Below are 144,179 nucleotides of genomic sequence, written 5' to 3' on the forward strand. Positions count from 1 at the left end.
CGTTAAAGTATAAAAATTAAATATATGGAACGTTTCTAATGGTTATGCGTATTCCGTTGTTTCCAAGTCAACGGGCCCTTAAAATTCAATATTAGACTATTCAGATATTTGATTTTGCTGACCCCGTAGTCGCTGGCATAAGGGACAGGATCCGCGTACGAAGTCGCGGGCAGAAGCTAGTATGTAGTATGTATGTAGTTGGGAAAAGGCTCGGGAGATGATGAGAGAAATAAAACCAGGCTTCAAAATACCATATAAGTAGCAGAATACCTACTTAGTATTTCTACAATAAATAAACCAGAACATTCTTGGCATTTTTGCAGACACCTAATAATTGTACCATGATGCTTATTTGCTGAATGTCAATGTAGGCAGAGGAAATGTCAAACGCATCATTTGGCGGGAACATGACCATTGCGTTCGTGTCTATGGTACGTATGTATACCTACTTGTATATTCTACGTTTAGCAAGACCTATTTGCGTGCAGGTTAATCTTTAAAACAAAGTGCTGAGCCGATTAAATTATGGTTTCTTTTCTCACTGCTTGAACGCATTCTAATGTAGATTTATTTAAGTGCAGCATTAATGTATACTTTTTAGCTGCAGTTTTTGTCTATCGGTCGTCATTTTATTTATCTTTTCATAGCAAATTAGCAAAAAAGATAAGAGTACTCTTTAATCTGAGCAAAACTTAGTTTAAAGTCTGAGCATGCTCATTTCCTACGGTCTTCTATCATTGGTCTTGTGGTCATCAGGTGCAACTATTTCGCACGGGGTCTCGGATTCAATTCTCGAGTCAGGTCGAAATTGCTTGGTGAATTCGATAAACAGGTAAAAAAAGTAAAAGAGACACTTTTCTATTTTATAAAATATATTTTTATTACGCTAGAGTAACAATTTTATTATAACGCCTATATTTACCTACTTATCTAAAAACAAATACATATTCACTTCCTAACTTTCCTATTGACCTTCCCATAGATTTCGGGGAAGGCCTCCTTGCAATACGGTAGGCTGTCCCTCACTTTGTCATAGAGAGTGTGGTCGAACATGGCGCGGAACTCCTCGCGGGTGGTGAATGTGTCAGCGTAGAGCATTTGGAAGCCGTCGTGTTGGGAAACGAAGGCTTCTATGCTGCGGGTTGACCGCACCTTGAACAAAATTACATATATGTTTACCATCATCTACCCAGCCTTTTTATGTTTATAGTTTAGTTATTACGAAAAAAAATCCTCCAGTTTGCTGCAGTGTTTCTATTGCCCCTGACTTCTAGAGTCCTCTCGCAACGTTTATTTTTCCTTTGTAGCACGGGAACAGGTTCTTACAGGTTCGCCGCCGCCGCCATCAAGGTTACCTTATCGCACCACGCGAAACAAGTTGCCAGCTCGCTTTGCGCATGACGGCTCCGTGTAGCATCTGCCTATCTCTCTCTCATTTATGTATAACGTATCTTGTCGCACTCTTCTACGCCCGCATCAAGGCCGGCGGCCGCTCGGTCTGCGCCACCGCCGCCGCCGGGCCGCGAGCGCAAGTTTAGTCGAGTAACCGAGAGAGTCACGAACGGTACAGACGCTAGTCTGTTGTTTTTAACCGACTTCCCAAAAAGGAGGAGGTTATCAATTCGGCCGGTATGTTTTTTTTTTTTTTTTTCTATGTATGTACATCGATTACTCCGAGGTTTATGGACCGATTTACGTGATTCTTTTTTTGTTCGACTCGGAATAGCTGCCAGTTGGTCCCATAGTCATCAGGTCAGGATCTGATGATGGAAACCCTGAGAAATCGAGGGCAACCTTCGAAAGTTGTAGGCATACATAGGGTAAAAACTTGATACTCAGGTGTACGCCTAAAAGCACTATTCAACAGTGAAGATTTGGAGCTGATCTGATGATGGAAACCAGAGAGGGTCGAGGGAACTCGACAACTGAATATGTAAACTACCTCGTGTTTGGGCTTAAATTATTTGTATTGACAAGACCTTTGCAACAGTGAAGGTTTGAAGCTGACCTGATGATGGAGACCAGAGAAAGTCGAGGGAACTCGACAACTGAATATGTAAAATACCTCGTATTTGGACTTATATTCTTTGTATTGATGAGAACTTCCCACTTGTATGGATAGTGACAACTATACGTATCACTGAAAAGCTTTAAATAAAAAACTTTTTTACAAAAAAATTAAACCGACTTCCCAAAACACTAAAAAGCAAAAAAAAAAACTATTTTTAGGTGCATCGGCATAGAAGTCGGTGGCAAAATTAACTTAGTAACATCCATTAGACACCGAATTCTAGGCCGATGCACCTAAAAATAGTTTTTTTTTTTGCTTTTTAGTGTTTTTTCCGTTTAATTTTGTATTTTGTCCATCCATATTTCTTTTGTTATAAAGTAACACCTAAATTGGTCACAGTTTTGTCATTTAGTGCTTTAAAACGAAAATACAGTGTTAACTATATTTACAATCAACAATTAGTTTTATTTATCACGCTAAAAGTGGCTGCCCAACGTGGGGCCGAACGTAATTAGGTACTTAGGATTTGTGTTGGACCTAGATGAACCTAGAAGTGAAGTGTACCGTTGTAGGTATTAGGCTTTATTTCGCGAGAGTGCGTGCCGAATTCTCACTCTAGTGTTTTGTATTACCTAGGATACCTAACGCCTAAGACTGTTGCTGTTCGTAAGACTTTATTTAGTATTAGTGCTGAGTTTAGGTCTTGTAAACTGTGTAAATACATTTGTGTGGACCTAATAAGTGTTTTTAAATTCTTATAACTTTTTAACGTTAGTTCATTGTTGACTGTAAGTTATTGTAAATATAGTTTAGGACATTAAAGACATTGTTTTGTGTATAGACTATTGACTGTGTTTCGTATTATAACTGTAACCCGTGTTTTGTGACATTTGCGTGACTCTTATTGACGAGTGAGCATATCGGTAGTTCGGTTGGTGTCTTGTGTGGTAGCCGCTTTGTTCAACCCGTGTTGGTTGTGCTGTACCACATCGACGGAGCCCGCGGTTGGGTTGCTGTCGAGATACCGACGCTGGAGCGCTGCGGCTGCGCTGCATTGTGACTGCGCGCACCTTAGACCTCGCGCTGCCACCGCTGCCGTAAAGGGAAGTAAACCTTTTATTTGTGCCTTTTATTACCGTCGGACTCAGGACTATTTAGTGTTGTAATTGTGTTTGGACATTATTTTTATTATTGTGGACTTATAGTTTTTTGTCACAATAATTACTTTTATGGACACGTTGTAGTAGTGCGTTTTTTTAAAGACTTTTGATTATTATGTTTTATTGACTTTTGAACATTATTTATTCATTGTGTGTACTATTGTCGGACCGTGATAGTGCTTTTTAGACTATATTATATCGTGTTGCGTCATAATGGTACTAACAAGATCTCGCGCAAATAGTCCCGGCCAGCGTTCTGACCCGGCGCCTGCTGGCGCTGACGCTGCTCAGAGTGGCCATGTGACGCCACCTGCGACTCAACAGCCTGTGTCACCCTCGGTGCATGAGGCACCCACACAGCTGTTCTCGCCATCGTCTACTTCTACAATCACCATGACGGACTTTCATCTACAACAGTTAATAGCTGCGCTGCGTGTACCGACCCCGCCCTCTGCTGCAAACGCTACGGGAGTTCACAACAGTAATGCTAACTTCGCAAAATGTACTTCTCGTTTCGACGGAGCTCAGAACTCCGACGTTGTTGCGTTCATTGACGCAATTGAAATCTATAAAGAATGTGTCTCCATCGAGGACAGTATTGCGTTGCGTGGCCTTCCCATGCTACTCACCGGGTTGGCTGGCACATGGTGGCAGGGCGTCAAGCATTCTGTCGCGACCTGGACAGAAGCAGTTAATATCTTACGTCAGACATTTGGTCCCCGTCTTCCGCCTCATAGAATTTATAGAGAATTGTTCCGAGTGGAACAAATGAGTGAGAAGACAGACGTATTCGTCTGCAAAGCAAGAGCCCTGATAGCTCAGCTGCCAGCTAATACGCTTCCAGAGAACCCTGTCCAATTGGACATGGTCTATGGCCTACTGCATCGGCGAATAAGAGAGAAGGTCTCCAGGCAATCTTTCTCCTCTTTTTCGGAATTACTAGAAAAAGCGCGCGCAGTAGAGGATCTCCTAGAGGAGGGCCATAAGACCACCACTCAAGGGCGACCCTTGGTAATACCCGCTCCAACTGCACCCAAGTCAGTTGAGACTGCTCGCTCACCTCCGATGTCGTCTTCAACACCTACAAGTTCGAGTTCCTCAGACAACACAACTACGAAGCATAGACCTCGTTGTGGGTACTGTAAAAAGTTTGGCCACGACAAAGAGTCGTGTAAGAAAATTCAGATGAAGAACTCAACCCCACCAGGGCCTAGAGTAGAGACTGGACCTAAGCAGGCAGCGCCTGTTGTATGTTTTGGCTGTGGGGCTCCAGGCGTCATCAGGTCGAATTGTGGGACCTGCAAGAGAGGAGAGGATTCGTCGACGACAACACCGTTCCAGTCGATTGCTGCGATGGGCACGGCGCCGATAGATGCGCGTGCGCGGCCCGTTGTTGCAGTGAACATTTGTGGAAGTAGTGGTCGTGTATTAGTCGATACTGGTGCAAAACTGTCAATAGCCAGTGAAAGCTTAACAAACGTTTTGTCTGAAAATAATGTTAAGTTAGTTAAGGCCTTCTTAGAAATTAAGTTAGCGGACGGCTCTGTTTCTGCGAGACACGTAGACACAGTTTCTGTAGACGTAGAGCTGCAAGGAGTCGTCATTCGTACACTTTTCGTAGTCTTACCTGGTGCCACTCATTCTCTTCTTGGGATGAATTTTATTAGAGATGCTGGCATGGTGCTGGATTTTAACCGTAATAGGTTTTCCATAGATGCAATTAATCGTAATAAGTACTTCCCGCTTGACTTTGAGAATGAGATTTCGCCTATAACGTGTTCCTCGGTATCCCTCCGTGAGAATGAGGGCAGTATGTTGTCTCCGCAAGAAAGAGAAGACCTTACGTCGCTGCTGAGAGTGAACACAGATATCTTCGCACCAGGGGGAGCACCGACAGCAATGGCATTACACCATATCGACACGGGGGACAGTGCGCCAATAGCAGTCCCTCCATACAGGCTCAACCCACAGAAAAAGGAAATTGTTCGTACAGAGCTTGATAAAATGCTAGAAGAAGAAATAATTGAAGAGGCAGAATCCGAGTGGGCTTCGCCGGTCGTGTTGGTTCCAAAGAAAAATGGAGAAACACGCTTCTGCGTAGACTATCGTCGCTTGAACGCAGTGACTCGGACTGATAAATATCCTCTGCCTGCAATCGACGATATCTTGTCGTCAACTAAAGCTAACTGCGTGATGTCCACGATTGATTTAAAAGCAGGATACTGGCAAGTCGAAGTAGCTCCAGAAGATCGCCACAAGACCGCTTTTACGACGCCATTCGGAATGTTCCAATTCCGCCGAATGCCTTTTGGGCTCAAAAATTCTCCGGCGACATTCCAGCGCCTAATGGACCGCTTTAGGTCAGGGCTTAATGACGTATGCGTAGTGGCGTATCTCGATGACTTGTTGGTGGTGTCTGATAACATTGATTCCCATCTGCAAGATCTGCAAAAAGTTTTCGACAGACTACGCATTTTCGGACTTAGGGCTAATCGTGAAAAATGCGTTTTTGCCAGGGATCAAGTCAGCTACTTAGGACACATCATTTCTGGAAGGGGTATTCAGGCGGATCCTGAGAAAGTTCGAGCAGTCTTAGACATGGCGGAGCCTACGAATCTCAAACAGATGAGAACGTTTTTACAAACGTGCTCCTGGTTCAGGAAGTTTATACCCAACTTCTCAAATATTGCTCGACCCCTGACGGAACTTACAAAGAAGAATGCAAGCTGGATCTGGTGTGAAGCTCAGATTCAAGCATTCAAGACTTTGAAGGAAAAGCTTACATCTGCACCCATACTTCGTCAGCCTGATTTCGAAGCTGCGTTTATAATACGCACGGATGCAAGTGCCTATGCTTTAGGTGCCGTCTTACTTCAGGGAAAAGATGCAAGTGATGAGAGACCGATAGAATACGCTAGTAGATTGCTGTCCCCAGCTGAGCGCAACTACACAACCACAGAACGCGAGGCTCTCGCGGTGGTGTGGGCCCTGGATAAATTTAGGCCATATGTAGAGGGGGCAGAAGTAAGAATTTGCACGGATCATCAACCCTTGAGGTGGCTGATGTCACTTAAGACCCCTAGCGGTCGTCTAGCCAGGTGGGCAATGAAAATCCAGCAATATAATTTGAACCTGGAATATACTCCGGGGAAGAGCAATGTCGTTGCCGACTCGTTGAGTCGTCCCGTTTTGTCTGGGCCTGAAATAGAAGAGACTTACGATTGTTGCCCTATTTCAGTAGACTTACCACATCGTACTCCTGAAGTACTCCGTGAGGCTCAGTTGGAAGATCCGGAGGTAATGAAAATTATAAAGGACTTCGAGAACGAAGATGACTTCACACGCTGGACAGACCGGGGATATTATATGGCGCAAGGGGTGCTTTTCCGTGTAGACCCTGATGGTGATTCAGAAGAGCCACAATTAGTGGTTCCGCGGACTCTTAGAGAGGAGCTGATGAAAGAGCTTCACGAGGCCGCTACTGCTGGACACCTAGGTGTCGAACGAACCCTTAAGAAACTTAAAGAAAGGTATTCCTTTCCTCAGATGCGTCGTTATGTTACGCAATATTTGAAATCGTGCGATCTATGTCAAGCTTTTAAGCCGACTAACGTTAAGCCAGCTGGTTTATTACAAACACCAGTTATGCACCAGAGGTTTGAGGTCCTCGCCATGGACTTGTTTGGCCCACTTCCGGAAGGAAACCAAGGCGAGAAGTGGATCTTCCTCGTCGAAGATGTCGCCACCAGGTGGGTGGAAATATTTGCCCTCGACGAAGCCACCTCTGAGAAATGTGCTAAAGTCCTGATAGAAGAAGTTTTCTTGCGTTATGGCATACCACGGCGGATTATTAGCGATAATGGCACTCAATTTGTTTCTTCCGTCATGCAGAAAGCCATGTTGGCATTGGGGGTTAAGCAAAACCTAACACCTGTTTATCATCCACAAGCAAACCCTGCTGAGCGGAAGAATCGCGATATGAAGACCATGCTGGCCATCTTGGTAAATACTGACCATCAGGACTGGCCTAAAACTTTACCTGCGGTACGATTTGCCTTAAATACAGCTCACAATCAAGGGACTGAGCATACCGCAGCCTATTTAATGTTTGCTCGAGAACTCCGTTCTCCTATTGATGTTGCTAACGACATACGCGCAATAGTAGAAGCGGAAAACTATGTTCCGCAAATCACTCCCTACTTGAAGAATTTTGCTGAAACTCTGCAAGAGGTTCGTTGGAGACACGAGCATCAACAGGACCTCAGAAAAGAAGTCGCTGATCGTAGTAGGAGGGAGGGACCTCATTTTAAGGAAGGTGACATGGTACTAGTCACACACCATTCCCAAAGTCAAGCGGCAAAGGGGATCACTAAGAAATTTGCCCCACGCCGAATAGGTCCTTTTAAAATAAACAAAATAGTTTCGCCTACCACTTATGAGATAGTAGACATTCAGGGCCGAGTTAAAGGAAGGTACCATGCCAGCCTATTGACTCCATACGTAGGGGAGTCCGAATTGGTCGTCTCCAAGGCAAGGGGTAGGCCTAAGTCACAACCGGGTCGGTCTAGTGACTTAGAGGGGGAGGATGTAGCACGGGAACAGGTTCTTACAGGTTCGCCGCCGCCGCCATCAAGGTTACCTTATCGCACCACGCGAAACAAGTTGCCAGCTCGCTTTGCGCATGACGGCTCCGTGTAGCATCTGCCTATCTCTCTCTCATTTATGTATAACGTATCTTGTCGCACTCTTCTACGCCCGCATCAAGGCCGGCGGCCGCTCGGTCTGCGCCACCGCCGCCGCCGGGCCGCGAGCGCAAGTTTAGTCGAGTAACCGAGAGAGTCACGAACGGTACAGACGCTAGTCTGTTGTTTTTCCGTTTAATTTTGTATTTTGTCCATCCATATTTCTTTTGTTATAAAGTAACACCTAAATTGGTCACAGTTTTGTCATTTAGTGCTTTAAAACGAAAATACAGTGTTAACTATATTTACAATCAACAATTAGTTTTATTTATCACGCCAAACCTTTCATTATTTTTTGAAGTCATTTTAGCGTCTGGGTCTTAAAAGATTTTTGATCACAAATTCTTAAAAATGGAAGCGTCCGTGAATCCGTTCCTATATTGTGCTTAGCCAGGTCGGTATTGCCCATTCCATTTTTTTTTAAGTTTCTATGGTGACTTACTACACAACAAATTGAAAATAATGACTCCTCTTAGACTAAGTTAAACTAAACTTTATTTCAAGGCACTTACAGTTTCATATCCCTTAGCTTTAGGTACTCCATACACTCCGATGTCTACAAACATCTGTGAATCTGCTTTCGTCTTGATCTTCAGCTGTCCCGGGTCGTTGAACACTTTGAAAGGACACAGCCAGATTGGGTACACCTGATCAAGAAAAGAAATTATGTTAATTAGTGTGTAGGTATTTGTTCTACTTTCACCCACACCAATAAAGATTATGAAAAATATTTTGTTTTAACAAAGATTTGTTAAAAAAGTTTGCTGCAGTAATGATGACTACGTATATTACATAGATTCAATTTATAAATCTTATCATTTAATCTGCAGGTTTACTTCAAAGCAAGCTCTAGCTCTTTAATCTTTTCTCAGATCCTCCTGACCGCCTGTATTGTAAATAATTATAATTTGAATTGCTAATCTGAGGCCGTGTTTTCAGACGTTCAAATCGAATCAATTTTATTTGTTAACATAGGTAGGTACAGGTAAAGGTCTTATTTTTAAACGCCATGTTATGCCTGGAGGCGTTCATATACAAATATCATTCGGTACATAAAGTGAACGCATTTTCAAAAATATTTTGTTTATACTATAGGGATGGTTTCCCTGTTCAATAAATACGCCGATCAGACTTACCTCAATCTCCTTATGGAAGACATCGATGGCTTTCTCCAGGTGTTCGACAGGAACTAACATGTCTTGAATTACATGGGCCTTGTCATACAGCTTGGTGACGGCTTCGGGCTGCGTCAGCTTCAGCAGCGATACTTCAGGAGGCATCAGCCAGCCCAGCAAGTAGCGGAATATCCAGTGGTTGCCGAAGGGGATTATGTCCTGAAAAGGGGGAACTTTTATAGTTATTTTTATTTTGTATCTAGAGGATTTGGAAGATTTTTTGGTATAGTTGGCGCCAAACTTAAGGGTTGGCTGCTTCGCTACACGGAAACTATTTTTAGGGATCTGAGTAGCGAATCAGGGAAGGCGCAAAGGGTTTTCCCCACATACCCATAACTTTAGCGAGAACCAGACCAGGAACTGTTTTCAAGTCCCTTAAAATTGACGAGTTATAAATAGAACACGGGGAGAAATGTGGCCAACAGGCTAAATAAAACCGTCCGCTAATGCCAAAGAGTACAAAGAGACCATGAGAGCTATTATTTAGCTTAATTTAAATTATAACTGCAATAAACGAACTAACCTGCAATTCCCAGAAGAAGCTCCTAGTGTGTCTATGGTAGTAGTCCCGGAGTGGTATGTAGTCTACAGCTGTTTTGTTGTTCGTGAGGTAACGTTCCACTTGCTTGAAGAACCACTCCGCGTACCAGTTGCCGATGGGGTTATACTGTAATATACAAAAATGCAGCTGAATATGAGTGTTCTTGGAGCGACTACACATTTAACCTCAATAATCGGGAGCATGACACTCTTTGGTAAGAATCTAGCTGGTAGACTTCTGGCTTCTGACTACCTACAATATAAAGACTGTTAAAAAAAACACAAAAGGCAAACAGTTGGAAGACGCGGACGCCGTACAGACATCAAGTCTAAATTCGCTCATCCACCTTTAAAGTAAAGAAATTTATCAATGGTCACATTTTTCTTCTCCAGCAATAAGGTCTTCTGATTAATACACGTTGAACTTATCATCTTAATATACAATTTTCTGTAAATAATCTGTGATATTTCGTCACTATACAATAACGATATTTAACAGGATGAAAATACCTTTCCATCATCTCCAATCTCATCAACCATGTCTCCCGTCATGAGGACTCCTGACTCCTTGGTGTACAGCAGGGCTTCTATGAACTGATGCGGCTTGGCTTTCACAGACTCCTCGATGAAGTGGTGTGATAGCTCCGAGAGTTTGTTGTATGGACGATATTCGAGACGGATGTATCTGGTGGGAGAGAATGGATTTATTGTATATTATATGTGAAGGATGGGCGTTTTGGGGGCTGTCTTATGTAATTTTTTTTTCTGACGTTCGAAAAGTGCTGTTTTGCAGCCAAGTTTGAATAAATGAGTTTTGATTTTGATTTTGATTGAAGAAATATGTAATAATCTCAGGGACACTGGTCGGATTTGAAAAAATATTTTAGTGTTAGATAGCGTTATTATATTGATGAAGGCTACACAGGCTACTTTTATGCGGCATCGCAAAGTAGTTCCCGCGGGACGTGGGTGAAATCGATGGCGAAAGATATTTTTTTTAAACTTTATGTATAATGCTTTTGGGGAAAAACAAATGAACTGGTTTAATTTTGATTTTGCAAAGATACATAAATGACGGACGAAGATAAAATAGATTCCATCCAGATATACATCACAAAGTTGACTCGGAAATTAAGTAAAAATTACATAAGAAATTGAATTACTTTTTAGCCGGAACAATTTTGATGGTAGCTGAAGTCAGGAAACCAAGCGTGCCATACGACCACGGCACTGCGTAGAATAGGTCAGGGTTCTCATCCTGCAAATCATAATTTATAAACAATTAAAACCAATTGAATACTCGGAGTATACATGTAGTAAGGTGGTTTCAATTTTAACAAACTGGCTCATGATATTATCGTATCTAATAAAGTTGTTTTTGAACTAGTTGTAGTCCAAGAGAGGGTCTTCCACTAATTTAGATGGTTTTACTTGACAGGACACTACAGCAATTTTTTAGGGTTCCGTAGCCAAAATGGCAAAAACGGAACCCTTATAGTTTCGTCATGTCCGTCTGTCCGTCTGTCCGTCTGTCACAGCCGATTTACTCGGAAACTATAAGTACTACAGTGATGAAATTTGATGGGAATATGTGTTGTATGAACCGCTACAAAAATATGACACTAAATAGTAAAAAAAAGAATTGGGGGTCCCCCCCATACATGTAACTGAGGGATGAAATTTTTTTTTTCGATGTACATACCCGTGTGGGGTATCAATGGAAAGGTCTTTTAAAATGATATAAAGTTTTCTAAAAAACATTTTTCTTAAAGTGAACGGTTTTTGAGATATCAGCTCTCAAAGTCGTAAAAAGTATGTCCCCCCCCCCTCTATTTTTATAACTACGGGGTATAAAATTCTAAAAAAAATAGAGGTGATGCATGCTAATTAACTCTTTCAACGATTTTTGGTTTGATCAAAGTATCTCTTATAGTTTTTGAGATAGGTTGATTTAACTGTAATTTACGGAACCCTTCGTGCACGAGTCCGACTCGCACTTGGCCGGTTTTTTTATAGATATATCCGAGTATAAAGGAGGTTTCGCTCACCTAGGAGAACCTTTCTTTGCTGCTCGTAGGTAATGGCAGGTAAACAAAAACGGGAAATTATAAGTGTAGCCACAAAATTATTTATTGGACACATGATTAAACTTCTAATTTTATAGTTATAAAATTAGAAAATTAGTTTATTAGAGGTCATTTGTTGACATAGCCTCTAATAAACTAATTCGTCTTTTTTACAACGCCAACTAATAGAGGGCTTCAATAAAAGATCATCAATTATTGTAACTTGTCCTTCTTATTTATACATTATTATCTAATTTACTAACTCGGCCTCATTTTTCCAAAAACGAGATCAACGTTTTCTTGGCTCGTTTTTTTTTTTGATGGTGGAATTTAATTTGGATTCATTTTATTTAGCATATTGCCATTTATAACCTTCAATTAAAAAACATTGTATTAAAAATTGAAGTTAGTGACGAAAACGAATCGCAGCAAAACCGACTCCACGTAGTCTTGTCTGCCCTACCCCTAGAGTGCAATTCAAAACCGCGTAGGCGCGGAGGGGGAGGCGGGCGCCTGCGAGCTGAGGCGCAGGTAGTTTTAACGCTCGCCGACGCGGCTGAGGCTGGCCGGCGCGGCGGAGCCGGCCAGAAAGCCGAAGCTGCGGCGGTGAGCGTGAAAACCATCTGCGACGATAAGCTCGCATGGGACCGCCGGAGCCGTGACAGAAGCCATGCTTGCTGCATGTTGCATGCTTACTTCCATGCTGGGTCAATTAATATGGGATGTGTTATATTTTAAACAAAAAACTCAGTACGAGTTAAAAACTTAGAAGCTAAATAAATATTTTTATGATGTCACTTAATAGTATTTAAGAAGTTTACTGTTAGAATGCATGCTACAAATTTAGATGCAAAAAAATAACCATCATGCTGAGTCGTAGAGTGGAAGATAACTCGTGGCTAAGATAGTATTATTTAGATGCTCGACGCTTTATTAATTATGGCTGACTTAGTAATTTAGAAGGCAACATACATTTTTGGGGGCGAATAATGATATTAAAAAGAAGCCTGTTTAAATAGCACCCAACAAAAACTAGCTCGCACATACTACTTCGAAATTTCAAGAATAGTTTTAAGACAAATGGTCGTACCTTGCTTTATTTTCTTAATCTTTCACAATCAGGCAACACTGTCCCATAAATATATACCTCAAAAACATATAAATATAGGTACCTGTAGTATGTAATACAAAACTTGTATGTAAATAAAACCTACATCTATCTATCTAAAGCTTTAGAGTCCCAGCTTCTTACCTTACTACACGTGACCACAGATCCATCAGCGAGCACCAACTCATACTTAGTACAGAAGTGCTGGAACAGCCCGTAGATGTGGGAAGAAGACTCGACTCCTGTCCCCATCACCAGGCCGCCTACTGTCAGCTGGTCTAGCTCTGGCACCACGGCTAGAGCTAAGCCGAGAGGTTCTAGCGTTCGGGACAGTTGGCCCATTGTGACGAGGGGCTCGCATCGGACTGTCTGAAAAGAGAGGATTTTTGCTTATATAATAAAAGATATATGTTTTGCAGGATAAAAAGCTGATTTTCTTAAGTAATCGACTGAAGAAGCTGTCTGAGATATTAAGTAACCGAGAGATAATAATCGCATACTATAAAAAAATCATCCTACGCCATGATGATTTAGAAGATATCTACTCCTAATACAGGCAAAAAACACCAATTATTTAGTGTCTCACTAAATAAATGTTTTTATTCTACATTCACGCAAACAATTTGAATCGACGCCTTTGAATTTTTATTGCTTTCCTAACTGTAAACTTTGAACCATTTCGAATTTCAGATTTTAGAATATTTTATCTAGAGAAGAGGTAGGTTTTAATGCAAAGTTGGTTACACATAGCTGCGATACCCGGTCAAATAACCTGGACATTTTTCGAGGTATTTTTTATCCCACCCAAAACAAAAATGTGAAAGACTGCCAAGTTCGATAATATGGGAATGCTTCGCCTATAAAAGAAGTGAGATCTGAATAAGTACCAAGTTCCAAACACATACCTCAGTTAAAAATAGTTACTTTTTAATGATGTTACTTGGCAAGTTTTCACATAGGTACCTTGTTATAAACCTACTAAACGCAATGAAACAAGTATTTAATTTTCTATTAAAACTTGCCAAGTAACATCATTAAAAAGTAACTATTTTTAACTGAGGTATGTGTTTGGAACTTGGTACTTATTCAGATCTCACTTCTTTTATAGGCGAAGCATTCCCATATTATCGAACTTGGCAGTCTTTCACATTTTTGTTTTGGGTGGGATTTCATTTATTTTTGTAAGGTTGTTTATTTTATTTTTTTCTTTTGATTAAGTTAGTTAGTTAAGGAAATGTCTCATTTATACTATCTTTCAGATTTTTGAATATGCACTATGCTTCTTACAAAGAAATGAACTAGATTTACTAACTGACTGACATGACATGTTATCATATACATATTATGTTCGTGGATCAAAGTTACACATTCATTATTTTGAAACCGACTCACACTTGGCCATTTTCAGATTTTTCCCTTTACCTTGACATAAAGACCTACCTCCATGCCAAATTTCAAGTCAATACAACCATTGGAAGTGGTCTAGGTTTTTGATGAGTGAGTCAGTCAGTCAGTGAGTGTATAGTAAAAATAGCGATCTTCTGACGTCAATATCTCTAGACCTACAATAGGTATATTAACGAAATTTTGTATTTTAGATAAGTGAGGGGGTCTCAACAGATACTAGAAATTTGATATGCGTAAATAAAATAGATTTTGAGTTATAGGGGGGTCGAATTTGGCCCGAAATGGTTCGTGTAATATAACCCACGGCCGGTGTGTCGCTTTTTTTTGCTCGAACTTGGCGGACACACTGCCGTGTGTCTAGATTAAAATGCTGTATTTCTGTATTTTTTTATGAAAACTTTTTTTTACGAACACGCTTATCTAAGGAAAAACTAGCCCGATTTTGAAAATTTCTTTTAGACTTAGAAACTCCGAGGAAGTCGAAGGATTGTACGAAGATAGTAGGAGAGAGTACATACCATATTCTTAGTATCAACTTCGAGCACATCGACGAGGTTGACCTTAATATTCGTGAAGGTTTTCTTGTACATGCCCTGACGGAAGGACATGGCCTGCCACGCCGGTCGGGCCGTGCACAGCTGTGTGCTACGGTCTCCTGACAGCCAGGCTTTTACCTGGAACCATCAATTGATTGATAATGAAGAGATAGATTCGAAGCAAAGTTTTCAAGAATATCCTGGACATGACTAGCTAACTAAACATGATTACCTACATACAGTATGTAGGTAATCATGTTTAGTCTAGGTATCATGGAGTATGTAACATACTCCATGATACCTAGACTCAAAGATGTATATTGCCGACAATGATCCTTAGCAATGTTGGAAAAAAATGAAAATATACCTTACTAATGCTTTCTTTGATGAGATATAACTCCGTCTATAGATTATCGTTTTAATTTGTCATTGCTGGGTGTAGTTACCGCGATTAGTCGCTTCAATGTGACTTTGTTTTATTGTCTTACTTTGCTGTGTTACTTTGTTGTGACTTTGTTATATTATCTTAATACAATTAGATACGTAGCTACCTTCTTTCTTTCTCGTATAGGTACGTAAGGCTGTGAACGCAATAACGGTTACCTAGAAGTGAATGTGTAGGTATGGAAATACAATCCAGTTTGGTTTGAACACAGCCTAAGTGTCGAATTCTTTTTTTCGCAATATTTTTAATTACACAATAAAACTCTAAACTCACCTGTCTCTGCACATCCTTAACTTTCCTGTCATGGAACTTAGGCGCGCTGTTCAGCTTGAACACCACATAGTTCCTGAAGGTGGACCAGACCTTCCAGATCATGGAGATGGGCAGTAACGCCACCAGCACCACGATCCAGCGGTGTTCCACCAGGATGTACTCCGCTAACGTCTCCGTTTGAACCGTCGTCATTGTTATACCTGAAGAATTATTTTTTTCTAAGCATAAAAAAGGGGGAAAGTAAAGACCCCTGTGGGGATAAGCTTTCTCTTAAGGATAAATAGTTTAAAAGTAAAGCGTTGAACGGATTAAATTCCTTTTATATTTTTTTGCCTTTTCTAACATTTGTCTGTACTGGGACCTACGAATGCATACCTACGATGGAACCTACACTCTGACAAATAATTTTATTTTGTGAATAGCAGTTCGGATGGTCCGATTTATTTTCGGGAAAAAGGGCTCAGTCATTGTAGATACGTTACTTACTACAATGTTGCTATCTAAGGACACAATTTGGAATGACATCAATGACCTGATAACTTGTAAATTAGACGTTTTCGATTAAAATTCCGATAACATTCCTATCAATGTTGCAGGTGTTTGTTATATTATCAAATTAGGAATTACGGATTAGTATTTAATTACGTAGGCTACATCTTACGGATGCATGACCAAATTTTTTTCAATTAACAAAATGCCAAAAATAAATTAAAGCTTGTTTAAAAATCTAATCTGATATAGGTAGGTAGCTAATAGGTTTTGTTACTTAATTGATTTTGGAAACACTTTAATTCATGGTTGAAAAATTCCATCGCTAACGACTGGGAGCGTATCCAAAAGGCTAACCTCTACAAGAGCATTACCTCCTTGGATCGCCATGCTCTGATACTCTGTCCGAGGTAATAGCCAGCCTCTTGGATACGCTCCCAGTTGACAACGATGGGGTTGAACTTATTGATGCTTTTTAGTTTAAGTTTTATTTGTTATTATTTTTACTAGAGCAGATTTTTTATATATTTTACTATAAATATCTTTTAACGTTAACATAAAATGTAGGATTAGAAATCTTTCTGTTAAGTTTCACGGGTAATTTCGATGTATAAAAATTTATTATATGAAGGTATATTGTAAGGTTACGTAGCTTTTTTTTTCCGACGTCAAAAATCATCAAATGATCCCTCCCGCTGTGGGTTAGCAGCGATGAGGGAGTGTCCTGTCCGTCGTGTTCCCTCATAGGCCTTTTATGTACCAGGGCCGCGGTATCTCTTTCGAACAACCCGCAGCCCCGGCAGGCCTTAGCCCTGCTGGGCCCCGCTGGGGTTGCGGAACTCATCGACTCATCACCCGAACTCACCGCCCACAGACCCACGCCTACGGTGGCCGGAAGTCATCTCGCGACACCCGGCGCCCATGGTGTCTACCTGGTCCAGAGCGGCGGCCGGGATGAGAGGTGCGAACTCTCTGGCGTTCCGCCTCCTCCTTCTCGAGCATGACCGCTTCGCAGAAGGAGGTGACGGCATCCCATTCCCTCTCGCCCCGGACCATGGCCTGAACCAGGGCCGGACGCGAGAGGTCGCCGCCGCCCAAAGCCTCGACGAGGACCCGGCGGTGCCCTTCCCACGCAGGGCACTCCTGGACTGTGTGGTCCACCGTGTCCTCGGGGCTGTCCGCACAGGGGCGACACCCGGGCGCCTCCTCACGACCGATTCGATGCAGGTACCTCCCGAAACAACCGTGTCCGGTGAGGACCTGCATCATGCGTTACGTGAGGGCGCCGTGACTCCTCCCGAGCCACTCCTCAAAGAGGGGACTTACCGCCACTATGGTGGCGTGCCCTAAGGTTACGTAGCTTAGAAAAAAATTAACTATCTCCTACTCATTAACTATTAAGTATCTACCATTAATGAATGAATTAAAATGACAGCTCCCAGAAATGAAAGGATCGTATATTCTTTAGGCCCTAATTTAACTCTGTGAGTACCTCTGTCCCAGCCCAGAGTCCAGTCGACAAGGACTACTCTACTTCAAAAATTATTTTTATTTATATTTTGTGGCCTACTTATTGGCCCCAGAAGCCCATGCAGTGCCCAGTACCCACCCAGTACCCAGGTGGGCTTTTTTCAGGGATCAAAGAAGGTCCCAAAATTCGTATCATATTGCTTAGTGTAAGTAAGTAATAGGTATTTGCGTCTGATTGAGAAATTGAATGTAAACAATGAAAGAAAGATAAGCTGTCTTCTCATTGTTTATGCATGCCAGACGACGTCGCTATAGAATAATAGCCTCGTATATCCAGAAATCCAAACTTGGAAATAAAAGGTTAGCATTTTTATACCTTTTTTGCAAAAAAGAAGTTATGAGTTATTAATTCTACAGTGACGATAAAACGAGTTTTTACACACAAAGTAGCAGTAGATTTAAAAATGTTATTTAATAAGGCGCACGTTCATAGACAATGTGTTGTGTTGTGTATCATCAGTTTTCTTATAAAATAACTTAATTTACTTTGAATTTTCGAAGAAAACAGTTGTTTTTAGACTCCAGTTTTATTTATACTTTTGTAATACTGCATGTGATAGTACGCGAAAAGTTAACAATTCATCATCCTCCAAGCCTTTTCCCAATCATGTTGGGGTCGGCTTCCAGTCTAACCGGATTCAGCTGAGTACCAGTGCTTTACAAGAAGCGACTGCCCATCTGACCTCCTCAACCCAGTTACCCGGGCAACCCGATACCCCTTGGTTAGACTGGTGTCAGACTTACTGGCTTCTGACTACCCGTAACGACTGCCAAGGATGTTTAATGACAGCCGGGACCTACAGTTTAACGTGCCATCCGAAACACAATCAATGGTGTCTAAGATATACTTAGAAAGTACATACAAACTTAGAAAAGTTGCATTGGTACTTGCCTGACCTGGGATCGAACCCGCGCCCTCATACTTGAGAGGTTGGTCTTTTACCCACTAGGCCACCACGACTTTTTTAACAATTGAAAAGTTAACAATTGAAACCCAATTAAGTTCATTAAGAGGAATGGCGAGGTTGAGTTAAATAAACGCAGCAAACAATAGACTATTGAGACACATAATTAAATTCCTTTTTTTGTTCTCCTCGAAAGATAAATAAACAACATAAATATACCGGTATATTAGTAGGCTACTTGCCCATTAGTAAACACACCAACATCTTATTTAATCAATATTTTTGTACAAACCTGAGAGGCATTACCTCTTTTCCCTAACACTGATTTATAAAACTCTCGGAGCTAAGAAAATAATAAAGTAAATTAGCCTTTTTGTTATATAAAAATAGCTTTTCCCACACACCTTAAGTTAATTATTTTTTAAATATCACAGCGCGGAGTCCGCATCACCTGAGAACCGGCGGCAAACTGAATTTCAAGGGCAAAAATATTACATTGGGCCGTCGAACCAGCTACGACAGAGCAAAAATAAACCTTATGCCCTTGAAACAGAATCTACATTCATTTAAATTGAAAATAACACATGTTTTTTTGATTATTGTTCAGAGTATATATTTGATTTAGGTAGCTAAATCAAATGTTATCAAGTCAAAGATTGTTGTTATCTGCGTTTAGGTAATCCGGAATGCGTAAAGGTTTTAATTGTTGCTAAGCCTCTTAATAGTAAATTATAATAACTCATTAGCAATCCAATAACGCCATTGTTTTTTACGCAATGACGATGACAAATAGTGCAAATGTGCAGGAAGCGACTGCAGTGCACGGAGTACCAGTTTCGATTCACGGCTCGGGCCTAAACCCCTTTGTATGTTTGATTTCTATTATAATATTTTCCTAGTGTTTTACCACATCTATGTATCAAAAATATAACTATATATTTTTTTAAATCTTATTTTTCGATTCTATTTAGTTAAAAGAGACTTAATTTTTTAACGAATTTAGTTTTTGGTAATTCCTATACTTCTATAGGTATAGGAATTTTTATAGGTATTTTTATCTCTATAATCTTATAGGTATATATACCTATAGAGGTATAGGACTGGAAATGATAATAAAAAAAAATAAGAGACTGCATGGCTCTCTATAATCTATATGACATTCTTTAGTACTCTCTCTGGCAAAGACATAAGACAACTCAGGCGAGATAATAATCTTATCCCAAATCTCAATCCTGTTATTTCATAATAATCTAAGATACCATTATTTTTTCAAGTATCATGACAGATAAGCATTTTCTAGAAATAAAACACATTAGATATTGGCAGTAAATTTTAATATCACAAAAATTCTTATAAATATAGCATATTATAACTTGGTTTACTTAGGTACAATATCACTCTTTTAACCGTAACCAACAGAAAAAAATACAATGTTGATTATGAAATACCTATCATACAGGAAAAAAACAATTCACCATGTTTGTTTTTAAATTGATCACAATTTACTTTTGGTAGATCCTTCATGTTTGACGGCTATCACAGTATCTTTCTTGACCACTGGTACTCTAGGAACGGAAATGATAAGCAAGCCATCAGCTGTCAACCTAGACTGAACTCCCTCAATACGACACCCCTCAGGCACTTGGAACCTCCTCATGAACTGCCGAGCGATATAACCATAATTATCTTGCTTTTCCTCATGCTTGCCCTCAACGACTACGAACCCGTCAGCTGTTTTCACCGATATTTCCTCGGGGGCATAGTCCTTCACCTGTATTACTAATTCGTACTTATCATCCTCCTTTTTGACGACGTTCTCTTGCTTCCAAGGGAAGCCGCCCAACCAATCGATTGAGCGGAGCAGTGTATCGTCCCCAAACATGGGAGGTGTTTGTATCGTCGGCAATTGAAGCATTACGACTGTTTATTCTAGAAATGTCATCAATTAACTCTACGTTCACTACGCAGTTGCCACTACGGGTAACGCGCGCGTTGACCCACTTTCCGTGTGTAACTAAACCTGTTTTGTTAGTTAGTTCGTCAAAGTTAAGTATAGATGGCGCTATTTTGCTTATCTTTAAATTAGTTTTCTGTGGTCAGAATTAAGTTGCGTGGCGGCAAAAGTTCAAGTCTTCATTTCGTAAACTTACTTTTTAGACATATTGTTTGTACTACCTATCATTACATTATTTAAAGTAAACTAAGCTAACGTAAGTCTAATAGGTACTAACAATATTTTGTGTTTAATTTTAATAGTAAACATCTTAACATGTGTAGGCACAGATAAATAATTTGACAACTTTTTAATCATGACATAGCCAAGGTCGACCTAAGATTTGATAAAATTCTAGTCTGTATTTCGATATATTTCTAACACTATAACCTTGTTTGTGACGATAGGTAAGCAACCTATACTGAAGCAACATATGCGTTTTTCTGATCTTTTTCAGGATGACATTAATTTTGGTCAAAAGATACAAAGATCGATGTTAGATCATATCAACATCGGACTTTCATACTGATTTGAGTTAATATTTATCATTTTATTGCCGAATTGTGTGATTTATAATTTGGTAGGTATAAGATTTGTAAATTATTATAAAACGTATAATAACCGCAATCTAATAATTATTGCATATTTTGTTATTAACATTACTTGTTCATTTCGATGTATGAAAATAATGTTCACAAGTAAACGTACCTTTGTTAACTGCGATTTTCAGCTTATTGCAAGGCTATTTTGTCTTTTACAAACTTATAATTAGTTATATAAACTTAAATGTATTTCTATCTACAATTTTAATATAGTAACAATGATGTTTAGCTATGTTAAGTTTCAATAAATTGTGTAAAGTCATATCTATCAGTAATGCAAACATTTTCAGCAGTATATAAACACAGCATCTACTGTTAAAGAATAAGATAACTACACAAGTAGTTCCTTGAACTTTTTTTATTAAATGTCACAGCTGATAACCAGATAACTACCTATTTATTATGGCAAGCGTATTTTCATTTCAGATACTATCAAAATGTCATCAAATAAAGTAGCTATAGTTACGGGATCCAATAAAGGTCTCGGATTCTCAATCGTAAAACAACTTTGTGAAAACTATAAAGGAAAAGTTTATTTAACATCGCGGGACGAAAATAGGGGAAAAAAGGCGTGTGAAGACATAAGAAAATTACTTTTGAATCCCATTTCATTAAGTTTTCATCAACTAGACGTTACAGATAAAGAAAGTGTGAAAATTTTTGTGACAAATATCCGTGATAATAATGAAGAAGTCGAAATACTGGTAAACAACGCTGGCATTCTATTTTTAAAAGACGCGCCAGAATCTAACATCGTTCAAGCGGAACAAACTGTAGCCGTAAACTTCACCGCATTGGTAGATTTCACTGAGGAAATTCTACCATTTATGAAAAGTGGCGGGAAAATTGTGAACATCACGAGTTCTTCCGCGCATCTGTCGAGAATACCTTCTGAAGAGTTGAGAAAGAGATTTCTTTCGGAAACTTTGACATTAGAAGAGTTAAGGAATTTAGCTAACAGTTATGTTCAGGATGTGAAGGAAGGTCGGGATATTAGTAACGGATGGGGGGAATCACCATACGTTGTGTCGAAAGCTGCAGTCAATGCCTACACGTTTTTATTACATCATCGATTACAGAAGAAAGGTACCTAATTTTCGGTTCTTTATATGATACTATTGTTAAGATTAACTGCTATTTTACTTACAGCGTGTACACATATATGAACATTGTAGTATATTTTTACAATTCTGTCTAGCTTTCACACATCGAAACTGTTTGTTGCTATTTATCACAGTTTGGAACCTAATTTTAAAACTGTTTTTTCTTGGGAACTTGTCTGGGTGAAACAGATTTCTTTTTACCTGTTCCAGCCCTCAGCCCACTTTTTTAGTATTAAAACCTACTCAATTCTTTTGTTTCAGGAATAACAGTTAACTGTGTTCACCCTGGGTACGTAATATCAGACATGACTCGGGGCGCCGGGACGATTTCACCGGACGATGCAGCGGCCTTGCCGGTCAAACTAGCCCTGAATCCCTGGGGCGCAGGCCTATACGTGTGGCATAATGGTAACGAAGTGCCCTGGGACGGGCCAGACCCTAGAGTTTATATTGATGGGAGAAAAGCATAGAACACTTACCAAAGAAAATCAGGTCAGATAGAACTATTCGTTATACAATAAAACTTAGCAGTAATTAAATATTGTATGTAGGCTGAATTTTAATTGTTCTACATCCATAAATATACCTGCTGATATCTACTAACATGTTGAACATAATTTCTGGTGTTTTGTATTGTGTAAATGAAAAGGTATGTCATTAAAAGAGTGAATGTATAATTTGTTGCTTTAATTTTAATGATCTTTCTCATGGTTAATGGCTCAATAAGGTACAAATGGAACAGCGATTTATTGGCATCTCATTTTAATATAGAAAATATAATCTGTCATAACAGGGATATGATTCTAGTAAATATATAATATATAACGAATATACATATATTACGCTCAGCGAAACGCAGTAAAGAACGAAAAAGAATTCACTCTAAGAAATATGATAAATCATGACCGGGGAGCGAGCCGAGACCGAACGAAAATAAATAAATCAAACTTTTTTAAATAAAACAAATAGGTTAATTTATTTTACAAATTCCTTTGTTATCATATTTCTCTCGTTAAAATATGCTCTTTCTTAATACAAAGATTTTTCGATCACATCACCAACGGAAAGAAACAATAATATTACTGAATAGAAAATATAATATCCGCCGTGGGGAGGGGTGGAATTGCACGTGGTCTACTTGGCGTCGATGCACTCGGCGGGGTGCTGCGGCGGCTTGGCGGGCGCGAAGCCGGGCGGCAGCGGGATGCCGGCCAGCCCCACGCCCCAGCCCAGCTTCTGCCCCCAGCCCAGCCCCGCGGCCTGCAGCTTCACGCCGTTGGGCTGCACGGACAGCTGGTTGAACCGCGCGAACAGCTCCTGCTGCTGCTGGCTCAGCTGGCCGCCGCTCGAGTTCGCGCTGCCCACGTTCTTGCCGAAGTTCACCGACGTCGACATTATCGCGGGGTCCATCTGAGTCCAGTCTGAGAACATGGTGCTATTTGAGTTATAACCTGAAAAGGAATTCACATTGCGACGTAAGGACAACTGTTTCTTTTGAGGAATAACAGAAATGTCCTGATCTACTTTCGAGTAAGTCTTCGAGCCTTGAAGCTCGGTCAGTATATTGTAGAGTGAACCCTTTTTTATGGCGCATAAATATCACATACATAACAGCTGATAGAAACAGTTGAGAAAACAAGTGATGCTTTTCCAAACATTTGTTATCAGAGAAAATAAGGTCATCAGGGAATGCTAAAATTCTCAACATTAATTCTAAAGTATATAAAATAGTAATAAAAGTCAATTACTTTGGTGGTGTGTCTGTTGTGGGCGAGGCTGTGGTAGACCGAACGCGGTCATATGACTGAACCCGGGCGGTGCGAGGCGGGAACGGCGGACACGGTCTATATTGTCACTGGAATTTAGAAACACAGAAATTTTAATAAAAGGGCAAAATTTTTGAAGGGGAATGTTACCTTAGTAAAATTTTGAATGGTGGTGAATTCGTTTATTTTCCAAATTGGAGCGCATTTCTCCTGTTTTGCAATTATCATAATAATTTTGCACATACTGCACGGCCGATGTTTCGAGCAGTAAACGTACAGCATATAACATGAATACATAATCTGTCTATCAGTTTATAGTCTTTGCGTTGGAAGAGTGGCAAACAGACATCTATTACTATTTCTGCTAGAAAAGGCTTACCCGCTAGAAACTGTGTTTTGCATCATTTCTGTCTCCATGAGTTCTGCAAACGCCTTCTGTGTTTCCTTGAAGGGGTCGAAATCTAGGTCGTCGTCACCATCGCCGGCGGCACGGCCGCCATTGTTTTCGTTACCGCGTATATTGTTCATTCTGAAACAGTAAAGTCATAGTTATAAATTGAACATCCTTGCCAGTCGTTACGGATAGTCAGAAGCCAGTAAGTCTGACACCAATCTAACCAAGGGGTATTAGATTGCCCGGGTAACTGGGTTGAGGGGTCAGATAGGGTAGTCGCTCCTTGTAAAGCACTACATCGGGTTAGACTGGAAGCCGACCCCAACATAGTTCTGAAAAAGGCTTGGAGGATGGACGTTTGCATGTCGTTTGCATGTCTTGTAGAAATCGACACAATATTCGTTGTGTCATGCGATTGTTTATGGTTAATTTGAAAAGATATTTGAAGGCCTTTCAATGATAAATCAGTTGGTCTTATAAGTCTTCCAGGGGTACTTCCTAAATGAGGATCACGGTCAACCCTCCTTGAGTTGACTGCAGGTAGCAGCCGCATCTGCTGAGCCTGGTGGGAGTGGTACCTCTGCTTGTGCTCCATCTCCAGGCGCTCGGCGCTGAGCATGTTGTGCGGGTAGCGAGCATGCTCCACGTAGCGCCGCTCGTCCGGCCGAGCCAGCCCCAGCCGCATCTGCTGAGCCTTGTGGAAGTCCGTGAAGAACTTGTCCATGTTCTCTGCCAGGTACCGAACTTCGTTCTGTTGATGATACACAAGTATATTAGGAAACTGACCTTGTACATTATCATCTGCTGCAGATACCTATTCTATGTATAAAATCAACATGTCAAATCAATCACAATGACCATGTCTGTGCAGTACCACATCACACTTCAATATTTTGTTGAGGGTGTCTTAAAATTTTCAACATGAGCAAATAGGTCAAAATATACTTTAATTGTTCTTTGAAAAGCAAATTAGTTAAAGCAAAGATACTCACTGCCGACTGTGGTGCATCGAATCCATTGACAAGGCCAGTCTGTTGCATTTGTTGCTGGTTCTGTTGCAGTAACTGTTGATTGTGCATCATGAAGCCGCCGCCCATTGTGTTGCCGACCATAGAGTTGCCAACCATAGAACTGCCGCCCATTGAGTTGCCGACCATAGAGTTTCCAACCATTGAATTGCCCATTGTATTATTGACCATAGAGTTGTTGACCATGGAGTTGCTACCCATTGTATTGCCCATTGTGTTTGCCATAGAGTTGCCTCCCATTGTGTTTGCCATAGAGTTACCACCCATTGTGTTTGCCATAGAGTTGCCTCCCATTGTGTTTGCCATAGAGTTGCCTCCCATTGTGTTTGCCATAGAGTTGCCACCCATTGTGTTTGCCATAGAGTTGCCTCCCATTGTGTTCGCCATCGTATTGCCACCCATATTATTTGCCATCGAGTTGCCACCCATTGTATTTGCCATCGAGTTACCACCCATTGTGTTTGCCATCGAATTGCCGGCTAGTGAACTCGCAGACAGCGAGCTACCGCCCATGGAATTGTCTACGCGCATACCGAACGGTGGAAGCATATTGGGATTTTGATGAAAATTAGCACCTGCACAAAAATCCCAACTGTTAACCCTGCCAGTGATAAATTAATAACACATGTCATGTACAGCGCGTACCATACACTTAGAGAATGGACTGTACATTATCACTTTGGTTCTATTAAAAGAAAGTTGAAATCTCAGTGCACAGCTATCTCTGTTTGTAAGCTTTTAAAAAAAAATGGATTAAACTGGAACAAGCAACTTCTGGTCGCTGCATTTTTGTAAGCATGTCCATTCTCTAAGCATAGCACAAAAAACAAATTACCTAATAATTCACTAGCATTATCGAGTCCTATACTGTTGGACTGCATATAGTGCTTGGGGTCAAGCAGTCCGTGACGGAGGGGGTCTGACTGCCGCACGAGCATTTCGCTGTGTGACCTCTCGCGCAACAACAAACCACGATCACCTAAGAAGGCTGGTGGCCTCTCTAGCAGGAACCCTTCGTGTAGACGCGGAGCTAATAATGACTGCGACTCCAGAGCTTCCAGTAGACCATGTCTTTCCGTCTCCAACTCTTCAAGCTCCCCACATAAGAATGCGTCCCCGTCGAAATTCTGCGTCTGATTACTGAACGGTTTACTATCTAATTCGACTTCGTTACTATCATTATTAATACTATTGCTAGACTTCTGTTTGGATTTATCAGTTTTACTTTTCTTGCTAGTTTGTCCGTTTGTGCTAGTTTCCTTGGTTCTGTTCGTTTTGCTGTCTGTGTGTGTTTCTTTACTTTGTTTCGTTTGAGCCTGTTGCTGTATCTGTTGTGTGGGACTGGAAGATTCTGATGTGCCGTTTTCTTGTGACTTAACTGGAAACATAATTGGATAAAAGTTATATTCTATGTTAACAGTTTCTGCAAATATAGTGGTATATTATAGCCTTACCACAAGGCCTAGGTATCGTCCTTGTTGAAAAAGCTGATTTAGCTTTACAGTATCACCTAAATACATTTGACATTTTATACAACAAAAAACAGGTACTTGAAAAAGCCAAAGCTTAGAACATTATTGTTTGTTACTATTATTTTCAGCTATTATTATTTCGCATGCTGTTATTGTATGTATCAATCCACACAAACTATTTTTAAATTATCCATAGGAAGTTTCTTTTGGAATGGGCAACTAGAATCAAACTTATTTATATTTTTGACGATCATAAGTGTTTGTAAAAGCCTTTTTTTTTATTAGCGTATGCTGTCCCACAGCTGGGCAAAGGCCAAAGCCTTCCACTTTTCTCTATCCATCTTTGTTTGTGGGGAGCTCGCGAGTCCTGTAAAGGCGTAAATGAAATAAATGATTTGTCTTTGTACATACCCTGCGAGTGTAGTGGCTTGGGACTGGGCTGCTTGCGGGCGGGGCTGTCGGCGGGCGGCGAGGCGCCGAGGCTGGGCCAGGCCTCCTTGCCGCCGCCGCTGCTGGACGCGCTACTCGAACCACTGTTGCCGTTTACACACTCTTTTTTATTAGATCTGCAAATGATATGCATCTAGTCAACTTTTGTTGACGGGTTATGAGTAACTGATATACTGATTTTGTATGCAATGGCTGGTTTATTTATGAAAAACCATGTATCATTATTTTTTTGGACCACCATCGTAACAAACCAAAGGTCTTTTACCTTCCTTCTTTTATTCACTGTCTGAGGATGAATTGCGTTTTTTAACTATAATGATAACCAGCCGTAAAATTGCCACCATTATTGGTTAAATCAGCGTTTTAGCGTTTAAATCAGAGAACGGTTCGGTTATCGTTAAGTGACGCCACTCAGAGTTATAAAATACGATTGAAGTTTGCCAGCCACTACATACAAATGAATCAAGCCCAAAGGACGAATACAGCTAGTGTCTATGTTTACAATTAAAATGTTGTGAGACCTGTGCATGAAACATGATTTAAACATAATGACAATCTTAAAACAATCGTTGTAAATACTTATAATACTAGTTTCCTCAGCTGTATACGCCCGTAAACCTTTTGTTTGCAAACGGTACTCACTTAGAAGAATTGACTACGTTTATATGAGAAGATGTGACCACTGTGGTTGGTATAAAGTTCGATTGAGTACCTGAAATTTTCAAAACAACATTTTAGAATGATCCAGAACTTTCCAGAGTTTATTCGAGTGAAGAGAAATAATGATACGTACCATCTTTTGAACTGCTTTTTTCTGCATTCGTACTAGAATTACCTGTAATGTGAATTGTGTTTTGTGTTTAGCAAATACTTCTTTTTGATTCATGTATTTTTCTAAAGCATAATGAAGAAAACTGGGTACATTTAACCCCGTAATTTCATGCAATAAGTGAGGCATGAAAAGCAACAAGTATATAAAAGTAACCATTATTTCATAGTAAGTACATGATTTGACAAGTAAAACAGGTTATTAACAGGCTAAACATATTGTACGCTACAATACAGTTACAAATGTTTATTTAGTACTATCGAGTATTGATGTTATTTATTAGTCCGCCCACGCCTTTCAAGACGAAATAACTTGGCACGTGTGTGAGAAATCTTTATTATGGTATCTTGTTTCGATATTGCTAAATAAACATTGTGATCTAAAATTGTTGTTATATTTTTTATCTAAGAAGCTAGCTGACTTTTGGTTACATACTTTTGCTTAGTGGACTAAAATGGGTCCTAATTTTTTTATTAACTGTGTCAAGACCTCTTAATTATTTAAGCAAATCGCATTGAAGACGTGTTTTTATTTTGACAAATAAGTAGATTATTATTTTCTAATTTATATTCTATTATACACGTATGAGCCAAAGTAAACTGTGGATTGTGTGTATTTTTTAAAAATACACAGTACATCTACCAGCGCTTATATTGAGGCCCATTCTGGTAATAATTATATTTTCTTCACGTTGCCTTTATTTTACTGTACTATTCTATTCGTGATTAAATTATAAACTAGTTTTGGAGTTTGAATTATATTTTGATTACCAGAATGGACTAGCGATGATAAGTTAGATTGTCGTCGGCTACCAACTTTCAGCAACCGGTTATAGTGTGTAGTTGTTAATGTACCTGAAGTATTATTGTGTTTGTCATCGGGTTTGTCCCGTTGCGCCTGCAGCAGCTGGTTGTGCAGCTTGCGCTCGTACACTTGGTGCAAGCCCGCGTGCATCTCTTCCTTCGTGAACGACGCTTTCGGATCACCTGCCGAAAACCAAACACTTAATTATTATTACTTGCTATATTGTATAATTCTTATTATCCTTATTAATGTAAAATAAATATTAAAATATATTTGATAAACAGGTAGCCTAGAGTTTGAGAAACGACTCCATCCTTTTTATCTTGGTTCGGTAAATATTGTCATCAGGACGCGTTAAAAACGCAGAGCTTATAGTCTTCCTCAATTGTTGAAAGGATCTTCTAACTGTACGTATAGATAGACATGTGTTGCTGGAGAGTTAGTTGCACCATGTCTTCCCAGCAAAGACATAGGAAGTGGTGGGCATTTTGGGGGCTTTATTTTGTAAACTTTGACGTTCAAAAAGTACCTAGCTCGTGCAGATACATGCAGTCGGGCTTGGGGCAGGGCTGGTTCTTCATGAAGTTGGCGCAGTACTTGGTGGTGCCGAGCGAGCCCTTGAGCACGCGGCCGTCGAGCGCCACGTTGTTGACGCCCTGGATGGCCCGCAGCGCGTCCGCCGGCGACACGTACGTCACGTACGCCGACGCGGACGGACCCTGGCAATCAAACAAATATATTTTACGAATAAAGAACAAGCATTTCGATGCTTAAATATAAGTCAAATGTCTGGGAAAAAGTTCATTGAAAAATTGAACCTATAAAGAAATTAAGGCCTTATAAATTAAATAGTTAACATAAAATGTCGTCTTTTATTGTGTGTAATATTGTAGTCAGTTAAAAAGCGCACTAAAAGATGAAGAAACTTTTACCGTCTTACCACAAAAACTTTTAAACGTCAGTTTAAGCCTTGTCTAAAAAAATGTCAAATTATGACGTTGACATATGGTTCATTTTGCAGCCACAAAATTTTTAGACAACTGTAAACCAGGCGTTAAAGTTTTTGTAGTAAGGCCACAAATGTTTTAATTCCAGCAACATTTTAGTAAGTAACAAAAAAAACAAAACTTCATAGTGGCATCAATACTTATATAAAAAAGAGCTTGAATATTGGACCCATTCTTAGTTCAGAAAACGAAAAGCGCCAGTTACGAAAAGAGAGACCTAAGCCTTCATACAACTATACTCTCAATAGTGCGGGTCAGTTATTCTGCAGCACTTGCGACCGGGTCTTTAAATCCAAACTCGGTTTCGCCAGTCACATCAGGGCTCATGCTAGGAGGTGAACTTGCCATAGGTCGCCGTTATCGAAAACGATAAGGAGGACTATATATATATATAGTTCAGAAAACGCAATATCCTTTATACTTACAGTTAAGCAAAGCCACACGCGGAAATAGTACTAGATTTCAGTATATAAAAGATAATATCTTACCTGTGACCCCGCATACGTGGTACTCTGGTTTATAACTACTTTGTGAATTTTGCCATATTTGCCAAAGTACTCTTGCCGTTTGAGGATCTGCAACAGCGAACACGTAAAACTATATTCCTTTTTATAGAAATCGATGGTTAAACTCATAATGTATAAGGCACTGTTGGTACTAATAGGCTATTTGGGGTTGATAAAAAAATGCCATCAATCGGAAATTATGAAATAATTATATACTTTACAAGATGGTTCTAGGAATGAGTGAATAATATTGAAATAATAACTGCTGGGTAATGAAATAGTCTTTTTATAAAAAAAAAAATCTTTGTTGACATTACAAGCCAGCTTCTGTTCTGATGGATATAATTTTAAGGCTGACTTTATTTTTATACACAACCATAAATCGAAAAACGCTGAACCAATTTGGCAAAGTTTAGGTTGTCTGTACAATGATTTTTTTTTACTATTTTTGTCATTGATTTTAGAATATTATGTCACCTCTGGGTCGGCGAGGCGTACGGGCAGGCCGACCACGAACACGAGGTTGTTCTGCACGACGCGAACGTTCGCGAGCGCTCGCCGCGACTCCAGCGTCTTGTTGCGCCGCTTCTGCTCGCGAGCCTTCTTCTCCGTCTTTATTGCTGCCACCTGGGACAAGAAAATATACAGTGTTACAAAATATTGTAAAGTTAAAAGGGAGTTAATCCCTATAATATTTTTTGAAGCCTACAAAGAATTACTACCAAATAAAACGAATTAAGATAGAGCGTTAAATGCGTAATAAAAAGTCAGTGTCAAATATTTCTTGCTATTCTTAAAAAAATATTTTTTTTTGTCAATATCCTAGTCAGAGTGTGGGAAACCAAATTAAAAAAAAACCCTTTCCCAACTTTTCCCAACTACATTAGGGTCGACTTCCAGTCTAACTGGATGCAGCTTTTTGTGTTTTCAGTGTTTTGTGACAGGGTTTAGAAACTATACATAGTAAAAAAATTAAAATCCCGTTTCTTTACATTTACAAATAATTGATTTATATTACTCATGATGAATATTTACCTGCTCTTGACTGAGCGGAGTGAAGTCTGCCGGGTTCTCCGGATAGGCCTTCCGACATGCCGGACATAGGCCGTTCTCGCCTTCCCGGATTCGATTCCAGCAAAACCGGCATATCTGTCGAGTTACACAAACACTTTAGAACAACGTAGAAAGAGATTCTATTTGTGAAGTTTATTTTGTACTTGAAGGTGCTTATAACTAAAACGTATATTGTAAATAATATAATATAAAGTATTGTATAAACTTGTCTACTACTAAAAGTTAAGATTAAGTAAAAGATAAGATACTCCCAAGAGATAAGTTAAAGTAAACATAACTAAGAGTATTTTTAATTCAGGGAATAATAGCTTAATTGAATAGACATTTGTATTTTCAAAAACAGCTGTAGGTATCAAAATATAGGTAATATTTATAATCTATCCTTACTACACATTATCCTCGAATTGTTTATTTACAATTTCTTTATCTAATAGATAGCAGGCCACTTTATTTTAATCAACTTTTCAATGACAAAAGCTACAAAATGTAGATAGATATCGGTGATACCCAATCAAAAAGAGAGTACGTTATTTTTGAAAAGAAACAATAATCAATAAATTGTTTTTGTAAACAACAATTATACGGTTATACTGGGGTTTCCCCACTGTTTCATCTTCTAGAAAATTATCCGCGATAACAAACTCTTATATGTGTCAATCTTTCTAGAACATTTTGTGTGACGTAGTCATCATTCATTCATTCTCCGAGCCTTTTTCCCAACCATGTTGGGGTCGGTTTCCAGTCTAACCGGATTCAGCTGAGTACCAGCGCTTTACAAGGAGCGACTGCCTATCTGACCTCCTCAACCTAGTTACCGGGGCAACCCAGTACCACTTAGACTGGTGTCAGACTTACTGGCTTGTGACGTAGTTATATCTCAATATTTTTCCTAATCATTTCATATTTATAATATAGGCATTGTTTACATTCAAAATGCTTTGTAATACAATCTTGGGGCAGGTCGGAATTAGTTCCACACATAGCAAGGTTTGCAATAATTTTATGAGTGCATGTTGCAACTTAATATAGCGATGACGACATATTTGATTGTAAAATATTCATACTGAGTTCAATCAAAGGTTGCAATTTTTTTTTTCAGATAATTTTATTAATAACAGGCTTCTTCATAACAAGCCACTGGTTCAATTCAGTCACACAAAAGCTAGAATTAAGTTTTATGCAAAATCGAATATTACACTAATCTGACTTTCAAAATGCCCTTTTGTAACAAATAGGATAACAAAAATGTATGTATTTTTTAATCATGTTTTGATTTTGTTTACATTTTAAAATCCATGTTGCGTGACGATCAGTAGCAGTCCTATTAGTGTTGAATTTATAACTTCATGTTACAGCTTATTTGGTACTTATAAAGAAAATAATTGAGATAGATACATACTTGGTATCCACATGTGCACGGGTAGAAGTGGAGATCGTCCACCTCCAAGGGTTCCATACACAGGGGACATTCCACCTGAAACGTTTAACATTGATCATTAAAAAAAACATTCAAACTGCATCAACTATCGGTGGATTTCTATAAACTATCCAATGATTTGCGACAAGGGATTGATTTTTTACTTCAATAGCTCCATATAAATTATGCCAAATGTCAATCTCTAATCTAAATTATAGAAATCCGCACATGATATATATAATTCAAAACTTCATTGAGAAAACTAGCCTGAAACTTCACAAATAGGTTTCAATAATTCAGTATTATCACATTTATCACAATATTATGCCTACACATTTATTATGTTGTTCCCAGCATATACAGTAAATACTAAAACATTGTACGCACAGTGTTTAATGAAACCTATTTTTCGGACATATATATTTTTTAACTGATAAACGATAAAAGCTATGAGTAAAATACGGGTTATGGGTCTCATAAAATACTGTGAACCATCAAGCGGAGTAAGTTTTTGGGTTTCGAGTTAGATGATTTTGAAGTGGATGCTGCCGTTAATTACAGCCACATTACCATTTCCATAATTTACAGTAAATATGCAACTAACATCTAAAACTCGACGGACCTTTTTTTTTTCAAAAAAACTGCAAACAGTTTAAATAAAAGACATGCAATTGATATGAAAGTTTAAATATAGAATGGATGTTTGGTGATACGTGAATATCTAAAATTAGACATGAGTGATACGTAGGTGGAAGTCTGAAAATGGCTCCAATGACTGTGAAGTTATATGGAAATTATTTGTAATGGTATAGGCATGAAATACGGGGGAAGAGAATATACGAGAATGAATTGTCGTGGAGAGAGAGAAGATTGAATAAAGATAAATAAAACTGGCAGGAGAATGTGTGCAAAAAATTTTAAATGATTACTACTAATTAAATACACTTAATATGATAAAGGCCGTTATTCTTTTTCATTTGGATGGTAAATAAATACATAATTAATAAAATTATCTCTACACTAACTACTTTCAAATAATGCAAAGTGCAATGGTCATCATAGAGCGATTATGAAAACTGGTTTTCTTTATTTTATCTTGAAATAGATAAAAAAATATAAGAAAAAAATTATTTAATGCAAAACTAGTTTTCCATGAAGGAAAAGTAAAGTTTTTAACATTTCGAAAACAACCATAATGTCAAGTGGTCAAAGTCACAGTCCAAAAGGGTCAAAAACCTTCAACTTAAAAAGTTTGCTTTAATAAGTGTTTGTATTATAGTACAGTAGGAACATTGAGATCTTGTTTTTGTTTGTATTTAAAGTAATTATAAGTATACAAAACTGGATACCCAAAACAACTATCTGACATTTGTAACTTTGTAAACACTGTGGTCCCTAAAAATCTGTATCCTAATATCTTCGATGGGTTAATTTCCTTTAAAAAATTATCATCATCTCCCAAGCCTCTTCCCCAACTATGTTGTGCTTGCTTCCAGTCTAACAGGATGCAGTTGAGTACCAATGTTTTACAAGGAGACTGCCTCAAATGTCTTAAAAATAATAATATAAAAAGATGAACCTGCTCTTCTCCACTCTGGTTCAGCACTGACATCCTAGCCCCAAGAGCCAATGGTTCTGTTCCCTCCTGTAAATGGCAGGCGATCTTCAGTGTACACTAGAATATTCTACTGCCACCTGAAAACCAAAACAAGAGTATGAAAAATGTGTTTTTTTTTTTAATAAACTGAAAGACTTTGATGAGGCGAAGTTGCTTAATTATGGCTGATTATAAGGCTGCTAAATATTGTAGTAATTAAATGCACAGAACGACAAACTAGTTTATTTAAATAAATAATTAATTTCAGAAATAATAATATAATAAAAGTAACCAAACAGATGATTATTGAGGAGAAATTCTTAAAAACTCTCTGAACAGCTAATTATAGATTTTGCTGAATTAATGGATTTCTGATTAAAAAAATAAACACAGTCGAAGCCATATTATACAAATGACTATTAAAATAACACAGTTCAGTTCAAGTAACATCCAAATTGTAAGAACGTTAAAAAAGAGAAAGTTTCTCGATTTATTCAAATTAGCAAATGATGTTTTCGTAAAATATCCTTATTCATACATTAGCTGTGTTTCGAAAGTATATCTGTCTGTTATTCTTCTACAGTAAACTCCTAAACCGATTATTATGAAATTGAATGACACAACAGGAGTTCTTATCTGAGTACATGAAGGAAGTTTACATCAAATAGCGTACAAATAAAATCCAAAAAAACTCTTTCGTTATCAATTGTAACTTATTATATCATACCCATTGCATATTAATCAATGCTAAGTAAAATTGTTCATACTATATTTATTATCCATTATTGTATTTAAAATTTTTGTTTAACGAAACTAACTAGGTGGGTGCTGATATCAAATTTATATAAACATGAGTAGTTTTGTATTTACATGCTAATGATAATAAGCGTGTAAACGTAACAAGACGTTAAAGCCACGGTTTTAATCTTAACAGCTGATTAATATAAATGTACAAAAGTTGTATTACAAGATAAGAGAGTACAAGAATCTTAGAAGAATATGGAAGTCAATTTACCTAAAAGTAAGAGAAAAATCATCAAAAAAAAATAGAAACATTTCTATGAAGTCACAGATATGTTAAACCATCATCGAAATACGTCACAAGAAGCTAAACCTAAATAAAAAAAAAAAATAACAAGTTTAGTTAGTAAATAGATAAAAACATGTGTGAACGTCAGAAATGCATAATGGCTCATTAAAACAACGCGGCTGATAACAGGCTGCCGATGCCGCGGCAAGCAATGATCGGCCGTTGATGAGCATTATGCAAGCTCGGTTAGAAAGGCAGGATTACACTGTGAGGTCAATACATTTCATATATTATTATTTACCTCATATCAAAAGCTGAATATTAGATACGTACATTCTCAAAAACTGTTTTTTTTTAATTATTGTGAATGTAGCTTTAGGACTGCAAAATTAACGTTACTAAATGCATATTTTGTATTCAATTTCCACCGGAATTTGAAAATGATTTGCATGCATATTTTCGCGCTCCTTGATTCAAGCACGCTTTGATAGTGGCTATGCGTATGCGCCAGCGCACTTGAGACGCGCACCTAGTTCACACTTTATAGATTACAAAACTGATTTAGTGAAAGGTTAAACGCCCCTCTTTTTATGACCACCATAGATTCCCACAGCGGACTCTCACACAGTAGTTGCGTAAGAAGTTATTTATTAGTTTAGCTCAAAAATCTAATCTCCTGCATTTTTAATGTTTCAAAATATGACCGTAAACGAACCGAGCCATATCTAAACATAATAATACGGCGTCAAATGAATCACAATACCACGTAATTGAGTAATAATTTCTTCCTCGCAAAATGGGTAATTCATCAACTGAAAAATACGGCCCGAATAAACAACTAAATAAAACCGATATTATACACATTTTTTTAAATGTTAAAATAACGCATGTAAATTGTAAACAATAGTAGATAATTTTACTACCTAGAGTTTATTAATAAAAATCATTTTAAAGATAATGAAAATCGTTGCTGTAATGGAATTACCGTGCATAAAGATAGTGTAACTTTACTCAGAAAAAATCATAAGTAAATAATTTAAAAAATGTAGCTAGACGGACAGATAAACGTACATAAAAAACGGAAGCAATTAGTGAGACCACATGGTTTTAAAAAATCATTTATCAAGTGTTTATAAAAATCATAAACATCTCTCTTATTATGCAAACACAGTTTATCGCGAATCGTCACTGATATGAATAAGATATCGATAGCGTGCGCCCGAATTAAGAAACGATAAAATTATGTTTTATACATGACATATAAATATTGAATATACTAATTTTATAAGTGTAAAAGTATCTCTGTCTTTCCGTCACGCGTTCACGCCAAAACTACTGAACTGATTAAAATATTGGTCAAAGAAAGCTTGTGAAAGGTCTAGGATAGCTACTTTTTATCCAGATGCAGGAAGTAGTTTCCTCATAACTGCGCGAAACAGCTAGTATCTTATAAACTTTTAATTTGGATACTACAGCTTTATCTGTGAGGTTGATAGCTCTGCATTAAATTAATTATAACAGCCTGTGTTTATCAATATTTTTAAAAGAAATTATATGAGCATTATTTGCGTAAGATATAGGTTAAGAAACAATTTCTAGTAATAATTATGTACACAATGTGTACGAGGTATAATTAGTCGTGTAATTATTTCTTATACATATAGTATTTTATACGTCATTCTTTTGGGTTTATAAAAAGTCCGAAACCCAGTTCGTCAATACATATTTGTCTTGCTATTTTGCTGTAAAAATAAAACAATCGAGGTAAGAAACATAAATAAGCCTATGTCATTAAGATTTTTTCCTAATGATGGTCATTTGATGTGACCTGCAAGCCAAGGTGTCAAAGTCATAACGTACACATAGTAGAAAACCAATATCATTAAGTACATATTGTGTAGAAGTTAGAAACAGAAATAGAGTTTAATTTATAGTAGATTTCGGTACGGCACTTATTTTGTATATAATTAATGCATATGTATTTTAATTTTTTTATTTTAAAATCGGTCATATGAGTCTGCGGATAGATTTCAAAAAAGGTGCTACAATGAAATCTAAGTTATCAACAATAACAACATCTAAAATTGCATTTAAACAGCTGGGTAAATAAACAAATAATGCAAGACTTAAATGCTCACAGAAATGGATAAAATCAACAAATGTTTTCATTAAAAAAATAAAAGATACTGCCTACTCAGTAGTATTTATACACACTTAGGTTTATTTTTAAGTCACACTAATATTTGTGGTTTAATTGACTTAACTGGTGTTAATCCAATAAGTGTGTGAAATTAACAATGAAATGACTGAATATTTTTGTTTGATATGTCATTGTGAATTTTTCTAGAATACTAGAGATATTGTTGATAAACATAACATCCTATATTACATATGATCATCTGTACTAATATAATGAAGAGGAAACATTTTGTTTGCTTGTTTGTTTTTACCCTAAAGGACCTACTAACCTACTACCTACTAAATAGATTTGTAAAATGATTTTTCTGGAAGCTACATTTTCCCAGAGGCTATATTTTATCCTGGTATGGGCCGTAGTTACAACGAGACACAGGTGAAACTGCAGGCAAACCGCCAGTTAATCATAAGTGTATCTATTTTAAAATGACCCCACAATTTAGGAATTACAACCCGTGCACCATGACAGTTCTATATGAAACTACAATAACTACAACATACTCAGGTAAAATTAATATCCCACAAGATATTTCCTCAAAAGGACTACATAATACATGAACGTCAATAATTCATTTGTTTTCCTGTTTGATTACTGTACATATCTACGTACGATTGTAGTTGAAAATATAACTCAAATTATTATGGTGTACCTGTAAATTTTACCTGAGGTAAACAAGAATTTCGAAGGATACACAGTGTTGTGTGATCTCATATTATTTGTATGCTTTTGTTAAACTCTTAGAAATATAAAGGGCATTAATATATGTACACATTTTGTAATTTCACAATAGATTATTGCAATTAATATCTTGATAAGTTATTGCTTGAAATACTTAAGTGTTACTTAACATTAAGTTCTACTCAAAAGTATTTCAGTCACCGGTATTTACATGAGTGTGACAGAGACTGAATGATAAACAAGCAGCCCTTAAACTTGATTGGTATATCAGTGTTCAGCTGATTAAGACATAATTATGTTCTATCTGCCTATGTGTGTAGTTTCTTTGTTTATGATAATGATTACATTTACTACTTTCACAGATTTTATATTTACAATTTACAAAATATCACATTTTAGGAGTACATGTAGAATATTTTACTTATGTTGATATGTTGTAATGTTTCAATTTAAAAGTAATTTTACAACCAGTAGGGTAGAATTGTCTGAAAAGTACATACTATGAATAAGTATTTATAATTTTGAGTTTTGAATTTGAAAACAAAGAATTTCTGTGATGTCTTTACTTACTTTTTGGTTTATTTGAAAAGAAAGCTATTGTTCTATTGTTTGTGACAAAACACACTATTTCAATAGATTTTGGTATGTGTAATCCAAGAATTTGATCACTTTATTGATTGTTAGATTACCCTCAATAATGAAAATTATACTTTTATTAACTACCTCACCTGAAGTAAAAATGGTTATTTCGTGGTTGATTCAGATATGTCAAGAGATTAATAATGATAATCATGATACTTTACCCCCTGTTTAGGATGATTTTTTTGAAAAAACAAGGTTGAGTTGTATTGATCCCGATTGCTTCACAAAACTAGACATGGGAAAAACATATCATTGAAAAGAAAAGATTGATATATATCTTTTGATCACTGGGATATGTATCACTCTTTTGTATCTCTATATCCTTTCGAATCCGCGAGTGACATTGGACTGTTGCTCAGAGTGACTCGCTTCGTTCAATTCAATCCAATGTATCACTAAATCAGTACGAACTAAGAGTGATAGATTCGTTTAGGATAGATAGATTCGTATATCAGTTTATAATATTTTTAAGTTTATTTTTAAGTTTCTATTTTTCATTTTAAATTTAAGTTTACGATTTATGTAATTGGCTGTTAGCCGTGTAAATCGAATAAATAAATAAAAATAATGGTCAAACACTTATTCTCGGTATCGAGAAAGTGAGACAGAACATTCTAAGTAGGGAAGTGCGAAAGAGATGTCTGGACTTTCCGATGAGAAACCGTGACGCCAGCCGCTCAATGCTGTGTGTGCGAGTGCAACACAGATACAAACGGACGACGGATTGAATGAGTTGTTAAAGATACACTGATACATTCGGATTTGAACTGATACAAAGAGCGAGTGATAAGAACGGAAAGATACATATCTTTTTTATCTATCACTCCTGAGTTACCCATCTCTACACAAAACTTTTAAATTCAACGATTCACTGAAACATATTGGCCATATTGATCAGATATCTTTGAATAAAACATGTAAAAAATTCACATTAATTAATTTGTTCACTTGTGACCTATTTAGTAAAGTTGTGTAAGTGGGTATTGCATTTTATTAAACCCAATTAGACCTTTATCATCTAAAGAAAGACAGCAATTAAAAATAAGAGAAAGATAACTTGTAGTTACCAAGAAATTCTACACTAAAGACATGTTTTCTATGTGACAAAAAGAATAGATTATTATAAAGGCTTTTGTTTCTAACAATATGAATCATATATTATAGGAGATGAACAAAAGACTTGATCAGTCCAACAAATTGAAAGAAAAAAGCCATATCCAGGCAAAAACTTAATGAAAACAACTGAATGATCAGCACAAAAAATGTTATCTGCAATCAGCTAAGATTCTATAAATAATGTTTTATTCAGGTAAACAGTGCAAATAGGTTTTCAACAATAAGTTGGGCGATAAATGGATCGCAACAATGACTCAACCCTGCTTTGACAAGTTCACAATTTGACATTTTATCTAAGAAAAAACAATTCAGTCTACTGCTTTCGTAAGCGTCTTGTAACCACTTTAAACACTCAATCATCAACATATTTTTGAAAATAATACGTTTACAATCTCACAACACAGTTTACGTAGCATATTATGTACCTACAGTCGTAACTAGATGTACGTCGGTCAGCTGCCATTCAAAAGAATATGTGGCAAAAGTCAAACTTTCATTTCGTACAAGGATACACTAAAAATACATTAAAAACACTCAATATACAACTAGTTGCGTGTAGGAATATACAATCTTTGCTTTCATCACACGATTCCATTTTAGGAGAAAAAAATTAAAATCGATGTTTACCTTACGTCTCCTCTCAATGCAAATCTTTTCTATTGCAGAACCGAGACTGCTAACCCTTCCGCTAGAGTCGACGATGAATCCTTTCCAATGGACCTACAATGCGGTTCACGAATCAATTTAAAATAAAATGCAAAGCTGAAATAAATACAACTGTCCCGAAGATATTTTCTGCGAGTTACTATACATTTGTTTTATGAAATGGCCTAATCTTTTACAAGATTCCGTTCTGTATTTCCATAGACAAATTCATATACTTTTTAATTTCGAATAATGAATGAGTAATTTTCCACTTTTGTCAAGGATGCTACTTTCTCTCATAATTAATTATTTTTCATAATGCATTTTTATTACCATTAATAAAAGAAACTTGTAAAAAATATGTCTCTAATATCAAACTAAGATACAAAAAATATAGTTTAATGTAACAAAGCGACGTTTCGTAGTGATACAAGAGGCAGAAATCTGTATGTAGCGTAACCTCTGATTGGTTGATATAAAGAACCAGAGACAATCGTACATTTTTGAACCAATCACAAATTGAAAGAGCTTTGTTGACGTCGCTATCGCGTCACATTCTTCTACAATTTTCAAGATCACATAAACAAATAGATTTTTTTATTTCATCAAAATATAACTTATTACTCAAACTAACTTTGAAAAAAATATATGAATCTTATATTGTAAATCTTATGTTGTTCTTTGTTGTATTGTGTTAAAACCATTAATTAATATACTACTCCATCGATGTGAGTATAGCCTGTGCAAAAAAATATTTTTAACTTCCTTCCGTTTTCCGAATAGCGGTAAATTCAAACTAGCACGTAAAACATTTTTTTTCGTGTGGTTGAATTATAAACTAGATATCTACGACCTGAATAGATATAAAGGAAGTCAAATAGGTAAGATAAATAGTAGTTGCTTATTTTAGCTTATGTGTAGCTAGGTTTAGTTCAATTAATTAATTGCCAAACATTTAGCCGAGTTTCGTGTCTGCCGGGACCGTCATTGTTCATCCATGCTAAAAACTAGCCTTATAACCTTCTTTGTTAAATAGGTTATTTAGAACTGAAATAACTTAAAATCGTACCAGCAGTTCCTGAGATTTGCGGTTTCATTCCAAGTATATGTGCTGGTAAAAAATGTTTGATGAACATGGATGAAATGAATGTTGGGTTGCATGTTTGTTTACCACATAACCCGCCGTTCCCTGGACAATTAACTCGTACGTAGTACTTAATTATTTGAGATGAGATGAAAGCGTATGAAGGTTAAATAAAACATGAGTTACAAGCATATTATATATTTTTTTATAATAATTAAGAATAAATTCTTACATCACGAGTTATAAAATAAATACATTTATTGCCTTAAATTAAGTCCAAAAGTACTCTGTACAATTATTGTTAGCGATGTACAAACGAGAACGACAAGTAAAAAATATCCAAAAACAAAAAAATAAAATTAAAAAGGGCCTTATCGTGAATCAGTAAAGTTTCCACAATTCTCCGTGTGACAAATCTACGAACAACTTAACAAATTGTGTCAGAATCACAACCAATAGTTTGCATCTTAATTTCATCTCTTATCAATATTACACAAACTATTTTTATATCATTGCTCTTCGCTTATTACTAAAACAAGAACCATTCTTTACCTTATATTATAATTACAATTAAATTAAGACTATCTAATTGCTAGCGGGTGTTTCTTACTGGACTGTTGTGCTGTTTCTCACATTACTCCATGCCCTTTGTAATCTCGAGATCTAGAGCTGAGTGCAGACTGTGCTACATTGAGCTTACACCGCGGCTTATAAATCTTTATAATAATTTCGTTGGAACGCGCTTCGTGTGTCCGAGACTATTTATTCGACGTGTTACGTCACCCAACGATACTTGGCAATTGGCACAAAGCAGTAAATGAGATCACGGGAGTACTGGACTAGTATCGTTATGATGCTCAAATTTAGCTTAGACCTTACGTTGGACACATTCGCCATGTCCCAAATGTAACTCATTCATTATTCCCAGAGTGATTGCAACAACATTAAAAACCGATTAACATATCGCTGGCATAGATAATTTGACACAGTTCAAATTACAGACCTATTCAAATAAAATGGAGATCATAATTTGCGCGATTTTGTGAACACTACGATGTATTTCAATGCCGATATTATTTATAACACGTCTTTTTTAACTGTTTGATACTATTTTAAACGTGAAGCTAATTTGGGTGATCATTTGTGCTACACAAATTAGCTGGCCACGTTTAGAAATATGTAAGATGTGAGTTTTAGTTTATTAGAGTGAGAGTAGTGACGATGTGCATGATTTAGTATTAGTGTGGAGTAGTGCAGTCTGCACGCAGGTCCGCTGTGTGATCGCTCATCGCTCCGCATCCGCCGGGGTTCATTGCTTTATAAACAAGGCATTACTTAACCAAGGCCACTGTGTCAACCACAATGTGCGACTACTAGCCTAGCATATTAATATGCCCTATGTACTATGATTAAAACAAAAACTGTTGCGATCAGATAATCTTGGCATTGTTCATACAGAATTACAGACGATAATAAATTAAATAAGACGGTTAAAAATATCACGAAATTAAATTCATGTGGCAAATAATATGGCATCAGATTTTAAGTACTTTTAATTATTAAAAGTAAAGACTACTAGCACTTGTTTTTTGCAAGTTTTAGCTTTAAGTAGAGTATAAAACGATAATGATATACTCGACACAAGCGGTATTGTTATATTAAGAGCCTAGTAAAGGTATTGGAAGACAGAAAAAACATTGCTATTCAGATCAAATGAAACAGTTAAAAAAACTGATTACTTTTCAATTTCTACTGACCGTTAAGCCAAATAATTATAATAAACCAATTTCACTAATTAGATTAATTAATATAAAACTAAAATGGACAAAACATATAAAATTATGTACTTCTGTGTTATTAAAGTAACCAAAGTGCGGATTCAATAGTTTTAAGATTACATTTTAACACAGGGTTGGGCTCCATTAATTTCAAAATTGACTAGATATCTGTGTGCATAGGAATCATATATAAAAAATAGCTAAGTAAAGGAACCGATACACTGAAATTCTGGCATGTCTGTGTAAAAAACCATCTAAAACTAATTTATTGCCATAAGCAAAAAATTACGTCTAAAACTGTACTTTAAATTATGTAGAGTACACAATAACACGTCTAAATTTTGTACAATTTGTACAAACGCATCTGCATTCACTAACATAAAATTCATGCTCAGTCAAGAAACCTAGAATAATGACCTAAAACGAAACCGATACGCTAATAAACATAATAAAATTAGTTAGAAAAACTTCACAACATCGAAAAATCTCACAATAATACGCGGACTAACGAAAATCACTAACAAAATATTTGATCTCTCATTTCACTGGTGTACAATTTATTAAGTACGGTCGCGTCGCTCGCCGCCGCCGAACACAAACTACCACCGATCAGTCTGCAATACAAAAGAACGACAGTCGCGGGGCATCACTTGGACGGCTGGTAGGGCGGGTAGGCCTGGTGCGGCTGCGCGGCGCGGGACCCCGTCGCGTACAGCTGCTGCTGGAAGTTGTGGAACTGCGCCGCGTACGTGGGGTCCGCCGTCGACGGCACCGCGAAGCCCTGCCCCTTGAAGCCCGGCCCCGGCCCGCCCATGGACGGCGGCAGCGGCTGCGCCGAGCCCATGCGCACGTTGCCGGGGCCCATGCCGCCTTTGACGCCGCGGAAGCCGGGCCCGCACATGGGGTTGGGCGGCGGCGCGCCGAAGGGGTCGGGCAGCTTGGGCGGCGAGTTGAAGCCGGCGGGGTAGTGGTGCGGCATGCGCAGCATGGCGGGCGCCCGCATGACGCCGCGCATGCCGCCCTCCATGTCCATGCCGCGCGGAAAGTACGCCACGCCGCCCTTGCCTTCCATCTGCATCTGCGGGTTGGTGACGCGCTGCAGGAAGTCCAGGCTGGGCGGGCCGCGCGGGCCCGAGTTGCACGCCATCTGCGGCCGCGTGGGCAGGTACTGGATCGTGTTCGGCGCGCTCGCCTTCACCTGCACGTTGGCGCCGTTGAACGGCGGCATCTTGCCGGCGCCGCCCATCCGTGGCCCCATCATACCGGCGTCGGGGCCCATCGGCCCCATAGGTCCTCCCATGGGGCCACCACCCATTTTCGGACTAAGATTCATGTCTGGTGGGAAGTCACCGCCGCCCATCATTCCCTCCATGGGTCCTCCCATTCCTGGTCCCCCCATGTTGTCCATATGGCATCCTGTGAGAAAGGAATTAGTAGTTTATCATCATGTTTACGAATGTATATCATAAAAGCACCAGCTTTTGCTTGCAAATACACAATAGACTTACCTAAATCATTCATCATCATATGTGGATGTCCATGCGGATGCATTGAGTGATGGTGCTGCATGTGGTGTGGGCCCGAGCCGAAGGGGCCCATGTTGCCGCCGTTGGGACCCATGGGCCCGCCAGGACCCGGGCCGCCACCGCCCACCGTGTTTGTGAGCTGTTGCGACATCTGCGCGAGCGAGGAGATGGGGTCGAAGGAAGACGTGGATGTCATGGGCCCGTTGGGGCCCTGGTTGGGGTTAATGGGAATGTTGTCTGGCCTGTTCATACTGCACGGACCGGGGAAGGGTCCGGGAAGACTCGTGCTGTTTGGCCCACCAGATAGTGTCGTCTGTTGATGAAGAAGAAAATGTCATTGTTATATAAATGAAGATGCAACAAACACTAACAAAATCTTTAAAATATATTTTTTTATTTAATTCCAGTTTATTTTGCTCTCGATCTACGGTCCCTATTTCAAATCAAAATACATTAGGCAATCTTACATAAGGCTACCTGACATTCTTGCTCCAACTAACAACTGACCTCATTATTCCCAGCCATGGAGTCATCCATGGTCTGGCTGGGCGTGGTGGGCGGTGCACTGGACGCCACACTGCAGCTACTCTTACTGCCACATGATGACGCTGACGATGCTGGTGCGTAAGGACCTTGGCTCAAGCTTGAAGAGTCCCGTTGAGGAGTTTTTGACGCGCTGTCCTGACTTGATCTGTTCGATTGGGGTGATGGCCGGGATTTCTCGTCTGGAAATTGATTTGTGGATTAGTTTCCACTGTAAAGTTTGTTGACAAGCTTTTGCAATATAAGTGCTGATGTTCCTTTGCCCATAGCTAAATTCTGGAAAGTTCATTTTTAATTATCTTATGTACAAGTTTCATAGAAGTTTCATGGAATATATTTCCTCAAATTTTCACGTTATCGCTTTTACTAAAAACTGTTTCACCCACATCTTGAGCAAACTTCTCCCCGTAACGAATATAAAATATAGCCTATTGGTGATAAGTTCACCGGGGATATTGTAGCTTCCCAACAGTGAAAGGATTTTCCAAAACGCTTAAGTAGTTTCTAACAAAAAACTCTTTATGATGTCTTCCTAGCTGATTATCGGCTACGGCGGCTATTCTCATGTAAAGAGATTAGCTAACTGCGCAGGACATATTATAGTGCACAAGGATTTGCGCAGACACAGGTGCACTCACTATTCCTTCTCTCCCATAGCCCAATGGCTCTTATTCTTCTTTATAATATTATTGTAGATAAGCCTGAGTTCCACTCACCCTGACACTTGGTGTTGGCAGCCGAGGTGGGTGTCTGCGGGTTGTTGAAGCCGGGGCTCTGCTCCAGCGAGAAGCGGCCGGCGCGGGCCTCCGACAGCGACCCGTGCGGCTCCGGGGTGCCCGGCATCATACTGAGTGATGGTGAAATTTTTCTCATTATTTTTTATATAATTTGGAGTATTTTTATTAGACTTTGACTTTGTCTTTATGGCTAGGCAGAAAGCCAGAAAGTCTAACAACCAGCCTAACCAAGGAGTATCGCTAATCTAGCTAACTGAGTTGAGGAGATCAGATATACAGTAGCTCCTTGTAAAATATTTGTACTCAGCTGCATCCAGTTAGACTAGAAGCCAAGTCGAACATATTTGGGATGATGAGTTGATTGTCATTCTATAATGCAATTTATGCGGCTGAACATGAAAAATATTAGGCCAATTAGTTCATATAATTTTCGTGTCTTCACATACTAAAATATTTTTTTAAAATAAACAGTAGTACATACCCGGCAGGTGATTTCTGATTAGAATTAGATTGCGGCGTCTGCCCTCCACTGTTTGACGGCGGCCCATTGTCTTTTAACGATGTGTTTGGCTGTTTCTGTATCGTTAACTCTTGACCTGCCATAGACAACCAATCATTATACTACAGCGACAAACATACAAATAAATGTACCGGACGAACAATGTAGAATGAAAGATCAAATTAGCCATAGAGTATGAAAGTACGTTATGTTAGCACATTTTCACCAACCACCACCAAAATGAATACAATATATAAATTACAGGAAACACACACACAAATACTACTATGAAATACATGATACGATCAAAAAACATTCATAAGGCAGTTACATGATTTATAACAATTTTCCTTTTTTTATACATGCTGTAGAAAAAAAATGGGACAATTGTGGCCCATATTCCCATAAATTACGTAACTACCTTTATAATAATGAAATGAAACAAAAATTGTAAGATGACCAAACTGTCTAGTTTAGAAAGGAGTTTCGTTATCTTACAGCATGGAAAAAACATTTAAAAGCAAAATAAAATGCATGTCTTAATTAGAGTTAAACAGAAATAATACAACTGAAGTTTTTTGAATATGCCTGGGGTTACACTCAATAAAATTGTTATACTTACTTTGACCTACAAAAAACTTTAATGAGAGATTTTAATCAGTTTCTTGGGATATTTAGTTAAGTGTGACCCCAAGTTTTAATCAGTGGATTATTTCTGTGGTCATCCAATCAAGTTACCTTCAAACTGGTTGAGATACGATATTTGCTGTGGTGACGGCACGGGCATCAAACTCGGTTCCTTGCCGTGCGAGTTACCCTGTTGGTTCTTCTGCTGTTGCGCCGCCAAACATTGGAGAGTACGCACAAACACCCCTTCGTCTAGCTTCTCTAGTATTTCTTATGTGGCCAATGTTTGTTCCAACATTTTGGTCCAATTTTCAATTAAGAGCCACGCACGTAAGGATGACAGAGGTGTATTCCGGATTTTTGAACGTTTTTTATTGTTATTTCGTTGTTATTTCATCACACGGTGGGATTTCAAGCGTCAAGCGTTTTGCGGGGGAGGGGAGGGAAAACAAAAAATACGCATTACAACTACAGAAAAACAAAAAAAAGAAAAAATACGTGTCACGCCTGTCGGGTGAACGTGGCAAAAATAAAATCTGTCGTGGTTGGGAAAATGTCTAACACAGATAAAAAATATGAGCATGCTTCTACTACTTCTATGGCTTGATATTGTGTAGGTATACTTTTTCATGCGACATTTGAGACTTACCATGGACTATGAACTCAAAGGACAATATTAGACTTTTAACCCCCCCTTTCGAAAACAAAACTCCTGCGCACATTATCCTTTGCATTCATTTTGCTAACAATAAAAGTCATTAGTATGAAGTGAGTTGTTATGTACCGACCTGGGGCGTCGTTCTTAGGCCCGGGCTTGCAATGCGCGGGACTGTTGAGGCCTGAGCCCGCGCGGGAGGCCTCGGCTGACATTGGCATCTGTACAGAACCGTGGCCTGGGGACTGCGTGGCTGCTGACCGGGAGTAACGGTCATCTAGACAACATAGAGCAGTAACGTGTGCATATTTTAGAATAAAAGTAAATAATATATGGGAAATGAGGATCATATAGGGAGGGAAGGTTTTGAGCGCGAATGTGAACTGATATATCTGGAATAAAAGATGATGTTTAAAAAAATTTGCTACATTCCACTAGAGAAGTGGAAGAATTTGTTAGAAAACTTTTGAAGTATCTAATAAACACACAATCCATATTTTTTTTCAAACTTCAAATAAAGTTGTTTCGATACTGTTTTTATAAACTCTAGAATGATAGTAGGTATTATGCTTAGTAAATATCTCACCTATAGGCACAGAGGCGGAACGGTGTAAGGGCGAAGTCCCGTAAGGCGGAGGTGGGAGGCACCCGCCCCTCTCGGAACATGGTGACTTTACTTGTGTGCCTGCAAAGTATTCAAACAATTAATCTACAGAAGAACAGCAGAATTAAAAGTAAGTAAGAAAAGCTGATATTTATAAATAACGCATTTATCAACATGTTGGGTCGGCTTCTAGTCTAACCGAATGCTGCAGTACCAATGTATTTACATAGAGCCACAGCCTATCTGACCTCCTCAACCCAGTTGCTCGGGCAAGTTACTTGTTGGTAAGCCCATCTTAACCTATAGCTACTAACAACTGTCAAAGGTAAAAGGTCTAAAGGTCAGCCGAAACTGGGCAACTTGATACCTCTTAGTGAGGTCGATAATAAGATTTTCTGGCTTCTAACGACTTGAACATTTCTTTCGAAATACGGATTAGTTATAACAAAAGTACATACTCATATCATTATCCATAGACTTGGGGTCGTCGAAGAACTGGTGGTGTATCTTCTGCCAGTCGATGTCCGCTGAGGCGGGGCTCTTGGGACTGCGCAGCCCCGCCTTGTGCACCCCCGGGCCCAACCCGCCGGGGTCGCCTGGGCCCATCTGTGTGTGAAAGAATGTATGTTTAATATGCAAGTAAGGTATACGATTTATGTAAATAGAGGATTCACTATCGGCTGAAAAGCTGAGCAAAAATATGTAATGACTGAGGTATAAATGAGATAACTAAATTAAAATCCATAAATTGATATGAATTATACAGTATGAAAATCTGATATTGCTAATTACCAAAACTAATCTGACTTCTATGAGGAGACAGGTTGTAGTCTATGGCTGATCATAGACTAGATAATCAAAACTCCAAAAATCATTTTTGCAGAAATGCATTTTTTATATAATGTAAAAGTAATCAATGGGGGTTTTATGACTGATAAAATGTAATACATTAATCTAGCAAGCCGAGTTTCAGTATTCTCAAACCTGTCTGACACAGAATGTAGGCAAAAATAAGTCAAAATGAAACTCACGTTTCTCCCACGTCCATACTCGTCGCACATAGGTCCGTTGACGGGCATCCCATGGTGTTCCGGTCCGCAGTCCCCATGGACCATCCCTCCCATCATACCGCCGTCCATCATGATACCACCTGCAAGTCGCGGCACTTTGTACCATCCAATATGTTGTAGAGACTGCTTGTATTGTGGTGGCATGCAATTTTTGTTACTTATATTATAAAGTGTGTGTGTGTTTGTGTTGTGTGAAAATCCTCTGAACAGTATATCTCTGGATGTACTGAATTGATTTTGAACTATTTTTTTTTTCAACAGTTTTAAGTTAAAGTGTGTGTGGTTGTGACGTTGCACGGGATTACTGATTTTGTGAGAGTCATAGGCATATTTTATCCATTGTGAAACCGCGGGAGTAAGGGTTGGTATTTTTTTTACGAAACATTTTAGTTGCATGCAAAAAACGGATTGTAGTTTCTCGGAATAACACAACAAATGTGTATTAAACCAAACCTCCACCACCTTTACACCAGTTTTTAATAAAAGATCACACTAAAGAATGTTTCTTACCGTTCATCGCGTTGAGATTAGGTCCCGGCATCATTCTGGGTCCCATGTGTGGTCCTCCCATCATACACGGTTTAGGCCCTCCCATACCTCCCATGGGGTTTGGCATTCGCTAAAATATAAAAGAAAAATTAATTATAATATTAAATTATAATTTGACATATTATAAACTAAGAATATTAGTTCAACTTACCCCCATCGGTCCACCACAACCCCTTCCCATATGCATATCTGTACACATCCCAGTCTTCATATCAGGACCTCCACAGGGACCTCTGATGCCTTTCATACCGCAGGGGCCCATCGGACCCATTGGCCCATTAGGTCCCATACCCGACATCATCGGCCCGTTTGGCCCCATCATACCGTTAGGGCCCATAGACCCGTGCCCACCCATTCCCATACCACCCGGGCCACCCATACCTCCCATCGGTCCACCCATAGGCCCATTGGGACCCATAGGGCCTCCTGGGCCCATCGGACCGCCCATAGGACCGTTGGGTCCCATCGGGCCGGACATTGTGCAACTTGGACCAGAGTTCATGCTGTTTGACATTGAAACCATAGGACCATTGGGGCCAGATCCCATAGGGCCATTTGGACCCATGGACATAGGGGGAAATGGCGACATGTTCATGTTTGCACTAGAGTTGGGTGGGTTGATGTCGTTGGGGGCCTGGGAACCATCGCCGGGGCCCTGGTTGGGGTTGTTGCCCCCACTTTCAGGGAATAACATTTGTTGCATTTTGCGTATTGTGGCTAGTTGTTCCTCGCGGTGAGCTCGCTGTTGCGGAGTTAAGTTCTCATCTGGTATTTTCACTCCTGCGTGAAGGTATTTACATTATAATTCTCGCAGATAAAGGGTTTTGCGTCATAATATACGTCAGATAAATGACGCGAACGCATGAATTTTGCATAAAAGATTCATGACTAACATTGTATAATAAAAACTGCATAAAATCAAAGATGCGATAAGATATTAGCAATGCAATGGACGCAAGTAGATGCAATTTAATTTTGTTCTAGGTAAAATAATATATTGTTATGGAATTTAAGAACGTAATAACAGGATTAGATAAGAGTTAGTTGCCTAGCAAAGTAGCCAACCTACTTTGAATACAAAAGTCGTTTTTATCCAGGTATTAGTAAAGCTAGGTTCATGTTGCTGTGTCGGGGTGTGTCGGGACGCCGTCTGTTGTGTCGTGGGATGTTCATACTAATGTGTTGTGTTGTGGCGCAATGTGTCGCATTTTTAGATCATTCTCGTTTTAAAAGTTGTAGAGTGTATACGTGTTTTAAAATGGAATCGCCTGACGTGACTTCGATGAAGATATTAAATTTTTTCTATTGATGACTCTGGGTTCATCCCGTAAATAGATTAAGAGAGACTAGAGGCACATTTCACTGTCTTCCTCCTTCCTTATATTCCTTACATTTTCTGTCATAAGAACTTTGTACCTATTGCCGTACCAGTTCAATAAGTTCATCAGACATTTTAAAGAACGAAAAACAGAATTGTAACAGAAAATAATAATTGCATGAACTGTGTTCCCTCGCAATAACGCGTCGAAAATGATAGATTCACATTTGTGTGTCGCGACAGATCCCCCACCACCTCTCTGGCGCGATCGGGAGTCGAGCGATCGCGACACGACAGAACGCGCCACAACACAATACAACCTACTAATGTGAATCTAATCATAGTAAATGAACGTAAGCGATTGCGTTCTGGCGCGCCCCAACACACCCCGACACAGTAATGTGAACCTAGCATTACTCTTTAAATATGTGTGGTTATTCTGAAAACGCTTTGTTTATAAATGTATTAGAAAAGCTATTTATTTATATCAACATAACTACAATATTCATTCAAGCTGACTGTTAATATTTCTCATCCCCTTTTTGATAGTCTAATTTTAGTTTGAATAGTCACTATCCAACAGAATGAGTATTACCTTTAGGCCCAGTTTGGCAGGGTTGATCAGGCCCAGAGTCGGATGAGGCCTGACTCGTGGGCGCGTCTTGAGGCGTGGGCCCCGCTTCGGAACAAGCGGGCAACGAACCCGGACCATTTGCCATACCATTTGACATTACAGAGGGGTTTTTCTGCAAATATGAAAGTACGTCATTAGAAGACCATAAGTTATTTGTCATGCAATTTCTGGTATGGAAGAAGTACACTTACGGTGTCCCAGGGCATTTCACCATCAGCACCGAGGCCGTCCATGACACCACAGGACGGGGTGCCCCCTGGAAACCCATCCATCGGTCCCATGCCTGGTCCCATTTGACCCATTTGTCCCGGTCCACCTTTCATCATCATCATTTGACCGCCCGGCCCACCCATCCTATTGGGGCCCATCATATTAGGCCCCATATGTCCCATACCGCCGTGTCCCATCGGGCCCATGTTGGGACCCATGGGCCCGCCCATCATGTGTCCCATTTGATTAGGCCCTCCCATCATGTTAGGCCCGCCTCGCATGCCTCCCCTTGTTTTGGCCATCGCGAGATTGTTGAGCCATTGAGCTGGACTTTGTTTGTTGAACTGGCCCATTTTTAGGGGGTGTTTCTGTAGAGAAGATAATTACATTCTTAGTATATTTTCAGAATTGTAGTACAAAAGTTTTTGATGAATGAATTTACCTCAAGATATTTCTTAGTGCCTGGTTGCGCGCAATGGTACGCTATGATGGAGTGATGCTGTCCTGATATCACGGATTCCGCGCCTTTATTCGCCAATAGCGTCGAGAACACGAAGATTTGACTTTGCTGCTGGGAAAACATCCAGTATTTAATATAACTTCAGTTTCAAAAGAATTATTCCTTCTTTCGAAAAAAAAAATATCAGAAAAATTGTCAGGAAGTGTTCTTTTTTTGGAATGTATTGTGTGTGGGTATTATTAATCATTTTACTAAGCTATGTAGTTACCTCCATACTGCCAGCTTGCTTGCTGATGACGTTAGAGGGTAGTGTCTGCGCCTCGCTTGCAGACATGGAGCCCATCGGGCCCCCGGGCCCCATTGGACCCCCTCCACCTCCCATGCGACATGACCCCATATTCTCTGGACCGCCGTTGGGGTTGCGACAATTTTGATTTTGATCCTGTAGGTGAGACAAATAACGATTATAGTCGTTGAATATTTCACCAGAATAGAAAAAATATTCAATCATCCTATTTATTTTTATACAGTTTTAACTAGGTCAAATGGTTTATATTTACCTGAAGATTACTTGTTGGGCCCCTTAAACCTGTTTGTGGATCCAATATATCATTTGAGTCTGAAGAAAGTCGCTCCGATTTTAATGATCCCGGACCGCCCAATTCACAGGATGGAGATTTTGTGGGGTCACCTGTAATACAAACTATTATCTCAGCGTACTTCCAAGGTTATTTTCATCTTTTTATAACGTCGCTAATACATTTTTTCAATTAAACTTAAAGAATACAATTTGCGATTCTAAAGAGAAAAACTGGCTAAATCTCCATAAAACTGACAGTTTTGTTTACACAAATAGACTGACTTAAATAAGGCCGTTATAGAGAAGGTCTCACCGTCACTGTCCATAAGGCCGTCGATCTCTGTCTTGATGCCGTCTACGCCGAGGTCGGCTGTGGAGTCTTCGCCCCCGGACTGACTGTGGGACTCCAACTTGACCCTGTGCGGGGGCTCGTCGGGCTCCTTTTTCAACGCCGCTGGAGTAGGCAGCGACGCTGACGGCGGGCGGGACCCATGTCCTAATCACCAATAAACATACGACTTAGGTTTTGAGGTCACTAAGCTACCATACCATACGATTTTTTGGATATTCTGAAGTATCAAACACTTCACAAGGTCCAACAACCTATTATTACAACGGAATTCGTTGTAAAGTTGGTTTTATTATTATCAATAAACAGTTTTAATTAAATTAACGTCCTTTCCTCAAAAAAGTCGAAGATTAACTTAGTTACATTAGTCTCCAGCCAGTTTCATTCATTGAATACTAATTGTGTTGGAGCACAATAAAAATCATTAAACTATGTTAAATTATTGAATGAATTTGTAAAAATTACGAGTTATCTACGACAAACGCGATGCCGCGAGCTAATGAATGCGTTATATCTGTGAAAAGCAACGATTTACGATTTTATAGTATATCTAGATTGCTAATGATGTGAGATAAACAATGACTCGAGCGGGTAATAAATGAGATGAATCAATTACATGCATAGTTGTGCATAGGCTTTCACCATGCTTTAATTATTTTCGTAAAAGTCGTAAATATTTCTTTGTGGTTCTTATGCTGAACAAAATAAGACATAGATTCAAGATTTAATAATTTTGCAAAATGTTGATGTTATTCAATTCTAATAAATTGCTGAAAATAAAAGTAATGCTGCTTTTATTATTTTAAGTTTGTTTGCATGGTTGCATTTAAGGAAGTAGAATTAAACACAGAATTTAATGCAAATGTAATAATAGGAAGTGCATTATTATTTATTATGATAGAAATGTGATTTTCCTCTATAATACTTCGCATATATTTTATAAATCACGTAAATATTGTAACATAGAAAAATGATAATGTAATAAAATATCACATTCTTACTGTGTCAATGTAATACTTGTAACTACAGCAATACTGATGAGCATAGTTAATTAGTTGTACAGAATAGGCTTTGATTTGATTCTCTGCCAACAATAACACAAATTATGGTGTTCTATCCATACCAGACCAATTATGTGCTAATATTAATCTTCAGGTATCTTCGATTTAAAAATATTGTGATGATGATTTAATATTTTTTACTATATAAACAAGTTAAAACGTAAGAATGAAATTTTGTATTCAGTTAAGTACAATTTTATTATGTGCATGAAGAAATTCTGTCACTATATGCGTTAGAAGCAACATATACTAGCATTATGATAAATAAATATGTGTTTTTTATTTATTTGTGGTGGCATTGAAGCATTCCAGATCACAATTAGACTGTAGTCAACAATGAGACACTTTATCCGAGTGCCTTTATGAAACAGTGATGCTTATGGGAATAACTTAAATTCTAATGACTTACCGGGCTCAGCTGGATCGCTGGGCTCGTCCTTGAGGCGGGCGCCTCCGCCCTTCTCCTTCTCCTTGATCATACCCCTGCGTGCCTTCGCCAACTTGACTGCGCACACAACATTACCGGCATTATACACAGGTTATATTTTATTCTATTTTTATGGCATTTACCTTATATAATAAGTTTTAAAATGAAATAGTCTAGATGAGATTGCTGGATCTATTTGTACCTAGCTGCTTTTACATTGTTTTTGAATTATGAATTTACAATAAATCTATTTATATGGAGCACATATCTATTTTGAGACACTTATTGAGAGTTTGAAATTTTATATTGCTTTTCTTATTTATGAAATTCCTATAGATACCATTCATTGATAAAATTGTTTATTATTTTATTTAAACTGAAAACATTTGATGAGTGGATAATAACCAAATTTCTGATTATAATCCAGACCTATATTGATTTATGTAAAAGTGAAAATTCTACTTGTATATATGCAATATTCAAAATAAAAGAAGCTTATTAATTTGTTTTCTAATAATACTACAGGAAAGACAGTACCAGTATCATGTATTTATTTACTTGGAGAAATCATTGATATGTTTTGCATTACATTCTGACATTGTCTAATTAAACTAATATCTGATGTGAGTTTAAGAGCTACTATTTAATATTGTAATATACATAACATAGTGATTAATAAAATAGTATGTTACAAGACCTTGATGCTACATACTAGACACAATACCTGTCATGAATAAATTATTAGAATTTAGATAATTTTATGCAATATCATTTTTAATAACAACTTTAAAACTTATTATGACAAAACATATTTTAGTTTTGATTGTAAATAAATAAAAAAATCTTTCAATGTACCTGTTTGTCCACTACTGTGATAAATAACACATCTACAGAAGATTTACGTATTTATTCACAGTTAAAGTGTTTAGACTGTGCATGGCCAAGGGACAACAGTATTATAAAATTCCATGTGATCCCATGTAAGTGAAATAGTAATGTTGTGCATTTGTATACATACAAAACTAATCCGCGCCGCGTTTCGTCACGGGCACAATAATTGGCACATGTCCCACAAATCCACAGAACGGCACTTCATTACAAGAATGTCATTATGCTGCACCAAATGATCGAGAGATTATTATAAATAGAGATCACGAAAAACCTTGGCGGTCGGGGGGACGCCGATGGCGCGGACCGACCCCACCGTCACTACCAGGCGCCGAGAAACCCTGATCGTTTCCAGATATTCAATTAAATCGAGAATACACCGCGAATCCCCATAAAAATTCCTGGCTTATTCTCCATACATAAACAATGAGATAGGTCGGGTGTAGACGGGCGCGAGCACACGAAACGCACGTTTACTATGGCCGATTCATTGCCTCGGGAACGCTCTTCGAACGAGATGATACCACGGGAGAAAGCGTCTAACATTATTTTATATCATTCGTGTGATCTAATTAAGGTATAACGATGGGTATGCAGCAAGAAACAAAAAATCGGGATCGCTGACATTTTTGTTTATGGTACATCGACGAGATCCAGAATCCACAAATAGCGAAAGAACGTACACGATTACCGCCTCCCGACGGATTCACTATCACTTGATAACACAAAACACTGTGTTTCTTCACATTTATGTAAGTTTCATCGTCAAAATATACCTGATTTTATTTAATTTCTTTCTATCAGCATTAACACAAATCACCACGCACACACAACACAACATACATATATGTGCACAACACTAGAGCACTGAGCCGATTATCATAATTTATTATCGATTCTGTTTAGTCGAACTCATTCTACTAAGTCGATGTTTTTTGAATAATCGCCGATTATGGTTTTAGTTAATTTGATGACTTAATTTATCTTACCGTTCACAAGGTGGCAGTAAAAAAGGTAATTTCAATTTTGGTACATGAAAATTTTCGTTAATTTCTAAAAACATTTTTAGTGTCAGTAATATTGGAGAGAATTCAAAAATTAAGTAAACATTGGTTTTCTTTTTTGTTTGTTGAAATTAAATAAGACACTTATAGAAAATATATGTACCTACAAGAAGGAGTTTATATTTTGATAATTTTATATTTAAAGTAATTGCAGGAGCAATCGATTTTTCGTGTTAAATCTAGTTGATTTACTATTTTGGAAACGCTGGACTTCACTAGTAAGTACAAATAAAAAAAATCGGATACATGTACCAAAGGTAATTCACAGATAATTTATTGCTTTGCTATTTCTCTCCTTATTCTATCCAGTGGCCCAGAAAAGGATGACAATACTTAATTGCTTTTAAAGGGAAGACATTCTTCTACTTTATTTAATTAATCAGTAATATTGCTATGAAAGACGATTTCTAGTTGTACGAGAAATCAATATTAACGAATTATTTCTATATTGTCAGGATTGTGTTCTGTATTCATTGGGAAGTGAAAATGATTATTATGTTTTTATAAAAATATGAACGGATTGTTATTTTAACTGATGTCTATCAAGACCCTAGATATTTTCTTTGTTTGAATTAATGTTTTTATTTATTCTTTCTAGGCTGAATCAACTTGCCTGAGCCAGCCTAAAGTCAACCCTGTAAAAAACTAAACGAAGTTGTCTATGATTCATTTACGGTGAAGGGAGGAGGGACGATTTCGCTTCGTTGTCGCCCAAATTATAATTTCATGGTGATTTGTGATAAAATCTTCGTATGTGGATTGAAATAAGTGACGTTATTTGGTGCTTTATTTGTGTGTAAGTGTGAATTTTACACCTATTCGTATAGTCGTTGGTCGGAAAAGATTACATTCTGACCGCTCCCTAGGCGTAGAATAGTACGTCAGTCGCCAAGTATTTTTCATGCCTGTTTGTACTACTTGCTTTAGTAGGGGGCCGTAATAGTAAAAGCTGTTGGAAAGTGCAATCGTACGGGAAACTGATGGTGTAAAAAACTATCTCACGTTCCATTTAAGAAGCGTTTGCCGTGTTGGTGCATTTGTAAAGTTTGTAGCCATTTTCGGTGAGTCTTCATACATTTCGCTATTTACGTGTCGATGCCGACGATAATGTGTTTTACGCTATGATTGACCGCCAATTCCGAGATTGGTGAGGTTTGATAACAGTGGCACACAGATTTATGTCATTATATCCCAGATTACTTGAGATTCTTATAAGCTTTATACATTGATGTAGCTTGGAGTGAAATTTTATCATGTTTTCTCTCATATATTGTTGTGGAGGTTGTGAATTTGTATGAAAAGTGTGTCAAGTTGTCGAAGAAATTGCGCAGGTTTTATGTGTTAGGACATCTTACCATTACAATTTGCATTGAAGATTCTGTAAGTAGGTAAATTGAATGCTTATGTATGTTTCTCTTTGCCCTACATTAGTCAGTTTGTGATAACAAGCAGTATACACTTTAATGACTATTTAAATATAAGTAGTCTTGTGAGGAAATGAGAGAAAAAGCTGTGTCTGCTGATTAAATAATTATGCCACAATTTCTTTGAGTATCAGAATTGTAAAATGTAAAAACTCAAATTAATTTAGGTTGCACCTATGCTGCCTAAAAATCTAACAATTGCCATAGATAATATCACCAAACAAATTATTTTAAAAAATCTAATTTAATACATATAAAAATTATTAAATGATTAATCTTTGAAGTAAGATATATAAAAATTAAAACTAGCTCCAGTCTGCCTCAATAATCATGATTATGTTCGAACATTTAGAAACAATATTTATGTTTCACCAGTTTACTTATTTCATTTCATTGCCACAACATGAAAACAAAAACGATTAAAGATTTAACATAAAATCTATGCTTTCAAACTGTGTGAAAAATTCACACTCAATTTACCATCTATTTACTTTAGTACAATAGTGATCGCAACAGTTTTATGGGTAGATAATACACCCATTGGCCTATTATGGTGCCCTGGTACTTCTTCTATACACATACATATCGACTGCAAGCAAGCAATACCTCCTATCTGACATTTTTGTTACAAAAATCTCGTATCTACTATTAACTACCCTTAGACTCAAAATAAAAAGAAAAAAACTTTATTAATCGATACTATCCGTAAAAAAAGAAAACTTAGATTTTCAGCATCTCATTATACCTTGGAATAAGGATATTATTAAGTTTTATTGTTCCCCTTTAAAATCCACCCGGAGTCAGATAGGAGGTATTGCTTGCTTGCAGTCGATATATACTATACATGCATGTATGTAAATCCATTGTGATGGCTTGTTAGTGTGTCTAATCAATTTGTGAGCGGACAATAAAATGGTTGGATCACCTAGCCTAGCCTTATTTTGTATGCACTGTAATGTGTCAAATTGTTTCATTCATAATGGTTAGTGCAAAGGTGAAAGTGCAAAGTGATAAAGAAATGAGTAATTAAGGTGAATAATAATTTCCAATTCGTCATCCTTAACCCAGTTATCTAGGCAACCCCATACCCCATAGTAAGACTGGTTGTCAGACCTGCACATAATTTACAAAAATTAATTAAAAATTAATCTAGGTATTAATATTTTAAAGCTGAACTGTTTGTTTAGATGTGCTAAAATACTTTATTATGTTAGATAGACAATTATTATTGAGGAAGGCTATAGACAATTTTTTATACAGATGCACAAAGTGATGTGGGTTAAACCGCTAGCAGATGCTAGTAAATTTCATTTTATTACTGCCCTTTAGAAAAATTATTAAATGTAGCACATTTAATGAGACAAATAATATGGAAGCGGAAGACATAATTGCGACTACCCTAAATAAATTGTTAACAGGGCAGGAGGAAGAAGATTTAATGAGACAAATACATATAATTAACATCAGGAAGTCATGTTATTTGGTTTAGACGTGATCAATCAGTTTTTGTGACAAGGTTGTGAAAGAGAATACAAATCAATTGTCACTTCACTTCCCTATCATTTCACATTTGTTAGATTCCATTCACACATGAAACATAAAACATGTATAATTAAGTTGTTGCTTTATTTGTGTATAGTGTTAAGTAGTTAAATACTATTAAAATTATTAATGCCAAAGTTGAAGATGTATTTAGGTATGTGTGTATGTTTATTCCACAAAACTACTGAATTGATTTTGATAACTCTGTGCAACTTATAAATTAGAATAATATGGGCTACTTTTTATGGATATTTGGGAAGTAGTTCCCTCTGAATGCAAGAAAAACCGCAGGGATCATGTAGTGTACTATAAAAATGCCATAACTATAACTCTAACTCTAACTCTCTGAAACTCTAACCCCTAACAAGCTTTCATAACATTGATGTGTAAAAAAAATCTCATACACCAGTTATATTTTGTATGATCCATTAACATCTATTTATCTTTGCACAATAAATCCACATTCACGTACAAATCCATTGTCAAATACTTTCACTGGATAGTTTGAACATTTTACACAAATGTTTAGTCATTCTACACATGTAGTAGAAAGTGATACAATGTAAATACATTTTTGTATGTACAAATATGTATTTGCTCATACACAAATGAGTGTGCAAACATGAAAATGTGTCTACGTTTGTTTGGCAGTTTTTGTAAAAAATCTAGAATACATAGTTCATCATCATCATCGTCCTGCCCTTATCCCAATTTTATTTGGGGTTGGCGCAGCGTTTTGTTTGTAATAATAATTACTCTTTATGATCTTTCTCTGAGAACCTTACATTTAGTTATATGGTAAGCAGTTTAAGAGTAAAGTTCTTAGTGCACAGAGAGAAGGATCGTGGCAAAATGCTAATATAATATCTTCTATGAATGGTTACATAAAAGTACTTACAAGAGCCTGCCAAAATAAATCTATGTCAACGTTTATTAGGCCTTTCATATATTGGTACATTAAGTAGTGTACCTAATTCTAAATGGATCAATTTCTTGTCCAATTTAAAGTAATGAATTTGTAATTCTTACCAAATTACGTCTATAATTCTTTTAGAATGGAGTCTGGTAAAATGGTTTAACTAGTAAATCTTGAATAATTGGCTTATTTTATTATCGTCAAACTCATAAAACCTAGACTTCTAAATTTTTTTAGAATGAAAATATTTTAAGTAGAAACATTATGTTTATTTCAAAGCCCCAGTGGTTTTTATATTTTTTTGAGTTGGAAAAAATGTTGGTAATATTCAAAGCAGAAACATTTGCCGTCGTTATATTCCGCGCTGCATCGGAAGTCCTATCATAAATATTTTGAGCTGCCTCCGTACTCCTCAGGCTAATTGCCTCGGCAATTAACCCCGTTATGAGCAAATGTACTGCGAATGTACCAAACGGCGACTGTGAAGACACCAGATTAACAATGGGCTATGGAGCTTTCTTTTATTACCACTGTATACTTATATTTCTTTGATAAATTGAAGTTAATTCATTCTTTGTGCCGCACTTTTTGTTTGGGTATCTCACGAAAGTAGTTATTGTTAATTAAAGATGTAATAAAAACAGTAATATGCTGTAGTTAAAAAGTCGTAATGAAACATTCTATACCTTCTACCACAATGTGGTAAAAAGTCCCAACTTGACCCCATAAAGAGACATATTATTACAATTTGGGTTATTGGATCTGATCCTGCATAAAATAAAGCGTCAGTCTGAAAAAAAAATTGTGTCTACGCAATCACACTATTTGGTATATTTGACTTTTATTAACAGTCTTTGCACAACGTTTCTGTTTTTGGGAGTTGTGGTCAAAAATATAATTAGATACGTACTCGTAAAGTTTTAATGATTTGTTTGACCGCACGTGCCATTCATTGCCAAGGTTTCAGATATTGTCGACAGTATTCCATATTCCAGACGCAAAATTAAAAAAGTTGAATTTTAAGTGTTTACTTAATCTCGTATTAATTAAATGAAGAACACATTTAAATCAGAATAACAACGAATAGCCACATTGCGCTGATTAGAATTTAGATATTTGTCTTTTTTGCTGACCTAAATCTCACTGACCAGTTAATACATGTTTGCGTAATCATCAGTCATCAATATTGTATTAATTTCATCAAGGAGATGTTCATCAATCTAGACTAATTGGTTTATGGAATTCTGTAATTGATATGGATTAATAATTGAGTCTTAGGTAACCTTCAAACATTACACCTGAGCGTGGTTGCGTATGTAAAAGTTTTGCAAACCTACTCAGCTTCTTTAAATAAAAAGGTACAATCTATCTTATAAAAACTGAAAAGAAACTTCATAATGAGGGTTATGCTTGTGACTGTCAAAATTAATGAACTTTTTGCCCTTTTTCTAGCGTACCTACTCTGGCCCTTGCCCCCTGGGCACTGAGACCAGCGAGACGAATGCCCACAGAATATTTATTTTATTATAATCTAGACAAGTCGTGTAGCGTGCAATAGGACCGTAAAAGATGTCTGTCACTTTCGTATCGCTGTCAGATTTATCAATTGAGGCACTTATAAAAAAGAATATAATACAGCTTAAGAATAAGCGAAGTTTACGTAACTTAAAAAAGCTGTAGTCCAGCAGGCTGCGATTAAATAACTATCACTTTTTGCTGCCAATGAAAGTTCCCCCGATTTGCAATGGTAATCTCGAGATAATTTTATTCTGCATACAAAGAAAGGCATATCGTATGGAAGCAATTTTCGCCTTTACCGTCTCGTCCATTATTCCTCATAATAAATGAGGGACAAGAGGTCACTATTTTGGGTAATTTTCGTTGATCTTTTGATAGCCTGAGCAAAACAAGGACTTCGTTTCACGGACATTTTGTGTCTGAATCAGTATTTGTTACATTCCGGAGATAAAGAAAAGTATTCGGCATTGTCCCTATTTATCTTACTTTGTAAATAATTTATGTGCCTTAAAGAACAGTACATACAACAGTGTTTATTGTAAGAATATTAATGACAAATTATTAGCGTGGTATCACTTGTTGAATACACATTAGTTTTATCGGGCCATTGTTTATAAAATGATACAATACTTACATGAGTAATACTTGTAACAGTCCTTAACCGCAAACAAGTATGCATTCAATGTGCATTGAACAGATTATTTATTGTGAATCCATGTGATCAAGGTTTTAAATCTGTAAGAAAATAGGTTTGGTGTCGAGAAGATCGATCATTGAAAATGATAACACCTGATATCTTTCAATATATTCTTTGAGGTGAAATTCAGTTTAGACATTTTTTCGTGGGCTGGGTAGATCACCTGTGATATCTGAATCGCTACAAACATTAAGCCCACTTATGGTTAAACATTACCCTCGTTACGTCGCCGCCATTTTAAAAAGTTGGAAAGTACAACAAGTAGCTTTCCGACGAGATATTCAAAGCGTTTGTGTGACATTTCGGAGCTCCGTATTTAATCATTACCAAAAAAATATCTCCTCATACCACAAAGTTTCCCCCGTACATTCCGTCAAAGTTTATTAAAGTTATTTGCATTTTTATTCGTGCAAATGGGCGTGCTAAGTGCCGGGACCTAGTTTCCACTTTGTTTTTGATATAACGTTGTTTGTTACAGGTGAATTGAATCAACATCAGTATTATAAAGAGCAGCTCATAATGACATTACGTTGTAATACATTAAGAAGCCATTAGGGTATCAGCGGTCGAGTTTAGAAATGATAAGAAGACCACAGCAGACATGGACGGCGTGAAGAAAATACATTCTGGAACACTGTATCGGTGAGTTGGACATATTTCCTTACATTTATTTAGGTCATCGGTCTTTGTTTGACATGTTTGGAACAATGAAGTACCTAGGATGGAATGAAAATCACAACGCTAGTCGATTATCACTCGTTTCATCAGTTCCTTCATTAGGTTGTTCTTTAATTTTGTAATTAACATGATTACTTATCCAAGAAAATTAGACTAAGTTCCACAAAAATGCGTGATGAACAGAATATGGTAGGATTTTATCGCAAATGAAATCTTGTAAGCGGATCCCTGGTGACCGAATCTGAAATTCATGCTCTAATAATGGTCTTTTGTGATTTTAAGTGCTTTTTCGAATCCGGCAAACATAAAAATTACGAAACACAAATTCTCCATTACACATATTTGCAGCACATGCCTACCAACTGTCAACATTATTGTATTTTAGTGGTAGGTGAGAGAAAGTATACAGTAAATGCAAATGCTTATTTACGTGTAAAGGCTAACGTTCAAAATCCACATAGTCCTGCCAAGGCAGGTACCACTTACCTAGAAGTCGATATCACCCCTAGTCAGTCGACGCAGACATATTATGCTTATTTTCATTTAAATAAATTCTTTCAGCCTTCAACCTTTTCTCAATATGATAATACTTCAAGATCGCGTTAAACGCCAAAACATATCGAGTTCGCCATTTCTGCTGAAAAGGATACGTAACCTGAGATACTATCTTTCCTTATGAGTTTGCCAATGAAAGGCGAAATAAGTTTTTCGGTTAGCCATTTTAGCTAGGCTTAAAATCTTTGCAGGGCTTCTGCAGTGACATTTATTAAACTTGAGAATCAAAGGGCTATTGTCCTTGTGATCCCTCATAGGACATAAAATGTAAATAGAAGATAAAGTATAAAATGACAGTTGCCTAAAAGCGATTGGTATGACACCGAAACCTTTGATTTACACGCTTGAGTGCTATAAAAATGGAATAAACTTAGGTACTTCTAAGATACGAAGATACAGGCTTATAAGGTCAATACGGCGATAGACTAAATGCGTTAGCGCTTGTGAAAAGAGCTTAGCTCCGTGACTTTTTCTCAGCTTAGGTAACCAGAATATTAACGAAAACCTTGGACACGATCCGTGTTTTATCTAGTCTTTTACGAGTTTGAAATAGCACTTTCAGTAAGTTCCTGAGGCGCCTAGATATTTTCTGCAGGCATTATCTTTAATATAATCCTATCTCATCCTCGCTTTGTCTGCATGGTAGTGTAACATTGTCAGGATTCCATCAGGCTGGTATCTGGCTCCGTATCAACGCAAATACATATTAATGCCATAACTGGGAACTATACAGTTGTACCTGAATTATACAGCAACCGCTGAACGCTGGCGCGCGTTTCAATGGACTTTGTACCTACCCCAACTTTGTCACAGGCTCTGCATGTCTCGCCCGCAGCCAAACATTGCTTGTTAATACACTAGTTCCTACGATAACTTAATAATTACTGTTTATGTACGTAAGCGTCTAGTTTTAATTAGACGCTAACTTTTGGCGCTGGAAGAGCGGAATTTTGGGGAGTTGTATCCACTGCTCCGAATGTAGCAGTTATTTTAACGTCGTCGTTGTGTTTTACTGCTAGGGTGTCTAAAGAATTCACTCAGGACCCCCCTCATTTTAAAGTCATCATGCTCGAGAATTTGCCAACAAGTTTACAAGTTATTGCGCTTGCAGAATTTTGCTCCTAATCTCATTTTGTTTCGCAACCGGCCATACAATCGACTCGTTTTCGATCCCGATTGAACTAACGAAATTGATACAAAGCAAAATCTGATAACCGTAGCTTATATTGCGAAATAGGTATGTAGATTTGGTTATTGCGATTTTCCGGTCTCGATAACTTGGTGACACAGAATCGATTACTCGCCGCAAGCCACTCGATATGTTCACCGTATAAGGAAAAACGACATGCCTAGACCTTCTTTACCTAAAGCATGACGCAATGAAGTTTTCTTTAAACTATTATAACGAACAGTTTTAACTTATCCACGATCTCCCCACTGTCAGACACAATGATAGTTAGTTATTGGAAATCTGATCCGAAATCGTTAGCTGTCTTTTTTTATTGACGTCTCAATGGTCTGGCGGATTTGCGAAACTTCTGATTTGATTCGAACTTCAGTTGAGGTTTTCGATGCATTTTAAATTACTACTATGTACATGAATTTCAGCTTTTGAACGTTTCCCGTAAGTCACTTGAGGAATCACGTAAAGGTTGCCTGACATTTATAAACGGTCATTCAATTAGATATTCATTCCCAGTAGAGCCTTGGGTATTCTGTTTGTCTGAATGATTCTCAGAAATAGATCTAAACACTCCAACAATAATTTCGACCCGAAAATCCTCGAGCCCATGGGACAAAACCCCTATTCACTGAAGTGATCCATTACGTATTTTCACTGGTTATTAAAAAATAGACGTTGGCATTGATTCACGGGACAAACCACAATAGTCTATTGTGTAACGAATATATTGTTTGCTGTGTGTATGTAAAAACAATAACTGACCGCACTGATAGGCGGTGTTCCATTTCCATCCCATCTCGTGTAGTGAGATCACTTCATAAACAACACGAGTCCATTTAGGCCGACACTTGTATTGGCTCACTGTACTAGCTCGCTGTACTGGCAACACAATACCGTGTGCACGTGACACAACAATTTGTACTCGTAATTATGGTAGATTACTTTTCCTGAGTAATCCACATTTCCCTTTGTAAATGTTACATTTAGTACAGTTTTTTCGACGCCTATTTAGTATTCTTACTACCTTTGTGCTTTGGAGAACTTAATTCGAGGAGTTGGCTTCGGAATGGGCTTTGTCGACCAATTTTCTGAATCTCCACCGTTTCTCGACGCCTTACTTTTTATTTTCAAGCTAAGTAATTGATATGTCTCGGGGGGTACAAAAAACGAACATGTCTACAATAAGTAACAGAATCGCGTTTGTTTTCGTATTGTATCATTTCCACAACCAGTACAAGGTTAACCACTCCAAAATCGTCCCGTCAGGGATTTATTTCATAAAAATGGAGGATGTTACGATTTTATGTGAGTTTGTTATCGTACTATCACGTTAAATTTTCTGATTCATTATCTGCAGAATTTGCAGAATTTTTCGCTTCTCCTTATTGAGCGAAATGAGTTTTGAACAAAAGTTGATGTTAGGGAAACAATAAATCCGTCTCTGAAGGGGTTTGGATTAGTTCGCGATAACGCGGTTCGCGGGAGAATGAAGAAATCAAGAAGATTAAAAATAACCCGGTTGTATACAGATGGAACCCCCAGTAGCGGTCGCGGCACACCTAACGTGCGAAATGTGCCTATTTCTGCCTTTTTTATTTTACCTTTGTCGGTCGTGTGGCTGCCAGAGTGACTGACTTATTCCATTCCTCGGCATCTGCAGTCCCACAACTATCTTTCAGTGTAAACTTTACATTAAAGTTTGTATTTCTTTATGCCGTGTAGAGACTTCCATTGAGACCCTGGCTTTAGAAAAAACAGAAGTAACACGAATACAATTAAATTAATAACGAGTGTGTATGGACCAAGTTCGTGCCTTTGCGGACAGTTGGCCCATTTGTGGTTGTTATGTAATCAAAGCCCGTTTCCAAAGTCTTGGCTTGAAACCGTTCCGAAATAATATCGGAAACGTAAAAACGGGGGGTTGACGCTAAAGTTTGATCACGGAAGTTTCTCATTACTTTCGTATTCTGTCGGGTTTGTTGTTGATTTCGCTAATTTTATTGTCGATGATACCTGTAAATTGTGCGTAAGAATTCAAACTTAGATGGTGTTTATTTATTTCTATGTAAGAATGAAGCCCTTAACAACAATACTTGGGTAGGTAAGTATGAGTATTTTGTGTATTATTTTGGTCAGAGGCAGCTTTGTTACATAAAATAATGGATGCCTTGCGAATTCCGTTGGAATTCTAATAAAGCGCCGGGAAGTTGTATCCTACATTTACCGATTTCCACTTCTAATCAGGATTCATAAAACGAGATACTAATTTCAATAGATTAGACCTAGAATATTAAATAGGGATCGGGTTTAGGCAACAATTTATTCAGCAGCTGGTCACTGTTCTAGTGCAAAATAGGTACAGTTCAAATTTCACGCATTATCTTTCCGGATATCAAGTTATACTCGAAGAAATACTCCTTTGCCATCTAAGACCTAAAAACTAAGCTTTTGTATGCTTCCGTCTCGACTGTCAAGGTCTCTGCGGTACACAAGAAAAGAGGGATTAAAGAAAAGCCACGGGACCAGTGTGTTTGTTTTCCAACGTCTCATAGGCAAGGCAAGACATGTATGTGTGGCCCTCTTTAATTTCACAAGCGATATTTCTATTTTCGCTCACGGGCGTGACCCTTTACTTAAGGTTGTTTACCAAGGGCGTCACATAAATCTACTTTTCTTATGCTTCTAATAGAATACCGTATTGATGTGTATTCAAGATTTGCGTATCTATTTATTCTGTGAATTTACAGTATATTGAACTACGTACATTAAAGACTAGAGTGTTTTGTCATGTCTTTTTAGATGCCAGAAAAACTGTGGTAGTTGCCGAATTTTCTTGGAATCATAAGGTCTACCAAAGTGCCTGCCTTAGTGGGGTCTATAAAAATAAAATTCGACCCACTGACATCAAGTAAGCTTATCAGAGTGTAGGTAGTCTTGGCTCAAAACTATAGGTTCCAGGGATTAAATGCTGATGAACAGTCATTTCTAAAATTGTCGAGTTGAAAATACCGACCATGAAATTACATATTTTTTTACAAAATACCAAAGCAACGATCACAATAGACAAGCACACGACAATCTAGGAGCAGTTAGTAGCTTAAATAATAATCAATACAACTTCTTAGACCATTGTGTGCCTCAGAAGAATCAGAAACACAAAGATCAGGCAAGCTACTCAGCATTAATACCCCTTGTTCGTAATCCATTTTCATTTCATTGAGTCTGAAATGGAGATACACTAAGTTTCACGCTAAACGGATTACCGATCGAGTTAAGGTGTAAATCAGTATGTATATGGGAATCTGGGTACGGGAGCTGCATTGGCAATTCGCAGGAGCGAATGCAATCAATACTCCTCTACTATTTCTTGCTACCATATGGTAAATTAATTAGTGGTTCGTTCGTTGCTTTATTTAATAGCAGTTACGTTAACTGCATTTCAGGTTATATAACGTTAAACTTGTACGATATCGTCATTGCCGTCGAACGATAAAGGTGATATTGCATCGATATTTTTATGACCCGATAAGATAGAAGGACGGTCTTACACCTTGATATTGACAGTTTTATTGCAGAATTTCTAACTCATTAAATAACATCGTCTGAAAAGTTTTTTTTTTGTTTCATTCGTCTGTCTGGGTGTTCGGAATTTCGATTGTTAGATTTGTGCTCGATTTCGTCAGACATTTTTATAAGAGTTTGTAGACTATTTATGTCCGTTATAAGTATTTGAATGGTCTCTCGTCAAGCAGGTGTGCCGTCTTTATAGTCGGCGTGTTACCCGTCTGGCGTTAGATGCACAAAGCAAGGGTTTCTGTCAGTTGCAGCGCTTCCCCAATTCCTGCTTTGTTCTAACATTTGTAACTAATTATGTCTTCCTTTGTTTATGTTCCTCTAACGACTTCAATATTAGAACGCTTTGGCTTGTATTTCATGTAGGTACGACAGAGGTTTTGATGTTTCCGTTGCATAGCTTAATAGCACCCAAGGCTTTGTCTAGCTAGTTAGAACCTAATGAGAAAACTACTTATGGAAAATAATTTCTTATTCTATTCCAGCTTTTTAAATTCACTTATAGAAAATTCAGGGAAACAAAATCAAAACTACATTTGGCCAGTATTACCATGCTAGACAAATACGTAATTATCACAGAGCCAGCTACAAATCTTAGCTCATACAATATTCCACATGGCTCCGCATACGAACGTAGTAAAAACATACTTATACAAAACTGTTTTCTCAAATAACCTGCGTATTCAAATTCCTTTGCTGACTACAAGTACAAGAAACTAAACTCAATATTTAAATTAAACCGCGGGTTATCTACATCTCATTATAATAGCCAATATGAGGCTCCTGGTATCGTACTTACATACATACATTAATTACATGAATTTGGTGCGAGGACCCTCTATTCTGCGAAGTAAGGGATTCCTTATATTTTCTTGTACTAATTGAAGATGTGAAAGTAATTCTAGAAATGATATAAGAAACAATCGGTTAAAGTTATCTTCATTGCTGCGGCTTAATCAAAATCCAACGGTCATTTGGTCGTCTATTGCCATTTTCCTTTCATACTGTCTTCTGTGTCCTGCGTCTCAAAATAGTTGCTTGAAAATTAATGTTTTAGTCGAGGTATAGTCCAATATCGAAGTCTTCTAGGTAGGTATATGTTGCAACAGCAAGGAAGAGTTTTCTAGAAAATATATTTACAATCAATAGAATAAAATGACTCCCTTCGGTGCACCCGGCAACCCATCTTTATATACACATTTTATGGTTTTTCAACACACTGCATCACAGTGAATCGTAAGAATAGGAAAAATTGTATTTACTATCAATTGCTATTTGTCCTATTATTCAGGCTGAAAAAGTTATCTTTATTGAATAGGTAAAATTTAAAGTTCATTGTTTTCATAGCCCTATTGGTTGTTTCATTTGGGCCTAAAGAATTGCCGAAAGAACCGAAGGTCGAAGCGTCTAACACTCTCAGTTCAAAGGATTCCATTAATAATTCAACTTATACTTCGTGTAATAATACTCTGAATATAGCTTCCATTTATAAAGTAGTCTGAGGTAAAATAAATTGTAGAATTTAAAGAAAACTAGCGAAATTTCTTTCGTTTTGAAAAGGCTGTATAGGTCGTTGACTCCGAATGGCAGGGCTGTCCTCCCTGGCGTGAGCGGAGTTTAATTAGGAGATGGTACTTGTACGATCTTTTCAATTTCGGGAGAACACGAGACATTAAATGTTTGCCCGGTATAAAGATTTTGCCATTGATACGGTAGTGTAGTTTATGTGAATATCCCCTAAACATTTTACTAGAGGTAGATGTTTGTAAAGTAGCGCAGATTTGAATGCCATGTCAGGTTGGCAACCCAGGTCCTATCTACTAGTTCAATAACTGTTTCCTTCGTTCAACTTTTACGACTTTCACAAGATGATAACAAGTAACATTTACACATTATAGTTCTCTTTTGCCACCAGACCAGAAATATATTCTTTTCTTTTTAATCCTCAGATATGTTAAGCTGAACTCTAGGGCATAGACATAAAAATTGTCTCATTTCAAATGCAAATGTGAGTACAATACACAAGTTGGAATGGTGTTAAAAGTTTCCTGTGGGGCTGGAGAATCCAAAATTAGATTTTGCAATCTGAGTGGAGGTGTCTGAAGTTGGCCGCTTGATCCCCATCGATCGGGGTGAAGGGAGTGAATATTTGCTCGATTTTTTACTACAGTGATTACGACTGGCCGTCCATAATGAGAAAACGAGCACAAAGCCTTACAAACTTCGCTAAAACCTTTTTGGTAGCTAAGAAAAAATTAACAACTTTTTGGGGAAAATCGAAAGGGTTTAACAAAGTGGCCCGAAGCCTGATATTTACGCGTACATTAACTGTAATAAAGGTAATTATTTTTTACGTAATATTATTTTCTCGTTGTTTCGTATGTTCGTTGGACCGAGTCGGTGTAAAGGTCTTACATTACATTTATTGTTTGAATAATTAAACAGTTTGCGCGAATTAAACATTTATTTGTTCTCGCTGTTATAATGTCCATGTTTATGGTTTGTGATGTCAAGCATTACTTCCGTGCCCTTAAGGTTTGTAAAGGATTTCATTATTTCACGTCACCGTGCCTTTCAAAAGGATTAGATAGACATTTGTGTTTGAGGTGAATTAAATGTACTATAGCTTTTTGTCTTGGATGACAAACTGCTTTCATTGCATGAAGATATCCATTATTTTCTATTGGTTACGGTGATATCAGGTGATCCGTTTGGTAGTCACTTATGTGGATTGGTCAATGAATATTTGCGGATTTTCGTAGTACCTTCAGTGCTGGTCTCATTGACATTGAGTACTTTATAAGTATGTGTATCGATATGTTAGCTGAATGGTGGTCTTGTTGCTATGTTTATCTTAATCCTTATCACTGTATCAATATGCCGGGTGATATCGATGTCATAAGCTCATATCAGTGCAATCCCGATACTAATTTATGTGGTGTTTGTTTAATACAAACATGATTGACTGTGTTTATTCAACTAGTTAGGTATTCCGTGTATATTGCTATTTCGACATTGGAGTAACAAACACGTATTTGTATTAACTACCAGCTTCGGTAAATAAACGAATTTATCATACAGATTAAAGTCCAGCAGTGTTTGGATTTGAAAAAAAATCTCAATATAGGTCTGCTTAGGTGTTCAAAAATAACTTCTGCATGATTGATTTTATATCTTTGTTGTATTATTAAATTAACAACGGATACACCAATAAAAAACAATTAAAATAAAAGTATCGTGCGGTCGATGCGCTTGATGACGTCATAAGTTAGGAATTCCTCCGCAGATTGCAACGCTGGCTCTGGTCTCATGACGTCACATGTCATATTGTCCTTTTTTCAAGCCCTAACGGAAATAGTTATAATTGTTCGCATCGTCATCCAATTGGACCACTTTACGGTTCATAAATCTTTACCTGTTCCGGCTAACTATAATCTGTTTAGTCCTTGCGTGGCTTTGGATAGATTTAGCAATGAACCCATTAATATGTACTTTATATACTTTTGCCTCGTCTACTGTAGGGCGTAAGACTTGTCCAGACAGATTAAGTTTTCCAGGATGATTTTAGCCAAAAAGAAAATCCCGAATTCTTCACAAAATCTACAGCGATAATTGAATAAAATGAGGCCTACATAAAACAAGAGAATGTCTATCATAAAGCTTGTAGTAGATGGACACAAATTAATTATACCCCGCCTACTGGCAACGCGAGAGGGTGTGAGGGAAGGGTGGCTTCCCTGGTCACGATTAAAGTGGAATCGTCAAAGAAATACATTCAAGATATTGAAATTAATGAAACCCAAATAAACGAAACGATTGATTGATATTAAAACAGTAAACAAATTGTAGAAACTTCACCTGAAATACAAAAGTAGGCAAGTACTTGGAATTTTCCGTTGTTTTAAGAAGTTTATTTGATCTTAGAAAAATACTGTATATAAATGGCACTCATTATTTTTAAATGTGGTTTTTAAAAGGTTGTTACCATGAAAGCCTTTTGTACTCCATCTTGATGTCGCACAATAATTCTATTCAATTAAGTGTATAAGTACTTTGTTGATTCTATTCTTGTCGTAGAACCTGAGTCTATTTAGCAGCCAAGCATATCAATAATCACTTTAAACCGTGGCTTACAACATAGCGGGATCCTGTTACGTACAGAACCTAAAATTATCGCGCAAGTCACAATTAGGCACGTCGGGCATGCAAGGCGGCTAATATACGTATATGTACGTGATAAGTGCAGTAACTGTGATGTGATTAGCCAAGCCTGCAAAAGAGGGGCACCTCTAGTATGACTAACTAGATTTCAAAGAAGTGCCTTGCGGTATTCCCCTACTATTTCTCTAGAAAAGCAGCTTTATCTAAATAGTCTATTATATCTGTTCCAGTCGTGGGCAAGTTCTAAATAGTCACCCGATTTTCAAAAGTGCTGAAGAAAATTTCTGCTTTTATCGCAGGCCGTTCTTCAACACCTGACGATTTGAACCAATTCAAACGCGAGGCTTGGTGAAGGGTTCTCAAAAACTTAAAGAATAATAGATCAGTAATAAAATAAATGGAGGGGGTCCATTAAAAGTTAGTCGATCTGGATTTCATAGATTGCCGACACGTCTCAAACCGTTCGCTAGAGATAGCTTCTGGATGTAAAATTTTTGACATGCGATGCTTGGAATTGAAATCAATTATAGTGTTGTTACTATCCAGCTAAATGTTAGTTATTTATTTAATTGGATAATGTTTTCCACTTCTAGTTTAGCGGATGTGACTAAATGTTTCTATTTTACGCAGATTGTGACTCAACGGACATAGTTTCAGAGTAGCATAGTCCGCTATCAAAATGAAACGCGTTGTCATATAATTTTGTTATGCTTTAAATTAGACTGAATGTTCAGTTTTTTTAGTGTGTATACCGGAACTACATGATGATTCAATATTTAGGAAATTTCTCGTGCTAGATTTTGGTTTATAAAACATTCATCTTCGAAAAAGCGAAATCCGGTCAGGATGCTGGTCCATATAGTGTTAAAATTCTAGCCCCATTTAAATTTTGTACGAAATTAACAATTTAGAACATAGTAGCTAACATTAGGCATAACAGTATGTTATTAACAGTCCACATAATTACAACGGTCGTGACGTATAATTGTAATTAAAATTGTTCACTTGCATCGTGTAATTTGAGGCTCAAGAGCTCTCCATAATTGTTTGCTAGAGCCAAAAGCGAACGATTGCACTGATCCCACGGCAGGCCGGATGTTCTGATTCAATTACTTCGACCCAAATTTCTCTCGTATCCCATGCAAAACATTCGTATTTCTTCTAGAATTTCTCATTTTAGCAAAATCAATCATTTGATTCTACTTTAGCGCTGTTATAGAGATTCACATTAATTACGCAAACAGCCGCTCGTGGCGTTTTAATCGAGCTTCGTTCGAGTTTAAACTGTCGCCAACCGTTCGCTCTAAACTCAATCATAGTAATGCATTGAACTACGTAACCACGTTAGTTGTTGGAGGAAGTAGGAACAAACTGTGCATTGGTCTCATTTGTGCCAGGACAATATGCACGGCGCCGATCAATACACGATACATTTGATATCGTACGTTAAGCCACTTAAATTGTTTACTAAAAAAAGGGATTATCAGGGTTATTTGTTGCCGCTTCGTGGCTCCGCCGGGTCGACCTTAGCCCTAAGGATTCCTTAGGTTAAAGTAAACATTTGTGACTGTGTTTCTTAAATGTTAATGCTGAACGATTCTTCTGCTAGGATTTACTGATTCGAAAAGATTTTTGGAGCTGGTTATCTATATTTTGGTTGGTTCAAAGCTTATTTAAATCAAAGGAAAATAAGTTTGGCTCTGCTAAGGGATTGTTCACACCAAACGTATTGTCCGCCGCTGACTGTGAGTATACTCACAGTCGGCCTCAGTGTGAACGTCGACTCAATCTGCAGTACGCGTACTCACCAAGCCGACAATAGGCTATAGCGTACGATGCGCTACATGTGTGAACAAAAGAATACGCTCGTGTAGGTTCACACTAGATGCGTACGCTGAGCGGCCGACTATTCTACACATAAAAGAGCTCAGTATTTGAAGTTGCTCGTAGTATTTTATAAACGATCTCTGAGATCACTCGTGGTTCCCATACGATAAAACTAGTGTATTTTTTAAAAAAATCGGACGTTTACTGATATTTCAATTAAATGATGCGCATTCAGATAGTTGCCATTTGCGAAGCTCTAGAGGAAGACGAAAATAATAAAAAGAAGAGATTGTGGGTACATCCCTTAAATTTGAAGAGATGTTTTCTTGGTCAATTTCATACTTTATATTTCGAATATAGACTTTATCCAAATAAGTTCAAGAAATATTTTCGTATGACAGTAAAAACATTCGATGAGTTACTATCTTTAATACGTATAAGTTTATATAAAAGGGACACTAATTATCGACGTGCTATTCAGCCAGAAGAAAGATTGACAATTACTTTAAGGTAAGAGGAAAACAACTTGTACTGTAATCAACACTTATTTATTATAATCAAATCAATCACGTTTAAACAATTGCGAAAAGAACAATGTCAGACGTCCATAGTAACTTAGGCTCAATAAAAATATTTCATGTACAGTGAAAATTCTTACAGTTTCTTGTGTAGTTTCCCGCTGATCCCCCCAAAGGATTGTTCCCCCCAAAAAATCCCCCGTGGGCAGAAAATACCCCCAAATTTGGGAGGAATCCCCCCAATCTGGCATCACTGCGCGGCGGTGCGGACGCGGCGGAGCGGCGGTGCGTACGCGGCGGAGCGGCGCTATTCGGCAACTGCGTCCGCGTAGCCAACCCGCGTCCGCCGTGCATAGTCGCGTAGTAAAATAATCGGCTACTGAGAGTCAGCTACAACAGACGACGTAACAGCGTATAGTCGGTTCGGTGTGAACGACAATTTCAATATATATGGAAAAGCAATAAACTGCGTAACGCGCGCTCACAGTCAGCGGCGGACAATACGTTTGGTGTGAACGATGCCTAAGGGTTCTATTATTCAGGTAGATAGCAGATAGCAAGCGGAATTCGTTAAGCCTTCGATATATTCTTACGTAATTTCCTTGGACATTTCTATAGACGTCTTCGCTGTGAGATCTTCAAAGGGGACGATTTCAAGGAGAATGTAAATGTTGATTTCTGACTCAATTTCTTTGAGTGGGAGACTGAATTCATGCCCTCAGATTGTTGGTAGGATTGTTATTATAAAAATATAATTAGAAATACATATATAATGATGAATGATAGTTCAAGGTTTTGAAATATGATAAGTGGGAGGTTTCCCAAATTATGTAAATAGAAGTTTACATTGAACACGTTTTACTTTAACATTTTTGTTTTGTCGTTGATAGAAAATGATTTTCCACAATCTAACTTATTTAAACGAATTGAAGATTCTAACAGAATAATGTGAAATCTTTCAGAGCAGCATCCCTCACATCTCGTACAACGCTATCTGGCAATCCTAAGTCCTAAAGCGCTATCACAGTTTCTCTCATCTAATCGTCTATCACAATTCCTACCACAATCTTAATTAAATCAGCGCAGCCAACATACAGGGTGCTGCACTATTTTATACGCGTTCAAATTCAATTTACTCTCAGTTGAACGACCTCAAACAACGTCTGGTAACAATGTGCTTATTGATTGATTTATTTTATTTTTAAACCACAATAAGTATGCACTTTTATGAAGAGTTTCATATCATGACATGTGACGTCACGGGTTTGAACCGGCAATATTTAGGGCCATTAGTAAGGCAAATTGACATCAATTTTGTATGGCGTTCTATTAATTTGATATAACGTTACATGGAGCGAGCGCTCGTGATAATTAATTGTGTTATTTTAAATTAAAGAATTTATATTATGGCGGAAATTAGTGATTGCTATTGTAATTTATAGGACTTGAAATAGACTTAGTAATATTATAAATGTACTTCTATTTATCTCATTCTCTCTCTCTCTCTCTGAGTGATTCCTGTTTCTTTAACTAGATAGATATGTAAAAATTTTAAACAAATATCCTTTTACCAGTAAACCATAAGCTTTCCCCACAAACTCTTTGCAAGACAAAATAATGATAGCTAACTCCGTACACACATACCTTAATCCTACTAACATAGCACATAGATCCCTTTAGATGTCTTCCTCTATGCCGTCTTATCTGTCTATCTCGTTTAATTCTCAAGGTTTGCTCACTAAACATTTTTTTATAAGATTAATGAGTACACAACTTATTGTTTTAAGAGGCTGTGTCACTAAGGGTCGGACAGTTATCTGAAGCTTCGAAGTAACTGGTAATATTTAACAATAGATCTGTAAGATATACTTGGGTCAGTTTATTGATTTACTAGCTTCTGCCAGCTGTTTCACCCGCATCCCGTGGGAACTACTTCCCGTACCGGGATAAAAAGTAGCCTATAGCCTTCCTCGATAAATGGGCTATCTAACACTGAAAGAAATTTTCAAATCGGACCAGTAGTTCCTGAGATTAGCGCATTCAAACAAACAAACTCTTCAGCTTTATAATATTAGTATAGATTATATTACTAGGTCTTATATAATCTTGTATTAGGAAATGGACAATGGTGTACGAAATCTTGTAGGCTTATTCTTGACAAAAGACCAGAGAAACGATGGATGGATTGTGTGGAAGACGTTATGGATGCAAAGATGCAAATTTGTGAGATGATGTCAGAGAAAAGTATGGAAGAGGACATGCTGTGCCGACCCCAAATAATAAATAGGGACAATGATAAGGGAATGATGATGATCTTATTAAAATACATTTTGGTGAATCTTTTCCGACAGTCTAGCTAGATGATTATCTGGAGTTTCTCAATAAAAGCCTAACAGTTTTGGTCCTATCTGAAGTGTGAAACCGAATGCTATAGGTCCCGGCTGGGTATAGATTTCAGCGAGACGAAGGTGGAAGTGAATCATATTGATTCCTTGAGTTTCTTTTGTAAGATAATTGAAATATGGATGTCTTATGTTCGAAATAAATAAGTTTGGATTTTGCAATTTTCTGCCAATTGTTGGTTTTTAACACAGATAAAAAATTGATAAAAAATTTAACTTTATTTAAATAAAAACCATCTATATAGATTTCAAGGAAATATAGTAGTGATTCCATGTATTTATTCATACTTCTTTGAAATATAACTGTGACTTCAAGCATGAATGGAGACGTGTCCTATCATCTCACGTAGGTTTTAATTATGAAATGAAGATAAGTTATCAATTAATTTTTGTTCTTACTTTTTGTTCTTGGTTTTGGAGAGACCGTTCTTAGTATTGATAAGAATATATGTTATGAATATTCGAATAAAGAAATTTTTGTAAGTTCGTCAAAAACCACATGTTCGAAAAATACCCTTTTTTTCGCAGATAAATGAGAAACTATACGTTTCAGAACTGTCATGTTTTCTAAACTTATTTTAGCTTCTACAATTATTCCTATTGTTCCGCTGAACGTGTCTCAGTGTTGCATGATTAATTATATCAGCACTGAAATTCATAACCCGGTTAATCACCCCAGATTTTAGCATAAATAACCATTTTTAGTTAGTGCTGTAGTATTTTTTATCGATGTCGTCTTCTGATGATTGAATTATTTAATTATGTAATATTTCTCAGATAGTGTGTATTACTGTAATATACCTATCGCAAAATATTTCTCAACCTTATCGATATTTACGTTAACACGTCTTGTAAAGTAGCTTTGAAATAATTGTGCGTAACGATGCATATAAATGTCGGTATGATTGCTAGAGCGAACTGTATTGATATCTATTAAGACCTGTTGTACAATATTAGTTGTCAATGCCTAGATCTTTGAAACTATGACTTTGTAATAGATGTGTTTTGGTATTGTGAAGTGTGTGTCTTGAAATATTTTGTGTGGTTTTAAAGTTCTGTGTCCAAATGTTGGTTATCGGCTGTAGCCATGTCCCGCCAATTCGGCAGTATGACAGAAGACGGTTTTGCATTTATTGGCCTTCCAACGCAAAGACATACAGGTTAGATATTATCACATATTAAATAATATAAATTCTTCAATAATGTGTAATCGTCTCATTTCAATTTAAGCACCAGAAGGGGTGATCATGGCACCAAAGTACGCGTGTTTATTTCGGTCTAGAACTATTTCTGGGAGAGCTAACTTTCGATATCTGCGAGACGACAATTAGAATAAAACAGCTTTATGTTCTGTATGTTTTATAGTAAGATACCAAAATCTCTTGGTAATTCCAAAATAATTCCATAATGAAGGCTGTGACTTATTTTTTTTCCTTACTATCATTATCGGTAACGTTTGAAGTTAGTTCCCTAGGCGTCAAGTACACACTGTGGCAACTAGCAAAAACCTGCAGATACAATTTGACGAAAAAAACCTCAGTAAAGGTACATCAGGGCTTTGATTGGAGCGAAAGTGTAAAATTCTTCCTGCTTACTTACCTTCGTGGAGTCCTTTATGTTCCCGTTATCCGAATCGTTGAGGTTCAATCCTTCTTTCTATAAGATGAGGCATTGATCTGCAGTACCCCAATAAAAATTCTGACAATGATGTTACAGTTATTGCTTCAAACCCTTCTCAATCCTTGGTTGTCAATCACCCCCTGACGAAGTATGTATTTACCTTCTTGTTTATCCTAACTTTACATGTATCGTTACAGCAACGGCCCCGTGGAGGGCGCGTACGGTCCGCAACACAGTCCGGTGTCGCGGTCTGACGCCTCCACTGAGGACGCTGAGCTGTCGGCGGCGCTCGCCCACCAGCATCACCTAGCTATGCAGGTCAGTTATATGGTACGGCTATCCTTTTTTTTTACTTATTTTTTAATTTATAACCTTCTTTTGGATGTACTTTTTTGAGTTACCAAGGTTCTGTGTCAATTCTGCGAAGTGTAAGATCAATAAAAGCTGTGTTATAGGATTGGAATTTCATTTTTCCGGAACATTATTTTGTGACGCCTGCACCAATACGATAATTCAGATACATTTTCAATACACAATGGAATTGTGAGAATTCGTAAGGCATATCAAGCAGCTATTAGTATCCTTATGAAAAGTTCTTGTTTAAGCTTGTGGTCTTATAAGAAGAGTATTTACCTATTCAACATCAAGGACGTTTCGGCTTTATTTATTCGATAGTAAACATTATCGAAAATAACTGGAAGTCCTATCAATACTGATATAAAAAAGACAATAAGAGCTGCGCCCGAGTTTCTTGGAAGCAACCGTCGAGTTGACCTTTGATCTCAGCAGATTCGTTTCATTATAATGAGATCATCATCAAGATAATAAGATTATAACATAATTGCTTTCAATTTTAGCTGGTATCGTGCTATTTGCGATATGAGCAAAAAAGACAAAGTTGTGATACAACTATGTCATGTTCGTTTAGTTACCCAAAATATGAAAGACAAAAAGATTCTAACTTCTAATGGATTTGTTACTTTGGTCATATTCGTGGATGCAATATACTTGTAATTGCCACAAAATCCCACACATATTCACCTTAAGGCTTCTTCTGAAAAGTGCAACTAGTGTCAGGATTTATAGGAGCCTGCTGGCTTATTTGAAACTATCCTTCCTCGATAAATGGGCTATCTAACATTTAGAATTTATCGTTTAAACAAACTCTTCAGCTTTATATTAATAGATAAAAAACATTTGACTGGCTTTTTTGCACTTTGGTTTTCAATTTGTGTCTTTACCAATTTAAGTTTTTTTAAATTGTATTTTATTTATTTATTTACACCACTAATCTATCTGTTATAATAATACCTGGGTGGTAAAACAAATCATTTGCTTCCAGGCTGGTGAATACCCGGTAGTGGGGGCGGGCGTGGAGCCTGACTACGGACAGTACGTGTCGTCGCCGGCGGCGCACTACAATCACATGGGACACCTCACCATGGCGCCATCGCAGAAATATCCTCATGTTAGTATTATGCTTAAATGTACAGTAGATTTTGAAAAACCAACGGTGTAGTTGAGAAGTGGATTAAAACTAGAACTAGAGGAATTGATCCATCTAAAATCCCTGTATACCACAGGGCAGAGACATCATTTATGGCCCTGCTTTGGTGGGTCGAATTTTGAGGCCTCGTTAAACTCTGTGAGGCACCTCATGTCATCAAGCATTTTCGTTTGAATAAAAGAGATCTTGGAATGCAAAGTTAATAAACAAGTCTTTCGTCCACTGTATTAAACGCTAGACGACTCCAGTATATTAGCCTCTAAATCAGAACATACAAACTTAAATAACCTGCAGACATCCTTATCAATCCCTTCAAGGATTCTACTTACATTCTCCATTCTTCCTATTTAATCCTACATTCCTCATATTCTCCAGGTAATGGACTCAGTATCGGTGAGCGGGGGAGGCAGCTACGCGGGCGCTGGTGGCGCCGGCCACTACGGCACGTACGGCCACTACGGCACGGCGGCATACCAGCCTCAGACGGCGTACATGGTGGACACGGCGCAAGTGCCGCAGTATATGGGACAGGTTTGTACTTTATTTTTAGGGGAATAGGGTTGGTTATTACGGTGTTGAATTGATTGGTTCTAAGCTACCTATTAAGCATCTTTGACAGCCGTTACGTAGTCAAAAGCCGGAATGGTTGACGACCAGACTTGTCAAGGTATTGGTATCTGGATTGAGTTGGTCTGATTGGCAGTCTTTCTATGTAAAAAAGTGGTACTCAGCTGAATCCGGTTAGACTTAAAGCCGACCCGAACATAGTTGGGAAAAGGCTCGGGAGATGATGAGTATCAGTGAGCGGGGAGGCAGCTACGCGGGCGCTGGTGGCGCCGGCCACTACGGCACGTACGGCCACTACGGCACGGCGGCATACCAGCCTCAGACGGCATACATGGTGGACACGGCTCAAGTGCCGCAGTATATGGGACAGGTTTGTGCTTTATTTGTAGGGGGATAGAGTTGATAATTGTAGTATTAAATTAATGGGTCTAAGCTCCGGATTGAACACCTTTGGCAGTAGTTTCGAGTAGTTAGAAGTCAGAAAAGCTGACAACCAGTCTTGTCAAAGGGGATCGGGTGATCTGGGTAACTGGGTTGAGATTGTCAGATAGGCAGTCGCTCCTTGTAAAACACTGGCACGCAGCTGAATCCGGTTGAGACTGGAAGCCGACCCCAACATAGTTGGGTTGGGAAGTAGATGAGAGATGATAATTGTTTAACAACTGCAACAGATGCAGACATCATTATTGTAGTCTGTATATCTCCAATCCCTGTTGAAACCTACGGGCCTATGTAATATTCTTTAGAGTTTGAGTTTAAAATGTATGTACCTTATATGTGAAGAAATAAGGATGATAATTGTACAAGATGGATTGTTTGTTTGTCAGGAATACGTGGAAGGTGGGGGCAGCGCTTCGCCCCGGAGTGCGTCCCCGGGTGCTCTGCCACAACACAATTTACATTTACAACAAAGGTAAGTTTGTTTGTTCACTTGTTATACGAGATCATAATGTAAATAAATGCTATTTCGTCACAATATGACACAATTGAGTCTAGGTTGCTCACACAGAACTATAAAAATTTAAGTCTGGGTATATTAGCAAGTGTAATGTATAATTATAAACATACTCACAACTTGTCTAGAAAGAATTTCTAATATAAACGCAGTTATGCAATCGTAATGCTGATCTCGTTACGTTTAAACTGCAATATTGATATTACCGACAATGGATGCGTCACAAATCTCGATCAATGATCGATCAATGATGTAAGATGACAATAACCATTCATGATATAACTGGTTCAATACTGTAATGTGGTTCTCTTTCATTCAGTTGGTCCGCGACTTTACAGTAGTGAAGTTCTGTACTAAAGTGGTGATTTTATCGATATTTAAATTGGTGATTGGATTACTGTTTGCTGGTTTTTGTGCGTGTAATTATCAGTGTTCGGTTGTTATAGCTCATTTAGAATTAGGTAGGTATGTGAACAGTAAAGAATTTTCGTCCTTCGGAAAACAAACTGGATTTTCTACGGTCGACACTTACAACACTTACAACTTTTGTCTTGAAACTCTTCTTCAAAGATCTTACTTACGAATTACCGTAGTAAATAGATTTGATAATTATATTTACTACGATATAACGCTACCTTTTAAATGTCACTATACATAGATATCTTACTTTTGTGCGTTATATATTTTTTTAAATATTTTGTCTATATAAATCAACATGTACCATCGTCATTTGTAGGTACGACTCAGCGTCCCTCGAGCAGCTGGGTCGACACTACTGCGTGACGTCACCGCGCGGGGAGTACGCGCCCGACGCGTACGGCTACCAGCACTACCCCACCGCGTACGAGCCGCCGCATCAACCGCCGCCTTTTAAGGTACAACATAGCTGTGTGATAACCGGTGACCGTTTCGTAGAAGAAAAATCGAACATACTCATAGCAATAGTGCAATAGAACACGTCGTACAAAAAGTCGGTCGAAAAATTCTAGCCAGGACGTTCTACATGGATAGGCCTGATTATTTGTCCTACAAAAGTCAAACGTGAACGTCCAGCAATACTCTGTAAAAACTATGAATTTGAAGCTGTTTTAAACTTATTTTACACCAAAAATCTTGAATGTTACCGAGTTCATAATTTTTGCAGTATGTTTATTTAAACAAATCTGAGATAAGTAAAATTGCAAGAAATGTTCCTTATTCTAGAACATCATTGTGTCGTGAAACAGACAGAAATATCGAGAACAACTTAAGACAAAACAGCAATCAATTTTTCATCAAAACTGCCATGTATCCGAATCTAAAGAACTTGTATTTTCATATTTGATTCATGATAGTTAGATGGTAGCCACCTATTTACTCAAGTCGCCTTCTCCCTGTAAATTAATATTTTAATCGATAAAAATTCTTGTTCTAACAACGTTTTTTTATTAACCTACAGGACTCACAGAATGGCTTAAGCCTAGGCAGCGCCGGTGGCCAGTCGATGTACGGCGACGAGGAGGAACTACAGAAACAGATGGCCAACATGGCTCTAGGTGAGATAGGTACTTACATGCACATTCGTAAATAAACTGTACTGCTTATTTCACTTCACTAGACATTAACAGTGTTATTACAAAAAAAAGCAAATGCTGGACACATCATCTGTTTTTTTAATCACTGTCGAATTTCTAATAAATTTTTTAGTTATTACTGTTCGTATTAGTAACTTCAAAGCTAGATATCAACAAAGATTTTTACTGTCAGAACTTTATGGCTTTCGATGTTCATCTTAAGTTTTAAAAAATCATCTTTATCATCATGGCAATACAATATGCTGGACCAAGGCGTAATTATGAATTTGTTGTGCTAACTTCTGACGCCACTGGAGAGTAAGGTCCTATTATTATGAATTCGATATTTTATATACTTAATTTCAACCTTTATGTCATCATTGAAGGAGTGGAGTAAGATCATAAGACAAAAGTCATGGTTCTCTATCATTTCTTCTTTCTACTGCAACTTTTTCCACAAAACCTCAACAGACAAAAATACTTAAAATAACTTATTTTCCCAGTGCACGGCAGCGTCGGCGGCCGCGAAGAGACCGGAGGCCTACAATGGAGGGACCCCAACCTACCCGAAGTCATAGGGTTCCTCAACTCGCCGTCAGACGTCGTGAAGGCGAACGCGGCGGCTTATCTACAGCACCTCACCTACATGGACGATCCTAATAAACAGAAGACTAGGAGTTTAGGTAATTTGGACCTTAAGATACAGGCTATAAGGTCAAAAGTCGTGTAATATTGTAGTGACATAGAGTCCTTGGTAAATAGAATACTATATCGGTTTTTTTTTCTAATGTACTTTTTTTCTTCCCCCAGGCGGCATCCCCCCGCTTGTCCGGCTGGTATCACATGAGAACCCAGAAGTATGCCGCAACGCTTGTGGCGCACTACGCAACTTATCCTACGGACGACAAAACGACGAGAACAAACGCGCCATACGCGACGCCGCCGGCATCCCCGCGCTCATGGCGCTGCTGTGCCGCGCCACTGATATGGAGGTATGTCGTACTGTAGCACATAGAGAACAAACGCGCCATACGCGACGCCGCCGGCATCCCCGCGCTCATGGCGCTGCTGTGCCGCGCCACTGATATGGAGGTATGTCGTACTGTAGCACATAGAGAACAAACGCGCCATACGCGACGCCGCCGGCATCCCCGCGCTCATGGCGCTGCTGTGCCGCGCCACTGATATGGAGGTATGTCGTACTGTAGCACATAGAGAACAAACGCGCCATACGCGACGCCGCCGGCATCCCCGCGCTCATGGCGCTGCTGTGCCGCGCCACTGATATGGAGGTATGTCGTACTGTAGCACATAGAGAACAAACGCGCCATACGCGACGCCGCCGGCATCCCCGCGCTCATGGCGCTGCTGTGCCGCGCCACTGATATGGAGGTATGTCGTACTGTAGCACATAGAGAACAAACGCGCCATACGCGACGCCGCCGGCATCCCCGCGCTCATGGCGCTGCTGTGCCGCGCCACTGATATGGAGGTATGTCGTACTGTAGCACATAGAGAACAAACGCGCCATACGCGACGCCGCCGGCATCCCCGCGCTCATGGCGCTGCTGTGCCGCGCCACTGATATGGAGGTATGTCGTACTGTAGCACATAGAGAACAAACGCGCCATACGCGACGCCGCCGGCATCCCCGCGCTCATGGCGCTGCTGTGCCGCGCCACTGATATGGAGGTATGTCGTACTGTAGCACATAGAGAACAAACGCGCCATACGCGACGCCGCCGGCATCCCCGCGCTCATGGCGCTGCTGTGCCGCGCCACTGATATGGAGGTATGTCGTACTGTAGCACATAGAGAACAAACGCGCCATACGCGACGCCGCCGGCATCCCCGCGCTCATGGCGCTGCTGTGCCGCGCCACTGATATGGAGGTATGTCGTACTGTAGCACATAGAGAACAAACGCGCCATACGCGACGCCGCCGGCATCCCCGCGCTCATGGCGCTGCTGTGCCGCGCCACTGATATGGAGGTATGTCGTACTGTAGCACATAGAGAACAAACGCGCCATACGCGACGCCGCCGGCATCCCCGCGCTCATGGCGCTGCTGTGCCGCGCCACTGATATGGAGGTATGTCGTACTGTAGCACATAGAGAACAAACGCGCCATACGCGACGCCGCCGGCATCCCCGCGCTCATGGCGCTGCTGTGCCGCGCCACTGATATGGAGGTATGTCGTACTGTAGCACATAGAGAACAAACGCGCCATACGCGACGCCGCCGGCATCCCCGCGCTCATGGCGCTGCTGTGCCGCGCCACTGATATGGAGGTATGTCGTACTGTAGCACATAGAGAACAAACGCGCCATACGCGACGCCGCCGGCATCCCCGCGCTCATGGCGCTGCTGTGCCGCGCCACTGATATGGAGGTATGTCGTACTGTAGCACATAGAGAACAAACGCGCCATACGCGACGCCGCCGGCATCCCCGCGCTCATGGCGCTGCTGTGCCGCGCCACTGATATGGAGGTATGTCGTACTGTCGCCAGCACTAATTAATGTGAAAAAATATATAACATAGAGCCTTATCGCACACCTCACCGTCCTTTCGTCGTAAGACGATAGACTTGGTAAATACGATAGACCCATTCCACGCATTCTTCAAAGACAATCAACAAAACCAGCGTTGCCCCTTCATGTCATTTTACTCATGATATTCCCGCGGTTTCACCCGCGTCCCAATGAGGGTTTTCTAAAATGGCGTCCACCAGGTGGCAGCACTGAGTCGTCAGGTCCAGGTAACTGTCAAAGTGCTTATCTTTACTATGAATAGTGAACGATTTTAGTGTTTTTTTTTTATTTTATAATTAAAGCACTGCATTATTGTTTTACTATTGAGGTTGAGTAAATAAAAAAAAACTAAATCATATTGTGTTAACAAATTTTTCAACAAGCTTTTCCTTAGTACCAGTGACTTTTGCACCCTCTCTCTTAGCTCAATTTTTAGTTCGGAAACCTTATTCTGACCGTAGTCCATAATAAAATCAATAACACTTCCAATATAACAGAATTTCAATGAACAATAAGTTCGGACCCTACAATTCCATACTATTTGACAGCTGTTTGGACCTGACGCATACGAAGCGCCGCCTGGCGGCAGAAAAAGTATCGAAAACCCTCATTAACTTCTGCGCATCAATTATAGCCTCCTTTCTCTGGAATAATGTTAGCTTTCCAATAGTGAAAGAAAGTTTACCTAACTTACTAATATTTTTTTCACCAGGTGAAAGAGCTAGTAACAGGCGTGATCTGGAACATGTCTTCGTGCGAGGATCTGAAGCAGTCCATCATTGATGATGCGGCGCAAGTGATCGTGAACAAAGTCATTATACCGCACTCTGGATGGCATCCAACCAACCCTGGCGATACCTACTGGTCTACTGGTGAGCATTTACTGAATTACTCAATTCTTTACTATCATTCCATATGTTTTACAGGTGGTATAAGGTGTACTCAATATGGACCCGGTACGGCACAGCTTAAAGATTATGGATTGTCGTCTATATGATTTCCATTTTTTTTTACAATTAAAGAAGATTGCTTTGTCATAAATATTACCGTATACATTCGTGGTCCGATTGTACTATGAAGTATGTGTCCACTGAAGGGAGAGATTCAGACAGGACTGCTCTCCGCGAGTAAAAAAATATCGATATCAATAAATTTGAAGGAAATATAAAGTACTCAATAAATTTTTTATACATCAATCTCAAATACAATAATCAAAATTACGACAAGGAAAACAACTGTACTTTTTTATTTATGAAATAAATAAATGTCATACATATATGCGCATATGTATTGTAAGCATTTGCGCAGGCACTCACTATTCCTTCACTCTCATAGCCCGATGTCGGCAATCCGAAACTACCGGAGATAGATCAGGCGCAGGACCGACATTAGCATAAAAGAGACAGTCTTTTATGCATATGCATGAGGGCACAGAGAGGTTTATTGTCTCGTGGAATATTTTTCCTATTTTATTTTGTGAAAGATTTTAAGCACCCTCAATCTGATTAACAATCCCCCGTCCCCGCAGTATTCCGCAACGCATCCGGCGTCCTACGCAACGCGTCCTCAGCGGGCGAGTACGCGCGGCGCCGCCTGCGCTGCCTGGCCGGCCTCACCGAGGCGCTGCTGCACGCCGTCCGCGCCGCGCTGCAGGCCAACGCCATCGGCACCAAGATCGTCGAGAACTGCGTCTGCGTGCTGCGGAACCTCTCCTACAGGTAACCATGACGACGGGACTCCTCGACTACAACAGTCGACACCCACCAGACATTATTCAAGGCGTTCGTGGTGCGAGTGCCGACGTGTTTCCTGCACCTCGTGTTGGACGAGAACTTCTGGCCTCTCGCTTCCGCTGACAAGTGCCACAGGACCGCATAGTGCATACTTAGTGAAGTGTTACTAACATAGATTTAAGTTTTTATTTACTAACAAATATTGTATCTAACATATATATGTTAGTTTTTAAGGTATTTATAATCATCGGCACGAATCTTGAGCGCTGAACTTCACCTGCGCAGAAGTAATTTATTGGGTCCCTTTTGTGGCATGAAGTGAGGCGCGGGGGCGGGCTAAAGCGGTGATTGTCCCGCATTGCATCGCGTCATAGCCGTCACTCGGGATTGGTTCTTTGCTAATAAATCACTTCTGCGCAGGTGAAAGTCAGCGCTCAAGATTCGTGCCGATGATTCTATCTATGAGCTATTGATTCTTAAAAATAAAGTTTAAAATAAAATTAACTACTGAAGTACCTAACAGTCGGAGAATAGAAAAATAGCGGACATGCTATAAGGAAGGTAGGTCAGGCGCCTTTTTGTAGGTCCGTGTAATGTTCGGTAGGCGTGATCAGTTACTAGAACTAACGAAGCGTTCGGGTTCCATGTCAAATAAATAAAAGAATGGTCTTGATTGATTGGTGATTTTATTTTGAAAATCGGGTACCATGTATTTCTTTGCCTTTATAAAAGTTTATTTGTTTTCGCAGATGTCAAGAAATCGAAGACCCGCTATACGACACACGAGCGCCTCCCACACAGTCATCCGGACAGGCTAGGATACAAGCCAGCGCTTCTAAAGGTAACAATCCTATTTACATCAATCATATATGATTTTTATATTTTCGTAGTTCCACAAGAGAAAGTATAGTAAGTAAATAGCGGCTCCTGACAGCATTAGTAAGCCCTCGCGCACCTCTTAGAACTAGAAAATAATCAAATAGATCTTCAATTCGTTTTATAGTTCTAGCCATTAGATGGCTGGCGTTACCTAGCTTGAATTCAATTTTGAAGTAGAAAGGCATTACAGTTTATTGATAAATGGTTGAGTTGTTGAGACGTAAATATCTTATGACATTATTGTCATATTACATAAATTACAATATTATCTATCTATGTTAAAATTTATTTATTTTAACCTTCCCATTAAAAATTGTGTAGGCGAAAACCTGGGTTGCTTCGGCGGCAGTAAAAAGAAGAAGGAAGGTTCATCATCATCGAACTCAACGAGCCCGCTCGGCAAGAGCGAGCCCGACACGCAGCCGCTCGGCGACACCAACAGCACACAGCTCGGCTACTCCGTGCCTAAAGGCACTGAGATGCTCTGGTCTCCTGAGGTGAGGATACATAGCATCATACAGGAATATGTACATCATCATCTCGTCGTCTGTATCTAGTTTGAATCCGGTAGATACAAGTCATAGTCAAAAGTTTTTGTTTCCAGTAGACCTTTTCATACTTTTATAATTATTAATGATATCAATCTGATGGGCACGGTTCCAAAAACGGGGTTCTGTGTAGAAGAAATTCAAGAAATTCCTTTGTAAATTTTCCAGTTCCACTTTCTTACTAATCAATCTATATTGGTTATATTTTTGAAGTTTTATAACACCGTATATATTCTCCCGCAGGTGGTACCCCTATACATGGCTTTACTGCAGACCTGTTCCAACCCCGAAACCCTGGAAGCGGCAGCAGGTGCCCTGCAGAACCTCGCCGCTTGCTACTGGCAACCCTCCATCGATATACGTGCCGCCGTCAGGAAAGAGAAAGGTTAATAATATACCTTATTTTTATGGTAATAGGGTTTAAAGTCTATTGAGATTTTGTAATGAGAAAGGAGCATGCTGAAATATTTAACTCATTTGTTTGGTGTTCAAAGTTTATAGTTATGTATTTGACATTTATTTACTTTGTAAACAAGTTTGTAAGCTATATTTTTAAATGATACTTAATAAAATACATTTAAAAATAAAAACAATTGGTGACCTACAAAGCGGTGTCCAGTTTATCAGTGGTAAGAGGCTCTAGAGACAGAAACCTTTAGTTGAGCAGTATTTTTTAAATTTTATGACACTTGCGCAAATTGAACGTTACTTAAAACACGATTCTTAAACTCATAAACACAACTGTTCTTCCGCTTAACCTACAAAAATCTTCGCTTACCCTAACTGTAAACTTTCCGTAGTTGCGATAGTTACCCCTAACCTTCCACCAGACAGTGAACACCGGTAACATACCTAGAATTTCCAGGTTTACCCATTCTGGTGGAACTTCTTCGAATGGAGGTGGATCGCGTGGTGTGTGCCGTGGCTACTGCCTTGAGGAATCTGGCTATAGACCAGAGGAATAAGGAGCTCATTGGAAAGTATGCCATGAGGGATTTGGTGCAGAAGCTGCCCAGTGGAAACCATCAGCATGACCAGGTTGGTGCTAAGGTATGGTGGTAGAAATTGATATAATAGCATAGTTGATCAGATTCATTTGCTGTCTGGTCTTTGGTGTTTTTTTTTTGGAGCAGATTTGTTTTTATATTGGCGAGGGATATGAAAAAAACTTATTTATTATTGTCCATCTTACAGCAGGCTTTATCTCATGAATCGTCATAGTTAGACAGTTGAAATTCTGTCAGATGATGTATTATTGTTGCTGTTACAACAACAAGTATATACTGAAAATTTGAATAAAATAAATATATCATACAGTAAGCGATTTTTTAATCGTTTGGTCTCCGTGTGCCACTCACGTATGCCACACTTCGACTCGCATTTTTCTCGTTTTTATTTCATTGAATATTCGACCTATTAATCGATTATCCAGGGCACATCAGACGACACAATAGCAGCAGTACTAGCTACCTTGAACGAGGTGATCAAGAAGAGCGGCGAGTTCTCCCGCTCGCTGCTGGAGGCGGGCGGCGTGGAACGTCTGCTCAACCTCACCAAGCAGCGCCATCGACACACGCCCAGGGTGCTCAAGTTCGCAGGTACATCTGTACTAACATTATATAGTCAGCATACAATATGTACCCCTGCTAGAAGTCCCTCAGAAGTCCCAGGCGGTCCTTGAGCTAGAGGAGCTACATGACACACATAAAAAATACAGTATACATAGAAATATAAAACTAGAAGGGACGAAATATGTCTCACAATCAAGCGAAACGACCCTCGGTCAATGTACGGAACCTACACGAGACTAACAGCGCTGATTTTCAGCAGAGAAAACTAATAGTCTGCCCATCAACTTTCTTCTTCCATCTTTAAAATATGTCCACCAGTATCGGTGGAAGTCATTCAGATCATGAATAATTAAGCATGGCTAAAAATTCGTAGCTATGTCGCCAGCCTATTTTGTATACTACCAGGTGCCATTGATTCAAACCAAATTTTTCGACACCCTATAGTGTATTTCAAACAAAATAATGAAATTAACCCATGTCATGTCTTCTATTCTTGGGTTAATTCACGTCTGAGTGGCTTACCGATGTTATAAATTGTAATAATATCAATATCCACTTCATCAACCATCTCCTCTGACCAGGCCAAGTGCTGATGACGATGTGGTCCCACGCGGAGCTGCGCGAGGTGTACCGCAAGCACGGCTGGCGCGAGGCCGACTTCCTGACTCCTGCCCGCGCTGCACAGCCCCGACAGCCTTCTACTGCTAGCGGTATGTAGATGTTAATGTTATAGGTGGATACATGGGGGAAATACAACAAAATAATATTACATAAACTTGTTAAAATCTGAAGAAGTTTAAACTTATAATTCATTCAGTTCAGTTGAAGGGAATAATTCATGCTAAAGATTAAGTAGATAAAGCCTCTTGTCTTACCTTTACATTGGCTCAATAGTTAGCAATAATTATCTACCTACATGGTTGGACACAAAAGTAAAAAAAAGAACAACTTGATTCTGTCAATTTTACAAATATGAATGGTTCATTAAATATAATGCTACTTGCTATTATTAACTAATATACAAGTTGGGAACTCCATTAATTTACAAAATAAACAGGATAAAAGAAAATAGAGAAGGAGTTCGAGTTCGAGAACCCCTGACACTTACCTGTTTGTCCTGCTTTGTCAAAATCTAAAATAAATCTTTCCCTGACGCTGCAGTGTACTATTTGTTCCTACTGCAAATATAATTTATACAATCAAGAAAATGTAAATGTGTACAGAATAATTGGTATCTTCAAATTAGATTGTAAATACTGAAATGGTTTATTTGTCTATATGTGTATAGTTAATGTGTATCATTGTCACTCATAACGCTATGTGAATCTCACGCTAACATTGCTTAGGCTACACTATGGGGCTTTCTAAGACTTTAGTTTTACTATAAAAATATTATAAAGAATTATGAATATAAGAACTTTGCTACCAACAACCAACATTTTTTTGAATATAAAAGCGAAAATGTAAATTATGGCCTTTCACATGGTTATGGTAAGCTAGAAATCTGACTATAATATTCCTATCTTCCTTAAGTCTTACTAAAATATCCTGCAAACAGACGAAAAAAATATTTCGTTAAATACCTAAACTCTCCAGAAAGCCCTATAGTGCAGCCTAAATAATAAAACCTAATAGCCACAACTAATAGTGAACTAATAGTCACGTACTAAATGTTATACAAACTCGTTTCATGTGTTCACGCTTTAATAACTAGCAAAATAAGTGTAATTACGTCGTGATGTTGTGGTACATATTTAGTCATTTTAGCAATAGCGTGACATGGACTTTTGTAAGGTCTGTACAAATTGTTTGGATGTAAGCCAAAGAAATAAAATTAATATTGCAAAATTAAATTCATAGAATTTTAAAGTGTCAAATCCTCGGTGATAGTACGTAGTTAATTAAATAAAGTATTTATATTTGTATAGTCTATTTTATGAAATCTGAAATAAAAAAAAATACAGTCGCAGATCGGATTTAATTCAACGTAGAAACATATCACAACAACATGCATATTTACTGGCTTTTTTCTAAAACAAAGGAATTTTTTACTAAGTAAAATCGCAATAGTTAAAAATTGAAATACATACAAAACAATATGTATAGTAGTTGTCAATTAAATCAATCGATGCTTAAATGACACCAAATTAACTTATATATGTACGAGGTTCTGATTGAAGAAATTTCATATTTGGGAAAATTTCGATGAAATAAAACAACTTTTCTAAAATTTATAAAAAAAACTTAATATGACCCTTAAAAAAATTCCACATAAAACAAAACCAATGTTAGCGTCGATTCACACTGTAAAGTCGTATGGTACGGGCGCGTAGGTCAGGGCACGCCGAGCGCCGGCGCCGGGGCTCCGCACTCGCCCAGCAACGCCAACAGCACGCTCAGCCGCCCCATGGCCAGCACCGGCGGCACGCGCTACGAGGACCGCACCATTCGCAGGCATCGGGAGGTAAACGCTTACGACCAATTTATACTAGCGCAGACTCCAAACGCATCGGAGCGTCTTTCCAAAACTGAACATAGGCATGATGACAGGGTAAAAAAATAGTGATTCTAATTAGTCCGCATTTAAGACTAGCCAAAAATATTAGACACGTATTTTTTTATTTTACCAAACATTAAATATTTATTAAGATATAACGCAAGAAAGAATGAGAGTGGGGGCTCGTGACGTCACCTCTGTGTCAAATTTGTACTTCGTTGTACTTAGACGTGACGTATCACAAAATTTTGTCCTGTTGCTTCTTTTTTTTGAGAGAAAATAAAAAATACGTGTTTATTATTTTAAAGTTATTTTTTATATTAGACGGACTAATTACTTTTTTTCAGTCATCATGCCTATTCAACATTAACTCCACAGCGTAACGCACACATTACTAATTTTGACACTCCGATGCGCTTCGATTCTGCTCTAGTAGAAATTGACCCTTACATATTGCAGTTTATTTTAAAATTACAGCTTCGTTTAACAGTGAAAACCTCGGGCAATTTGATCTAAGTTTTATTGCATTTCTATATTCCATTTGAGTAGGCACTTAGGGTGCGTCTACACGGTGCATATGCATATTGAGCCACATGTTCTGGTTACATGCATGTTAAAAATGTGCGAATCTAGCGACTCGAGCATGTACCAAAGCAAAATACCCACCCGCGTGCTCTGTTGCATGCGCGCGGGTTACTTGCGAATGGTAACTAGCTCCAGCTACATGCACCATGTATACGCACCCTTAACTAAAGCTTAACAACCTATTACTTACGAGGTTTTTACTCAACGGCATCGATATGGGCTTTGCTTGTAGAAATATTAATATTTTTTTTGGAGACTGATCTTGGTTATGACATAAAAAGAAACTACGAAATATATAAAAATGTTTCATTGTTAAGCCCTAAAATCATGTTTTAATTTTTATTTTATTCAACAAGTCTTGAGCCCAAACGCACATTTGTGCGCTGTACTTACTGTAAGTTGAAAACTTGAAAGATGTGTTTGATGAACTATCATGCTATTGACATAAAAAATACAGAATGTATATTTGAACACAATAATGATGTGTACAATATTACCACTTCAAATATTTTGCACATATCACTGCTTTTTATACACATACACTGTTGATATAAGCACTATGCTTTATTTTCAGCCACTTCATTTACACTACAAATTATACTGTGTTCATACACTCGTTTGTGTTTTTTGTCTGTTGCACATTGCAGTTTGTCTCAAAATTAATTACAAGCTTTAATGCACTGACAAAATTAATATCATATAATTATCATCACCTCAAAATCTTTACAATAGCTTTGCTTATGTAAAAATATTCTTAAGTTTGTTCCACGAGACAACAGCTTTTAATTTTATGATTTTGTATGTATTTTTAACTTGACAATGAGAAAAAATTATTATCAGTGTGTTACTGATTGTAACTCAGATATACTACGGCAGCATTAACGCCATACATAATTTGTGAAATTTCAATTTCTCAAACGCGTTTCCATCTCTTTTCACTAACGGTCTTCAGTTCAGTCCTTTTCCGTCAAACCTTAACTATAAAGAAAGGGACAATAGGTTACAATGTAGTACCCTAATTTTCTAAACTAGGCGTGATCTAAATGTCTTACTAATGTCCACAGAACGATGATATACCAGCGATGGAGGTGAACAACTACCACGACGGTCTCGGCATGGGCAACCCGAACGGGAGGCCGATGAACCTCCAAGGTGTGCAAGCGCAGATGCCCATGCCTCCTAGCAGTCGTTAGCGAGACGGCGTGACGTCACGGTGAATATTGACGTAGTACTGGTGGGTGGTATGCTGTTCTTTTTTATCGTAACTTTGTAATAAAAAAAAAGGATTGAGAACCTTTTTTGGAAGATGGTTAAAATTATTTGGTTTCATAGAACATATTGTTATCCCCCGTAGTGGTTACTTAAGTCATTCCTTAGTGATGGATTTCTTTGACAATCCGTCACTAAGTAGAGACCTAAGTAATCATTAAATATCTCTGAGTGCGGGGGTATTAAGATACAACATATTTGAGGAATACATGAAAAAGAGTGGCATTAAGTAAAAATATGAATGGGGGTAAAGTAGTCGGTCCTATATTGTTTCTTGTGCATTTATATTTAAAATCTTGGATTGTCTTTGTTGATATTGTGATCAGAAACTTACAAAATGGTATTTAAAAGTTATCTCATTAAAATATTTTAGAAGGCCAAAACGTATGATAGAAAAGGACAGCAGTACAAAATCAGTATTACATTAAATCGCCAAGAGAAAATAAAATTGATAGAAAAGTTTCAATCAATGAAATCAAGGATCAAGATTGTCTGTGCTGCGTTCACACTTGAAAATGACGAAAGGATATTATGAGAATACCTTGAAGATATGTACTTGTGTACTAAAAACGAGTGTGAACACAGCATAATGTCTTATACATAATGATTTTGTATATCTTATCTGTCTACTGTGCTTAGGTAGATTGACGCCGTGAGAATTTTCACATGGCAATATTATTTAATATTTTTTTACGCTGGCAAGTTTTGGTTGTGTAACGTTTTTGTATTTAAGGAATAAGAACAGTATTATCGTTGTTGTGACAAGAAAGTTGTTTTTTATAATATCTCATTTTTTTTCGGTGAAATTCTCACGGTGTCAATAGAGTACTGAATTTTTGTATTTATTATGGTATGAGAGGTAACATGCACAAGCATTTATGTTAAATAATCATTTAAATGTAGTGGTCGCTCGTTTGATGTGGTATACGCTGTTTCGACGTTCATTTTGTACAGTCATCGACAAAATTAAGTCTATCACTAATTCGATTTTGTTTTCAGAGTAAGTGGCATATAGATCCATCTTCTACTATAAATTGTCTTTTTACACTTTACTGCCCAGAAATCGACTGCCAAGTACATGTAAGAAGAAAACTGTAATACCAAATTGATTATTGTGAAGCATATTACAGTTGCCTTTTTTCGATTTTTCCTCCTCTAAACTTGTTGTGATTGACTGTACATTAAACATTAATTAGCCTTGAGGCCTAAAGTTTAATCATCGCATTCGGATGTACGTTTTATACAATTATATTATTGCCATTATGATTTGTAAAGATATCATGTCAATTCCCTATGTAAATAGTCGTGCCATTTCTGTATTTATAATAATATAAATCTTAAAAGGGTTTTCCTGTAGGTGTGTTGTGTATTTTCTATTTAAAAGTTGAGGCTCACCGTCATTGGAACCGATTTGTTTTGTTGAACAATATTTCTAGTGTTTTTCTAGAATATTCCGGAATTTAAACGGCCGAGTTACACTCTCCTATTAGAAAAATAAAACTAGAAAATGTAGTTTTACCGACAGAGAAAAATCACTCGATTATTTTTCTCGGTCTTTAAATCGATTGTGGCAGCTTACAACCGAGTATTCGAAACATAAAATTGAACAACAAAACAAATCTAACATGATCTATACTAATATAACCATTTATACTAAAGACGTCACCAACGTTTTACATTGATAACATTTCAAATATTCGGGATTTGAACATAATTGTTATTATTTATGATGATTAGTTTAGATACGCTCGGAATCGGTAATTTTTCTAATTAAAGGTTTCGCAGTAAGGTCTTATAGTATTTAATGGTAATTATAGAAGTTTTGTAATATTTTGTATCCATTCCAAACCTACGGTAATGTAATATAGACGTCTATTGTCCTCTATGGTAAGTAATATCCGTCTTATATATAGCGTTAAGATGCGTATTCTTGGGGCGTTCGCGTTTTATTTGTATATGTTTTTTTTTAATAATTGGGGAATGGGCTAAAAGTGACATCTTTGTTATTGGCATGTAATCGAAAATACTGACATTTGAGTAATTCATGCGAAAACTAGTGTTGTAATAAGATTTATCGATGATTTTTGTCTGGAGTTGAAAATGTTTATATATCAGTCAAGACCGATACTAATACATATGTATATGACAGCACGGTCTTAATCGATATCGATAAATCACTTCTTTTCAGCGGTATTTCACTTATGTCGCAACATAGGCTCGAAGTGTCTTCATAGATGTCACTCTCAGTTCACAAGTATACAACAGTTTTACTGATTACAAAGTTACAATCATTTGTAGATAATAATTACGTTGCATTCCTTTTAAGCATGACAGTTATATAAAGGGGACCGCTATTAAATGCCCTCGTAATTTGCAACCCAATACCAAGAAAATATTTATGTAATTATAGACTTTATTCCTATAGTACTTATGGCAGTTATCGCGTGACAGCTCACGGTCTAAGCGAATATACCCATGACCACGAAAATTGTGAACGACGACAGCTTTAAAACATTAATATTTCGGTTCGTTTCCCTCCGTTTTTGATTTTAATTGTTAGTGTAACTATTTATTTTACATTACCTTATAAGATTATATATTTTGTAGGTATAATAAATAAGGGTTTTGTGAGAAAGCTAAATGTTTTTTTGGGAATATATTTTATGCACAATAATGCATTTTGATACGTCCGCGGCAGGATAATGTTGACTGACTAACCTGGTACAAAACTAACCTCACCCAGTGCATTAGAATGTTTTAAGTACCCACGTTACGTATGTAAGTTTTTGTATGATATTTTTTATTATAAAATGTAAGCAAATGTACAAGAATGTTTTCATTACAATATGCTTGCCACGGCGTCGTCGCTTCTATGAAGCGAACATTTTTAATATAATTTCCGCATAAAAAGCTTACTTTGATTGTGTTCGAGTTTGACTAGATGTAAGTATATTATTTACGCAACATTTTATAATTTTATTTATCGTGTCTTTAGACGGCAAATTAGTAAATTGTAGGCATTATTAGATATATTGTTTATATTATATATCTATTAATATTAATGTCTATATTAAATTTTACAGGAATCATCCTTAATTAGGCATTGTATAGTTGTATGAATTTTACTGTATGAGCTGTCTTGTATCGTTTATGTACTTCCACTTCACAGAAAAAGATCTCTAGATGTTTCCAAATTTTATTTTTAAGACGTATAGTTTCACCATTATGTCGGTCGTCTTAGCGCTTGTGCTGAGCCCGTGACGTCAGCAACGCATCAGTAAAGTCTTGAACAGTGACGCCACATAAACACAGATTATAAATTGACAACTGATGAGTTGATGACGCCACGTGTCAGCAAACGGCGAGTCTTAGTGTTAAACCACAAGTAAAGTATATTAACGTCTATGGTCAACCATAGGTTATAGTTGTTGGAACAGTAATACTCGATTATTTATATTTTATTTAAAATTTTATATTGAGAAAAAATAATTAATATTTAACGAGATCGTCTGCGTTTGTCGTTGCGACAGTTTAGTAGTTAAATATAATGATAGTTTGTCTTATGTCCGTTGTATGTAGTTTAATAGAGCATTATTCTCTTACATAAAGATACCTTATCATTAAACAAATTATATTATCAAAGAGAATTAAATGAATGATTTTTTTATTTTTTTGGTTTTCTTTTTTGTTTCCTTATTTTCCTTTAATTTTATTTTTGTAGTTATTCAAATGTTATGGCCTATGGAGTGCGTCAGATTGCGTTGCACATCATATTGTTACAAGTAGACTCTGTTTATTAAGATGGACTTTATTGCTAAGCGCGTAGAGTATGGATTTGTGTATCACTGTACGAGACTTTGTAACGGAATTAAAACATTTTGTAAACATTTACAACAGGATTTACAGCTGTTATAGTTCGGCCATTCAGAGAATGCGTTCCTGACACGTCGCGATTGAACTGACGACGTAACTACATTCATTGATTATTGATATAATAATGTTGTTTTAATGCTCCTCAATTGTTAAAACGGTAAACAACCAGCAAAAATATTTTTATCGTAACTGCAACGCCATTGCAAAGTTACGTCGTCAGTTCAATCGCGACGTGTCAGGAACGCATTCTCTGAATGGCCGAACTATAGCGTATAGTTTTCAGCCATGGCTTCCATCTTTGTTTTGTTATCACTGTAGTTAACTCACAATTTTCTAGTTATATTAGAATATTTTTACCGAGTGAACATAACTGGGTAACTAGGTCAGGTAGCAAATAAATGTAGTGAAAATATTTTTTTCATCTGTTATTTTTAATGATTCTGTCGAAATATATTTTGTTTGAAACCGACGAATTGCATTTACGAAGTGGATTTAAAAAGTTAAACTTCGTCTGGTTGGTCCTTGAAGACTAAAGCGGGCTATTCACGAATCGTAATTTTAGTTTTAAAATTCATGAATAGCAAATTCCTATTGTCTATGGACGGCCAGACAGGAAGTGAAGGCTTTTGATATTGTTAAGAGAAGTCTCCTACCTGTATGAATGCTCACGTTTTATATTTATCAGTATATAGTAACATTAACGTATTGAAAAAAAAAAAACAGTTATTGAATTGAATTTATAGGTGTGATAGACGCATAAACGAAATTGTAATGAATTATCGTAAGTTGCATTTTAGGTGCGTGCACGGTTATTGGTGATAAAGTAATAAAAAATGTCTTTTTTTACTTAATGTATTTAATAAACACTAATTGTTAATAATGTGGGTGTTCTGCGGAGATCGCGGTGTCACGGTATTCCACAACAGTATTATTCAATAATCTCATGTACCAATGTTGCTAATACACTTACATACATTTAAATAATTGTGTGAGTTTTATTTCTATTTCCTGGCAACACCGCTTACCGTAGAATACATTTTAAAACCAGCGTGCGAGCCTGGATAAGCATTTTTGAAGAAAATTTGTACCCATAGTAAAGTCAGAGGTCATTGAGAGGAGTGGAGACAAAATAGGGAGCCAAGAAAAAGGCCCAGCAGTGGGATAGTGTGAACTACGAAAAAGAGGTCCTACGACAGTCGGATGTTACCACAAGGTGTGGGAAATTCGACCCTCTCTGGTTTTCATCGTCAGGTCAGCTTCAAACCTTCACTATTGAATAGTGCTTTCAGTCATACACCTAAGTGTCAAGTTTTTACCCTGTGTATGCCTACAACTTTCGAAGGTTGCCCTCGATTTCTCAGGGTTTTCATCATCAGATCCTGACCTGATGACAATGGACCAACTGGCAGCTATTCCGCGTCGAACAAAAAAAGAATCACGTAAATCGGTCTATAAACCTCGGCGTAATCGATGTTACGTACGTACATACATAAAAAAAAACATACCGGCCGAATTGAGAACCTCCTCCTTTTTGGGAAGTCTGTTAAAAAGACAGACCATATCACACTTTCAGGCACGGGCGAGAAGTCCAGGCACGCCTTTTGCTAAACCCAGGCGCTGAGTCTACGAGTCCTCGATTCGTGGTGGACATAATCTAATTCAGTGGTGGCTAATTGGTTTTTCTACATACTACTTACTTCATACGAACCCCTTATTGCAAGAACGATGAATAAGAATACGATTATTTTAGCACAAATCATTTTACGGGAATCACTGATGCAATTCATCACATAGCTACTGTTTTGCTTTCTCTTTCGCTACAACACAAACGCCGCCTAAAACTAAGCAGTTTCCAAACAGCTAATTTAAATCAATTTTCATTAATAATTAACTTAAAGGTTAAAAGCATAAAATTAATCATACAATCCACTCTATATATACCTGTTCTTAGATTAATGAGATACAAATCATTCACGTGATTGGTTTTCAAGATGTTGCGGAATGAGAGATAGGAACTTATTATTTACCGTGTTATTAATGAAGTAAGCAATAATTCTGAATCGCGATTAAGTACTCGTATAAAATGTTTAGATTTATTATTTACGAGTAATTATGTTAGTTGGTCCCTAAGTACTTTTTCGCGAGTTCAGATATCTAGCATATCAGGATGAACCGTAGATAATTTAGTTATTAAAATAAGGTATATTCATCGAATGAGTAAAATGAGATAACAAAGTAGTTTTATTTTTTTTAAAATTGATTTAAATCCCACTTATGCGAGGATTCGGCATAAATCCCATAACGTGATCAAGCAAGCTCATGAACACAGATCTCTTTCAGTTTATCGCTAAATGAATTAATTCTTCAGATTATCTATTATCAACACCATACATATTGCATGTTATAAATACGAACTGGTTAATAACATTGTTAATCCTGTGTATAATAGACACCGTGTTTTTACCTATTAACCTCGCAGTTTTCATTAAAAGGGCAATGAAAATATAGTAAACAACTGAAGTGAACTGTGTGGTTGAAGTACCTAAGGGTCACTCGCGGGTCAAATGAACCTTTTATTGTAACATATTTTCGAAACATTCTTGTAGGTATAAGTAGCCGGAAGACGCTGGATGCAGGTCGCTTCCAACAGGTATCTGTGGAGATCTAAGGGGGAGGCCTATGTTCAACAGTGGACGTCCTATGGCTGAGATGATGATGATGATGATGAAGTAGCCATTGGAAAGTGGAAGCAGTATTGTTTACTAAATAGGTACCTGAAAATAAACGTTTTTGGGTTAAAACATAATAAAAACATTAACTGATTAAATAAAATATCAAGAATAATTGAAGCAATTATTATTTTCAAATCAATTAAAAATTAGTAAGTAACTACAAAATTTACATTCACAGGAAAGAATCGAAACCAATACCATGTATCTAAGTATCTAATTTATTTATTAGCGTAAATATATTTGTAACTAAAGCAACGACAGCATACATTAACATATTCAACCGGCATTAACCCCTCACGGGTTGCGACAGCTAATTTATACGTAAACACATAACTTTACCCTTAAATCACTTCAATACATGAGATTACCGTTCTAAATACTAGTTAAGTTCATTAAAACGGATTAACGATCAGTGTAGTTTCTAAACGTACACATTTAACATGGTAAACGTGTTGTTTAATCGTGCGTCGGGTATAATTTTATAATCATATGCTTTAGATTGTAAAGGGCCCTGTTTATATCTAGTATTGAAAGTTAGGTAAGGTTCAGCACGTTGAGCTTGCCCTATTTATGAATCCGGAACATTGCTTTCGGTTTTTAAACACACTTTCCCGCGTTGAAGTTAAAATAAAATTATTCGTCTTGTACCTGAGTAGTTACAAATAACACAATTTCTTCTATGTATACGCTCTAGTGGACAGACGAATTTATAAAGGTCGCCGGAAGACGCTGGATGCAGGTCGCTTCCAACAGGTATCTGTGGAGATCTAAGGGGGAGGCCTATGTTCAGCAGTGGAAAGAAAGAAAGAATCGTCCTATGGCTGAGATGATGATGATGATACGCTCTAAGATGAAATAAACTACTATTATCTGGTCTGCTACTGTTTACAATAGTAGCTTATAAAGACGATTTCCATAAAATTGACTAACAGCCAGTTTCTTCATCAAAAGTTAAAGCCAAAGTAAAAGTCAAAGTAATGTCTAAAGTAAAAGTAACGGTCAAATTCAATTTTTCTATTAGTTTTGCTGTCACTTTAGCCTTGAAAAAACGAATTTGACCGTTACTTTTACTTTAGAAATTACTTTAACTTTAACTTTTGATGAAGAAACTGGCCAGAGAGAAGTCCTGTCAGATTCAGGGATCAGCCGTTTTAAGTTAGGTATTACTTATTTTTTACCTGTATGCATGTTGTAGATGCCAGTGTTAAAATTGGTTGTCTTACAACTATATTGAGAGCTTAAGTTATGAACTTTATGATTGTATGTAAGTACCAGGTATTAAGTTTATAGTGTACCTAATCTAGATTGTGAAATACTCGACTAGCGGAATATTTGGCCTGTAATGTTAGGTGTGATTTATTTTAATGTGCCGTTTACTTGCAGTTATAAATTATTCACACTACATACCCATTTGATCTTTGGATAACTGCTTACTTATATATGTAGATACCGGATTATATTAACCCTAATGAATAAATAAACGAATTAGGAATCGGTTTAGGTACTAATCAATTTGGTGTTGGCATGAAATGTTTAACAGAGTAAAATTGCTGTTACTTAATTATTTTCCAATAACTGAGTTTTTCTTGAAAACTTGCGTACTTTGTTAGATACTTCATATTTTTGTTTCCTTACATTTTACTAGCACGCACCAAACAATCACACATATATAAATTGTATTTAATTAAAAAAAAAAAACATATTCGAACGAAAACTCAATGGTGGCAACTCCTTTCCACGATTTTTTGATACACAGGATATCTAACAAGATATCTCATCTACATCCGGTTAGTCTGGAAGCCGACCCCAACATAGTTGGGAAAAAGACTCGGAGGATGATGAAATCTGACAAGAGGTTTGATTATTCGCTCAAATATCCTCGATATAATATGTACATTAACCTTATCATCCACACAGTAGGTACTACAGTACACTCAAACCCGGTATTTACGTTACACAGCTATTTCGCCAGGCTGGATCAAGATCTGCAGGTCACTGCGCCATTATTAGTAATAGAGGCCTTGTCGGCTATTAGACACGTTAAAATTACACCTCTACTGTAACTGCAGTGTATTGCTCTTTTATAGGGTACGATACGACTACGATACGGGGAATTTTGAGGACTCTAACTAAACCGTATTACTAATATGTTTAAATAACTGTGTATAGTTATCGGCACGGATATTGAGCCCTGACCTTCACCTGCGCAGAAGCGATTTATTTGGTTTATTGCCTTATGTGTCCAGTGGGCAAAGCGATCCCCGCTCTTCCGCCGAGAGCTCAATATCCGTGCCGGTAACTATACTATTATAAATGTTTAAATAACTGTGTCCGTCACTCACGTGGTTTCACAGAAAAACTACTGAATTGATTCGTTACACAGATAAATGTAGGTAGAACTTGAAAAAGGATACACTGACATAGTTTACTTTATCCTCCTGAGACATAAGTGAAATCAAGGAAAATAGCAGGTTTTTAGCTTTGCGGGATCCAATGTATGAATCCTTACCAATATGAATACAGCCCATTCGTTTTCGTTCAGTAACCCATAGAGTTATAGAACGAAGGCAAGGTTCTTGATTGATAGAGAGGTAAGTAGGTAGGTACCTACCCAAAAAATCGTAAGTGGCGAAGGCTTTTTCTATGACAAAATATATCTCAGAACTTTAAATCATTGTACCTACTTAATAGCCCTTTAAGCGTGATATGTAAAAGCCTATGTTAAGAAGGGATTTAACCAGCCTTGTAGGCGTTAGATAATTTTGCCATAACTTTAGCGCGATTGCGATGATTAACCCGATATGTAGAACGAGTTACGACATAAATAGTTTATAAGCACTATAAATAAGTATCAAATATACCTTTATAACGAATTGATTAAAGTTGTAGGTACTAATTGATTTATACATACTTACCTTACCTAAGTGATTTTAGTTGTTTAGCATCAATAAGTATGCGACCAAAATATAAAACATTTCATTTGCTTTGTGCCGGAAAGCTTTTTACCCGTATCAAGCGATTTATTTACAAAATGGACTGCTTATTAAATGTGTTATTGTCGTCTATTAATTAAATAACAATCCCGTACAGTGTAAACAAAGTATTTTACAGGCGATTGAACTACAAAATGATTTATTGACGCATTATGTGACGCCGACCGACGTCTTAATTTAGTGCACGTTACCAGTTTCATGAAAGAAAAATGAAATCACCTTTCACTAGGTAATTTTCTGTAAGGTAACTTTATGGCTTTGTTTGAAATTAACTTTAGTTAAATTTATTTTTCCCATTTACGTTTATGATGTTATTATGTTTTAGGTTTCGAGGATTTATTACGGAAAAGTTTGGGTAACGGCCGCTTGATTTGGTCAATCAAAAGTTAAGCGGTTGGAAGACTGTGGTTGAAAGAATCCAATACATTTTTTGAAGCAGAATGACCTGCAGAATGACCTACATTCACATAAACATAAGCAGGTAATTAAGAAATGATAAGGACAGTACCTAGTTTTGAGGAGAAGGTCAGTTGCGTACCTACCCACTTTAGATAGCGGGCAAAAAAAAAGAAATAAGGTAGGTATCACTTTTTTTTTCTAAGTACTTATGTCATATTTAAGCAGTTCAACGTTATGCTAGACCTCCTAAGACCTTGGCAGCTATTAAGATGAACTTTCTATATGACCTAGCGAAGGGAAAATTAAATGGGAAACTACAAGCATTTTACTCAGGAAAACTACTAAGTACAATAACAGTTATGAAAATAGGAGTTCCGTAATAAATCATTTTTTGTAAGCCACCCTCGTCATACGAATAACTTTCATAATATCTTAACGGGTCTTTGTTTTGACCTAGTACCTATACATATTTTTTTCTTATTGCTTATAGTTTGCAATTTTAGATAACTTGGGAAAGATGATGTAATGGTCGCGAAATCAACTATCAAACCTAAACCATCACATTTTTAACCCCCGACGCAAAAACGACGGGGTGTTATAAGTTTGGCGTGTCTGTGTGTGTGTGTGTGTGTATGTGGCATCGTAGCTGCCAAACGGATGATCCGATTGTAATGCGATTTTTTTTCTAGATAAATCCTAACTTGATATTATAAATGTGAAAGTAGTGTAATCTGGAATCTGTAAAGTCTAGAAGAGCCTGAGAAAAGACGTAGGCTACTTTTATCCGAGTGTGAAAAATAGTTCCTTCATGAATAAATACTCCAAAAAAATCAAGTCTTTCCTTCATTAATAAACCAATTTACCCAACAAAAATGAAACTTAATCTTTGTAACATTATATAAAATACCTTCGCTTTGTATTGCGCACCTGATTGCAATCACAGCTATGTAGTACGAAAATAATATTGTAGTTCGCAGCAATGGCCATAATATTCAAGTAAATGGAAGCATTTGCAAAGGTAACGGGCCTCGAATGGCCGCTCGGACGTATAAGGGACCTCTGTGGACCTCCGAAGTACTGTAGGGTGACTGTGAGCTTTGGAATGTTGGAATTTGTTACAGGAATTATCTATACAGGTGTTGTTGAGCAAAAATAGCAAATAAAATAAGCTGTGCCTTTCTACTATTTGTTCTATTTTTCTTCTTGTCTGTGTACATAAATAAATAAATATTTTTTTTTTCAACGCCTTAAAATAAGGAACAAATTTGAAAAAAACAAAAACTGTGTGAATAATAACAATAGCAAGCAACTAGCGCAATGTTTTGTGGCGACAATAAGTTTCTCTAGAACTACACTTATCTAATTATCAAACATGCATTCATCCAGTTCTTTGATATACTTGTCTAATAACATTGTTAAGGTTTCTTGCTCAAAATCGTATCGCATGGTCACTCTACTAGTAATATTAGTAACTAGGTTTTATTATTAGAAGAATATGGTAAATTAAATTATGTGTTGTCCGTCCGTCCGGTTGTGTTGATCTGTGTTATCTGCGAACATTTTTATGCCTTTGCCCTCTAGTAGGGTCTAGAATAATTTTGATATGAGTTTTTTACTCGACGACTGTCAAGACGGTTTATGTTTTTTATACTGAACGGTATACTGAAAATCTTGGTACATAGTATTCCATATGTTTTTCCTCCTTTTTGAATGGTTTATTAAATAATACATATGTGTTTACTACGGTTCTGCCAGCAAATTCGTCTATTGGTAAAATCGGTTATCCAGGCCAGTTTAAGCCTTGAATACTTATTAATCAGTATCAGGTTTATTTAAATTAAAATATAATTAACTAGCTCTTCCTTGCCTGGTTCCCGCTTCTCGTGGAAATTTCTAGGTAAAAATAGCCTTTTTCAGGCTCCCGACTATCTAATTACTTACCAACATTAGCTTCAAGATAGATGTATAAGTAAGTTTAAACCCGTTAAAGCCCAGGAAAACTTTATCAACTAGAACATTTAAGAAATATTTCGTAACTCGGTCAATAAACCTTAATAGTTAATCGATTAACATAATCACAGGTTTATTATAAGCAATCAATCATAATCTTACGAAGCGTCGTGGGTGTCATTATTATTGTAAAAGTACGCTTACACTGCAAACTTTTAGTCGGCCGATAGTTAGTTCTTGCTCATAAATAAGTATGTATAAAATAAAAAATCGTTTATTCAAACTTACGAAACAGCACTTTTCGAACGTCAGAGATTTACAAAAGACAGCCCCAAAACGCCTACCCTTCACCACTTCCTGTGTGTTTTTTGCTGGGAAGAAGAAGTGGCGCAACATAATCCCCAGTAACAAAGAATAAATGATATAATTATGTATAAATAATGATAACAACGATCAGGTATTTGGCCGGTATCAAACCGACTAAAGACTTTGATTAAATAAATTAACGATTTCTTAAAAAAAGAATAACAGCCTTAGGGCAACTTTCGGCCGACTGTTTAGTCTCCAGTTTGTTCTCCTAAACATGTAAATTATCGACGGCTTAAGACGCGAAAATTGCGAATTATCCGTATTATGTGAATTATTATATAATTTTAATGAGGCAAACGCCATAATCCGTGTCAGATGCGCCTTTTGAGGATTAACTTTATGTTTTAATTTGTTTGTTTTGCTTAATCTGTGCGATTTATTATGATCCTCCGCAGTTTTGGCACAAAGGCTAGAAGGCCATGCCATCAAAAATAATAAAAAAATACTCCGCAGTTAGGTATTAAATTGATGATATTAAATTATGGATTGAATAAAATACTTGTGAGTGATGAATTAAATTGGTTTTAAATTGAAGATTTGTTAATTGTGAAGTATGTAAAAAACAAGGGATTTGTTTTTACATACTTCAGAGCTTGAAACGATTTACAAAATTCTTTCACTGTTAGAAAGCTACATCATCCTCGAGTAACACAGGCTATATTTTGTCCGGGTCTAGGAAATATTTCCCCCAGGACTCTATGATATTAATTTAGCGAGGCTTTTTAGTTTGATGTTTTAATGAGACGACTTATACATTAAGAGGCTGCTTAAATGTACTTACCTAATTCCCAAAATATTTACGTAGGTTAAATCCTTTCACTCAAGTGGCTAGATGCCATTTGAATACGTTTGTTCGTACATTTGATGCGGTAAAACAGATAATTAGCTTAGTGTTTCATGTCAAACAACAATTAGGTACTGTCTAGCCGCCAAAGTGCTCTCCAAAATCATTAGATTTCAGATTCCCTCGAACTTTCCACTTTCCCGTGGTATGTACACCTACATTAAGGTATGTTTTAGAAGTGAGCTGGCGACTGCAACTGCCAACCGCACGTGCCTCTACTGGTATGCAGGGACTAGTGAAAAAGTACTGGTAAATATGTATGTATATACTATAAATATTAACATGAAATCGTTTTGGATCTAAGCGGCAGCAACACATGCAGTTGCTCATGCTTAGTGATCGATTTCATGCAATCGCTGCACGTGAGGTCGGCAGTTGCAGTCACCAGCTCGCATCTAAAACGTACCTTTACGCTCAAAAGTATATTTTATTAGATTTTAGTATAACAAGTTTCTTGTGGAATTGAGGCATTTTAACGACATTACTATCATAAAAACACAATTGAAGTTTTCTACCTGAAAGTAACAAGTTTCTGAGGCTACATTTCAACCTGGAATTGGGACTTACAAAATAAATTGCTTTCGTGCATACAAAGTACCGGTAATGAATTTTCTCGATGAAAATTTTAATGTTTTAACTATTTAAACAGAAAACATAATTAATTTTGAGGCTCTGGGTTCGATTCAAGGAATGGTAAAATTGTGTTGAGCTTTACCATGAATTCAGTATTTTATTACTAGCTGTCTTTTGAGCCTCGTCAAGAGCATCCTCTCACCTGTTTAATTCATCTCCAACCTATATAAGCTGTGTCCTGTAGGGTACATATTGTTCCTGGATTCTAAAGTGTAGGTAACACCTTTGTAACATATGGAATAATCTAAATAATTGAGTATTGAATGGGCTTTTTTCAGCATAACCCACATGAAATCTGCCAATTTCTTTTTCTAGTTATCATCATTTAGCTGTAATCCTTTTAACTTGATTTTCGAAATAATTCACGTAGCAACTAAATTGTCGTACGTAATACAATTTCACAACCATAGTGAATTTGTGACAATCAAGCTTATGCAACTATCTTCCCGCGAAAATTCAAATTTCGAACACAAGATGTTCGTGTTCGAGTCGGCGGGGGTCGGTGGAAACTTTAAAGGACATTGTTCCGGCTCCATACATGTTCTGCCTAAGAACCGTTCGAATGGAAAGTGACTTCTATAAACTCTTAAAATTATATGGAATCCTATGAAATAAGTTTTCACGAACGGACACTTCAGGAAACTAAAATAATTACGAAAAAAGTTAATATTTTGAGGTTATAAATAAAAAATAACCAAGCTTGCGTGAAATATCAGAGTAGTATTATCAAACTACACTATACAAAAAATCAACAATACTATGTACAGCTCTATATGTTCTCTTCTAGATCTAGGAAAAGACTACTCTACTAGATACTAGGAAAAGAGATAGTAAATAGTCAAGTTTAAGATAATTCTTTGACAATGATCATTTTATAAAGTTGCATTTTCTGTCTGTCCCTTTGAATGCTTTAGATCTTTAAAACTACGCAATGGATTTGGGTGCGATTTTTTTTAATAGATAGAGTAGGTCAAGAGGAAGGTTTACACCAAGGTTTTACATTGCCACCGTGCGAAGACGGGGCGTGTGACTAGTTTTCATAAATGCTTAGAATTTTTATGAAAAACAACTACCTAAACGCTTTTGCTTTCAACGTTACGTTTCTTAATATATAGTGAATCCACTTTGGATTTGTGATAAAACGCATAAGTTTCCAAAATGGAAGAGTTCCATTCACCACAATTCATAAAATATCGATATTATTACGATGGAGAATTATTTATTTAAATGATTGTTACTACTTTTATATTAGACAGTTACCTAGCTATCTACATGCCATAAGGCGGGAATCGAACCCGCGGTCTATTACCAAGAAGGCACAGACCATACTAAAAATGTCATTACCACACAAAATAATTTAACAGTTAAAGTAAGGTTTACCAATAACAATGAAAGAGGTTTTCGAGGATGTGCAATAAAAACAATATTTATATTCAATTAAAGGTTTTTAATCATCAATATTTCTCAATAATATATCTAAGAACTGAGCTTTGGTATCTCGCCCAGTTTAAATACCAGATAATAGTCATTATGTGGGCACAACAGCCCACTGTTCTACGCCCAACGATACAATTGCAACAGTATGCCTGATGGTAGGAGCTTCTTACAAAGTACACAATTGCGTCCAACAGTGCATTGCATCTTATTATGCTCGACTGCTTCAGACCAACACGTCGTACATATAAGGTCATGAGCTTCAACCTGTAATAATAAATACAAAAAATCATTAGTAAATATCAAGTAACTTGCAATTGTGGCAATTGATTTGAAAACCGAGAAATTGTGTGCTTATGAAAACATAAGTAGGTAGTAACATTCTTATCAAAATTAGAAAAACACTTTCGTAGACCACTTACCATACGGGGAACAGTCCATTGTTGTATGCAACGAAGTATATCTTCGTTTTCTAATACCAAAGAACCTCCAGCAGATCCACAATTTATACAATATACTATATTCTGCATCCATTGTTGTAATTATAATATATGTAACTAAATTCGATCACAGACAGAGCAATATCCGAAAATGCTAGTAAAATCCAGTTCTTTACACAAAGCCGAGTCTACCAAGTACGCAATCTAATCGGAGTCCGTAATCAAGCCAAAGTTGTTAGAATAAAACCATGAAACGCATAGAAAATCACAAAAGAAACGATAGTCGCAAAGCAATCAAACCAATCAAACTGACTTCTAGCAAACTGACTGAAGTACACCAGTGTTGCCAATTACGAAAACTATAATCCTACTCGAATGCCAAGCTAGAAATTCGCGATTCGCTCAAAACCATCTTAAAACATTATACAGAATACTAGCTTTTTTCTAGCTAGTCAGTTTAGGTATTTAAATGAATAAAGTATTACCAACTAATTTTAATAACCGACTTCGGAAAGTAGGTTCTCAATTCGATCCGTATTTACCGAAATCCCGAAAACTTCCGAAACTGGCAGCACTGGCTGACGGAAACATTTTATAAGGCATCAATAATTGTGACCCTACTTTTTATTTGGAATTTATTTATTTGAAGTGTCCGTGGAATACTAAAATATGTTTCAAACAATATAAAAATAAATAAAAATTATAGTATAATTTATATTCACATCGGTTCTTAGGCCAAAATTGAACAATGTCCTTTGAATGTGGAACGCTCAACTTTAGAAATGGCGCCCGACTGGGACCACTGCTTTTGAATTGATGTGGATTTTGTAACATCCTAGTTACTTTAGTTAGATCTTGCTAATGACAGTCATTATGAACTAAATGTATAAAATGCAAAAGAATAATCAATACTCTATAGTGCTATACTAAGATATATATAGAAACTAAGATCTAGTCGAGTCTAAAAATAAGGGTTGTCTACCTTTAATTTAAGAGCACAAACTAACTGTTGTTTCTCATATTGTCTGTATGTATATCTTAGTTGGTAAGCCTTAATAAATTAATAAATAATTACGAAATAAATTATGAATGTTAAATGTGCTTAAAATTGTGAAAGTGTTCACATTTGAAGCGCATTTAACACTACTAATATAACAATCAGTGTAGACAAGTACCAACACATCTAGCAATAAACAAATAGGTAAACAGAAAGAAATCAGCAGCCTAAACAATGAACATTTCGAGATAGGCCACACAAAGCAACCGGAAGCCCGGTTGCTGGTTGAAATCACAAACTGCAACCGGAAAACGTTTCGTAGTTTCGCGGCGACAATTTAACGGGAATTTAGGGAAGTGGGTCAACAACATGGAGGATAGTGTCAATGGAGTGCGAACGTTAGACAAACAAAACAAGACGGTGCCAAACACTCTTCGTGAGTCTTCGTGCCACTACTGACGACGGAAAATTTTGGAACTATTTAGGCCAAAGTTCACCGACAAAATAAACGTCAGTTTTCTTAAAACATCTGTTTACTATCCTCCCCACTCAAAGACATTTAATGATTACTTAAGTCACTCCTTAGTGACGGAATGTCATACAAATCCTTCACTAAGGAATGGCCCAAGTACTTACTCAAATACTTAGTTGTTTTAACAAAAACGGAGTTTATATTGTCGGTGAAAATACGGCTTATTTTTGACCAAACTTACTAAGCATTACTTATTTACTTACATAGTACATCATACATTCTTACATAGACATTAGAACCGCATCTATCGGACTTCTTTCGAAAAACGCAAAATTATGGGAGTTAGGAACTAACAGGTTAATTGCCAACGCTTGAGCCCAGAATTTTTGAAACATTTACAGTCAGATGTAGTACAAGAAATGAAATAAAATATGTGAAAACTTCTGTGAAATCGATGCTTGCAAACAGTATGCACTTTAAACTCATTCCCTGTAAAACAATGCTAAAGTAAGCACTCCATGAGCGTAATACTCCATGGTGTTCACATCGGACGCGCAACCAGAGACAAACCCTTCAAGTTTTATTGTGACGCGAGATGAGCTATAAAATGTAATGCCCTTATTCATAAAGTATAAGTCCTAGAAATAAAAACTGTGCTACAGTTCTCCCGTTTTATTGAAGGGACGACAAACATAAAGTTTATTTGAATTAAGATTTTTTTGAGTACATTATAGAATATTTTTTTGCAAAGTAAATAAGTTTGCTCGTAAATACACCTTTTTACCGACTAGGTATGTTGTCGCCGGCAAGATACGTAATTGAGGAAGCTGAAAATTACGCAAGTCCCTTAACTTCACAATTTTATATGTCATTTAAAAAAAGTAATGTTTGCAATTATTATAGCTGATCATTTAATAGCTGAAACCAGCTGAATTAATTTTGAATTCATCTTAGCGATAAAATATGGCTGGTTAGGCAGCCTGTTTGGCAAAGGTATTATAATCATAGACAGAGAGGCAAGCACAAAAGATGCACACCTGTAATAGGTCTAAATAAACTTTGACTTTGAAACTTTGACCTCTAAAACCAAAAACACCCATGAAAACAACATGAAAACTTTTCAAAAATTAACCAACTTTTCGAGCACCACAGAATCTTCTTAGCACAAAATCTGTTGTTATTGACAGGTGTTTATGCACATAGCACGTTGTAGCAGGTTGTGAGCAGGCGGAGTCGGGGCGCGGCACACAGCGAGCGAGTTGGCGGTTGCAAATCGACCATTGCACGGGGTAACTGCTTCGACAACCGCCGTGGTGGGGTGACTAGGCTTGAAGAGTTTGTGGGATAGTGAATCGGGAATTGTTTCTATAGTTAAGATTTAAAAGGACTACGCTACTCCCTACACCTCTACTACCTACTCCTCTTTTCTGAGAGTTTATTATGAGTTTTCTACCACACTACAAACCATAGGCTACCGTTTTATATTTTGAATAAAAGATGTATGACCTACCTTTCGTATCTTAAAAATATATAAAAAAATCGTTATATACCAATGTATTTAGGTAAATTAAGTACTTTTCTCACGGCCCTATAATATATATATAAGCGCAAAAGTTGAAGTATAGTCCTCGGCACGAATCTTGAGCTCTGACCTACATATGCGCAGAAGTGATTTATTAGCAAAGAACCAATCCCGAGTGACGGCTATGACGCGATGCACTGCGGGCCAATCCCCGCTTTAGCCCGCCCCCGCGCCTCACTTCATACCACAAAAGGGACCCAATAAATTACTTCTGCGCAGGTGAAGGTCAGAGCTCAAGATTCGTGCCGAGGACTATACTTCAACTTTTGCGCTTATTGAGAGCAAATCAGGGCTAATAACAGACAGTTTTTGCTTAGGAGTCTGTATTATGAAATAGGCAGGTATTAACGTTATTTTCCAATTATCTCTCAATATCTTCCTATTTCATAACAGGAAAGTCTCAAACCTCCAAAAAGTGTAGCCTCCTATGGCGAGTAGTAACAAAAGCTATTACCTGTCCGGGGCGCGAGTCGCTAACTTGTGCGGAACGACGCCTTACCCGGGATTATCCCGCATCGCGCCCCAAGTATGCTCGCACGAGTTTGTGAACGGCAGCCATTTTGTTGTGTAAACTTTGGTTATAAAGGCTGGTATTTTTTCTGTTAAGAAAAATCTTTGAGTTTTGCTGTTTTCTTCTGTTCCACTAGTCAGTAGTGCCTCGAAAAATATACCACCTGGGTAAAAATATAATAGGTTAAAATTATAAAGGTTAGAATAGATGACCAGGATCGGAATAGGTAGGCAGGAACTGGAAATCAAACAATTGGTTCAGTCTTTTTTACAATTAATGCAAGTGTAATTTTGATCACGATAATCATAACCATTATAAATAAATTGGAGCAATAAATATATACTGAAAACAATTGTTTATATCGATGATTAATTCAACTGATACAAAACAATTTTATGACTTCCTGTTTAAAAGTATACAAAAGTATTCAATACAAAAATGATTGTTGAATTTGGCATAAAACAATACTTAGCTTTACCGTAATCCGTAATGATGGATGGATTTGCGCACGATATAATACGTGGCCTATTAACGACATCACTCGATATTTTACACTACTTTATTTCGCGGTTTCATTTATCATAGAGAATATTATTAAATGCTCACATATTATGTCAAATATGTGTCTTTTAAGATAGGCATTTTTTATAGTACCTACGTGAAACAGCAAGTCCCATCTACTTTCTGTGTACGTATTTGTAAGTCCCTATTTGACCGAAAAGTTGTCAAAACTGTGTTACTGATACACAAAATGCCATAAAGACATCTAAACAAGGCCATATATTTTAACCTCGACCGTTTTTTGGCACCATTGCTATTTAAATAAATGCCCGTGCCATGGATGCTGTAGGTAAAGGATTCGAAACGTCGGGATTAAGTAAGTGTCAGAAAACAATACTGTAGCTATTATCGCTCAGTACAAACATCACTATTTTCCCTTGGAAATTGACAGCTGTCCACTGCACAAAACATTCAGTATCACTATGAATAGGTATAGTAGAAGACCTATTTTACACATTATCATAATTTGTTCGGCAAACAGTTTCAAAACATAATACAATAAATTCTAACATGCTAGTTATTTATTACATCTATAAGTTACTACTGGATTTAAAGGTTACAGCAATTATACTTCGGGTTTTGTACTTCTATATTAGATCACATGTAGTACACACGTCGGTGTCGCCATTTGCACTGAATTTTTGAGAGACCCTCTCTCAAATTTTTTTTTTTTTTTTTTGTTCATTCTTACCCGCTCTACTGTCTTGCTGTCCTCATTCACGCTTCAGTGTTCCGCCAACTCGCACGTGTTCTCTTGCCTCGACGCGCATTAAAAAGTTTTTTGAACATTTCGAGTAAAAATGGGAAAGCGCACGCGCTCGAACACCGATGATTACGAAGAAATTGCAAGAAAGGTCAAAAAACTGAACCGTAAATTGATGCGCGCCCGTCATCAGCAGAAGGATCGACGAAGAAACCTTTCAGCATCGTCATCAGGATCGGACGCATCATCTTCCTCTTCGAGTTCAAGTGCCAGTTCCGCTTCACCTCGATCAAGGTCACGCGCACGCCTGTCTCCACCACCGATACAGGAGCCGTTATGCATTGAAGGTTGGTTTCCAAGTTTAAAATATTTTTCGTTGAAGAACAATACTGCGGGTAGCTTATGGGGCTATCACTTTATTGTTAAACGAAAACATTTCCTTGCCAGAGAGGCTTTGAAGGTTGGTTCCACGTTTAAGATATTTTTTCGTTGAAGAACAATACTGCGGGTAGCTTATGGGGCTATCACTTTATTGTTAAACGAAAACAATCCTATGCCATAGAGCTTAATAAATGTGATTAAGCATGTAATATCTCATTCGTTGAAGAACAATAATGCGGGTATCCTTTGGGGTTATCACTTTATTGTTAGACGAACGTTTTTTTTTTCTCTTAGTACCCACAACTAAATTATAATAGGCATAAAATATTCGTTGAAGAATAATATTGCGGGTAACTTTTGGGGTTGCCACCTTATTATTAGACGAATATGAACATCACACCATTCGTATTAACTATGTTCATACGGATTTTTTTTCCATTATAGACGTGCCAAGATATGGAATTGAAGAGGGCGTGCCTATGGCGTCAACCAGCGCCGCTGCCGCCACCGTGGACGTCGAAACTCAACCAACAGTGACTGCCGCTGTGGATACACTGCCCACGACGAGTAAGGGAGGTAGTTTGCCTTCCGAACCTAGCATTGAACAGGAATTGGACGAGGATCTCCTTAAAATATTAGGGGTTGACCCGTCTCAACAGAGATTATACGGTAAAGATATACAACCAGACCTTGCGATTCGGTTACAACACGTAGCTACATCGGGGCTCAGTAAAGAAACCCGCAAGGAACTTACCGACAGATATTTGCTTCCTGGTAATTGCACCCTCGTGGACGCTCCTGCGCTTAACCCAGAGATTAAGGCTGCCATACCCGAGGCGGTCTTCAAAAGAGATAAAGCGATTGAACTTAAACAAAAACAGTTGTCTTCAGTGGCATCCTGTCTAGGCGAAGCAATATCAACGCTCATGTCGCAACCAATAAGAGACACGGCTCTCATTCAAACCCTAATGGATGGGTCTAAATTATTGTGCGATGCTCAACATGCAGATTCCTTAACGCGTAGAAACTTTATTCTAAATAATCTGAAAAAGGAACTCAAAGATCAACTTGCAGCTACCAAGATCGACAAACTGCTGTTTAGCGAGGAGTTGTCTAATACTTTAAAAACAGCTAAGGCGATTTCTCAATCTAGTGCTGACATGAAGCCACAGACAACCAAGAACCCTGTCAAAAGGTCTCAGAAACCAGTGAAGAATTATTTAAACTGGCGAGCTCCTCCTCCAAATCAAGCCAGGCCGAGGGGGAGCCAGAGGACAAAGGAGCCTGTCAAGAATCGCCAAGAAAACTCCTCAAAGCGGTCGTCGAATCCAGCGTCAACTCGCAGTCGCCGCCGCTAGACACGGTAAAGTACGCAGGTCGGTTATTGAACTTTAGTCGACAGTGGGCACTTATAACCCAAGATCATAACATTTTGTCATGGGTTTTTGAAGGATATAAAATTCCATTTTCGCGACGTGTAACACAATCTCCTTGTACCGGAGACAAAAAATACTCACCAACCGAAAGAAGTCAATTCAAAAGTGCTATTAATGATTTACTTTCAATAGGGGCTGTATCTGTATGTGAACCCTGCGAGGGTCAATTCTTATCGTCTATATTTTTGGTACCTAAACCTAATGGCAAATCGAGATTAATTTTAAACTTAAAACTTTTAAATAAATTTATAGACACAAGCCACTTCAAACTTGAAGACCTTCGAACAGCTCTGAAACTCTTATCAAAGGATTGTTTCATGAGCACGATTGACTTAAAAGACGCATATTTTTTAATACCCGTCCACAACGAATACAAAAAATACCTTCGCTTTAAATTTTTTAACAAACTGTACCAATTTAATGTATTGCCTTTTGGACTAAATACAGCACCCTGGGTGTTTACGAAAATTATGAAACCAGTGGTTAGTTTACTGCGATCTTGCGGAAATATGTCAACAATTTATTTAGACGACATTTTATTAATTTCAAAGTCATTTGAATCATGCCTAGAGAACTTATCTGATACCACAAGTCTGCTGCAGGCTCTAGGATTTATAATTAACCTTGAGAAAAGTAAACAGGTTCCTAGTAATACTTGTACATTTTTAGGATACATTATTGATTCAAATAATTTTCACGTCACCTTACCTAAAGAAAAAATTACTAAAATTAAAACCAAGATTAGCATGTTTCGCAACATTAATCGCTGTAAAGTTAGGGACTTTGCAAGTTTAGTAGGATTACTTACCTCTGCATGCCCAGCTGTGGAATACGGCTGGCTTTATACGAAAGAACTTGAACGCTGTAAATACTTAACCCTACTTAATGACGATAACTACGACAAGTATATGAATATACCACCATCGGTATTACCAGACCTCGATTGGTGGGTTCACGCAATGCAGGCTCCTGTATGCAAGATCAAACAAAACATATACAGTTTAGAAATTTTTAGTGATGCCTCAACAATGGGATGGGGTGCTGCCTGTGGTGAGGAACGGGCAAGCGGGATGTGGACGGAGAGTGAACGCTCTTGCCATATCAATTACTTAGAAATCCTAGCTGCCTTTTTAGGTCTTAAAACTTTTGCTAAGTCTTATCACAAATGCCAAATTCTCCTAAGAATAGATAACACTACGGCTATCTCGTACATTAATCGCATGGGAGGCGTACAGTTTCCTCACTTAACGAGCGTAACACGAGAATTGTGGCAGTGGTGTGAAAAACGTCATATAACTGTATTCGCGTCTTACATAAGTTCGACTGATAACGCCGTTGCAGATGCAGAATCGCGGCGTATACACCCAGACATTGAATGGGAATTGTCTGACCAAGCATTTCAAAAGATTGTCAGACAATTTAGGGCCCCTAGCATAGATTTATTTGCCAGTAGAATCAATAAAAAATGTTTAAAATATGTATCTTGGCACAGAGACCCCGACGCATACGTTATAGATGCCTTTACAATATCGTGGTCATCCTTTTATTTCTACTGTTTTCCACCATTCGCTATGATATTAAAAGCGTTGCGGAAAATTATTGATGACAAAGGTGAGGGTATTATGGTAGTGCCTTTATGGCGGACACAACCTTGGTACCCTCTTTACATGAGCCTCTTGATATCGGACCCCTTAATTCTGCAACCATCTAATGACCTGATTATCTCTCATTCCAGCAATCGAGATGTGCACCAGAAAATTACCCTGGTTGCCGGGATATTATCAGCTCGTCATTGTTAAGAAGAAACGTTCCTCCTGCCTCGGTACCGATTATGTTAGCTTCACTTGCAGGCAGTTCTCTCAAACAATATGATGTTTGTTTTAAAAATGGTTTTTATTCTGCAAAGTAAATAATTTTGATATTTATGAAGCTTCCGTCCCTACGGTTATAAAATTCCTTACGCAGATATACGAGTCGGGTGCAAAATATGCAACCATAAATAGTTATAGATCAGCACTGTCATTGATTCTTGGGCAGGACTTGGGTAACAATGATTGTATAAAACGTTTTTGCAAAGGTATCTTTAGACTCCGTCCACCTTTACCCAAGTATGATACAACCTGGGACGTATCTGTAGTTTTAAATTTTTTAGCTACATTGTATCCAAATGAATCGCAGAATTTAGATAAACTGTCCAAAAAATTAGCTACCCTTCTGGCGCTAACAACTGCCCATAGAGTGCAAACACTTTCAAAAATAAATATTGATAATATAGAAATATTTGCCACCAAAGTCAGTATCAAAATTCCTGATCTAATTAAAACATCCCGTCCTGGCGCAGCTCAGCCCGAGCTTATATTACCATTTTTTCGCGAAAGACCAGAAATCTGCCCTGTTAGTGCCCTATGTTGCTTTCTTGAGTTAACCAAGGACTTACGTAAAACTAAAAACCTTTTTATTAGTATTAATAAGCCTCATAAATCAGTTACCTCACAGACGTTAAGTCGGTGGATTAAGTCGATTTTAGGTACTTGTGGAATTGATGTGACTACCTTCAGTGCTCACAGTACAAGACACGCATCCACATCAAAGGCATATAAGACTGGAGTTAACCTAGATCTTATAAGAAAAACAGCAGGTTGGAGTAATTATTCAACCTTTGCTAGATTCTATAATCGAAATGTAAACGAAATTGATAAACAAGATGATTCTTTTGCCCGAGGTGTTCTGTTAAATGATTAAGCTAAAATAATTAGAATTAAGTACGAAAAATGATTGTACCTTGATAATTCAATAAAAGCGATTATTTATCATTATCACCTTTTAATTCCGTTGATATTTTCCCAACTTACTCTCAACATCTACATGTGATCTAATATAGAAGTACAAAACCCGAAGTATAATTAATGATTAAACGAACTTACCTTAAGTGAAGTTCTATCATAATTATATGAGGGTTTTGTACGAATATATTAGAACCCACCCTCCCATATTTCTACCCCAGGAAAATATCAACATTGGACAAAACATACTCTCAACTAAATGAGGACAGCAAGACAGTAGAGCGGGTAAGAATGAACAAAAAAAAAAAAAAAAAATTTGAGAGAGGGTCTCTCAAAAATTCAGTGCAAATGGCGACACCGACGTGTGTACTACATGTGATCTAATATATTCGTACAAAACCCTCATATAATTATGATAGAACTTCACTTAAGGTAAGTTCGTTTAATCATTAATTATTTACTAAAAGGGAGACAAACTCAAAATAATGAGCTTTATTCCGCGTGACCTTATGGAAAATGTTAGTCTAGCCTAAGTTTGTTAGTATCGTACTAGTCTAATAAACTATGTAGGCAATTATTATAGCAACAATAAGTTTTTTTTTGTTAGCAAATATGCTAGGGGTAAATAAGTCAAACACCATAAAAAAGATCATTTTTTAGTATTTGAACTGTTGTAATAATTCTTTCGATTGGTAATTTCATAGTTAGCATTTTATCAAAACCTTCAATCTTCAGAAGTCGTTCTCCACGTAAAATTGTTCGAAAACTGAGCTTACTATTTTTTTCGGTTCCATTAAACTGTTTTATTACCGCTAATTTCAATAAAATCTCCACATACCTATGTACCTACTACATTATTTTTATACAGATACAAGTAATCGAAATGGTACGTATGTAATATCACTAGCCATTGTAGAGAATAGCCACCACCCGTTGGATTAATGTCGCGAAAGATTACCGCGGTCGCACGCATGATTTATACAATTTAACAAACCGGCCGCGGATTACCGAATTTACCGTTGTATAGATAATGGACGACACTCATTTAATACTGGCAATGTGCGTATTGACCGGCCCAAGGTAAAGTGGGGAATATTGTTCGGGAAATATAGGTAGATATGTTATTGTTTGAGTTGTTTTAATGCAAATGTTTAAATAGCTGTAGCTGTACTAGGCTAGGCTTACAGTATTATTATTTTTTAATTTAAACTTGTCAATATTATTTACTTAGGAGTACAGTCATATTTGAAGTACTTACTTAAGTACTAGATGGTTTAGGTTGTAATTGTAAACTTAAAACTTTTCGATGAGAGCTTTAAAATATGCCTCTTGTCCGAATTGATTTTTCCTTAAATATTAACTAGACATACAAACATTTCTCTTTGAGTATTCATTGACTTGATTTTTTTACAATCGCTAATTAACCTTTCCCTTACAACTCCAAAACAAATCGACATAAGCGTCACAACTGTCAATTTCACAGCTCTGACAATAGTATAATAGTGAGATGCACAATGCCGCCAACTCTGTCGGTGACACGACCCGACTAGCGTGATGGTTGTACGGACAATAGACAACTTTGTTGGGAACCAATGAACGTTTTACATTTAGGTGCTGATTTACCAAAAGTCTACAAAGTTTGCGTGTGTTTCTAATTTTTACTAGATTCTGCCCGCGTTAAGTTAGGATTTTGTGCCTACCCAATTCCTATAAAATCTATGTCATAATTATACAAAAATACGAAATTAACCCTGTTTAGGGTTAACCACAAACGCTGAACTAAAGAAATCAGAATCACACTTACTACATGTATAAGGCGAAAAGGCTGTTGAAGGCAAACGGCTGAACTTAGGTCTTCGTGCTCAAACGGATGGACCACTATTTTATGATGCAATAAGATGTCGAGGTTTGCTGAAGACTGAACAAAGTGGTAAATCCTCGGAGAGACCTTTGTCCAGCAGTGGACGTCTTTCGGCTGAAATGAACTACGAACACCTGGAGGTAGCTAATTCAGCCTCTATAAGTAGGTAAAGATCCCCTAAAACAGGTATTTCATAAAAAATAACCACGAAAATAATCTAAATTTTCCGATAAAAACTTGTCATATATATCTACTTATGTATGATGATACCTACATAAGATTTGCCAAACATGCCGTCTTGACACCACATCGTGACCATAAGGTCTGCCTATTTCCCACAGGTTGCGTCGTCAGAATTGGGTGAAGGAACCCATTGCAGTCGTGGTGTGTCTGTCGAGCCATAGGTCACGACTGCGCATGAGTAATAAGCTGAACAGGTTTCTAGGCGAAAATGCTGTCGAAATTCTAGATTGGGAACGAAAATTTTGGGTTCTGTTTGGATATTTGTAAATATTGTAGTTATAATTTAAATATAGGTACTTATTGCGAAAGTATTTAAGTTCTTTGTTTGCTCGCTAATGCTTGCCAATATTCACAGTAAAACAGTCTTGACATAAAACGGATAACGGAAGTAATTTGAGTAAATAATGTTATTATGTATAGCTTTAAAGTCAACATATCGTAATATAATCTCAAAACTAAAACCAACTCACTATTTTACATAAACTCGCTTAAATAAAATTGAACCAATAAATCCAGGTAAATAAACAATCTAAATTACACTAACCTCAAATATATTATTATACACCTATTAACAATTAATAAAACTAAACGACTACCGGACACATCAATTTGTTACCATTTCTTAGAAGTAAGTAAATATTTCTAGAAAATTAAATAATTTCGATAAACGACTGGCAGTCAGCCAATAAGTAGTTAAAACTAATAAGTATAAATCGAGGTTGGGGCCTATTATGCTGTCAATTCGTCGGTAGCGACAATTTCTTAATGAGGAGTTAATTCCGAAGATAGAGGAATCCGGCCACCGCTGCCCTTTTCGAGTGATTACTTGCAATGCTCAGGTATGGTAGAGAAATTATAGAGTGGTTTGCGAAATAGGGTACCTGCGTAATTTAGAAATAATGTTCGAATTGTTCGATCGTTTGAGTGTCATTACATGAAATATAAATAGGCTATGGATGTCTCCATTTAGCATTAAGAACTTTTTTCTTGTTTGTCTATGATCAGGAAATTTTATGAGTAAAATCCGTCAAACCTTTTTCGTCTGACAGTTTTTTAGTGCAGTTGACAATTCTGTCAGTCAACACCATAGATGTAATATACTAAACAAGATTGCGCACGATCAAAATATATATTTACGAAAGTGTACTCTATTCCAACGCAATAAGGTACTAAATTGGTTGCATAATACACAGAGGTAAATCCGAGCCGAGAGGGATAGTTAAAACGGAGGCCGTTTGTCTCTTTCTAACAACTTGCCAGCATAAAAAAATGTTATGATCAACAGTTTTGTCTACCCAAAAAAACAATTTAATCACTTATATTTTTATCTTATTTTAACAATTGTAAGTCAACAAATTAATAACAATCGTACTTTCTAAGTATATCTTAGACACCATTGACTGTGTTTCGGATCGCACGTTAAAATGTAGGTCCCGGCTGTCATTAAACATCCTTGGCAGAAGCCAGTAAGTCTGACACCAGTCTAACCAAGGGGTATCGGGTTGCCAGGGTAACTGGGTTGAGAAGGTCAGATAGGCAGTCGCTTCTTGTAAAGCACTGGTACTCAGCTGAATCCGGTTAGACTGGAAGCCGACCCCAACATGATTGGGAAAAGGCTCGGAGGATGAAATTAATAACAATCGTAATAATTTATTCGCATTTGTTCTAGAACATAAAGAACATAAATTTGTATTTTCCTTTTTTTTATTATCTAGTGGTAACCCTAAACATTCTTGGCGCGTATATTCAGCATTTAAAATTTTGTTTAATTTTTTTTGTATTAAATCAATTTAAACTATTAAAATAGTGAACAAGTGTTGCGTTTTTACTTGTAAAAGTGAATGCTATGGTGGTTGCAATATATCGTTCCACAGGTTAGCTAATAATAACATTTTCGTAAATCAAACAACTAGGGTGCCCATAAATTCTTGCAATGAGTCAAAATATGGGTGATGGATTCTAAGACTGTTGTACTATTGTTATAGCTTCCCAAAAAATGAAGAGAGGCGATATAAATGGCTCAGCAGTCTATATGTGAAGCAAAAATACAAAAAATCAGTCTTCACTTCGAATCTTCCTGCTGTTATACTACTAATTCCCGCTAATTATTAAAAGCCTATATTAATATCTTAAGGTAACAAACTGCGTAAGTTAAAACTTCAATACCAATCTGTGTTTAATAATCTTAGCAAATTCGGATTTGTCTCACATAGCTTAACCTTATGGTCACCCTATTAGAAAGGGACAGACGGCCTCCGTACTAACTGTTTCACTCGGCTCGTTTTTTGGGTATAGGTGCGCAGTCCTGTTTACTATATTATGTCTATGGTCAACACAAAAATGAAATTGACAGCTGTCGACTGCACAAAACATTCGGTACTCTATACGTTCATAATGAAACCTTTTTTCAAGGGTTTAAATGACGAAATTATCCGCTTTATACCTTGGACAAAATTTCCAATATCTTGTACATAATCTATAGCCGTTTGTTTAGTGTTCCAACTAATAAACCGCGGTGATGATTGACCGGAGATGACCGGCGCCATGTTGTGACGTCACGGCGATTCAATTCGCCCTAGTTTACATGTGTTTGTATGTGTCAACGTTGCAATTACAGATGACGCGGTGGAAATGACCTGTAGGTGGGGATTCTATTATCATCTTAATGTGATTAACATGTTAGGAATATAGGTGATATGTTTCCCGTTTCAGGCTATCTTTTTAGTCATCCATCTGTTATACTGGGTTGCGGAGGTAGGCAGTCGCTCCACGTAAAACACTGGGACTCCTCTGCATCCGGTGAAACTGAAAAAGGCTAGGCAAATTAATTTATTACTTACTTATTTCAGGACTGATTTACTGCAGATTATAAAAACCTATCTTCCTTATGTTTTACTCACCAGAAATGAAATTTTTGCATTTACGCTATACCTACACATTCAACAGGATTGTTATTATTGATACCTAAGAGTTTGAAGGTGGCGTTTTATTATTCATACAGCATCACTACATTGTATAAAACAAAGTCGCTTTTTCTGTCCCTATGTCCCTTTGTACGCTTAAATCTTCAAAACTTTGCAACCGATTTTTTAAATAGATAAAGTGATTAAAGAGGAAGGTTTATATGTATAATAACATACATTAAATAGTGGGGAAATACTGTTACCCCGTGCGAAGCTGGAGCGGGTCGCTACTTACATTATAAATATTCGCACGCAATTTATTTTAGCTAGTAGAAAAGAAGACAGATTTGTTAACCTGCCGTACACCGATGCATGGGATCTTGCTTTCACATGCCTTATGTATCCCTGTCACCATTAGAACAATGATCACTATAACCTGCCATGGCTACTAGTCCTGATAAAAGCTACTGCATATATTCTTAATGTTAACTTAAGTGTAACATCGGTAGCTTATCATCTGCCCACGCGCAGGTAGGTGGTAACTGTCTTCGAGTAACTTGGTTATTATTTGTTAGAGATCTGATAGACTAAGTTATTCACTCGACTACCTGTTGTTAAATAGGTAGGTACTAGTGTTTTGCCTGTAACTTTGTGTGAGTTTTTTAAGTCGAAGAATGATTCTGCTAACATAAACTGATTTTGCTTATCACTGTGTTTCTAATGGAGTTTTATTGCCTTATGTAGTAAAAAACTTAAGTAGTCCTAAGTAGGCTAAGTTTACCGACAAGCGTTTCTGTAATCAGTGAATATGGCCCAGCGTAGACCGAGAGGAGCGCAGCGGAGAGGATTTTTATAAGACCCTAGAAAATCGGTGTTAATGTTATTAGTTCTGTCTCTTTCTGACCTCGGGACTACAGAGTCCCGGATTTTTGGAAGGCGAACGTGGGGCCGAAGCCAACACGCTGAAGCCCTTTTGAGACAACTTTAATGAAATGGTAACACAAAACCGACGATTATCCCTGTATACACTATAGAAATGTACCCAAGGACAATCCCCGGTTCTGTGCTAAACTATTGCTAACTATGGATGAAAACTACTTAGGCTATTGTGATGGGATGCTAATGGACTAGGAATGGGGAAACTACGGGAACTATGGCACCTGCCGATGACAATGTATTAAATACATGTTAAAATGGCAGGTGGAGACTCGCCAACTCACTTACTGGGCCCCCGGGAATCAGTCACTGAAAAGCAACAAGAGGGCAACAGGGACATGAGCGGCTGAGAAGGGTGAGGATACCTCGGCGGACTTTAAACGCAGATCACGCGCTCCCTGTGGGTCCAGCATCACCGGCCCACTCGCCACTTACCACGAGGCACCTACCCTCCGAGCAGGACTAACCTTGCTCTAGCGACTCCACTCTGACCGGCCGATGAAGGCAAGCCAAGAGGCGGGAGACCTATCCCCCGTCATGCTTCACTCCGGCAAGCCGGAGGTGGGGGACAGTATACTCTCCCTGGAGCACTCGGATATATAGCCCCGCGGGGTCGCTACTCCCCGTCATCCGCCTCAGATGCCCTGCGGGGCTTAGTTCTGTTATTATTGTTATCTGTTCCTAAAATACTTTCAGCCGTTTATACCTGAAGAAGTAACAAAATACCACACACACTTTCAAATTTTCTTCTTACAGTATTAGTATAATTTTTTCCCTCAGGCAAATAAATAAATATTTTTACAAGATATACCATAAAATTAAATGAAAACAATCTACTTGTCTACAGTTCAGAAAGTGTGCAACACCGCACCTGCAATGAAGAGATAAATAAAATTAACTACGCAATGCATTCGATACGAACGCGCTCATGAAATGCACATTAATTGCAATATCTAATTTCAAAAGTCAATCTAAATGTCAACAATCCCCTTATTGGTGTAGCAGTACACATATATTTTCTGCGGTTTCACTTACTTTCCAAGGTAAACTATTTCATGTAGCTGGCTAAAAGTATAGGTTTAATTAACTTCATCTCCCGAGCCTTTTCCCAACTATGTTGGGGTCGTCTTCCAGTCTAACCGGATTCAGCTGAGTACCAGTGCTTTTGCGGGATTGTTCGAAAGAATTACCGCGGCCCTGGTACATAAAAGGCCTACGACGGAACACGACGGTTTTTAGTCAGTAAGAGTCTGACACTCCCTCCCTCGAAAAAAGTACCAGTGCTTTCCAAGAAGCGACTGCCTATCTGACCTCCTCAACCCAGTTACCCGGGCAACCCGATACCTCTTGGTTAGACTGGCGTCAGACTTACTAGTTTCTGACTACCCGTAACGACTGCCAAGGATGATCAATGACAACCAATCTTTAAGGTTTAACAATTTTCATACAAATAACTGTCGAGTTTGGCGACTATTGGCGAGGTCTTATAGGGTGACACTAGATTCCGGGTTTGATTCCTGGGTCGGGCCAAAATAGCTTTGTGAGTTTACAGAAAAAGAGAGTTCTTTAACAATGGAATATTGTGTAAAAGAGCACATGCGTTTCAACTGATTCATGTAATAAATAATATTAAATGGTAATCTTTAATAGGATTCAAAAGTGACTGTACCTAGTTTACGTAATCTTAGGGCCCACTAAGTATTGGTAAATCGGCGATATATTGCTGTTAATTTATTGTTAATCTCCTTCACAGTTATGTGCGTGAGTAGTTATTTACTTGTGTGTGTTTGGGCATAGGTTTCCGTTTAGGTAATCTAAAGTGAGGTAGTATCTAATGGTTCTTACTTTTGAGACTTTTCGTGAAGAATTTCTTAGCAGCGCAATGTTTATTTGGAAAAGCTTCAATATGGTTTTTTCATATGATTTTTCATCCGTTCAATGGCGTACCTAACCTATATCTCAGTCTAACTTTTGGTTAATAAGAAAACAGAAATGTTTTTTTCCTGAAAAGTGTTGAAAGAAAATTTTGAACTGTGTTTATAGTAAGATTGTGTCAAAACGTTATTTCATACTTACTAGGTATATAATTTCAATGTAATAAATAATTCTAGCTAATTGTCTTAACCATAATTTTTGGTGAACGTTAACACCCAATGCTGTGTATATTGTAATAGTAATTATTTAGTTCGAATCCCTTGGAATGTAGGTATACCTACCTAGATTTTCTTGGAGGCTATGAGATTCGCGAGTGCCGAGAAGATAGTCCCGGCTGTCATTCGATAATCTTTGGCTCTCATTACTGGTAGTCAGAAGCCAGTATGTCTGACAACCAGTCTTACCTAGGGGTACTGGATTGTTCGGGTAACTGGGTTGAGGAGATCAGATAGGCAGTCGTTCATTGTACAGCACTGGTACTCAGCTGCATCCGGTTAGACTGGAAGCCGACCCCAACATAGTTGGGAAAAGGCTAGACAGATGATGACTTACATAAAAAGGCTCGTTACATTACAATTAATCGCTCCTTTTAAAGCCCCAAAAATTAAATTCGCAAAAGCCTATCGACCTTTTGTCTGGTTCCGCCTACTTATTGAAATTATTACCAAAGTTTTGTCCAACTTAACTAAAGTAAGGTATAGTAGGTGCAACGGTCACGGAGACTAGCGTTTGATTTGTGTCTGCGCTTGCGCACTATATGATAATTTTGCACATAAATCCGCTAAATCCATTTGTACACTATAATTTTTGGTCGTTAAATGTTTAATTTTGTTATTTACTGCCGTTATTTAGTTATGTTAACCTGTTGTGTAAATTGGTGAGGAATGTGCACCTAAGCGATCTTGCTACAGAAATAACTTTCAATTTCTTCACAAGCTTTAATCATGAGAATACAAACATTCGGTGTGATGGACGTTTAAAAATTCAAAAGATTTTCTTAGGTCTCACCATACCTGGTTTTGAAGTTCCTAAACGCTATTTCAATCGTGAATTATTTGGCGATCGTTCTGTATCAATACTGAGGTACCTACCTACCTAAAATATCCCTAAGCTCTAAGGAACAAGGCTGCGGGATTGTTTGAAAGAGTTACCGCGACCCTGGTACATAAAGGGCTGCAGAAGAAACATGATGGGTTTTAGTCAGTAAGAGTCTGACACACCCTCACGCCGCTTACACCACACAGCAGGAGGGGTCATTTAATGATTTCCCATGTAAAAAAAAGCTCTAAAGAACAAATGAATCCAAAAGCCCAGTAGTTTTGAACATCACAGTTGAGAACTTGCTACATATGGCTCTAAACCACGGAGGAGAAAAGACTAGCGGAGATGCCCTAACGCAGGTAGGTCACGCGCCTTCAGGTAGGTCAAATACGTCACGACTACGTCACGGCAGGCGTGGCTGGACACCGCCCATATACCGTCCTTTACATCAAACTGACATCTTGTCATAGTTGTATTTTTACCACAATTTCAACAGATTTTATTTGTTACTCGATTAAAATGATGAAATGCGCTATCATTAATTGTAGAAATTGCTCAGGATCCAAACTCAAACATACCATAGGATAACATTTCACGTGTAAGTAATATTTTAACTTTAAAACATTTTTTTGCTAGAGACATCTGTCGTCGAATAGCTGCATTTCTAGAACCTCTAAGTGAATTTGTATTATTTTCGTATCAATGTTGTATCAATGTATATTATTGGTACCAATTTTTGCCTTAAAAAGCGGCTTCATTTTTCCTTGCATCCTACAAGTTTTTTTATAGATTATTTACAAACCAAAACATATGATATATTATCATGAATATTATATATTATAAAAACACCATCTTTCGGTAAGTAGTCGACTTACGTATATTTGAAGTAAAATTGTGTTCATCAAGACAGAGAGACCCGTTACAAAATTAAGTGCTACCAGACATCGAAAATGCAATCACCCATTCTTAAAAAGGGTCTTATTTAAAAAAGCTGCAATTATCTTAAAATTAATCATAACTCTAACTATGTAGATTTATTTATATTCATCACTAGCCGTTTTCCCGCGGTTTCACCCGCGTACCGTGGGAGCTACGAGCCCGCACCGGGATAAAATATAGCCTATGTTACTTGCAGATAATATAGCTTTCTAATAGTGAAAGAATATTTAAAATCGGTCCAGTAGTTTTTGAGTTTATCCATTACAACCAAACAAACAAACAAAGTTTTCCTCTTTATAATATTAGAATAGATCAGCAATGTTTTACATAGGTATGTATATCTCTCTTGCCGTACATATTTTTTGAATGTACCTTTACTCAGAGCAACATCCGACTCACATAAAGTCTGCTACTTATTTAGTGGATGCGCCGTTATGATACAGTTGTGAAAACTCTAATTTGATAAACACTGTCCCTATAATTTTAATTCCCATTTTTCTTGCTGAATTTCGTAATGTGGCAACATCGAAAATAACAACAGTCATCGTAGCACGGTTCTAGAACAAATAGAACGAGTTTTCGTGCTTGTGATGCCATAGTGGCTAGTAGACGAACTAACACAATGCCATAAGTTGATACTTAAATTACACCATGGGGGTATTTTAGACCCGTGGTGAATAAAAATGATTTTTCATCGAGTTTCCGTTTAATGGTTCCTAGATACCTATTTCATTTCTGGAGGAGTAAATAAATTGTTGTGGGGCAAGTTCTCTACACAAAATAATACTTATATAACAATTAATTTTCTAACTTTTTATCTCTCTTTTTCTTCGTTCATTTCAAATGAATGCTTCTTTAAACTTTCTAATTGAATTACTATTTTAAAAGAATTATTAATTTTGAGTACCTATTTACTTTACTTTTGAGTATGTCACTAGTGGTCGATGTTAGTTTAGGGTTAGATTTTAATCATCCTATTCCACGCTAGATGGATTTACAAAAAATGGGTGGCTTCCCATAAAAGGCGTATAAGGGTGGAGCACGGGTGGAGACAGTAACGTTCCTCGTCCCCCGCTCACCCGAATTTTGGCGCGCTGCTTTGTTAGGAGATTTTTCGTTATGGCATCTCCGCTAGTCTTTTCTCCTTCGTGCTCTAAACAATATCTCAACCACAGTACCACCTGAACAATCATGCTACAATGTAAGAAATAATACACGACTTCACTTCACTATACCACATCCCTCAATAATGATTACCCTCACTTAAATGGTTTAAACGCACCATATCTTGCCATATCTTTAGACGTAATGTTATGAAAGAAAATCTTTACTTACTAATATTTTAAATGAGAAAGTAACTCTGTCTGTCTGTGAATAGTGCTTTCACGCCCAAACTAAGTACTTATAGTTATCGGCAGGGATATTGAGCCCTGACCTTCACCTGCGCAGAAGCGATTTATTGGTTTATTGCCTTACCTATGTATACAGTGCGCAAAGCGATCCCCACTCTTCCGCCGAGAGCTCAATGTCCGTGCCGATAGCTATACAACCGTTTCTTATATTAAATCTATAGTTTTTCTTAATGAGAGAGGAATTTGACATTTCTTGTTTGGGGAAAATTTTAACTTTATATCCCTAGTAAGTAAATTAAGAGATAGGTTGAATATTGGGAACAGCCGTCAGTCAACCGATAAAGGTATGTATATGAAATTGTATGAGAACTCGAGACCTGAGAATAGACAGGGTACTTTTTAATCGTATGCTCGAAATAGTTCCCTCGGGACCCGAGTGTGACTGTGGCAAACACCTAGTATTACATATTCCGTATTTAATGTTCCATCATTAGTCTAAAAGATGTAAAGATTACTTTAATTCGTTCTTCCAAGCGAGAGCCTACTATTAAGGGTTTACGGGCGGCAAACCGACAGATGTCAATCAGGAATATTTTAACCACATTTAGCTAACGACTGGTTTTGCATTACAATTGCACCGGTGTCGTACGTATCGCAAATGCGCATCGACTCCTGCGCAGGTTGTGTTGCGGCAATGAGAAAAGTTTATCTGCCGTCGCATTCTAACGCAGGGGAATACGGAATGCGCGAGCAAGATAGTAATGTTATTATTTTGCAATGTGCGGATAGACATCAAAATGTCAACACACGATACAGGGCGGGGTACGCATACACTTGCCGGCAAAATAACGCACCCACATCAAAATTCTAAATCTTATTTCATTTATTCAAAACATATTGTGTTTTATATGTCGTAAATTATATTAATGAGTAAATTGTAATAGACAACTGTATGGCTGGGAAGTTTGTTTTAGACCGCTTCTTCTTTCCAGCCATAACACTAGGAAGTATTGAAAAGGTGGCGTTTAGGGGTGCTGTCCTTTTGTAAAATTGACATTAAAAAGTGCTAATCTAAAATGCTTCCTTTAATAAACTATTTTGATTTTGACTTTATTTACAACGCTAATTATTTCCTGAAAAAATATTTGTATATGTACGTATTTACATAATAGACAAAAATATGCATAGAAAAGGTTCGCTTGAATAGTGATGTCGTAGAAACTGTATTCCCCGCAAAGTTCCTACGCTCAGGTAACAGAATTTTCTATTATATTAACTAGCACTGAAATACAATTAGGTTAAAAGCATTTTACTTAGAATGCAGTGTTTTTCTCTCAAGTTTAATCTTAGCTTAGTATTTGCAGTGTATGTCACTGGCTTGGAGTATTTCCAGTTGGTTTCGAAGACTTCTCGCGTTAATTTAGACTTTGGACGACTTTGCCAAATGTTCAACACTACTTAGAACGTAATTTCTTAATAGATCTCTTGTTAAACTAAAATAAATTGCATTATAAATGCGAGATTTCATTTCCTCGATTCCTCTACTTCCTATTATTTACGATGACATCGATAAAACGGCGATTCTCCGCATTGAATACAATTGACTGTTCTCTTTATTTTACCAGGAAGTGTACAGTTTGATCGGAATTAGATTGCAGCGGGATTATTTCTATATTTGGCACGAAAAGGATTGTTAGGCAACACAAATCGTGGACAGAAATGTTATAATTAAGATATTGTTTTACATAATTAACTGTGGCACCGTTGATTTAGTGTTACTCGGTTATGGAGAGCGGTGTTCGCTTTCAAGTTAAGTAATTACCTTAGGTTAGTAATAAAGTTTATCTGTTAAAGTATTTGTAAGACACAGTACCGAGTGTTGAGTGCAATACCGATGTGATAAGGAGCTGGTATTGAATGCGTTTTGACATTTTCTAATTCCTTAACTAGATAGGTAAATTGGTTTATAGATGTGACGGTTTTGAATATGGCTTTTGTGCCAGCTGTGTGGTCTGTTGTATTTCACAACTTGTTGAACAAAGGGTACTTTGACCATTAATACATACAAGCTGTTCTCGCGGTTTCACCCGTGTTCCGAGGGTAAAAAGTAGCCTAGTAAGGTAAACGCGGGTGAAGTCGTCATGCCCCAATAGTCGTCAATTAATCTAAAAACTTTTATTTATTATTTCTATTGAACTTAAAATGGCCCGGTTTATATGTCAACATATTGTTGATAATATATTGCACAATTGAAATTACAATACGGGGTTTTAACATTCATGGCGTCTGAGATATGTTATTCGAAAAGTGTGTGCCCTAACAAAATAGTTTTTTCGTGAAGTTCAGCTGTCAAAAGTGAAACTCAGCACGTGGTTTTGTGCTTTGATTTACATAACTCCAGTGGGGTCTGTGGTATATTTCTTTGTTTAATTAGATAGTTAAGTTTATTTGCTAACGATGTAATATGCAATTTGGAATACTTTTAACATAGAAGATATATTTTTTTAATGTGACAACTATTGGTACTTTAAAACTCCTATTTGACCCAAAACCCGTCAATTTTAGAATTATTATGACGACTACTGGGACGTGCTCAAAAGTTGCACCTAAACTCGTCATAATGAGGATATTTTGTGTTTTACAGTACAAAATGCGAATAAATAGCTAATATCGGGACTTTTACAAAATTGTTATCTCTCTAGAACAAACATATTTAAGGTTTAGACTACATTTGTTGATAAAACTGCGTTTCTTTAAAGCTTTTTCTTAGGGGTACATTTTACTCTCCTGGTCATGTTATTCGATTCAATTAATATGTTTCTTAATGGTTAAATCCCCTGTTTCCTATAAGTATGCATTTTCTACGATTGTTTTTTTTAGGTATATATTGGCCGCTGTAGGCCTCCGCCATTCGATTAAGGACACACGATACATATCTACCGCTTTGGGTACAACTACCACTAGCCTTTGTTTCTACTACGCTTGGATTACAATTTGTGGCAAGCAAAAATTGACTGTTTTTACACTATGCTTTTTGTTTGAAATAACTGCATGTCGTCACGCGTATTGTACCGCGTCTCCCTAACTTGCTTTAATAGCGCCGGTATAAAAATTATGTCATTCAACTAGTTTTGACGCAAAAAATATTAAAATCAGTTTTAAAACTAAGATGACATTGCTTCCATCGCTGTCACTGCTTTGCTTGTCGTATTCGATATTGATGGGTAAAGAGTAATCTTATAGTTATCGGCACGAATCTTGAGCTCTGTCTGTCTGAAAACTAATACAGTGCATCAAAAAATTGTTCCTCATCGCTGTCACTGGGTAATGTACCCAAAAGGCTGGCAGAATTGCCATGTTGGATGGCAATGCTTAACCTCTGTGCGAAATAAAAGCCAGCCTTTGGGTCCCGTGAAGTGTCAACCAGGCGCTGGGAAATATCATTGGCAAGAAGGCGGGCTCTCGGACCCCACGGCCCAAGAGTTTCAACCCCAAACGGCTTGAACATGTACTTGAATATAAGGTTACTATATTTGCGCCGCTTGAGGTTCTCTGCTTGTGCAGCGGCGGAGCCAGCACAACATGCAGTTCCGGGATGGGAGAGTTCCGGGAGATGGCGCAAGAATGTCGATGCATGTCTCGTCCCACACTAAAGTCCTACCCAACTTCCACGGAAATAGCGTAATGCCGTCTGGTCTCTTGCCATTGTCGCGTACACCAAGCCATTTGGTTCGAGTACGGCTGGTACGCCGACGGCAACAAGAGCGCGACGGATCACGTCGTTGATGTTAGCATGTCGTGGTATGCGGCCGGCACTGCGGCTGCACGACTTTCCAAGCATTTAAGCCTCGGTCAGACATGGCACCTCAAAATTGACCAGTGTGGTCGTCTCACAGACTTTCATATTTACAAAAATAATAAAGGGGGAAATATTAAAACTAAGTATCAAAAAATTCATCCGCATCGCTGTCAGCGGAGATCGTGCCCAAAAGGCTGGCCGCATTGCCACGCTGGATGGCAATGCATATCCTTTGGCCGAAGTATAGGCCAGCCTTTTGGTCACGAGTGGACTCCACATTTTCATGTCATTTATGCTGGCGTGTCGTGCCATGCGACCAGCACTTTTGCCACAGGAAAGACCATGGTGCCCAAGGCAGTCCACAGATTCGCCGAACTGACAGCGATGCGGAGCCCCAGTGGGAGCGCCGAGGCGTAGGCATGTAGCGAGCCGGAATGTTGTGTCACCCAGCATGGTCCCAACGCTGGGTGACGGCAGTGCGTGAAGCCATAGCCTGACTCCCACTCTCCCACAGCCAGTAGGCGGGCTAGCTCAGCAGTATTGACAGATGTTTCAATTAGTCTCGTCAATCTGCAGAGCGGCTCGTCCCACTGTCTCTGGGAAGCCGGGTTGTCAGGGAAGGCTGTATTTGGGTAAGCCACTTTCCAGGCGTTCATACCATGCACCTCAGAATCGACCAGTGAAGGGGCTAAAATTTTGCTAGTCAACTCCTTAGTGCCGCAGACCGAGGATAGGAACGCCGGTAGACTTAAACTGGAAATTTTCGCGCCCGTGTCGACGGCGCGCGTTGTTCCACGCGCTCCTCAAACACGCTCGCTCCTCAACTCAAATAGTACGGATAATTTGGTCAATTCTGTCTAAAAGATGTGGCTGCTTCCATAAGGGAGAGGAGCGAAGGTTGTATATAAATTTTGGGAAAACACAATATTGGTTTTACAATTTAAATATTTTAATAGTAATAATTTTACTCGTGCTACATATGCACATGACTGCATGGTTATATGATTGATTACGAAATATAACATATATTTTATAGACTGATTTTGTGATTCCAAGCGTTTGATAGATAGGAATATAAATTAAAATGTAAATATGTATCTGTTTTTTTGAATACCTGCTCTTCTAACAGATTATGACCTGCTATTCTAAATAGGGATTTGGTTTTCTATCTATCTACCTAATGTTTCAAAGGCACAAGTATGCTTAACAAAGTCAAGCACAAAAAAAAATGTACATAACTTGAACTTTATGTTCAAGAGCAGAGAGTTCACATTAGCATTAAAAGTTGACGAGTACTGGGAATATTTGACGAGTATCCGTACAAATCAGACGACTATTGGTACAAATCGCCCTTTTTTTACTTTTGCCTTAATAAGTACATAAACCCATGAAAATTATTAAAAAAACATTAATTACTTAGAATAACGAATAAATACTCTATCACGTCATGCAAAAATTTTCATTTTATATTGAATATTTTACACACAGTAGCGCTTCAAAGTCGGTGATTTCCGAAATCCGACGAGTATTGGTACGTTTACCTTATGTGCTTTCTCAGGCTCAAGGTTATCTGTGTACCGAAAATCAATTGAGTTATACTAGTTTAGTTTTGCCCTAAAAGTGCGATAGGTAGACAAGTATTGCATTTCATATGGATTTATCTTTGATTGAAGCTTTAGTTTGGAAAGTGTATGTCCTATAAAAAGGCTAAGGAGAAGAGATATATAAAGATTATAATTCTGGAATACAAGCAGATAAAAAATTCATTATATTTTACTCGCCAAAAAAGTCGTGGTGGCCTAGTGGGTAAAGGACCAACCTCTCAAGTATGAGGGCGCGGGTTCGATCCCAGGTTAGGCAAGTACCAATGCAACTTTTCTAAGTTTGTATGTACTTTCTAAGTATATCTTAGACACCATTGGCTGTGTTTCGGATGGCACGTTAAACTGTAGGTCCCGGCTGTCATTGACCATCCTTGGCAGTCGTTACGGGTAGTCAGAAGCCAGTAAGTCTGACACCAGTCTAACCAAAGGGCTATTGGGTTGCCCGGGTAACTGGGTTGAGGAGGTCAGATAGGCAGTCGCTTCTTGTCAAGCACTGGTACTCAGCTGAATCCGGTTAGACTGGAAGCCGACCCCAACATGATTGGGAAAAGGCTCGGAGGATGATATATTTTACTCGCCAATATCACACACAACGCCTTTGGCGAAGCTAATTATGATAAATTCTAAAACAGTTCAATAAATCATATTACGTTTTGTACATAACACGCTTTTATATAACCAGTAACTAGTGATGTAAATTTACAAAATTAATACCTAGTACAAATTCCAATAGATCCAACAGCAGTTCTCAGATAATATATTAGTTAAATATATTATAATGGTGACCGTTATTAATAGACGCGTCCAGTTAAAGTTTAATTACTTGTACTGAGCTCCTCGGAGTTAGGTAACCGGTACAGTCCTGCAGTTAAATTTAAACCCTATAAGTGAAAGTTGACGGTTATAGTATTAGCTTTCAATTGCACAGGCTTGGTAATGTCTTGGATATAAATCTTAGGTTATTTGAATGGATAAGTATGGTTTCAATGAGGAATTGTGTGGTTCCTTCCTGGTTTGAATTAATTGAGTTTTAAGTTTCAGAAATTAAGTTTATAGTTAGATGTTTTATTTCATGTTGGTGGGTGAAACACGCTTTTGTGGATGATGCATGTTTTACAGGAGCGCTTACTACAATACTGAGGGCTACCGAACTTTACCGAATTTGCAAGTGCATTGACACACAAAAACAGGTACCTATGGCTAATCTGCATTAAAAAAATCTTTATTGTGCCAACCTTAGAATTAAATGATAAATAAGTTTTGTTTCTTTATGCAGAAAATGTTGTAACGATAAAACGAGCACGTTATATTCTCATACGTAGCTGAATTGATGTTTTTGGTATTTTCAGAAAACTATGACAGTAAAGTCACTAGTAGCAAACTTCGGCGTGTTTGTTTCGTCTGGTTTAGGCTTATTTTAACTGCCAACACAAAGGTAAGTTTTTTTAAAATTGAATGTACATAGGTAATAATTCATAGTACTTTCCTAAAAAATTGTTACCTAAAAAGATAAAGAACTGACGTTTATATTGTCAGAGAACCTATGCCTTAAAGATTCACTAAAACCAGAACACTTGTTACCCCAACAGTACAATACAAGAATGTGCTAACATTTACACCAGGAGGTCAGGATGTCACAACAATATCATTAGAGCGCTCTGCAGATCGGTCGCCGATATTCTGTTGGCCAATCCGATCAGATGGGTGGCGCAATCGGAGGTAAAGTGTTTGTGATAACGGGAATTTGCATGTATGTCACTTGTGGAATGTGGCGATTTTATACATGCATACTTATGCTTAGTCAAAGCTCTGTATTCTGCGTACATAGGTAGGTTACAAGGTATTAGTATATGATGTTGAGTTTCACTATGCCCTGCTCGTAGAGCGTACAGATATAATTAGCATCTAAGATTAGGTAAAATGTATATACTTACTAATTTTATAAAGCTTAAGATTTTGTTTGGTTGAACGTGCCAATCTGTGGAACTAGATCCTGGTTATTTTTGAAAACTTAAATTAAATAATATCGCGACACCTTCACACACGATCGGTTAGTTCAACGGTAAGCTATTTATTACCTTGTGTTATGGGTACAAACACAACTTCTAAACTACATATACTTTACATATGCATGAATCCTTACAAATACATATTTCTTAGGTGTAACAGCCAGACCACAGGTAATTAGCATGCTCATCACAAAAATGTTGATTCTCTCCGTTTTAAATAGCCCATTGATTGAGAAAGACTGCTTTAGGTAAGGTGCTTTTTTTGGTGTGCGTAGTAATTCCTACCGGACACGGGTAAACTGCTGGCAGAAGCTAACTTTATACCTAAGTAACTATTGTAAGTTTTTGATAGAATTATGAAATCTAAGTTCAACCGCGTTTAAATCTGAAACCTTTATGTTTTAGTTTACATTACCCATTTACTGTTTGGTGTTCTTGTAATTAGTACCTAAACACAGGATGTTGTTTCATTCATTTGGTAAAGCGTGACGCGGTTGAAAGGGTTCAATAAAAGTTTTTTATTTGCTTGTTTAAGGATATTATTAGGTAGGTTTGAAAAAGTGGTTCATTTGTGTTTTGTTGTGGATATTATAATATTTAGCACGAGGTGCCGCATCCAAGTTATTACTTATAGTTATCAAGCGACATTTTGGAGTCAACAGTGATTTAAGGATTTTGGGAAATGAAGAATTGCTATTAAGTAGACCAATTCTTAAAGAAACTTCTAAAAGAAATCCTTAACTTAACATAAACTATATGTAATTAAAAAAAAATGCTTTGTTTTACGATAGACTTCAACAATGATGAACATTGCTTGGAAGACACTACAAATTATATTGTATAGATAGAACACATATAAAGTACATGGTTTTTGCCAAATAAGCTGAATTCAGTACAAATGTCAGACCGCACCTAACATCTGACGCTGACTGTACCAAAGCTATTTCGAGTCAGAAATAATCATACACTTTAAAACCGACCAACAATAGTTTATTACATTGAATACTATCCCATGATTATTTATCTAACATTCTTAGAATGTCTGGTATTCAAATGTTGCGAGATTTCACAAATGATTGTTTTAACTTCGCAATTCTGTAAAGATAATGAAATTAAAGCGATTTCGTAAACTGATTATTATTTATCTAGCTAGTTAGACCTTCACTGTCTAGGAGTCGCGTAATGCGACGGCTAAACACGGGGTCGAAATAGCTTCATGGGTTTTTAGAAACTTACAAAGCAGCCTGTAGCCTTTAAATTGGTGGTAATTGTGATGCTAGCGCCTGATTTCTTTCTGGCAGTATCGGATTGCCATCTCATTGATTGAGCTTTGAGACTGAATAGTACACCTGAGTCCTCGCAAATCCGTCTGATCTCCTACGAAAGAATAGCCACCGTTGCCAAAAATATTTATTAATTAAATAACCAGAGAACCCTTTTTGGGAAATTGCAATTATTTACACAGTTTGCTATTTAGCACGGGCCCCAAATAATTTTACTAATACAACCCAGAGGCCTAGTTTAAGATCCACCCCTGTTGAATAGAGCTTTCTTACAAGATTCTGACAAACATAACCAAAAATCTATTAAATAAAAGTAGTTAAAAACTTTCATTTACTAATAAGCTTTCCTAATAGGCGTACGGAAGTCGGTACAAGAGAGAACGCTACGCGAGGCTCTTCACAGGCAAGGTTCAAAGTTCACGCTCGCAGGTCTAGCCTATTCATAACACGGCTTTAGTTTATCGCTAAATTATAGGAAATTAATGCCTACTCGATTATTTATTTTGTATCGATAAGATTAGGGCTGTAAATGTGTAAGTAATCGAGCGAAATTGAAAGTCGGTATCAAATGTTTGTTTTAAAAGTGTGCCGAAAGTGTTTTGGTTTTAGATCAATTTGGAATTTATTCTATCTGCCTAGCCTTTTCCTAACTATGATGGGGTCAGCTTCCAGTTTTACCGGATGCAGCTGTTTGTAAAAAAGTAGAATAGTGTTGAACGACAATTTATATTAGGTATATTAACTATTTACTTATGGCTAGTTAAAGTAGTTAATGGCTGGCTGTTAAACATTTTTTGACATTAAAATCTAATTCAACTTTAATCAGAAATACACATAAACATTCCTAATTGAAAAACATACACGACTATCCTCATAGAAACGCACAGAGCAACAATTTACACAACATTATTAACTACTATTTAAATATTTCAATATGGCAACCAGCTACTGTTGTCTAAATATGGCCGCCGCTAAGGGAATCTAATCCTACTGTTACCATAAACGCAGTTTTATATGGAGAAGTACGCACACGTTTGCAGATGCCACGTCAGATACTGCTGAGCCGATTTTGATGTTGTTTTAAGTGCCTGATAGGCTAAGGTTCCTGCTATGGGTAACAATGAGATAGTTATCTGGTTGCTGATAAAAGTTGTGGTGTTTGTTTGAGTTTGAGGGTTGAAATAATGTGTATTCTGTCTTACTCGGCTTTATGGTCAGTGAGTCTAAAGTTCTGACCTTTAAAATTCCAAACTTGAGGTTTTTTTTTTGGACATGTCCTACTTACATGGATAAATCAGATCACTGACTGATGATAATATAAATTCTCATCATTTGCCTAGCCTTTTTCCAAAGATGGAGTCAGTTTCCAGGCTAACCGGGTGCAGCTGAGTGAGTGCCAGTCTTTCATATCGAGTGACTAACTATCAAAACTTCTCAAACTACAACCTGTTAGCTCTTAACGACTGCCTAATATGTATGTCAAAATTATAGATGAGACCCACCCATTTAACGTGACTTCCAGCAATTTAGGAACTCGTCTTAACAAGATGGTCTCCCATCTATGAACCAACCGCGGCAATCGTAGCTTAAACGTATGATCAATCGACTCGTGATTCAGTAACTTACTTAGCCACTAACTCCTAGATACCAGAATCTATTACCAATAAATCTCAAAGCCTCCGTAATTACATAACACGGCAAAATAATTTCACAGCTTATCCGACCCCGGCTTTCTCAAAGGCCTATTTAAACAACAAACATAGCCTGAACTGCAGTTAACCATAACAGTTAATCTTTATATCGTAAATGTACTAGCATTGATAGAAGTGATCACTGCGCGGTTAAAGGCAGCACGGTTGCCAACTTAGGGATTTTACCCCAGATTTAGGGGTAAATAAGATGGGATTTTATAATTATTAACATGCATATTTAGCTCACTATTTAGTTGACTTGTAACTAACTATGTATGTAAGAAAATCTTGGAATATTAATTTGACCCACTTCCCGGTCTTCGATATTCGCTTGCTCGCAAGTTCTGATGACAATACGTCATTAACTAATTAGGAGTGTTTTCAGAGATTTATATTTCTTGACCTAGCGATTTCTATAGACATCTAGAGCATAATTTACAACCTCTCTGTGGTGAATGGCGGCAATACTAGCGGCACTGGCGGTCGCTTTATTGTCTGTGAAAAAAAAAACTATTTCTTAAAACATTTAAAAGAAAAAAAAAAGAAAATTTTAGATGCATCGACCTAGAATACGGTGTCTTTTTTATGAAGACAACTCGATAATTAAGATTTTTAATATAAACTTCGGGGATACTTTTTTTTGACAGTTGGTAACATTGAAACGCGGTGATAAATTACGTGTCCAGGTCAGCGCAGGCGCATGTACTATGGCTTCTAGTGAATGTTCGAACTCTATGGTACGTCGTTCTGAAGAGCTAAATTGTTGTATGGAGATAAGTAATGGCGGTAACGTGTGATTTAGTTTTGTTTATAGGATTTTTATAGTCTTTAAGGTGTGGAAGTGGGAATTGAATATTTATTGCAGGTTTTATAGAAGTAGGTGTTGTTTTATGGTGCTAAAAAGAAAATAATAATTTCTTATACAGTTTTAAGGCACTTCTTATACAAGGTGTTGATTTGCATTTGTGCCATACTTCAGGAGGAGGACATACAATACGTAAATAATCGATTGGAATTACAGTAGACGGGAAATAGCTAATATGCACTGCTTTTTTTGTCATTGTAATGTCGTAGTATTTCAGAAGTAATCCAATTTTATGAATGAAATTTATGAATGATCGTTACGTATGCTTTCCGTTTGGGTTTGTGTGAGGGCGCAGCACGGTTTTAAAGCCAGTAACACACGCGCCAAGTTTAAATACGGCTAGATAACATTGACGGACTTCCGAAAAAAAATTAAAATCAAAAATTTCCTGCCAATTTTTTTGTTGATTTGGG

The 144,179-nt window shown here is 37.6% G+C and overlaps 7 protein-coding genes across 26 annotated transcripts; 3 read left to right on the forward strand and 4 right to left on the reverse strand.

The window, feature by feature from the left end:
• Positions 1–854: 854 nt before the first annotated feature.
• LOC124642641 (delta(24)-sterol reductase-like) lies at positions 855–18,920 on the reverse strand. 3 transcript variants are annotated; one of them, XM_047181190.1, is made up of 10 exons: positions 18,792–18,920; positions 15,464–15,663; positions 14,728–14,883; positions 12,947–13,171; positions 10,792–10,886; positions 10,139–10,313; positions 9,612–9,755; positions 9,050–9,247; positions 8,426–8,560; positions 855–1,152 (listed from the first exon to the last, which is right to left on the reverse strand). In XM_047181190.1, exons 2-10 carry the CDS (start codon positions 15,653–15,655, stop codon positions 949–951), a joined length of 1,524 nt encoding a protein of 507 aa, XP_047037146.1. In that variant the 5' UTR covers positions 15,656–15,663; positions 18,792–18,920; the 3' UTR covers positions 855–948. The 3 variants fall into 3 exon arrangements, with proteins under 3 accessions (XP_047037146.1, XP_047037145.1, XP_047037144.1); XM_047181189.1 differs by having other exon boundaries at positions 15,464–15,681; positions 18,792–18,909; XM_047181188.1 differs by lacking the exon at positions 18,792–18,920 and adding an exon at positions 18,680–18,705 and having other exon boundaries at positions 15,464–15,713.
• A 784-nt stretch (positions 18,921–19,704) lies between these two features.
• Positions 19,705–20,422, reverse strand: LOC124642613 (protein lethal(2)essential for life-like). Its single transcript, XM_047181116.1, has one exon. It carries the CDS (start codon positions 20,300–20,302, stop codon positions 19,883–19,885), a length of 420 nt encoding a protein of 139 aa, XP_047037072.1. The 5' UTR covers positions 20,303–20,422; the 3' UTR covers positions 19,705–19,882.
• A 255-nt stretch (positions 20,423–20,677) lies between these two features.
• LOC124642612 (carbonyl reductase [NADPH] 1-like) lies at positions 20,678–22,762 on the forward strand. Of its 2 annotated transcripts, none has more exons than XM_047181114.1 (3): positions 20,678–20,787; positions 21,409–22,068; positions 22,347–22,762. In XM_047181114.1, exons 2-3 carry the CDS (start codon positions 21,420–21,422, stop codon positions 22,553–22,555), a joined length of 858 nt encoding a protein of 285 aa, XP_047037070.1. In that variant the 5' UTR covers positions 20,678–20,787; positions 21,409–21,419; the 3' UTR covers positions 22,556–22,762. The 2 variants fall into 2 exon arrangements, with proteins under 2 accessions (XP_047037070.1, XP_047037071.1); XM_047181115.1 differs by lacking the exon at positions 20,678–20,787 and adding an exon at positions 20,832–20,960.
• Positions 22,763–23,033: 271 nt separating this feature from the next.
• Positions 23,034–40,963, reverse strand: LOC124642611. Of its 3 annotated transcripts, none has more exons than XM_047181113.1 (17): positions 40,720–40,963; positions 34,412–34,527; positions 32,815–32,889; positions 31,377–31,490; positions 30,819–30,968; positions 30,324–30,410; positions 29,358–29,547; positions 28,879–29,010; positions 27,989–28,030; positions 27,838–27,907; positions 27,157–27,278; positions 26,109–26,651; positions 25,238–25,848; positions 24,824–24,996; positions 24,231–24,380; positions 23,834–23,940; positions 23,034–23,536 (listed from the first exon to the last, which is right to left on the reverse strand). In XM_047181113.1, the coding sequence occupies exons 2-17, from the start codon at positions 34,442–34,444 to the stop codon at positions 23,220–23,222; spliced, it is 2,916 nt and encodes a 971-aa protein (XP_047037069.1). In that variant the 5' UTR covers positions 34,445–34,527; positions 40,720–40,963; the 3' UTR covers positions 23,034–23,219. The 3 variants fall into 3 exon arrangements, with proteins under 3 accessions (XP_047037069.1, XP_047037068.1, XP_047037067.1); XM_047181112.1 differs by having other exon boundaries at positions 23,034–23,506; positions 27,157–27,311; XM_047181111.1 differs by having other exon boundaries at positions 27,157–27,311.
• A 1,040-nt stretch (positions 40,964–42,003) lies between these two features.
• On the reverse strand, positions 42,004–57,180 carry LOC124642632 (collagen alpha-1(I) chain-like). 6 transcript variants are annotated; one of them, XM_047181148.1, is made up of 20 exons: positions 57,020–57,180; positions 55,431–55,526; positions 53,925–54,107; positions 53,592–53,722; positions 53,300–53,473; positions 53,014–53,142; positions 52,553–52,939; positions 52,323–52,473; positions 50,561–51,189; positions 50,371–50,479; positions 49,822–49,955; positions 49,249–49,396; positions 48,773–48,871; positions 48,320–48,463; positions 47,643–47,801; positions 46,887–47,001; positions 46,385–46,515; positions 45,633–45,850; positions 45,108–45,438; positions 42,004–45,015 (listed from the first exon to the last, which is right to left on the reverse strand). In XM_047181148.1, the coding sequence occupies exons 2-20, from the start codon at positions 55,498–55,500 to the stop codon at positions 44,246–44,248; spliced, it is 4,212 nt and encodes a 1,403-aa protein (XP_047037104.1). In that variant the 5' UTR covers positions 55,501–55,526; positions 57,020–57,180; the 3' UTR covers positions 42,004–44,245. The 6 variants fall into 6 exon arrangements, with proteins under 6 accessions (XP_047037104.1, XP_047037105.1, XP_047037106.1 ...); XM_047181149.1 differs by having other exon boundaries at positions 56,304–57,180; XM_047181150.1 differs by having other exon boundaries at positions 57,113–57,175.
• An 877-nt stretch (positions 57,181–58,057) lies between these two features.
• LOC124642604 (catenin delta-2) lies at positions 58,058–99,879 on the forward strand. 10 transcript variants are annotated; one of them, XM_047181090.1, is made up of 21 exons: positions 58,058–58,196; positions 63,976–64,139; positions 80,212–80,344; positions 81,357–81,482; positions 81,897–81,927; positions 82,334–82,458; positions 82,916–83,001; positions 83,780–83,918; positions 84,482–84,587; positions 85,100–85,279; positions 85,407–85,588; positions 87,843–88,002; positions 88,659–88,848; positions 89,613–89,704; positions 90,064–90,239; positions 90,534–90,675; positions 91,156–91,340; positions 91,723–91,888; positions 92,443–92,571; positions 94,195–94,325; positions 96,008–99,879. In XM_047181090.1, exons 2-21 carry the CDS (start codon positions 64,099–64,101, stop codon positions 96,134–96,136), a joined length of 2,649 nt encoding a protein of 882 aa, XP_047037046.1. In that variant the 5' UTR covers positions 58,058–58,196; positions 63,976–64,098; the 3' UTR covers positions 96,137–99,879. The 10 variants fall into 10 exon arrangements, with proteins under 10 accessions (XP_047037046.1, XP_047037050.1, XP_047037049.1 ...); XM_047181094.1 differs by having other exon boundaries at positions 91,156–91,328; XM_047181093.1 differs by having other exon boundaries at positions 84,482–84,578.
• A 16,691-nt stretch (positions 99,880–116,570) lies between these two features.
• Positions 116,571–120,388, forward strand: LOC124642781. Its single transcript, XM_047181419.1, has 3 exons — positions 116,571–117,052; positions 117,531–118,449; positions 120,258–120,388. Exons 1-2 carry the CDS (start codon positions 116,803–116,805, stop codon positions 118,442–118,444), a joined length of 1,164 nt encoding a protein of 387 aa, XP_047037375.1. The 5' UTR covers positions 116,571–116,802; the 3' UTR covers positions 118,445–118,449; positions 120,258–120,388.
• Positions 120,389–144,179: the final 23,791 nt, after the last annotated feature.

Source organism: Helicoverpa zea, chromosome 25 (genome assembly GCF_022581195.2).
Source record: "Helicoverpa zea isolate HzStark_Cry1AcR chromosome 25, ilHelZeax1.1, whole genome shotgun sequence".
Lineage (NCBI taxonomy): Eukaryota > Metazoa > Arthropoda > Insecta > Lepidoptera > Noctuidae > Helicoverpa > Helicoverpa zea.

Bases quoted from the DNA above. Each gene is read 5' to 3' on its own strand.
- LOC124642641 (XM_047181188.1), bottom strand. The intron at 14,884-15,463 runs GTGAGTTTAGAG...TGATGGTTCCAG, and splicing joins TTAAGGATGTGCAGAGACAG to GTAAAAGCCTGGCTGTCAGG. The intron at 9,756-10,138 runs GTATTTTCATCC...TGTATATTACAG, and splicing joins AGATTGGAGATGATGGAAAG to TATAACCCCATCGGCAACTG.
- LOC124642613 (XM_047181116.1), bottom strand. From the start codon at position 20,302: ATGCTTCAATTGCCGACGATACAAACACCTCCCATGTTTGGGGACGAT.
- LOC124642612 (XM_047181114.1), top strand. From the start codon at position 21,420: ATGTCATCAAATAAAGTAGCTATAGTTACGGGATCCAATAAAGGTCTC. The intron at 22,069-22,346 runs GTACCTAATTTT...CTTTTGTTTCAG, and splicing joins TCATCGATTACAGAAGAAAG to GAATAACAGTTAACTGTGTT.
- LOC124642611 (XM_047181111.1), bottom strand. From the start codon at position 34,444: ATGTCAGTGCTGAACCAGAGTGGAGAAGAGCAG. The intron at 26,652-27,156 runs GTATGTACAAAG...TTATGTTTCCAG, and splicing joins CAAGCCACTACACTCGCAGG to TTAAGTCACAAGAAAACGGC. The intron at 24,997-25,237 runs GTGAGTATCTTT...TATCATCAACAG, and splicing joins TCGATGCACCACAGTCGGCA to AACGAAGTTCGGTACCTGGC.
- LOC124642632 (XM_047181148.1), bottom strand. From the start codon at position 55,500: ATGATCAAGGAGAAGGAGAAGGGCGGAGGCGCCCGCCTCAAGGACGAG. The intron at 53,474-53,591 runs GTAAATATAAAC...TCTCACCTACAG, and splicing joins GCCCAACAAGTAATCTTCAG to GATCAAAATCAAAATTGTCG. The intron at 49,397-49,821 runs GTGAGTTTCATT...TTTCACACACAG, and splicing joins AGTATGGACGTGGGAGAAAC to ATGGGCCCAGGCGACCCCGG.
- LOC124642604 (XM_047181089.1), top strand. From the start codon at position 64,099: ATGGACGGCGTGAAGAAAATACATTCTGGAACACTGTATCG. The intron at 84,588-85,099 runs GTACTTACATGC...TTATTTTCCCAG, and splicing joins CATGGCTCTAGGTGAGATAG to TGCACGGCAGCGTCGGCGGC. The intron at 91,889-92,442 runs GTACATCTGTAC...TCCTCTGACCAG, and splicing joins CAGGGTGCTCAAGTTCGCAG to GCCAAGTGCTGATGACGATG.
- LOC124642781 (XM_047181419.1), top strand. From the start codon at position 116,803: ATGGGAAAGCGCACGCGCTCGAACACCGATGATTACGAAGAAATTGCA. The intron at 117,053-117,530 runs GTTGGTTTCCAA...TTTCCATTATAG, and splicing joins GGAGCCGTTATGCATTGAAG to ACGTGCCAAGATATGGAATT.